Source organism: Ursus americanus, chromosome 4 (genome assembly GCF_024610735.1).
Source record: "Ursus americanus isolate L20-20 chromosome 4, mUrsAme1.1.p, whole genome shotgun sequence".
In the NCBI taxonomy this organism is placed as follows: domain Eukaryota; kingdom Metazoa; phylum Chordata; class Mammalia; order Carnivora; family Ursidae; genus Ursus; species Ursus americanus.
Window position 1 is genome coordinate 82,903,407 of NC_142130.1, and position 144,179 is coordinate 83,047,585.

At 36.6% G+C, this 144,179-nt stretch overlaps 1 non-coding gene across 1 annotated transcript; it reads right to left on the reverse strand.

The window, feature by feature from the left end:
* Window positions 1-107,575: 107,575 nt before the first annotated feature.
* LOC123784444 (small nucleolar RNA U3) lies at window positions 107,576-107,788 on the reverse strand. Its single transcript, XR_006777442.2, has one exon. It is a non-coding gene; the product is annotated as a small nucleolar RNA U3 (small nucleolar RNA).
* Window positions 107,789-144,179: the final 36,391 nt, after the last annotated feature.

Genomic DNA, 144,179 nt, shown 5'->3' on the forward strand with positions numbered 1-144,179 from the left:
GAGAAGTTATGCCAACAGGCCTAGTGTTACTAATTTTAGTTTTATATATTGATTTAAGTAGTGATGTTACTTTTATTTACTGGGCTGTAGTCATTAATCCATTTTACATACTTATTAGGGCTCTCAAAACTTTATTCCTAATTTTGTTTACTAAGTCTTTCTGTTACTGCCCCTTAATAATAATAGTAGGAGCTAACATGGTAGGAGAGAGTCTGTGCAAGCACTGACCCGTACTAGTTCATGAAACTGCCAAGACATCTCTATAGGAATGTATTGGACGTGGTCTTATTTTCCGTATTTTAGATATGAGTAAACTGAAGATCACTGGGTTCACTAAAATGTTCAAGGTCACACAACCTTGAACCAAGGGGAAGAAACAAGTTAGAGCCCAAGAACCCTTTTATTTACTGCGTTCTGCCAGTCTACTTCTAGTAATGTCTTAAATCCATTAATCATTCTGATGGGTCAGCACCTGTGTCAAATCAATGCTGAAAAATTTTAACTATCACCTCTGGATTTAAGTGTAATTTTTTTCCCTATGCAGCTTCAAACTCTTAGTTTTTCCAGCTTTAGCATTTGCTTTGGTTTTCTACCTTATTTTCCAAATAATTATTTTAATGGCCTTTCTCATTTTAATTTTAATTTACTTTAACTTAAATTTCATTTTGTTTTATTTTGTTGTGAAGCCCGAGGGGACACTTTCTGACTTGAAGTTATCTGAAGCCCTGAGGCAACTTTGACTGGTGCTACTTTGGGGGACTAATTAGCAGCATTCAGAAAAGGTACACAGAAAGGCCTTCATTCTGAAGTGGTATCATTAGAATACAAACTAAGAAAGGGAGTGGCGTATGGTGAACAAACTTCTGAGCCGTCCAGCTGGAGGTCACATTCTGGCCATGACATCACTGGTGTGTGCTCGAGGTTCAGGGCTGAGCTTGGCAGCACTATGGGTCCTTCATCTGCAAAGTGAGTATGATAAGGCCCATCTCGTAACATTGCAGTAAACGCTTACCAAACATATTTATAGCACAATATAAATGGTGGGCACTTGATAAGTGGTAGTTATTTTTATTCATATGCTTAGAGCCAAGTCCATTGACTTCATTTTCCAGAGATAAGGAAATGAGCTTTTCAACAGTGTTTTCCCCCTACTCCAGGATTAGTTGACAAGATGGTCATTAATGGGCCCACTCAGCTCTCTTGACAAATGTGTTTTTGTAGTTCTTGGACAATAAAGACTAGTTACACAAATATGCTTATTGTATTTTCCACTTTAAAATACCGTTTATGCTTTCTGTTTTCTTTTGCTTTTCAATGACGAGATGAGTTATTTTATAAAACTGACATTTTCTGACTGTTAATTTGGTCACTGAAATTAAAATAAATGGCAGTTCCAGACTCAGATTTCTAGCCAAGCTCCAATATTCAACAATGCTACTCTCCAACTTTCACTGCTCATCAGCTGTACTGGGTACATCCAAGATTGTGGAGTTTGGACAAAACAATGTTTTCATTTAAGATATCAGATGTATTTGCTGAGTGGACCATTGTGGACATCAGGAAGTTTTGGATCATTTGACCACACATGTGAACTGAATAACGTGCTAGGAAAAAAATCCTCTCAGCATTTGAAACTATTGACCAGTTTGCTGATGCAGATTAAAAATATACAGTGAGAAATTCTATTCCAAATATATGTTTAGGTTTTTTTTTGTGTGTGTGTGTAATAGAGCAAGGGATAAAAAGAAAAACAAAAACAGAAACAAATGAACAAAAACACCATTAAGAACCCAAAGAGGAAGATAAATAAGAAAAAACATGGAAATAGGTCATTTTGCCTCTTGTCTTCATACCACTATATGAGAGGTCACTAAAATAATCCTATCACAGTCCATGTTTCTGGTATAATTTTATTTAATTTTACCGGAAACAGCCCCATTAAAAATAGCACACTTAACGTTCTAATTAAGAAAACAAAGATTATTATAACGGGCTTATGATAGACTTATTACTTTGTATCTTTTCTTAGAAATTTGTCACTTTCTGAATGCCATGAGACCTTACACTCAGCACGTTGGCTGTGTTTTATGCTTTGCTTTTCTGACAAGCCACCTAGACTATGCTACGCTAGCTATCTTAGTGCAATGTTGACAATTCTCATTGATAGATCGAATGAGAATTTCCATAGTGAAATTGTCATTTTGAATAATTTGTTTCACTGATCCATTTGGTTATTATTCCCTTTATGATTTCTCACTACCAAAGTTTATGTTGAACGTGACTTTTTATGTAGACCCTGAGGCAGGGACTTCCCTGTTATTCATAAGTTGCCAACAATCTTTTGGCCTTTGCATAACAACTGACCCTCTCTGCCCCCTGTGAATTTTTAAATCTATACTTTGGGGTACTAGAAATGGCTGATAAACCTGTGTAGAGTTGCCAATTTAATAGAATCATGAAACTGTGTGTTTAGTTAGAGATATTAAGGCATCAGTCCCAGGGGTTTTATTATTTGTTTATTAGTGGGTACCCATAATTATGATTTTGTTTAGTTTACATTTAAAAAAAGTATTTATATCCTGGGCTGCCTGGGTGGCTCAGTCAAGTAAGCGTCAACCTTTGGCTCAGGTCATGATCCCAGGGTCCTGCATCGGGTTCCCTGTTACGTGGGGAGTCTGCTTCTCCCTCTCCCTCTCCTTCTGCCTCTCCCCCTCACTGGTTGTACCCTCTCTCTCTCTGTCAAAAAAATAAATAACACTTTTTTTAAAAAATAAAAAAAATTATTTTCTTAATTCAGTCCAAAACTAGACCTTAAAGTTGTGCTAGATGTTGGAGTCCAACCCAAGATCTATTACCAAGGGCTAGAAAATTAGCATTTACATTTCCCAGGTAACTGTGCAACTAGGAGTTTACAAATGAGCTAGATTCTTTACCTAGATTTGCGTCATTTTCCTGAGTCCAGGTCCCAGATCTCTGGATTGGTACCGTGATAGCCTGTGAGTGAACATACTGCACGTGCGGTTCCCTGGTGGCCAGACTGGCTAAGTGCTTGCTCCATGGAGAGTCAGTTCCATGTTCTGAGAGTTATTTCTGGGAGCCCTGAGCAGGGTAAATACTCCAGCCCTTTCAAAGATTTCTAAGTACCCAAGTCACTTTATTACTTACATCTGCTTGAAATACATAGGGTGGCTTGTTTTTCACCACTAAACCTGAAATAATTGAAATGAACTGCTTTTGCACCCATTCTTTTATGTGTGTGATTTGCCAAACAATTATAAGTAGGTAGATAACATTGTTAAATAGCTAAAGACTTAGAAAATGAGAGTTACCATTAATATTTATTATACCTGTGTGTACTACTGTAGTCCAGTTTGTGTTTTGCACTGTAAATCCAAAAATGTGTTATATTATTTCTGTCAACTCGGGTTGCCAACATAAAGCCAATATAAGCTGGTTTTACAGGAGTTTACCTATAATCTTTAACAGCTGGGCTTGAAAATAATTCAGGTTTTAAAGTTGGAAATAACTTCTATTTCACTAGGTAAAGAAATAAAAATCTGAGAGGAAGGATTAGGTGATGTAATTTCTTCTGTTTGATACTTAAATTCCAAAAGAATCTATATTTAAGAAATATAAAAAATACCGCTGCATTGCACTTTTCTAGGACTTGGAGAAGTGTGGGTGACAGAATGCATTTTATGAACATTTTTTATGCCTTGTAAAAATAACATTACATATATGTGCTTAATTCTCTATAACAATGAACTTACTTTCTCTCTGCTTTTTATATCCCTTTATGGTTTACTACTTTAGGCATTAAATCAAGAATCTAATATGTTGAGGGAAAGGGGTTTCATATCAAAAGCGTCTTTCTTCAAGCAAATATTTGGTGGATTCCCACATGTCTACTGAAATAAAAACTAGTGAATGCTATATATGTGTATCACACTATTCTTTTCAAGACTTTGGCAGTAGAATTATTTAAGTATGTCATGCTATTTTGAAAGCCAACTATGAGTTTATGAGGGGAGGGGACATATCTATACATTATTGCTTGCGAGGTTAAGAAGTTTTTAGATTTAAGATCCAGCAGTACTAATTATAATATTGTGATTTTCAGCAGAAGTGGTGAGTTGCTTTTGATGTAATCTGCACTGAAGTAAAAGAAACATCATCACTCAGCTCATCTAATGCTTACCAATGAAGTTGAGCCATTTTGACATGGATTTGATGTTTCCAAGCATCTTAATGTTAATTGCAGTTGACATGTAATCTGCAAGTGCGTTGTGCAATAGGCTTGCTCTTACAGGACGGGGTCTGCATAATAAGGTCAGGTTGCCTATGTGGTCAAACACTTGGGGTCTGCAGACCCAATGATCTGGATTCAAATTCTGACTCCATCAAATACAAACTCCATGATTGGGGGCCCATATCACTGAACTTAAAGCTTGCTTTATGTATGTATGTATGTATGTATGTATGTGTATATATATGTAAAATGAGGATTATGGTTGTATTTATGCTTGTATTTATTTCATGTGATTGCTGTAAGAGTCAAATGGAATGATTTATGATATTGGTGTAAATTCTCTCAGATAAAGGAATTCTGCACTGTATTTGGATTCCAAAGGCAAGAAAAAAATGAAAAATTATGCCAATATGTAGATTGACTCAAATGACAACTTGCTAAAAAATACTAGATATATAATACTAAAATATCTGTTTAATGTTAAATAAGGTATGAAACCGTCCTTTAGAATGCCGCCTCCCCTCAGGGTAGCGTTGCTACTGGGCAGTAGACCTGGCTGCTGGGCGCAGCCCCTTCTATACTCCAGCAGCCTCCCACATGCTCTAGAGGAAGCCTACACACAACCGGCTGCATGAGCACCTGTTGCCACGTACACGCTCCCGCCCTCCATTAGGGGTGACCATGCTAGGTTTATGTCAGGCTAGGGCAGCAGAGATGCTAGAGAACGGATTTCAGCGGATGCTAGAAGCAGGGTCAACAAGCAGCCTTGCATGCCTTTGTGTGCCATTGGGCTTCCTCAACTGTGTGCATGGCTGGGTGTGTGCCCGTGGGGATTTATGACGTAGGGCTCTGCTGCGCTAACCTGGGACTTAGCCAGCAGACTTGGAATCTCAGCCTCTGGCTTCATATTTTCTGAATGAGAATAAGTTCTCAGTGGGAACGGCAACCCCTTAGATGTGGTGCTTTTGTGCAGGAGAGAATCCGAACGCCAGTATGTGGGATGGCTGATCAAAATCTCATTTTTTACTCAAAAACACTAGTTATGTTCATTGAACTAGAAGGACAAGTTGATGGTCCAGTTGTTTTAGGTTAATAGAAGTGAATTGTATTGATGGTGAATTCATACGTCCATCCAAAATGTGCGATTATACTAATAAAAATGATAACGACAAAGAATTTCTTTATACAAGGAACTACTGTCACACACTTGACCTCCAGAGCTGTTTCCAAATTGAGTGATGACGTTACTATCGGTTCTCTATCTTCTTCCTGATGGCTTGTTCTATTATCGGCTTGAGAGACTTCAAAATCCATTGCTTTTTTTGTTTCAAAACTTTTTAAGCTCCTGTCATCATTTGCATTTCCCTACAGGCAAGACTACAGACTACATTTTGTCATCTCTTAGAACTCCTTTATTCGATTATTTGAATGATGAGCCCTGCTAGGAATTTAAATGAAAAGACTAACTCCCATACTTTCTTTAGATTTCTGCTCAAATGTCACTTTATCATTTTTTGACCATGCTGTTTAAACACTAGCTCCCCACCTACAGGACTTCCTAACCCTTATACCCACCTGTAATTTTCTTTCTTTTTTTTTTTTTTAAAGATTTTTTATTTTTATTTATTTGACAGAGAGAGACAGCCAGAGAGAGGGAACACAAGCAAGGGGAGTGGGAGAGGAAGAAGCAGCCTGCCAGAGGAGGAACCTGATATGGGGCTTGATCCCATAACACCGGGATCACGCCCTGAGCTGAAGGCAGAAGCTTAATGACTGAGCCACCCAGGCGCCCCCCCACCTGTAATTTTCTTTAAAACACTGATTGCACTGTGTCATCGTATATCTTGTTTGCTTTGTGCTTCCTCTCACTGAAAATATGAGGTCACTGGGAACAGAAACTTGCTCTTTGTTTTTTAAAGTGGTGTATTCCTCAAATGCTCAGTACCAAGCATATAGTAGGTGCTTAATAAACATTTTCAAATAATGAGTGATGTTACTTTGACCACACAGCACACTCAGACACTAAGGGACTAAGGAGGCAGAGGTAGGTAATATAAAGAATAAAACTTAGGGAAAATAAAGCAAAGAAAGGAGAAAAACTCCTTAAATTTCCTGCAGGAAAGAGCCTTATATAAAAAGGATTAGTCCAAAGGAAATTGAGAAACTCCCTTTATATTTAGTTGTTAGTATCTAAGGAACCTGTTGTAAAGTTTGGCAGCAAAGCATGGTGATGGATATCAAAGATGGACACAGTAGGATCTGTGTTTTAGTTGGAAGTCAAGGAGATACATCTGCTGTGATGGGAAGGAAGCAGAAGCAGGTCCTCCCTTGGGGAGGTGACTGGGGGGAAATTAGGTGGTAGTTCCGGGCTCAGCTCTGTCAGAGAACTGGAGGACCAGGGGTCATAGGTAGAAAGCCCTTTAAGCAGAAGAGGTCACAGATGGCTGAGTTTCAATAGGGAGGCTGCAGGTTGATGCTGTCTTAGATACCCAGGAATCTGGTCTATACATTCATAGAAAGAGGACACAAAATTTGGGAATACCATCTTATTGTCTAATGGGAAAAGAGGTCCTGATATATTGCTGGATTTGGTTCACCTTGATTCAGAGCACAGGTGAGCCTGCACCTATTTGAAATATGTTAATATTCCCTGGGATTGGGTAAGTCTTAATCAAAATGTAAGTGGCAAGGGTCGCCTGGATAGCTCCGTCGGTTAAGCATCCGACTCTTGATTTCGGCTCAGCTCATGAACTCAGGGTCATGGAACTGAGCCATCCATCAGGCTCTTTTTTCAGTGGGGAGTCTGCTTGAGATTCTCTCTCTCTGCCCCTCTCCCCAACTCTATCTTGCTCTTAAATAAATAAATAAATAAATCTTTAAAAAAATGGAAGTGGCAAATCCCCTCCAACAGTGTCCTCCCATTTCTTACCTCTTGCTCTCTCCTGCTATTAAAGAATTTATTTTTGCTTCCATCAAAGCTTTCAGTACTTTACCTGTTCCTCCTTTCTCTTCAGTCCATGCAAAATTGGCTCCTGATGCAAAAGCACTGATTGATAAAGCTTCTCCTTTAAACTAATTTCATGGTGTGTGTTTTATCATAACCTTATATTTCCTCATCCCTGTCTCTTGTATTCAGGAGGCAGAGACAACAGTAAAATTGCAGAGATAGTGCAACAGTCCCATTCCACTTTTCTTTGTTTTTTTTCCTGTTCAGAGTCATCTAGGTTCTCATGGCTGACAAATTACCCGCGGAACAAATTCCGGATTTCCTCCCCTCTTGGCAAGTCCTCTGTACCACCCAGCCCCACTCAGCAACTTGTGACCCACTACAAATAAGATAAACAAGAAAAAGAGGCCTCCCTTCACCCCATTTCAGAAACGGTCCGTATCTTCTCCTCCGTGTCTTGGGAGGTAGTGCCTCTTCTTTTCCTTTACTTATCTTCCTCATCCACGGGCTTCTACTTCCATCCTTCATTGGAAGCTTCCAGGCTTCTTCTCCTTCCCTCTCTTGACAAAGTCCAAGTGTAGAGACTCTGTTCCATCTCATTTTCAATAAATACATTCAGTGGGAGTACATTTATTTTTCCTGAGTTTTTTGATTCTATACTATCAATTCCCTTTTCTAGGGCATCTTGCTCTTTCTTCAGGGCATGTGTAGAGAGATCGTTTGCCATCTCGCCTGAAGACAAAAAGCTACTTCTGGCTGCTGCTGAAAATAAAACTTCCTAGGCTACAAAACAACAACAGCAGCAGCAACAACAACAACAAAAACAAAACCAAGCAAAACTTCCTAGGCCAGTCCCTGGATGGATACAATGAGTTTTGGACAGACCTGGAAATAGTTATTTTTAACAAGTACCACTGCCCCAAGTAGTTATTGGGCAAGTTTTGGGGGGAAAATGATACAGAAGATCTTTTTTTTTTGATGCTTTTCTTTTTTGGCTTTTGTGTTGAAAATCTTTTCAAATTTCTTGGCTTTATTTAATAATTTATGTAAATGGCTCTCAAATGTTTTTTTAAATCTATTTTTTTTGTTTTGTTTTCTGGTAGTTCAGTTATTGCTAGAAATATCAGGTTGATTATACACATCAAAAATCTGTTAACTTTTTTTTAATTGATTAACTTTTATAACATTTGTAGATTTACAGAAAAATTGAGCAGTTTAGAGATTTCTCATATAACTCAGTCTCCCAACAGTTCCGCTTATATATCTTGCATTATTTGGTGTATTTGGATATATTAATGAACCAATATTGATACATTACTAACTAATGTCTGATGAACAGAGTTTATATTAAGGTTCACTCTGTATGTTTCATAGTTCAATGGATATTGACAAATGCATTTCATATATCCACCATTGCAGTTATCACATGGCATAGTTTCATTACCCTCAAAATCTCCTGTGCTTTCTCTATATAGTCTTTCTTCTTTTTCCCTGGAGCCTGGAAAACCACTGTTATTTTAATGGTCTCTTTATCTTTGCCTTTTCTGGAATATCACACAATTGGAATCATAGAGTATCTTTTAGAATGGCTTTTTTCACTTAGCAATATGCAGTTAAGTTTATTTCATGGTATTTCATGGCTTGATAGCTTCTTTCTTTTTATCACTGAATTATATTTCATTGTATGGGTATACCAAAGTTAGTTTACTCATGCACCTATGAAAGACATCTTGGTTGCTCCCAGTTTGGGAACAATCATGATTGGAGTTCCTATAAACATTCGTGTGGAGGTTTTTGTGGTGACATAAATTTTCAGATTGGTTGCGTAAAGACAGAGAAGCACAGATTTTAGATAGTGTAGTAAGACTCTATTTTGCCTGGTAAGAACCATCTTCCAAAATGACTATACCATCTTGAATTACCACAAGCAATGAATGGGAGTTCTTTTTTTTTAACTTCTTAATTTTTTTTTATTATGTTCGGTTAGCCAGCATATAGTACATCATAAGTCTTTGTTGTAGTGTTCAACAATTCATTAGTTGCGTATAACACCCAGTGCTCAACCCAATACGTGCCCTCCTTAATACCCATTACCCGTTTACTCCATCCCCCCACCCCCTCTCTTCTGTAACCTTCAGTTTGTTTTCCGGAGTCCAGAGTCTCTCATGGTTTGTCTCCCTTTCTGATTTCTTACTATTCAGTTTTCCCTCCATTCCCCTGAGGTCCTCCTCTCTATTCCGTATGTTCCACATATGAGTTCTTACTGCTCTGCATTCTTGACGGTATTTGGTGCTGTCACTCTCTTAAAATTTTAGTCTTCCTAATAGACATGTAGTGGCATTTCACTATTGTTTTAATTTGCAATTTTGTAATGACAAATTATGTTGATTTACTCAATAAGATATCAGATTAATAATAACAAGATCTGAATTCCGTTTTGAGTTTGGTCATAGAATGGTGTGTTGTTTTAATCTGTAATTTTCTAATGATGTATTTTATTAAGCATCTTTCCTGTGCTTGTTTGCCACCTGTGTATCTTTTTGGTGAGGTGTCCAGATCTTTTTCTAGGTTGTTTGTTTTCTTATTATTGAATGTTAAGAGTTCTTTGTATATATTAGATACAAGTTCTTTTCAGATATGTTTTGCAAATATATTCTCCCTATCCGTGACTAGTCTTTCCATTCTCTTAAAAAAAGAAAAACTGCTCATCTTTTAATCCCCTATTCCTGTGCCTACTAAATTGTTACCGCCTCATTCTAGCAATCAATAGATTGACTGTACTGGCTCTGGACAAATAAAATGGATCACTGTTATCTTTTCATGCCCTCAGTCTCACACACCTTTACCCTTTGACCATTCTCTCTCTCTCTCTTTTCCCCCTTAAACATTAAAAAATGTTCTACTAAAAATGACTACTCTGTTCTTCTAATTATTTAGGCCAAAAACTAGGAGTTAGCCTTGACTTCTGTTTCTCTAATACTTTGCATTGAGTCCATTAATATATCCTGTTGGTTTCATCTTCAAAACATATTCAGAATCCAACCAATCCTCAGCACCTCCACTTCTATCCTCCTGGTCTAAGCCATCATTACCTATATCTTGAATTATTACAATAACTGGTCTCTGCTCCTTCCCCTGTCCCTATAGAGTGCATTCTACTCTGATCAGAGCAACAGTATTGACTCAAAAGGAAAAGCCTCCCCTCAAGACTGCATTGAAAATTCCAACTTCTTTCTCTGTCACTCTTTTTATATTTTGTTATCCATAGCACTTACTATCATAAAACCTACTACACATTTTATTTATATATTTTGTTTATTTTCTGGTCTTTCCAACAATAATCTCATCTCCATTACAATAGGGATTTTTGTCTGCTTTTTTAGTGCTGTTAACAGAATGTCTATAACTTTGCCTAGCACAGGGTACATCTTCAACCATATATAGCTGGATAACTATATTGCCTTTTAATTGGTTTTATAGCTATTTGGAGACATGCATATTCTTTTCTTTTAGACCCTAACTAGCAGTATCTGTGTCTGAATGTTTGGAATCTCCAAGCCTTTCCAAAATTGTATATTATATATAACGAGGTGTTCAATAAACACTTGTTAAATGAAAAGGATGGATGCACCCATAAAATACCATTCTATACCAAATTCAAAACACAATTTAAATTCTATTATTGTTAGTATGATATCTCGGATATTTCTCTATATTGAGTAAGCCAATGTTTGGTATAAAATATATATATATGTATATATATATATATATATACATATATATATATACGAAAATGAAGAAAGTATTAATCTTTGGTTTATCCTTTGGTTTATCTCATATATATATATATATATATATATATATATATATATATATATATGAAAATGAAGAAGATATTAATCTTTGGTTTATCCTTAATGTGACTACACAGGTGGGCAGGCATACTTTAGAAATACTGCCATAAAACTGTGCTTAAAAAAGAAGAGAAATTTGGGGTGCCTGGGTGGCTCAGTCAGTTAAGCATCTGACTCTTGATTTTGGCTCAGGTCATAATCTCAGGGTTGTGAGATCAAGCCCCACATTAGGCTCTGCACTGGGTGTGGAACCTGCTTGAGGTTCTCTCTCTCCTTCTAACCCCCTAAAAAAAGAGTAGAAATTTTATACTCGAATATCTTATTTTTAAGCATTTTCAAGTTAAAATGGAATACCAAATATAACAAAGTAGTATGTAAATATAATTTAAAATAATATATAAAACATAATGAAAATGAACAACATATATTCCATGAATGAAAATTGACTTTATAAGTATATTTAAGATTTCTATTCAGGTGAAAATTATATATGCATATGTATATATGTACACATACACACATATACACATGCATATACACATACACATATGTATATATACATTTCTATGTTTCTTGATTTATATCACTATTTCTAGTTGTATACATAAGTACAACTAGAGAACTTATCCCCATTTTCCAAAATCTTTGATGGAATTTCTTGGTGTCCCCTGCAGAATCCTTATGTGACTGATTTTTTATTTCAAACCAAATTCTTATTTAACTAAAAGGCTATGCAGATACACGCTAAAAAATAAACAAATGTTAGCACAGTCTATCTTTCACCACATTGACTTTGTCTGGTAGAGCTTAGCAGACCAAGCTTTCTCCTTTAAAAGGTTAAAAGGATTATATCCCTTATCTGAAATTTTTCTTCCATGTTTTATTGTTTATTAATGAGACGTGACTCATTTGAAGGGAAGAGTTTATTTATTCTATCATTTTAACTGAGTATCTCTACCTCCCCAGGAATCTGGCAGAGTGTGAGTCTACTTAATTCAGTTATGCTTTTGTTTGTAGCTGAAATTTACATTGGGTGGTCCTTTCAAGGTTCAACAGTAGTGGCACAGTCACATCCTAAACAAGATCTGCTCGTGCAGAACAGCCGAATATAACAAAAGGACCCTACCGCCAGTGTGTCTTAAATAAGAGTTCACTCTAAGATAGGGGAGGAGATGTATTACAAATCCCCACAATATAAGTTGTAAAATTACTCCCCATTCCTGCCACATTTTAGAAGTATCTCATCAAATTCGGGTGGCCTGCATTTCATGGCATGGCTGATATCTAGACATAGTTGTGTAAGTCTACATAGTGATCAAAATGTCAACAATCTTCTTGGCATCCCAGCCTCTCATGCTATTTTCACAGTATGGGAATCCTTTCCACTATTTTCACTCTTTTTCCACGTATGATGTCGTGGAGGTGTCAAAGAGCCATCGATTGTTACTCTAGGACAGTGGCTGCGCTGCCATTGCTTCTCTCTAAAGGGGCTTCTCTGTGTATCTGCTACATGGTCTTTTGATTGTGCCACTGCAGTTACATGTCTCTTACCCTGGCAAGGAGTTTAGCTTCATCAAGAGAAAACATATTGTAGTGGTTAAGAGCACAGACACAGGGCTGAACAGCTGGGAGGTGAATCCCCAAAACTCCTGAACTTACTAAATGTGTAATCTTGGAACGCTATCTGATTCCTCTCTACCTTAGTTTTATAACCTCTTAGGGGGTTAAAGAAGATTCATGGAGCTGATGTTTGTAAAGACCAGAGTATTGACTGCCATCATAAGTGCTAGTTGAGGATTTGTGATTTTTATTTTGTGGTAAGATATATAGAATGGAGCAGGTGGGAAGCACATTGGGAGAAGTGGCTATGAAGGTTGTACACTGCACATCTTCCAGAAGGCCTCCCCATCATAGACCAAGTACAATGGCAAACTGGGAGTTGCCCATACGTGACTCCTGGGTTCTACATTCTGAGGACTTCATACTCAGAAACTGCTTTCAAAAGTGTTCTGGGTCATTAATTACATATGGTCGGAAGGCAAAAATGGGGAAAAATTTAAATGAGACTTGTAACAAAAATGATAAAAGAAAATACTTTCATTGTTGTGGAAAAACACTAAAAATATAATATATAAAATATAAATATAATCCATAGTGTTAGTTGTTCAAATCCCCTTATCTCCTGAGAATTAAAGAGAAAGGAGGAAAAAAAAAAAACAGCTGAGCAGTTGTAATATTGAAAGTTTTGTGGGAAAGGCATCAGTGTTTTTCAATAGTTCATGTCCTTCTGAAACTCTGTACATGATTTATGTAAAAGATAAAGTATAAACTGCAGTTAGGTGAATTCACATTGCACTAGGAATTTCTGCCAAGCAAAGCAGTAAGGAAATTCCAAAACTCCTCAATGTCCTGGCTTCATTCCATTCGTATATATTGAAAAACAACAGACAGCTTTCACGCTTAGAAGATGACCACTTGGACATAAGTTGCCTTCATTGTTTAGAAAAGCAGTAGCTTTCATGAACTTGAATGTTCCATTTGAATTTTTGTCTAAATTACTGAAATTAGCAAATCTTAAATGTATTAAAATTTTTTACTACTATTACTATATGTTGGCAAAGTAACTGTGTTTCTTTCCCTTTTAGATACTATGTGTCCCCATCCTATTAACGGGTTTTAATTAATCCCCCAGTGGCTTCTCTTTACCCTGGATTTCCTCCATCCTACTGGCCCCAAAGAAGAGCCTGAAATAAGGGCTTGTATGCAGGTAATTTTTATTGGCTTGTGATTGGGGAAAGTGAAAGGAGAGAAGGAGTCAAAGCCAAGCCAGGAGACATTCTTGAGCTGATACCACAGTGTGCAACTGGGCTTGGGTCCTGCCGGGTACTTCTGAGGTGCTCTTTAGAATGTGCCTCAGAATTGTCCTCTCAAGGAATTGTCCACTATATTGCTCACTGCCATTAGGGAACATGAACCTGTGGACACCTGTTTCCGTTTATCAAAGATGGCCCCCCAGGGCATTAGCTCTCCTGTAAACCCAAGTTGCTCAAGAGCAAAGGTTCAAGGCATGCATTGCCACTGAGAGGAAGTGTTGCCAGATCACACTGGTGCAAAACTGGTGGCTGCAGCAATGACTGGAGGAAAAGGTGACCTACGTGGGGTGGGGCAGGACACAAGGGGTGTCTAAGACAGCACGCTCTACAGGGAAAAAGCAGGAAAAATAACATAATGCTTGAGTCATTTTATTTCAATCTCATGCTGATCAAATGTGCTTACTACATACAGTGAGTGACCATGCTGTGTATACCACTTTCATACTCGAGAGGTTCTTCTGTAAGAGGATGGAAGATTCACATAATTGACTCTTCCATTATCTGATAACTTAATAAATGTTGTTTGATTATTTTTTACAATCATGTAGAAATTCCTCTGGTCTAGTTTTTGTTTACCCCTGTCTTAAAAAGTAGGAAACTGAGATTCAATGAATTTCAATAACTTCTTCAAAGTTCCTTTGTCACTTTGCCTTGCAATGGCAGTATACGCCCCCCCTTTTTTGTTGTTGTTGTCACACCAAATCACCCCCTACACAGCAGTGTTTCAGAAAAAGAAGATTATGTTACAATACCTCCTACAGAAGAAAAATACCACAGATTATAATAAAGGTATTGTAATGTTCATGAATGGCTCTCTGAATTTTATTCCTCTTGCCCTGGGCAATAGTTTGTCTTGTGCCTCAGCTCCACCCATCCGTTCCTAACTACAGAAAAATACCCAAATCTTTCAGATTTACACATTATAATTTCACTTACTTTAATTCTCTTAAATATCTAGTCTCTTAATTATTTTTTATTTATTAAATATCACTAGCTATAAGAAAAGCAAGCCTTTTCAAATATTTATCACAGAAAATATAATTTACAAAGCAACATTTCAAGGGAAAACTTTTTATGATTCTATGAAAGCTTGAAAATGAAATTACTTTTTGACCAAATGTTTTCTCTCGTACACTTCTTTATGCAACTTTTTAGAAAAGGTGTATTCTCTATTTTTCCAGCTGAATATTTTATTTAAACCTTAAGTTAAGAACAATCTATACTTTATGTTATTATAAAAATGATTTTTTACCTTAGTTTTGTTAAAAAGAAAGGGCAATTATATTTTTTAATTACTTAATTATCGTATATCCCCATGTTTTCATGAAGTCATTGCTTTTTTGGCAGTTTAGGTTACTTAAGAAGTATCAAAAAACGATATTTTAGTTTCTTTGTAAAAAGGAAAAACAATACAAAACAAAAAACTGGAAGCATTGCTGAAGCCCAAAACAAAACAGTCCAGGAGAGTACATATCTGACAATCCAGCCTGTAAGAGACTATTTTAATAAGTTTACCTATATCTTTTGTGATGAAGATTTCAGGTTGTCACTCTATGTTTATTTTAATTCTATGACTTGGTGCTGTATTTTGACAAAAGACACTACATACATCACAGAAGTATGGCAGTGACTTGGACACCAAAATCATTAACATATAATTTTGCTGAAATAGGATTACACCGAGAATGCTATTTCTTGTTCTGCCAAGATTTTCCTTTTAGCTCACTGATGTCTTGGGTTCTCTGAATTTGTGTGCCACTATTTTATTAGAGAGTGCAATCCAAGGGAAGTGAAGGTGGGGGGAAAGAACAGAAAGGCAAGGAAGGAAGGAGAGCAAAGAAGGATATGCTATTAGCTATCCACTGCTTCGAGTAAGGATGAATGTCTTGATCTATCAGAACTATTGGCCAAGAAATCATAGGGCCTTCTGTTTCTCAGGACAGTCTGTGGTGGGAGGGGATATTTCAGACTGAGTGTGTTCCCCCCAAATTCATATGTTGAAACTGTACTCCCCAATGTGATGGTACTAGGAGGTGGGGACTTGAGGAGATAATTAGATGATGTAATTAGGATTAGATGAGTTCATGAGGGGGAAGTCCCCATGATGGGATTAGTGCCTTTGGAAGAGTCAAGAGAGAGCTCTCTTTCCTCTCCATACTCTGCCATGTGAGGACACAAGGAGAAGTCAGCAATCTGCAACCAGGAAGAGAGGTCTCACCAGAACTCAATCACACTGGCATCCTGGTGTTGGACTTCAGCCTCCAGAACTGTGAAGAATAAAGTTCTGTTGTTTGCAAGCTACCCAGTTTACGGTGATTCTGTTATGGCGGCCCAAATGGGAAAAGAAAGGGAAGAGGAGATAGCCTGTGGGTTTCCATATCCAATTGGTCAGATTTACCTTCTAGGTGATCCTTCTCTAGCAATTCTGGCAGAAGGAGGAAGGGGGAAATGTTCAGTGGCCATGGGATAAGATGCCATAGGTTGTACTAGGCATTTGACTAGGTTGTACCCTAGTCAAATTATTCGTGAACCTCTGTGGCAAGGGGTGGGCAAGCCCCCTCAGAGTTGGGCTCCACTGCAGAGCTTAGGAGAAGCAAGAGGAATCTGAGTGGGTCCAAGACGTGCCCCAAGAGGCCTCTGACTGGTCAGTAAATCATTATGTTACATAGCTCTGTCTTATTTAAAACATATCAAACCCATTTGGTTAGTTTAGTAAAATGCCCATTTCATGAGTCTAATGATTGTGTCTGAATTATAAAAGGCCCTGAATCTTTGTTGTTTCAAAAAAAAATTAACCCCTAAAAATAAATAAATAATTTAACCACACCCCAGCCCCCCGAAATATGACTTCACCCAAAGTCAACATATTGAAACTCTACCTACATGCCTTGTATACTTTGTAGTTGAAGTCTTTAGGAAAAGTGGGATATGTTTTGAGAGCAGTTTAGAGGCATCTACAATGAACAGTGAGCTAGAAAAGAAATGAGAGGTCATATGTCTTTGTTTCCTTAATGAATGTGACTGCCTGAAATGTAGTGTTAAGGATCTCAAATAACATTATTTAAAAGGCAAACAAACAAAAAATCTTTGCAACAGATATGTGGGACAAATTTTATTATTTGTAATACATAAAGAATTTCAATCAAAATGGAAAAATGACTTAATGAAAAGAAAAGTATTAAGCACATGTAATAATAATACTTATTGATCATTTAGTAGGTGTCCATTCATGTTCTAAGTATTTTATGTGTATTAAAGCTTTTCATCATCTCAACCCCATTGATGTAGATACAATATTTTCTTCCGCATATTAGAGGGGTAAAAGCAAAAACAAAACACAAACCTCAGATGCAAAGAGACTAATAATTTGCCGAAAGTCACAGAATAAGTTACTAGCAGAGCAGGGATTTGAATCTAGGACATCTGGCCCTCAAGTCAAAGTTTGTAATCAATAGGCTACACTGCCTGTCTGTAATTTGCCTTATGGCAATTAACAAAAGAGCACTAGGGATTGATAATTACCAAAAAGTGTTTCACCTTTATAAATGCGATAAAACAAGATAATGCTATTTCATTTTTATCAAACTGACATTTTTTTCATTACAGTGGCACATAATATATGTTATATATAGTAAGATCCTTTAAAATATTCATATCCTATCAACTATTTACTTTTAGTAAAGAAGAATACAAAAATCATCAGAGATCGGGACAGACATTTAAGTACCATAGTGATTTTCACAGCATTATGGAAATATTTTGTGAACAACTTTAATGTCCAAAACCAGAAAAATGGTTAGACATGTTTTAAGAGAGCAAATTATGTCATCACTGAAAGCTAAACTTTCAAAGAAAATCTTAAGCAAGCTTGGCAAACTTAATATAATATTAAGTGAAATAAAACTATATGCATAATATAAACCCCACTTACTTAAAAATGTGTGTATGTTATTTGACTATTAATAATCCTTAGGACATTCTTTTACAGATTTTATTTTGTACTTTTTTATTATTCTTATTTTAAAATTATAGATATTACTAAACTAACTTAAAATATGTTATATTTTAAGTCTTTAGAAAAATCTAATATTTTAAAAACAAACACAGAAAGGAAGTATTTAAATGATAAAATAAATAATATCCAGAGAAGCATAATCCAAAGGCTAATGTTACAATAGTATCTGATAACAAATTACTTTCTCTGCAGTAACTTTAAATAAATGGGCAGTTTCAAGAATAACTCACCAGAGTGTGTACGTGTAGGTGCATATCTTTAGAGTGGTTCCTGGGAAAGACTAGTCCATCACTACTGCATTTTTGTTTTAAAGATGAATTTTCTACAAAATTGCTTTGTTACAATGTAATCTCCTCAATAAGAGCAAATAACTGTATAATCAGGCCTATTCTCAAAGTACCTGGGACAGGGTTAGATACTACTTATCAGCAATCATAATTGTAATTGTAATATACTTGTAATCATAATTCCAGTATTAGAATTAGTAATGGTAATAGTACTAGTACTAATGATAGCTATTGTAATATCAACAGTCATATAAGTAATCATAGCAACAGTTCAATGCTTTGACAGTATATTATGAAGATAAATGTCTCCTGATTTACTTTCAAACATCCTGATTAGACATATTTAATACCAAGAAAATTCCTCAGAATGCACAGTATCTCGGAAAACCATTTTACTCCAAAATGAAGGAATATTGAGGGTAATTTGAGGGTGCAAGTGGGGCGTTAACTGGTCCTTTGCATTTATCACCCCCAACCCTACCCACTGATAATTTCAACATCAGTTCCATTCTGTTTTGTTTGGGTTTTCCCTGCCTTTTCCTCTTACTTTGGAGGGAACATATCTCGGTTCACATTCTGCTGCCAGTAATTAGAATCTGTATGGCAATGGCCAATTTACTGACCATCCTGAGCCATGGTTTCTCCTCTGCAAAATGGGCATGTCATGTTGACTACACATTGTGAGGATTGCATGGATTAAATATAGGAGATGAGATACACACACATTCTGATTCATTTTTCCTATTCTCTCCCTGCAATACTCCCACAAAGTTATTACTTTCAGAATAAAATCTATGCTTTCAACTCCAGGCTCATCTCTGTCCACCTCTTTATCCCCCTTTACCTCTGAAAATAGTCTTCTTCTGCTTTCTGCTTCTCGAATTATTCCTCAATGTCATTTAAGACTCAGTTCAAGGGTAAATACGTTTCTTTCTCTAGATAGTAATGATCTTTCACCCAGCCCTGGACACTTCTCTCTCCTACCTGCTTATGTTGCTGTATGCTCTTCATTATAGATAGACATCGCTCTGGGCATTGTAACTATTAATTCATGTTGTCTGACTCCTCTCACCAGAATGTGTCTTACCGGTGTCTCTGATCGGACAAAGTACTTGGCAGACGGTAGACGTTCAATCACTACTTGCTGACTGAATGAACAAGTAAATCTAGCTTAAGTTCAATGTGGAGTTTAATTAAATCCAAAGAGGGGACTGTCAACAAAAGAGAGATTAAAGAATATTACTTTAAAAGTCACACTTCTGTGCTTATATTATTGAGTGGTCTCTTCTATGAGTTACGCACTAGGTCATCTGTCAATTCAGCATGAAAGTATTTTGCTCTTGTGTTGTCCTTGAACAGTCCACACTGGATTATCGATTGTGAAATAACTCCATGCATGAGAAAATGTTGTCTATGTTCCAAGCTCATCATTTATATTTTGCTCACAAAAGCACAGCCGATCCAATATGAGGTTTGTTGAACACAGTCATGACATATTTGAATAATGGTAAACTAAGAGAAGTGTTCATTTCCATAGGTAGTGTTCTGTGTTTATAATTGTTGATAACTTTTCAGAATCATAGGCAAAAAACCTCATAATTTATAGCTAGGAATGAAAGGAAAGCTGACTATATTTTAACAAAATATTTAACTTATGTGTCCAGTTACATGTTAATAGTCTTTCACAATGAATCACCTGATTCTAATGCTTCTAAGTGATTGTTTTTCTTTTAAACATTTATTTATCTATTTGTATGTATGTATGTACGTATGTATGTATGTATTTATTTATTTATTTATTTATTTATTTATTTATTTATTTATTTATTTATTTTCTCCAGTCCAGGTGCTGGCTTTGTTCACCTGAACTGCTGTAGAAATTTTCTGATTTGTCTCCATGTCCTTGATATTTTCTGTCCTTTCCAACCCTTCTCTACTCTCCCCAAATACACTTCCATTCCCTGTAGAATTATTGTTTTGGACTTAGCAGCTCATTATGTTGTGTCCTACCTCCATCAAATCATAAAACTTATGATATATATATATATATATATATATATATATATATATATATATTTTTTTTTTTTTTTTTACTCATCCTCTTCAATCCAAATTCAACAGAGTGGACAATCACTTCCAAAATCCAAGCCCAGCTTTACAGCTGCATTTCTACTTATTCTTCTCATGGGCCTCTCCCTCAGTCTCTGGAATTTTCCCAGTTTCATCAGTAGTTTGTAATTTTGTTGATGTTGTTCTGTTTTATTTTTTCTTTTGCTCTCAAGATTATACTTTTGCTCCAGATTCTAATTCAAATCCTACTTTGTGTCTAGAAAATGTTTTTATTTTCGTCAAGCAGGATTAATTTTTCTTTGTGTGTTTTCCATTGTTCGAATCTCTGTTACAGATTATTTAATATCTCTCCCCAATCCAGAGTTGTAAATTCTTGAAAAATAGGTTTTATGTTGTTTTCATTTATTTATTTATTTCAGTCATCTAAAATATGATAGATGTGAGTGTATTATGTGTGTGTATATTATGTGTATATGTTTCCAATAAATAAATATTTACTGGTTGGATAGAATTCTCTTCACAAATGCTCAGAACACTCTGTGGTCTTCCCATGCTTCTGAAGTAGCAAAAGTCTTCAGCTTGGGTTGTGGCATAATCTACTTCCAATACACTGGTACTTACTTTGTTCAAGTCCAACTCTAAAGGCATTTCTCAGTCTTTTTTCCTGATAAAAATGACCTGTCTTGAAGCCTTTTCTTTCTTCTTTGTAAATAGTAATACTCTTTTTATAAAACAATTTGATAAAATATTGTAAGTAGTACATTCTGGATGTTGATTGGACGTGATATAACTGGTAGTATCTTTAACAGAGAGGGTACTGGAAAACACCAAACACTTAGAAAAAAGAAAATGTGGGGCACCTGGGTCGCTCAGCTGTTAAGCATCTGCCTTTGGCTCAGGTCATGATCCCAGGGTCCTGGGATTGAGCCCCACATCAGACTCCCTGCTCTGCGGGAAGCCTATTTCTCCCTCTCACACTCCCTTTGTTTGTGTACCCTCTCTCGCTGTCTCTGTCAAATAAATAAATAAACTCTTAAAAAAAAAGAAAGAAAAAGGAAATATGATCATATGACATATATTTCAGGCATTGTTTTAGGGATGTGGAAGAAGTCATTTAGACCAATAAGATTCAAAATCACTCCTACTTTTAATGTTCTCTTTCCTATCCTGTGGCTACTGGTATTTTTTTTTTTAAAGATTCTGTTTATTTATTTGAGAGAGAGAGAGATAGCGATGGAGATAGTGAGACAGAGCAGGAGTGGGGAGAAGAGGGAGAAGCAGGCTCTCCACTGAGCAGTTCCCTGGGATCATGACTTGAGCCAAAGGCAGACGCTTAACTGACTGAGCCACCCCAACTACTGGTTCTTTATGAAGGGTTTCCTGAAGGCATAAATCCATAAGTGTTCACAGAGATAGGGCAAACTTCTAACATGTTTGAAAGTTCTAGAAGCAGGGCTAGAATCCAGCTTTCCCTTACTGTCATTATTGGTAAATCTCAATACCAAGATGAGAAAGGTGAACAAATCTTCATCCTTGGAAAACTCAAAGTACATTTAGATTCCAAAACACAGTGTTATACCCAGAATACCTGGTCAATATTAAGAAAGCCAATTTGTTTCAATGCACTCAAGAACTGTTTAACATAAGGGTAAAAAATTGGGTAAAACACATCTAGTTGATGTGATCATTTGCTTTTTCAGTCTGTATGGTGCCAGAAACCTGGTTTCTTCCAATCAGTATTCACTGAAGAATTGTGTTGATGGAACCAAGGGATTTTAAGTGGTTCGGAGACCTCTGAAGAAATAAATCAATCTGATGAAAACACAAGTTTTTAAATATTTTTATGTTAGTAAATTGTTTGGTTCAAAAGAACAACTCAATATCTTTGTAGAATCATAAGTGAATTTTGCTCTTTTAATAGTTTTTTCTTTTTTTCTTTTCTGTTTTTTTTTTTTTTTTTTGAGAGAGAGAGAGAGAGAGTTCGAGCACATGTAAACAGGAGGATGGGGGCAGAGAGAGACGGAGAGAGAGAGAACCTTAAGCAGGCTCCATACTCAATGTGGAGCCGCACCCGAGGCTTGATCTCATGACCCTGAGATCATGACCTGAGCTGCAATCAGGAGTCGGACACTTAACCAACTTAGCCATCCAGGCTCCTCTCTTTTGATTAAATTTTATTAAAATAATAGTGGATGCTAAAATATACTAATCCTGAAAGAAGATTGGATGGGAGAAAAAATAACCAGATAAGCTACCAGGTCTACAGCTGCCAAGACAAGATGTGATCTATCATTCAATATAGTTGAAAATCCACCATCATATCTATTTGGATGTTTCCTTCATTCATCCAGCTCATTAAAGTAACTATCCTATAAATGACTGCTTTTTCTTATTTCAAATCTATTTTCATTTGTGTTGTTAATGTTTAGCTTCAAAATTGTTTGAATGTTTACATATGTTCATATGTTTGTTTAGGAAAGATGCATTTACTTTGTTATCTTGGATCTTTTCATTAGTTATCTTTTAATCATACTGACTTACACAGTTTTATTTAAGAATATTGAAGCCTCGGGGCGCCTGGGTGGCTCAGTCATTAAGCGTCTGCCTTCAGCTCAGGGCGTGATCCTGGCGTTCTGGGATCGAGCCCCACCTCAGGCTCCTGGGAGCCTGCTTCTTCCTCTCCCACTCCCCCTGCTCGTGTTCCCTCTCTCGCTGGCTGTCTCTCTCTCTGTTGAATGAATAAATAAAATCTTCAAAAAAAAAAAAAAAAAGAATATTGAAGCCTTTACACTGTTTACTGAGAAAGAATAAATAATGTATTTTTTCCTGATCTTATTATTAATAATAAAGACCTAAGAAAATAAGTTATTTATACTTCAAAGATCCCTGAAGTTATCACATTTATTTTATTTTACAAAACTAAAGAAAGCAAGTAAACAAAACCTGGTTTAAATGACTCGTTTTAGTATAAATGCTTCTTGTCTCAGCTAAGTGAAGTTTCTCTTAGCATCCCAAGTGATTTGTCCAACGTAGACCTCTAATTCTTTAAGAAGCTGTAACGAATGGACAGTAGGGGCAGGCTGTAGTTTACAGGGTGTAGTAATGTGATTGTGGGAGTCCTCAAATGACTGGATTTTAGGTTTCTTCAACCAGAGTCACCCAAAGTCAGGCTTTAACTGGCTGTATAAAGTTTTCCTCCGTTTTACCATCAAGAGTACAGGCCACTGCGGTACCTAATGATCAGATCACTCTAAGGAAAGGAATAATATAGTCAATTCTAGTTGGTTAAGAAATGAAGGTTTTTAACTCCAGGAATTTAATAATAAAGGTTGCCTATAATATTTTGATTTTTTAATATACTGACTCCCGTAATGATTGAAGAAAACATCCATTAATTTATTAGAGAAATTCTTTCATCAAGATATTTTATGGAAAGGTCTATGCGTAAATATTTGGTACAAAGTGTAAGTTTAAGTCTTCTTAAAATGATTCTACTCTCAAATAATTTTGTTTTCAAAGGTCACATCTCTTGAGTAATGACTAATTTTCTCCTGGTGATTAGTAATCACAATTATGTGCAATGGTGGTTCTTGATGACTTTTTCTCCCACTGAATGAAACAACACATTTCAAAATTGGGACTTTGGGACATTTGGTTCTTCTAAATCACATTTTTTTCCTCCAGTAAATAGAGTGGCCAATTTATGGACTCATATATTGTTATATTTCCATATAGGTTTATATAAATCATTTTATAAGAAGAAATTGATAAAATGTCAAAAAATATCATTTATCAGCATTTTCTTCATATGTCTAAGTTTATTACAGCTTGAAAAATTGTTTTTCAATGGTTTTGGCAATGTAAATATTAGAATGGAAATTACATTTTCATTTAATCCTTTGGACATCTGTATAAAACATCTGGACATTTGAGTTAATTTTTTTTTCTTGATCCGCTTTGATCCAGCTGTTTGGTGTAGTAAAGATACCAACTGTCAAGCACATCAAGTCTGCGTTCTTATCACTTTCTGCACATCTGTTACTGACATGATGTTAGCTAACTTCTATGTAGGCAGAAGCCAATTTCTGGGCCTATTTTGAAATCTTGAGTTGTTTTGTATTAAGAAAGAGGTGCGAAACAAAACTTACTGAACAAGGAAATAATAATACGCTTATAATGCATTGTTTTCCTATGATGGCCCAGGCTCTACATGGTGTGATGTTGGTCACGTACTGTGTGCTGTTATCTCAGCCTCGTGAGCCATTAGCTCTTTATTTTTATTTTTTTTTAAAATATTTTATTTATTTATTTGACAGAGATAGAGACAGCCAGCGAGAGAGGGAACACAAGCAGGGGGAGTGGGAGAGGAAGAAGCAGGCTCATAGCAGAAGAGCCTGATGTGGGGCTCGATCCCATAACGCCGGGATCACGCCCTGAGCCAAAGGCAGACGCTTAACCGCTGTGCCACCCAGGCGCCCCGCCATTAGCTTTTTAATACTGGAAAAGTCACCTAACTTTTTTGGGTCTTAGTTCCCAAATTTACAAAATGTAAGGGTAACACAATTCATTGTTTTAAAATTGTGTTAAAAAACTAACACGAAATTGGGGCACCTGGGTGGCTCAGTCATTAAGCGTCTGCCTTCGGCTCAGGGCGTGATCCCGGAGTCCTGGGATTGAGCCCGGCATCAGGCCCTTCTGCTGGGAGCCTGCTTCTTCCTCTCCCACTCCCCTTGCTTCTGTTCCCTCTCTCGCTGGCTGTCTCTCTCTCTGTCAAATAAATAAAATAAATCTTAAAAAAAAATAACACAAAATCTACCCTCTTAACAAATTTTAAGTATGCAGTATTGTTAGCTATAAACACAATGTACAGTGTCGTTAACTACAAACACAACTGTAAGCACAGCAGAGCTCTAAAACTTTTTCATCTGCGTAACTGAAACTTTATATGCTTTGAAAAGCAACACTCTATTTCCCACAGTTCATTTTTAAAGTCTCCTCTACATCTGAACTTCATTTCTGACAATTTCACATAAATGTTTAAACCAACATTATAATCCATAATGTTTATTTAGTAAATATACATATCTTATGTATTATATATATATATATGATACTGTTCAAAACAAATTAAGGAACACAACCTTTCAGAGCTAGAGATTTCTTAAATTTCCAAGAGCTGAGTTTTAGTTGAGCAAACGTGGAGAAATGTGCAAATACAGGCAGAGATGTAATCAAGAGATGATGCCATTTCTAAGCCTATAATGCATACAGCTTGCAGAGCTTGGGTGTCTGAACATTTCGCTTACAAAAATATGTTTTGCTTATAAAATTGGGGATGGAAATGATCATCCCACTTTTATTTAGTCTTGGTGGATAAAGCATGAGATTCGAATTTTAGGAAGGAAATTATAACATCAGATTTTTCCTTATATGTAAGTAGTGGCACTAAAGTGCACCTATAAAGATGTGACTAAATCAAGATAAAGAACTTATGATGAAGGTGAGGGACACCTTCAGGTACTCATTATTATTTTGATCCTAACTGGAGGAAAACCACACACACACACACACACACACACACACACACACACACACATACCCTCTCAACTGGAACATAGCTGAGCATTCATTTTCTGTTTCTATAACCTTCCAAAACTTTCCCCTGCTATCTCGGGGTTCTTTGTGATGTCTTTGGAGCAAAACAGAGTAGGTAAGAACAGTTGAAGTAAGGGATAGTATGGTGTAATGATTAGAAACATGTAGCCTGGTGCCTAGTAGTCAAGATTTGATTCTGACTCATCCATTGTCTAGTACTTAGAACAGTATTCAGCTCCCAGTAAATGATCCATAAATGTCAACTTTTTAGTATGGTGTTAGACACACATGGTAGAATGGAACAAATATTGAGAGAGGAAGGAAAAAAAGTATTTTGTTATGATGGGTACTGATCAAGAGAGAAAACTCTACTGGCATGGCAGTCTTTGAATAATATGTGTTATTCATATGCTTTATAAATATGGGAGCTGAAGTATGGAAAATTTACATAATTTTCTATTATTAAACATCTATTTAATCCCAAAGCTAAGAAAAAATCCTTGCTTTTATTAAAGGAGACTAATGTAATAAAGGCTTGGGTTTTAAGACATGTTGAGGAAGGAAAACAGTTGGAACAACAAGAATGATAGGGAAATTGGAGTGGAGGTCTACTTTGAAGTTTGAGGCCATATCTTACTGCTGTAGTGCATGAAAGAGGGTTGAGTGCACAAAATTCTGGTCAAATAGTTTCAATTCTTGGGGAAAAAATGGTAAATTAATGCAAGCTTTCAATACAATCCACATATTGCAAATAAGAGCTAGACAGCTGTTTGGGTCTGAACAGAGAAACCAAGGGAGGTATTCAGTCCTATAAGTATAGCTATGGTTGGGTTCATAAGAGGAAAGTACTACAACAGGGCTTCAAAAGAGTGAACAATATCATCATCTAGTCCTATACATTGTTCTGAATCAAATGCTATTATATGGAGTTCTGCTAATTCAGGATGGGGGTACAGGTGGAGAATGAGAGTTCTTAAGTATTTTCTATCTCAATACCACATTGTATATTGTATATTGTAGACCCTTTCAGAGGAGATACTTAGGCAAACTGAGGAAAGATAACAGATGGTTATTCTTGTCCATCCAATAGCTAACTAATTGGTGTCATTGTAGACTTTTTCTAGACCTGAACCACCGTTCCTGTTCCCTCTCCCTACTGTAACCCAAACTCATCTCGACTTTTTTTCTGTACCATTTTATTCAACATAGTCTTTCCCAGTGATTGTTAAATTACAAAGAACAGAAATGCTCAAGGAAAGGGAGGTTCACTCTAGGCTGTTTCATAGAATCTAAGTGAAGAAAATATTGTCAGTTCTTGTGAGAGATAGTACTGAGAATTTTAAGAGCCATCACAATCAGAGGTAGCTGTATTAGTCAGCTTGGGGACCAATGACAAATTACCATTTACTGGGTGGCTTAAACAAAGAAACATTTTATCCTTTAGAGTTTTGGAGGCTAGGGAGTGTAGGATTAAGTCACCAGCAGATTCAATGTCTGGTGAAAGCTTGCTTCCTGGTACATAGCCGACTTTTTGCTGTGTCCTCACATTGTGGAAGGGGCAAGGGAGCTCTCTCTGGGATTCCTTTTATAAGGGCAGTAATGTCATTTACTGCACCCTCATGACCTAATCACCTCCAAAGGACCCACCTCCAGATAACACCATGATGGGGCTTAGGGCTTCAACATATGAAGTTTGGTGGGGGGGGGGGGGGGGGATATAAACTTTCAGTCCGTAGCAGCAGCTTCTCTGTCTAATTTTGAGACCATTTAGTCCCTGGGTGCTGCTTACCTCTATGGCTTGGGATTATTTCATAATGCTGTCTTTGAACCAGATTTTGAATCCATCTGTGGATGAGTTATCACGACTGAGCTAAAAGATGCTACTGTTCCCTGAATCTATATAAGCTTCCAGATTTACTTCTCACAAACAGCACTAGAGGCTCCCTATTCAAAGCTGATGTGCTCAGTTGGACCACAAGCCTACCCCAGTGTCATTAACCATTATAAAGATTGATCTCATGGTACGTGTGGTGGCAGGAATGAAGCCCTCAGGGCAGGGGACAACAGGAGTCTAGCTTGAGTAGGAACGCCAAAAGAAATCTACCATATATTATCTCGTCTATCTGCTGACCATCACTGGGATACTCAGTGGGCCAGGTACTGACTCTCGGGTTCTCATAGTACAGTGTTTTTCTTCCTGCTTTGATGATAGCACTCACCACAATATAGTAAGTCTCCTCTGTTTATCAGACTGCTGCTCCAAGCAATCTGTGAACTCCTCAAGACCAAAGATTGAGTTCTATTTATTCTTATACTCCTGGCACATCTCCTAGTGTTTTTCACATAGTAGATCTTCAAAATATGATGTTGATCTAATTTTCCATGGTGAGTCATTAAATCAATTATAACACTTCGTGAGTTGTTTAGATGGAAAAGAACATCCATGTGATTTAAGGGGTCAATTATCTGTAGGTAGGGAAGCTGAAGATTATTTATAGAATCACATTTGATGTAGCTTAGCCCAGACATCATGAATTTTCACTTAATCATCAGTCACAAGTGGGAAGGCAGAAAGTGGCCAGGAATGGGAGTTTCCTGAAATGATAATCACGAAGGGTTTGGAGGGAGCTGTGCAGAATTTTGAGAAAAGTTACCATCCTTATTCTCTTCTGTAAGATGCGTAACACATGTATTAGAGACACTGAACAAAAGGACACTCTTCAAATTTGTTTACACCAGCAATTTTCAATTTTTTTGAGCATACAATCTCTCTCTACCCCCAACTATCTCTCACCCTCTTAAGATGGTAGTTCTAAGCCATTAGTCAAAGCCACACTGGAGTATGGGGATTAGAAGAGCACAGAGCCGGAGAAATAAAGAGCTAGAAACCCAATAAAGAATCAGGGACCAGGAGTTTATGGCTATAAGAATTGAATAAGAGCATAAAATAAGGAGCATGAGCAGTCTAGGCTTTTGGTGGAATATTGCAATTCTGGAAAGGCAGAAACTAATTCCCAGGGAGCTATAGGTGAAAGCTGTAGGAACTTAAGGGCAAAAAGAACATTTTCTGACACCTAGGCCAGCTGGGTGATTTTCTTATTTATAGTTATCTGGGACTTCAATCTCTTCATATCTAGGACTAGATATACAGATGGACTAGACGTACATCCTCTTATTAGGCATGTACTTTGGGCAAATTACTATATAAGGCATTTGGTGAAATAAAAAAGCATTTTCTTACTGATCATTTTGGTAGATCAGAGACATATTTTTGGGGAAAAAAACTCCAGATGATTCATCTCAATGTATGGAAAGTGACAAATTAGAAGGGGGATATATAGGGGCATTGAGAGTTCAAAAAAGGGAGGGAGGAATCACTTTGGTCCATGACTATCTGAGAATGATTTGTCAGAGGGGTGGATTTTATTTGGAATCCAAAGGCTAGATAAACTTTAGGTAATTGGAGAGGGAAGAGGAGGACATTTGAGGGCTGATGATAAATGTGAATAAAGGTGTGGATGCTAGACTGTGAAAGGAGTGTTTGTGATCGGGATGATTGAAGTAAAAAAATGTCCTACAGAGTAATAACACAGAAGATGAGAAGGGAGGTAAAGGCCAGACTTCTGTAGGTAAAACTTTGATTCTATCCTATCCTGTAAAAATCAAGACTATTAAGTATGTGTGAACACTAGAAATGTAACAGGACGAAGATGGTGGGTGAGATGTATGTCTGGTAATGTGCATCACAGATGACATAAAAGAGAAGCTGTAAATGGATACCTTTTAAAAATAAACAGCTCTCTGGGCCTCACCGTAGATTTTCTAAATCAAAACCTTCCGATGAGGACAGCAGGAGAGAATTTGCTGGGATTCCCTTAGCAATAAAGTAACAAGGTTGCAAAATTCAGTGGCAAGATGGAGGAAACAAATTTGTGGCTTGATTAGCTTTGGGGAATGTGGGTTAGTGAGCCTCCAGAATAAAGCTAATGAGCTAACATCACTGAGTTAATCTTTTCATGAATTCTGTTTATTTATTGCTTGTAGTAAATAAACTATATGCAAAGTAATGTTCTGACATTGCTCTTATCTCAACTGAGTAGGGTATATTTACAATATGTCTTAAACTGGGAAAGGGGGATTATTTCATCTCAAGACTAAACAATGTGAGTTATTTTTATTGCCATATTTTCTAGTTTTACTTTAAAAGAGGTAATATCATCCTCCTTACATCGTCTGTTTTAATACTATACTTTGGAAAGCAAAGCAGGGCACCTGGGTGTCTCAGGGGGGTAAGTGTCTGACTTCAGCTCAGGTCATGACCTTAAGGTCCTAGGATTGAGGCCCTGCGTGGAGCCTCCTCATTGGGCTCCCTGCTCAGTGGGGAGTCGGCTTGTCCCTCTCCCTCTTCCTCTGCCCCTCCTCCCACTTGTGCACTCTCTCTCTCTTTCTCAAATAAATAAATAAAATCTTAAAAAAAAAAAAAAACAAAAAAGCAAAGCAACCTTTCTTTCTGGAACGAAAATTGTAATGTCACTCCTGTTGATAGGAGAAGCTATGTAAGGGGTATTAGGGCAAGAAATGTCTGAGAGTCCGAAGATCTTACTGGAGAATGATTCACAGCCTTTTTGTGGGCTATAAAAAATCATTGTGGGACCAGAGCTGAAAGATTTTTAGGGAAATGAGAAATGTACATCGGATAAGTAATACTGAAACTTTATTTCATTAATTGTACTCATTTATTCCTCACTTTTTCCACACCTATCCACTGCCACAAATGGCTTTTCAAATTTTTCCCAAAACTAGTTTTCAATAGTTTCAGAAGAATCATTGAACTGATACTTTGTTTCCAAACACATCACTCAGAATCTCCCGTCAAAGCTTGTACTAAATAATAACTCTCTAGAAAGGAGAAAAAATAAATTCTGTTATAAATGTTTCTGTCTATATATGGACATTTTTGCTATCATATAGAATTTTCCAGTAAACACATTCAGTTCTCTAGAACTGCAATGCCAAATAGGTCACCAACAACTCATTACTTCCACTGATAGAGTTCCACTGGATCTGCTCTTCTTATAAACGTAGCTACTGTAAGAGGTACTCATGATATTTACTTTTTTAAACACTAAAATGGTCATTGGTGGTTGGGGAGTGGAGATGAATGAGTGGAACACAAAAATTTTTAGAACAATAAAAGTAATCTGCATCTTACCATAAGGATGAAAGATACATGCTATTATATACTTGCCGGAAGTCATAGAATGCACCATGCCAAGAGTGAACACTAATGTAAACTGCGAACTTTGGGTCATGATGTGTCAAGGTTTATCAATTGTAACCAATGTGCCACTCTGGAGGATATTGATAATGGGAAAGGTATGCGTGTGCGGGGGCAGAAGCTGTATGAGGAGTCCCTGTACTTACTGTTCAATATTACTGCGAACCTCAAACTTCTCTAAACTGCTTAAACTGTTCTAAAAATTTTTTTAAAAATTAAAATAAGTAAATGGCCTATATACCTAAACATGGACAGTAAGATATCATATCTAAATATCTTATCTTATTTAGAATAGCATTCTGCATATAAAATTTGGAAACATTGTGCTTTGGGGGAATCTTTGCTCATCCCAAGTACAAAAAAAATATGATGTAAAAAGCAATTTTCAATAGTGGAAACAGTTGCCTTTTGAATACAAATGCCCAACTGCTTGTGACATCCGGGCAAATCACTTGTTCATATGATCAATCTATATACAAATACTGGGTGTGGAAGTATTGTTTATAAGGTTGGCAATAAACTATGAAAACATAGTTATGAATAGTTTGACAACATTTTAATAACATGCCAAAATCTAGTGCTCACTTATGGTTTGAATTTCACTTGGCAAAGAAAGAATATGGTCAAAACAAGGATATGGAGATATATTGCTCCCAGCCCCTACCTTCACCATAAAAAAGTAATCTTGCATTATAGAATGGATAAATCTAGCTATGTTTCATGGTTCAAACATTGTTCTCTACTGAACAAGCCACTCTGATAAGACAGCTGCAGAATAGAAACATTGGTTGCCAAAAGGAAGAAATTCTACATGTCTGAAACCAAACTAAGTTCTGTAAATTGCTAGAGAAATCCTTGTGGGCCATAGAAATTTATGCAAGTTTCAAATCAGAAGATGTTTTCCTTCACCTTCATCAATTCTCCTTTATTAAAAAGAATGAATATTTATTACAGTGCAGTACTTTTTTAAATTTAGAACTTTATTCAATGGTGAATTTATCTCGTGATCTTTTTTTTTTAATTGAAGTATAGTTGACACACAATGTTACATTAGTTTCAAGTGCACCAGTGATCTGACAATATCTGAGTACTCTTGACGTTTGCTATGCAACTTAAAAACTTTTATTTTTATTTATTTATTTGTTTATTTATTTGTGTATTTATATACTTACTTTTATTTTTATTATTATGTTCATTTAGCCAACATATATAGTACATCATTAGTTTTTGATGTGTTCAGAGATTCATTAGTCGTGTATAACACCCAGTGCTCATCACAACCCTTAATACCCATAACCTGGTTACCCCATCTCCCCACCCACCTCCCTTCTGTAACCCTTAGTTTGTTTCCTGGAGTCCAGAGTCTCTCATGGTTTGTCTTCCTCTCTGATTTCTTCCCATTCAGTTTCCCTCCCTTCCACTGTGGTCCTCCATGCTATTCCTTATGTTCCATATATAAGTGAAACCATATGATAATTGCCTTTCTCTGCTTGACTTATTTCACTTAGCATAATCCCCTCCAGTTCCATCCATGTTGATGCAAATTGTAGGTAGTCATCCTTTCTGATGACTGAGTAATATTCCACTGTATATATGAACCACATTTTCTTTATCCATTTATCTGTCGATGGACATCTGGGCTCTTTTCATAGTTTGGCTATTGTGGTCATTGCTGCTGTGAACATTGGGGTGCAGGTGCCACTTTGGATCACTACATTTGTATCTTTGGGGTAAATGCCTGGTAGTGCAATTGCTGGGTCATAGGGTAGCTCTATTTTCAACTTTTTGATGAACCTCCATACTGTTTTCCAGAGTGGCTGCACTAGCTTGCATTCCCACCAACAGAGTAAGAGGGTTCTCCTTTCGCCACATCCTCACCAACACTTGTTTCCCGTCTTGTTATTTTTTGCCATTCTAACTGGTGTAAGGTGGTATCTCATTGTGGTTTTGATTTGTATTTCCCTGATGGCTAGTGATGTTGAACATTTTTTCATATGTCTGTTGGTCATTTGTATGTCTTCTTTGGAGAAGTGTCTGTTTATGTCTTCTGCCTATTTCTTGACTGGATTATTTGTTTTTTGAGTGTTAAGTTCGAGAAGTTCTTTATAGCTTTGGATACCAGCCCTTTACTGAATATCTTTTCCTATTCCGTGGGTTGCCTCTTAGTTTTGTTGACTGTTTCCTTTGCTGTGCAGAAGCTTTTTATCTTCATGAAGTTCCAAAAGTTCACTTTTGGTTTTGTTTCCTTTGCCTTTAGAGATGTGTCTTAAAAGAAGTTGCTGTGGCCAATGTTGAAGAGGTTACTGCCTATGTTCTTTTCTAGGATTTTGATGGATTCCTGTCTCACATTGAGGTCTTTCATCCATTTTGAGTTTATCTTTGTGTATGATGTAAGAGAATGGTCCAGTTTCATTCTTCTGCATGTGGCTGTCCAATTTTCCTAGCATCATTGAAGAGACTGTCTTTTTTCCATTGGATATTCTTTCTTGATTTGTCAAAGATTAGTAGACTATAGCATTGAGGGTCCATTTCTGGGGCCTCTATTCTGTTCCATTGATCTATGTGTCTGTTTTTGTGTCAGTACCAAGCTGTCTTGATCATCATAGCTTTGTAATATAGCTTGAAGTCAGGCATTGTGATGTCCCCAGCTTTGATTTTCTTTTTCAACATTCCCCTGGCAATTTGGGGTCTTTTCTGGTTCCATACACATCTTAGGATTGTTTGTTCCAGCTCTGTGAAAAATGCCAACGGTATTTTAATAAGGATTCGTTGAAAGTGTAGATTGCTCTGGGCAGCACAGATATTTTAACAATGTTTATTCTTCCAATCCATGAGTGTGGAATGTTTTTCCATCTCTTTGTGTCTTCTTTAATTTCTTTCATAAGTGTTCTGTAGTTCCTAGAGTATAGATCCTCTACCTCTTTGGTTAGGTTTATTGCTAGATATCTTATGGTTTTTGGTGCTATTGTAAATGAAATCGATTCCTTAATTTCTCTTTCTTCAGTTACATTGTTAGTGTATAGAAATGCAACTGATTTCTGTGCATTGATTTAGTATCCGGCCACACTGCTGAACTGCTGTATGAGTTCTAGTAGTTTGGGGTTGGAGTCTTTTGGGTTTTTGCAAAAGTATCATGTCATTTGTGAAGAGAGACAGTTTGACTTCTTCTTTGCCAATTTGAATGCCTTTTATTTCTTTCTGTTGTCTGATTGCTGAGGTTAGGTCTTCTATTTTTTTTTTTTAAAGATATTATGTATTCATTTGAGAGAGAGAGAGACAGAGAGAGCACAAGCGGGGGGGCGGGGGGAGGCAGAGGGAGAAACAGACTCCCCACTAAGCTGGGAGCCCGAAGTGGGGTTCGATCCCAGGACCTGGAGATCATGACCTGAGCCAAAGGCAGATGCTTAAACATCTGAGCCACCCAGGCACCCTGAGGTTAGGACTTCTACTACTATGTTGAACAATAATGATGAAACTATTAAAACCAAAGGACCTCATTTATAGCTCTGCCTAATCTATCATAATGTATGTTTTGCCCTTTAAGGAATGTTTAGGATTGAGATTTCTTCTTTCTTTCTTATGTATTTCTTCTGACCAGCACCCATTAGATAGCTATTATAACACTGCATCTCTCCTAAATGCTTCACTGATGAGAAGACAAACTTCTTTAAATTTCTTTAAACTTCTTTAAAATGCTTGGGTAAAATCTGGGTAGATTTTTGCTATAAAGTAATGAATATAGCATCTGTTCGTTTATCTATTAGAAATTATATCAACTGGAAATGCTAATTATTTTATAAAACTCACTATAAAGTTGGTAATATTAATTCCATTATACATTAAGGCAAAGAGAATTGAATTTCTTATGGTTGTATAGCTAATAAGTTTCAAAACTGGGTTTCAAAACATTTGTATTCTTCTAAAAATTATAGTTATTAAATATTGAGTTCTTACAAGGAAAACTTGAGTCTAATAAAATTGATTGGCATTAATTTTGAAACCCTCTATGGGCTCCTAACTTATCCCATCATCTTTACGCCACATGCAGAAAAATTCAGAGGTAAACAGATTCTAAATACTGTTCTTATCATTCTTTTCCCTTTGTTTTTGCTTTTATCAAATATGTTAGATTCCCCAAATTATATATTATTTAGGTTTTTCAAATTTTTAAATTTTTTGTAGGTAGGGTTTTATATTTATTCTGTGTTTTGTTTTTTTCGAGCATTGTGATCCTATGATTCACTGTTATTTTGTGTATACTTTATTAATATTTAGATCTGAATTATATTCCATTCCGTGTATACCCATTGAGATATTTATCCACTATATTGTAGATGAACTTGGGTTTTTTTCTCAGGATTTTACTTTTATGGTGTCATGAAGATTCTGAAACATATTTTCTGGTGCACAGATGTAGAGATTCTCCAAGACATTGGCTTTCACATTTTTTAATCTAGAAAATGTACCTTATTCAGTACTATTATATGAACATATTTTTGTATAGGTATACGTATACATGAATGTGCCTTTATGTATGTTTGTAAAACTGAAACCAAAAGAAAATTGTAAAATGCACCTTTAAAAAATTCTACTCTATTCTCTTTCGTTTTAAGAAAAGGGGGTGCTAGTTTTGACTTACTGTATCTTTTTAGTCAAAACTAAGTTGCACACTTCAGTTTCAAGCACTGCTCTGAGATATACTGAGGGGAGAAATTAGTTAGCTTAGGGTATTTTAGGCAAGATAGGCTAGACCCTTGCAATAGGAAAACTACCACCACAACATATCAGAGACTTCACATTAGTAAGTGTTACTTGGCACGTGCATAAACTCTGCTGTAGGAAAGGAATGGTGTTTGGGTTCACACAGTCAGGCGGAGACCCAGACTTACCAAGGCTCCGCCCAAGAGTGGAGAGAGCTAGTGGGTTGTGCATCTCCTGTGACTTCTGGGGTTTTTTGCCCAAAGCTCACTAGAAAAAAAAAAAAAGTAGCAGGAAATTCGGTGGAGCAGATGAATATTTGGTGAACACCACTGTCTTTGCCATGGAAAGTATTTGCTTCTTCAACTTAACAGTTTAAATTGTTTTCCAAATGATTGCTTTGATTTACGCTTTCATCAGAAGTTTATAATTATACATATACTTTAGCAGAATAGTTAGAATCTGACAGGTGTGAAATCCTAACTTATTGTGATATTAATTTGTATTTACCTTATCACAAATGAGTTTGTCTTTATGAATAAATCTGGGCCAGTTTCATTTCTTCTGTTGTTAAATACCTGCTCAAGCCTTTTGCTGTCTTTCTTTGCTGTCATTTTTACATTTTCATATTGTTCTGTTCGGGTCATTGTATATTTATGATTTCTTATATATTCTTTATGCGCTCTCAGTTGTAAGCTAAGCACATTGCTCCTTTCTCTTTGAACTCGTCTTTCATTTTTTATCGTAACTTTTGTAGTGGAATCGATTAGTCTTTTACCTTATGATATTCTTTCTGTGCCTTGTCTAAAAATGCCTCTGTTCTGGGTCTTAGAGCGACTTTTCTACAATTTCCACTGAAAGCTTTTCTTTCTTGTATTTTATAGATAAGCCTTTTGTAAACTTGGAATTGGTTTTAATGTATGATAGGAGGAAAGTATTCCATTATAATATGAATGCAGAATATGAATGCAGAATAGGTACAGACAAAGATATGGATAGCTATAAACAGAGAGATATGAATAGATAGATGGATAGACAGATAGATGATAGAAAGATGATAGATAGATAGATAGATAGATAGATAGATAAAAATATTTTCCCACATGTACAAACAATTGTCCAAAGGTAATTTTTAAGAAGTTTACCCTTTTCTTATGGTATAAACTGTTTTCTCTGCCATAAACTAAAATATTCTCCTCTGCAAGAGTTTATTTCTGGAATCTCTGCTCTATTTTTCATATTTCTATCCCTGCCCATCTATCTGGTATATTAAGCTCCCTCAGTTTATGCTTCTTCAAAAGCTAAGGCTATACTTGGCTTTTGTTCTTTAATATAAATTTCTAACTGTTTTCCAAAATCAACCCCTGCCAACTCTTGTGTTTGGTTTGGATGCTATTCATTCTATTGATTATAAGGGCCAATTTTTCTTTCATCAACAGTCTAACTCTCCATTTATTTAGGTCTTCCTTAGCATAATCCAATTAATTTCTTTATAAATGTATTTTACATCTTTGATTCATTTCTTATCACTTTCCATTCATGTTATTATTGATAAAACTTTAAAATTCTACTGGTAACACACTATGACTGATGTGTAGGATGCATTTGACTTTGTCATACTACCTCTGTAACTACAAAATTTGATAAACTCATTAACTCTAATAATTTGTGATTGTTTCTATGGTTTTGCACATATATAATCGTATCATCTAAGAAGAATAGCAGTTTATCTCTTCCTTTCCCATTTTATCTTGTATATTTGTATATTTTCCTTATTGCAGAATAAACAGTAAAGTTTTAAATGTTCCATGTGCCCTTGAGCAGAATATATATCCTGAAGTTACTGGTATGGAGCTGTATGTAATCCCCATCAGTCGATCATTTCATTTACATTGTTTGTTTTCTCTATATTTCATAAATTTTACTCTAGCTTTCAATTACCAGAGAGTTCAGTTACGTTATTCTACCAAGATGGTAGATTTGTTTATTTTTTTTACCCTGTTTTTCATTTTGTATTGAACATGTTTCACTACTATGATATTAGGTGCATAAAAGTTGAGAATTGCTATCTATTCATGGTTAAATATCGTATTGTTATATAGTAACCTTTTTTATTATTCCTTTCTGCTTAAAAGTCATATCTTCTGATAGTAGTATAACCATACTAGCTTTGTTTTTGTTAATATGTTTGTTAACATTTATTATGTATTTTCCAATGTTCTAATTTCAACCTGTAGTTTAAACCATTATCATAGAAATTTGTTCAATTTCCTCATTAAGGTTGTCAATTGAGAATGGCAAAATAAACTTAATTGAATTTTGGATTTAGAATATTGACAGGTATTAAAAAAATAAAAAGAATGAACTTAATTGAGAGTATGTGGATTTAAATTTTTCCTTTTTTTGAATAAAACGATGGGTTCTTGAAGCAATCAGATGAAAGCCCTTAATATTAATGTATATGGAAACCTGAAGTCAGAAAAATAGAGCCATCCTTTTAATTGGCTTGATATAAATCCAAAACAGAACAGAAAACAAAACAAAACAAAAAAACAAAAAAAGGAAACAACAAAAGGAAAACATTTATTCATCATGTGAAAAATCTGTTTCCTCAAATATTTAAGAGTGGATTGAATCATTCTTTATGATATTTTATTTCATCTTGTGTTTGCCATTTATTGCTATTACATAAATTAAATGGGAACATGCATTATTTGATGATGGCAAAAAATGAAAATGTTTTAAATACCGAAATAAAAATCAAACTTAGTGTTATTATTATCAAGCAGTGTATAACATTATTGGTAATTTATGTATATATACAAATACTAGTTCAATTACATATTTTTGAAAATGTATGCAATTTACTACACTAATAATTCTATCAGATGATAAGTAAAACTGCATCTGTAGGCCCACAACTAAGCATGACCACATCGGCTAATGTTTTACATCTTTACCACCAGTCATTAAATTCTCCTTATACCAGGTTAAAAAAGCTATGAGCTAAATATATCTTCTCAATATTGCTCTGTTGTATGAGGAATTTCATATCCTTTTGCATACAATCCAACTTACTTTAAGCTTCTAGAGGAAATTTTAAACTGACATCTGATAATTCTCTTAACACTATTCATCAAACATTTTTAGAAGAACTATCAGCCCATAAGTTCTGATTCTGATATAAATTTCCTTTTACTAAACACTCTGATAGCTACTGTAGGTAACTATTGGTATTAAAAAGCATATGGGTGGGACTCCCGGGTGGCTCAGTATGTTTAGTGTCTGCCTTGCCCTTGGGTCATGATCCCAGGGTCCTGGGATCGAGCCCTACATCAGCTCCCTGCTCAATGGGAAGCCTGCTTCTCCCTCTCCCACTCCCCCTTCTTGTGCTCTCTCTCTGTCAAATTAATATATAAAATCTTAAAAAATAAAAAGTATATGGGCATATTTTATCTTTTTGAGGTAGTGAAAATACAATGTGAGCATTTCTTCCCCATCGAGACTTTTCCCCCCAAATATATCATACAGAATATCAACATATTCTAAGAAAATTGATAAAAATGAAATGCTAAGTAGGTATACCAGAAGTAAGTGACAGATTCGGAAACTACAGACAACACAGGCATGATGCCTGTGCTAAATGACAAAAAGAATGTATCATGGAATATAAGAAAGGATGCCACTAAGTACGTAAAATTAGATTGGCTGCCAGGATTGTTGACATTTTGTCTGAAGAATTCAAAGTTGATCTTGGGGAAATTATTTGAGGTGTAGTGGAAATGTAAGTGTTTTATTTAAGAATAAAATAGGGGTATTTTAAAATATGCATCAGAAGGAAGAGAAACTGGATAAGGCAAGACTAGTGGAAAAGTTATGTAGTGATTGAAAAATGATCTGTTGGGGTGCCTGGGTGGCTCAGTCAGTTAAGAGTCTGATCCCAGGGTTCTGGGATCAAGACCCGCATCAGGGTTCCTGTTCAGCCAGGAGTCTGTTTCTCTCTCTTACTCTGCCCCTCCCTCATTCATGCTCACTCTCTCTCTCTCTCTCTCTGTGTCTCAAATAAATAAATAAATAAAATCTTTAAAAAAAATAATCTGTTGAGGTCACGGGTTTTGTGGCGACAAAGAAATATAGACACATAATGAATATGTACCATTGTATTAGCTACCTAGGGCTGCCATATGTAGTACCATGGACTGGATGGCTTGAGCAACAGAAATTTATTTTGTCATAGTCTTGGAGGCTGTAAGTTCAAGATCAAGGTGTCTGTGGGATTGGTTTCTTCTGAGATCTCTCTTTGGTTTATAGAGGGCTGTCATCTCCCTCTCCCTTCACCTGTCTTCCCTCCTTGTGTCTGTGTCCCAATCTCTTGTAGGAACACCAGTAATAGTGAATTAGAGCCCACCCATATAACCTCATCTTAACTCTTCAAAGTTCCCATTTCTAAATTCAATCACATTCTGAGGTATTGGAGTTTAGGAGTTTAACATGCGAATTTTGAGAAGACACAATTCAGGTAAAAAAATTACATTGTACAGAAAGTTAAAATGTTTCTGTAGAAGTTCCTGAGATTTAAGGCTCAGGAATAGTAAAATTAATATGTGAACAATAAAGATATAAGTTGACTAAAAACATTTTGAGAGGGCAGGAGTAGCAAAATTTGAGACTCATTGAGTTTGAGTTGACATGTGGGCATAAAATAACTACAGCTTATAGGCAATACTATATATTTTCTAGAACTAGGGTTTCCAAAATGCCTTGATTGCCCGGAATGATCTGCTTTATGACTGTTGTCCCATTATATTTATTAATAGTGCTCTTTTTTGCTCTTTAAAAATGTCCCTATTTAGAAGATAAATTATAAGACCAACCTAATTGGAAACTTCAATGGACCTTCAACATAAATGGCCAAGCCATTTAATGATTATTACCTAAAGGTATACTATTAGCCAGGCACTATGCTTCATGCTAGAACAGAAATAATGAGGAGGATATGAGTCTTTCTCTTTAATCTCATTGATTATCATTGAACCCTCACAATGATAACAGGTAGATGGAGCTATTATCTTCTGAGGTAGAGCAGTTGAAAAGCTTGACTTAGGCTCATATCTCCAATCATGCGATTAACCTCTGTGTTATTCTGCAACTAATTTGATGGGTAAGTTTTCTGTAGAATGGAACCAGTGAGGACCTGTGGTCTTTCTACCGAACCATAGTCTCATCAAGTCTCTTCTACAGAGCAATCTTGAAAGCGATTTTCCAATCTTTTTTTAGTGTTATCTTATAAAACCCTAGAATCACTCTATTGACAACCACATTAAAGAAATTTAATTTGGTTCAACTTACTTTAAAAAGTAAACCAATTAGCTAAATGCCTTCCTTTTTCTATTTCTCTGGACAATATAAATACACACCACGAGCTATTCCCTGGCCTCCACAGGAGTGAAATTCAAATGACAGGTGAGTTTTGTGTCATAAGAGGGCTAAAACAGAATGATGGTTATTAGTAGATTTTATCATTTTGTTAAGCACTTAAAACCGTCTTCTATTATATATAACAACCTACTCTTAGTTACTTAATACATATAGAAAATGAATCTATTGAGTATTCATAAAATATATCAGATTTTCTCATTGGGTGGGCATTCTATTAAAGTCAGGAAGGAGAAGCTAATAATTAACCATGATTATAACTTGATTTTTGATTGCACCACAATTATTTATTTATATTATTGATGTTTTGATTGTTGTTTTCAATTCTTCACTTTTCCTACTATCATTCTCTTTGCCCTGTGACTCCACACTTCTCAACAGTAGTGGTGTATATTTTTCTGCCCCACCATGCTGGGCAGATGCCATGTGACTTGCTTTGGTCCCTGGAATATGGGTAGAGATTACTGTGGCTGTTCTAAGTCTGGACTATGGCCGCATTGCCCATTTATGCTTTCACCTCTTGCATTTCTGTCATTGCAATGAGAAGAACACACCCTGGCTGACCCATTGATCCAAGAAGGATTAGAAACACATGGAATAGAGTTCCAGCCTGCAGCTTAGTGCCAAGTTTAACCAAGTCCAGCTGCTTAATCAGCCAACTTCCAGCTGACCAACAGGCACAAGAACATGAATAAATGATTGTTGCAAGCCATTAATTTAAGGTAGTTTGTGACCCAGCATTATTTTGGCAATAGATGGCTTATCTACATCCATTCAGGAAATGCTTTTAGAATGCTTACTTGTCATACCCTGAGCTAGAAGGTGATAAAACAGGAGACAAGAGAACGGTGATACGGGACCTCATAAACTATAGTCTAGACAGTGACAGAGACAAGCAAGGGGATAATTGCAGTATAATGTGGACAAATGTTTTGTTCAGAGAATGGTGTCATAGGAGCCTGTGAGACTGGTGCCTCGTTTATACCTGCGGGTTTGGTGTAAACTCTCCACCGGAAGTGCTGACAATGGTCGTCTCGCCAGATGTGTAGATGGAGGACTGACATGTGCTCCCAGCAGAATTAACAGTCTGAGTGAGCAGAGAGCACTGAATACTGAAAGGCCAGAAGGCGAGAATGGCTTGGGTGAGTGTCAGTGGACGTGTGGAGGTGAAACTGTTGAAGTATGTGAGCTCTAGACAGCGCCGCACCTTGTTAACTGTGTGAAGGTGTTTGGACTTGGCTCACCACGAGTTGGGGGAGTGGTGGTGGGAGGCGGTTCTAACTGTGCTTTCAGACACCTTTTATTCTTCAGTTGTCTCTGCCCTGAGAGGGTGAGAGTGTCTGTGCCTCAGTGCCTGATAAAGAGCTCTTCCTGGAGCATGGGCTTAATGCATTCCATGTGTTACATAGTTTGACAAATGTATATTTGCCAGTTTCAGTTTCTGGGAGGCAAATGGAAACATGAACAAAACAAGTGGTTAGTCATGTTGAATACAAGTTTAGGAATACATTGTGGATTAATTTATTAGATCATCTTGCATGCCTTTCTCTGCCAACTCAGGATGGATTAAATGCAGGACTAGTTTCCTGGTGGTTTGTCTAGTCTAATTTAAAACTAATCGAATGAAGGGGCTTCGACTCTCCAAGGAAATTATTCCCCGCCTTAATGGGTTTTGCTGCTAGGAAATGTTCTGCTGATAAACTGACCAAATGTTCCTTCCACAGTTTTATTACTTTGAGTTCTGATTTAAAACCATCTGAAATCTCTCTCCCTTTTACATAGCCACATAATCCCTTAATGTTACGTCAGTTTCGGGATGTCATTGTGCTTGTTTTTGTTTTTTCCTTTCCGGACCCTAGTTTTTCAGACGTCTATGAACTTTGAACTTTTTTTTTCTCCAGCCTTATTAGCTCATATATTTCAGGTCCATTTCACTCCGGGCTTTTTTTCTTCCTCTGGGCTTTAAGCATTTATATTCTCCTTTTTATTATCATCTCCCCCAATGGTGTTTGCATCATGCCCCTGATGAGGGTAATTAGTGAGCAGTTTGTCCCCTCTTCACAGCCATCCATAAAGATATTATGTGAAATAGAGCTCTCACGATCTTTTCTAGGTCCTCTGGGAGACTTCCTCACAGCTATGTTCTCTGCCATTATCATGAGTTACTTTTTCCCTTTCTTCTAGTTTGCAAAATCTGTTCATAGCAAAGCATACCAACCAACTAAAATGTTCGAAGGCGTGTTAGTGATGTATTCAACGAAAGAGAAGAGATTCAAATGGGTTCTCTATTTAGACATTATAGAGACTTCGTTCTTAAGGACCTTTTAAAACAGACAAAAACTGCATGACAACTTGCACGCTCAGCAGAACCATTGAGACTGCTCATGCTAGAGAAACTCGAAGAGACTTGACTTCCCCAGTGCATGCGGTATTCTGTTAAGGGTTGAGGCAGGAGATTTTGGGGGAAGTGTTTTTTTTTTTTTTTTTTTTAAGATTTTATTTATTTATTTGACAGAGAGAGAGATAGCCAGCGAGAGAGGGAACACAAGCAGGGGGAGTGGGAGAAGAACAAGCAGGCTTTCAGCAGAAGAGCCTGACGTGGGGCTCGATCCCAGGACTCTGGGATCACGCCCCGATTGGGGAAGTGTTTTTACCTATGTCTGGCTATTCTTGATTTGGGAGGGGCATTTATTCTAGGATGAAAAACCCCATTGCTGTGTCCTTGGGATAGCATTATTAGCCATTCTTTGGTTCCAAAGATCATTGTCCAAATTAAATTCCTTGTGTGGTCTTGTTTGAAAAGGAGTGTCATGGGGGAAGGGAGAAGATGGTGGGGAGAGAAAAAAGATACAGAGTATGAACAAGTATTTAACTATTATCAATGTCATTATACACATACACACACAGATATAAGACACCCTCTGTAGAAGTTAAAAATGAGGAAAATCTCTCATTCTGAATGAGGCAGTTGTATTAAGTAAAGTGTCTTCTGTCCAGAAGAACACACACCCTGGGTGGAGGGTGCCATACGGTCCACACACTCTTTTGAGGACTGGAGGTATCACCTTCTCTTATGTCTGAGCACAACGCAGTGAGGGAAGGTCGAGGGTTAACTCCAATCTTCGGATTGGGAAAATGAGAATAAGAGAGTTTGATTGACTCATCAAAGGGCCCCTCTGAGTAAATGGTGCAGCTGAATTCAAACTCAGGGTTATCAGATAGCTGGGCCAGATTTCAACCACTGTATATACCTTGCTTAAATAGGGTAACACATGTAAAATGTCACCCCTGGCCCATAGCCAGAGCCTATTATACACTCCTATTACTAGGACTATTACTCCTAATATGAATGGATGGTGTGACTTCTTGTTTTAATTTTTTTTCAAGTTTTTATTTGTTTTAAGTAATCTCTATAATCAACGTGAGGCTCAAACCCACGACCGGAGATGGAAAGACACACTCCACTGACTAAGCCAGTCGGATGCCCAGCCTTCTTGTTTTTGATGAAAATTTGGGGTGCAGCTGGGTGGCTAAGTCGGTTAAGCGATCGGCTCTTGATTTAGGCTCATGTCAAGTTCTCAGGGTCCTGGGATCAAGTCCTGCCTTGGGCTCTGTGCTCAGCACTGAATCTGCTTGTCCCTTTCTCCTCTCCCTCGCCCTCTGCCGCTCCCCCCACCCCACCTGAGCCCTCACGCACACTCTCTCTCTCTCTAAAATAAATAAATAGATAAATCAATAAATAAAAATTTTACCAAAATTCAATTTTTTAAAAAAACAGCAGTTGTTTCAAAAATGCTAAGGGAAAACTTCTAGGAGATCACTATAGACTTGCAGATATAAAGAAGAAAAAAAAAAAAAAACACAACACATCGGCACCAGTAAGTAGATTTGTTAAGCAAACAAACTGAAAAAAAAAATTAAAGTGAATTTGTAGTCATCTTGTTTTGTCATTAATTGGCTTTCTGACCCCTCTGAGATAATTCTTCCAGTTTCCGTTGTCTGTGTAAAATGAGGGAGTTGGATTTGTGATAAAATGAGAAGATATATGAAAGCACAAGGAGGGGGTAAAGCTGCTACAGAGATGTGCAGGAACATGACTGTGACCATCACTACCTAGACTTCCCATCTGCACTGGGCTGAACGGTGACCCTGACAAAGATATGTCCACGTCCTCCTCTCTAGAACTTGTGAGTGGTCCCTCATTTGGAGCAAGTTTTGCAGATGTAATCATATTAAGGCTATGAGGGATATCCTCCTGGGTTATCTGGATGGACCCTAAACCCAGTGACAAGTGTCCTTGCAAGAAACATCTAGAAAAGACATACACACACAGAGGAGATGATATGAAGACAGGAGATGAAAGGGAGCCACGTGGCCCCAAGTCCAGGAAATCAGCAGCCAGAAGCTAAAGTTGGCCTGCCCAGACAGAGCCCCCAGGGGGACAGTGTCTCTGTCGACTTGTTGATTTGGACTTCTGGTCTCTAGAACTGTGAAAGAATAAATTCCTGTTGTTTTAAGCCAGTTGGTTTGGAGTAATTTGCTACAGTAGCCTCAGGAAACTCATAAATTCCTAAAATGATACAATTTCAAACTCTTTAATTTATTTAATTTAACTGTAGTTTCTAGTTTACCCATCAAATGACAAATCGGAATGCATGATTCTTGAATTCCTTTCCAAGGGTGATACTTAATAAAATGTAAGCCTTTTAACCAGTGTATTTTGGAAATGTACTCATTTAAGAAGGTAGGGACTTGAGGCATTAAACAGGATGGCTGACGGTAAGCAGGCAGAGTCCAGGGAAAATACCTCTGTAGAAAATAGAACAGTCTTCATCATTAGCTTTTCTTCAGCAGGGAGAAAAAGGCTTTGTAGGCTGTAATCAATCCATTTTCTACATTTTACCTCAACAATTCAAGGTTAGAGGAATCTTTTTATGCCAAACGTTTTTACTTTTTTAGGCCAAAATACCCTCTAAAGTGTATGTTTGAAAACAAGAAAATTCAGAGGATTGTTTTAAGTGGCAAATCTTTTTTTTTTTTTTAAAGATTTTATTTATTTATTTGACAGAGATAGAGACAGCCAGTGAGAGAGGGAACACAAGCAGAGGGAGTGGGAGAGGAAGAAGCAGGCTCATAGAGGAGGAGCCTGATGTGGGGCTCGATCCCATAACGCCAGGATCACTCCCTGAGCCAAAGGCAGACGCTTAAGCGCTGTGCCACCCAGGCGCCCCTTAAGTGGCAAATCTTAAGTTTTAAAATAGCAAGTTGTTACTTTCCTATATATCTTAGAAACAAAATTATGCATATCATGTTTCCACTTTGGGATAAGTCTTTCTGTGAACTACTCAGTTTTTAGAAAGCTGACTAATTTATCAGTGGCATTTTATTGAGTTGTTAAAAATTTTTGCCTGAATGGCAGTATGTAGGATTGACATAAATACACTGGCAAGTATTATATTTAGGGATGATATTTTTTTTCACATTGAATGAAAACAATTGAGCAAAATTGCTTTCTCTGTTAATACAAGTTAAAATTCTAAAGAACCAGAATTTAAAGTTAATAAGGACTAATTCAATAGTTCAGTATTTGATTCCTAGCCAAAGTGTTTTTGTGGTTTTAAAACAGTTTTTGAAGTGTGATATGAGAAGCAAAACGGAACAAAACCAAACGAAAAGGCTGTTAAAAGGTATTTAAATGACTCAAGTGGCCAGAGAGTAGAGAATTCTTCTAAGCATAGGTCCCATCTACTATGTTCTGCTTCTATCTAGATAAGATGTGAAACCTCGAAGATAAAATTTAACACACTTGTTACTTAAGAATAAAATTAATTTTAATTGTCTACCTTCAAACTATGCTTTTAGAATGCCAAATATTAGTGTATTAAAAATGCCATGTTTATCACATAATCAGTGTCTACTGCTTTTGGACTCCACAAGTGATGGATGATAGAAATGCTTCCAGAGGATTATTTTAATCATTTGATGTTTCTGATATTTAATTCACTGACAGATGCATGAATCAATGTATTTGTTTACTTTACATAGGTGTCATTTTTGAACGTTTGCATGGACTAGACACTGCTCTAGAAGGGAAGGAATGTGACAAAAACATAGCATTTTTCTAGGAGCTTCCATTGTAGCCCATGTGATCCCACGTAAAGAGATAGGCAAATAATCCTGAATGCAAGACAGACAAAGTGACAGAAGTGTGGCTGGAAGGCAAGGAGGCCAGGAAGCAAAGAGGTGGATGGGGTGGGGGAAGTAGCCTGGGGCAAGAGCAGAGCCTCTGGGCCCCGGGAATTTATATTGAATGTTTGGAGAAACCAGTGGCTAGATCCTGAAGTCTGAGCATAAACTGTTAAGTCTCACCAGAAGCCACCATATTTTGCAATTTTATTTTCATCAAATCACCCCATTGCATCTAGTGCCAGCAGCACAGAAAAACAGTGATCTTGAATCCAAGAATTAATGGGGGCTAAAAGTTAAGAGGGAGGAGGTTGAAGAAGACCACACACCGCCAATCTTTGACTGGAACCTGTTTCTTACATTTATTGTCTCCATAGAGTAAACATTAGCTAATCAATTTCATCTTTCAATTATGTTTGGTGAAAGCTTAGCATTTTTCTTCCCAGCCCTGTCATTGGCTTTCTGGAGTTAAATAACCACATGCTACGGAAACTGCAAACCAGCCAGTCAGAGCGAATCGCTTCCAAATCCCATTTTAAGGGTCCCTTTGAAGCTCTGTGTTGACTCTTTCTGGTTTATTAAGGAAGTTTCGGCTATTTTCATGAGAATTTGAGATCATATTATACAAGGAACATACGCCTTAATTTGTCAGAAAATCAGTTTGTTTGTTTGTTTTTCCCCAGGGGAGAAACATAACAGGCAGAGACTAACCTGGTGTGGGGAAATGAGCAAGGTGGAACAACTCACTTTTAATTAAGGTAAGTTTAAAGAGAAGTCATAAACAGATTAGGTTTGTGTCTCATCTGTAGATCTAAGAGTTCTTAAAGATTTTTAATGAAAGTCTAGTCATCCAAGCTTCTTTCTTCTTCTTCTTTTTTTTAATGTACTCAGTAAGCTGAGACATTCTATTATTAGTGGTACACTTTTGGAATGTGAATGCTGGTATGAGGCACAATAAAAACAATGGTTTCACCAAAATATGTTTAAAATATAAATAATAATATAAACCGATGTTTGGAAAGTAGTATGATTAAAACATATTTTTAAGGCTAGGATCCCCACTGATTTGGTTTTGCGTATTAGTGTTTAAAACATGGGGTGCCTGGGTGGCCCAGTCGGTTAAGCATCTGCCTTCTTCGGCTCAGGTCATGAGATCTGAGTGTGATCAGATTTCTAGGATCAAGCCCTGCATCGGGCTTCCTCTGCCTCTGCGCCTGCTCATGCTCTCTTTCTTGCAAATAGATAAAATCTTTTTAAAAAGTTTAAAAATAAATCATGATATGTACTTAAATGTTAGTTTGTTGTTATGCTTCCCTTTCAGATTTGGTCCCTACCCCAACTACTGCATAGGAGGGACAAGGGAAATATTCAGTTCAACTTATACATTTATTGTGCACCAAGTGTATACTGGACACCATTCTAAGCACTGGGCATATAGTGGTGAACACACCAGACTGAAATTGTTGCCTTCTCAAGCTTATTTTAAATCCTTCTTTTGGGCTTTTAGGCCTTTCCTGTCTTTATCCTCTTTCCTGTATCTGTCACTGAAACTCAAGTCACTATGTGCTGCTTACCTTTGTGCGTGTATTCAGGAAGGAAGCATGCACAGTGAGTGCTGGGTTGGTGTGAACAGAATAGCAACACTTCTAATATTTTGAAATAATCAATGGGTATCATATTTGCATGCCACAGCTTTTAATCACATGTGTTCATAATTAAAATTACACACACACACACCCTAGGTGAAAAATGTAAACATTCATGATTACTCTTTTGAATCAATTCTTTTTTGTTTCTCTCTTGGAGCTTTGGGGAATTTATTATATTAGGATGTATAGAGAAGATATCAAACACATATACTATAAAAATGTTTTCAATAGCTTATAATTTGAACTAATAAAAGCCATTTCAACTAAAAATGTATACACTTGAAATAATTATGTGAATAAAGTTGAATGAGTGAAATTGGATATGTACATAGTGGTATTTCTGTAAATAATTAACATTAATCCTTTGACTGCGATTTTAACTGTTTGGATCAAGATGATTTCTATGTCCCCGGAGCGCCGCGTCCCGGTCGGGCTGGTACTCACCGCGCGGCGGGCACATGCTGGCGGGCACTGCGTGGACACCGGGCCGGCTCTGGACGCGGACTGAGGGCGCAGCAGGCACTGTAAACTCTAGGATCTATAGAAGGAAACCTCCCAGATTTCTGATGAACAAGGTCTTTTGAACCAGGCAAGCTTCCTGCTGAAGAGAGAGGATAGTCATAATTCTGAAGGTGGACTGGGACCCTGGAGCACAGACAATTTATCTTTTCACCCTCGGGGCCTTGTACAGTGCCTGGCACATGGAGACTCGCCCCTAAGTGAGAGATAGTGAGAGAAGACTCTTAAATCTGCCTGAAGTTGGACTAAAGAGTGACAGTACTGAAACAACCACGGAACCAGCCTGAGACGCAGGAAGACGCATCTGGATCTCTACAAATGAACATCTCCAGCGCTGAGTATTGAGGTACGAAGCGGGGAGCCATGAAACTGTGCACAGATATCGGAAGATAAACGGAAGGGGGAGGGAGCCGCCGCGTTCGGGTGCCGGGAAGCGGTAGCCACTTGCACGGGGGAGCGGGCGTGGCTCGTGGTCGGCACCCGCAAATCAGCAGACTGAGACCTGGTCGGCACCCGCAAAACAGCAGACTGAGACCGTGAGCCGGGTGCGCGCGCCACCAGGCATCTCGCGGAACCCCGGAATCCCGGTGCGCTCACTGGATCCAGACTGAGACCGGGAGATCCGGTAGCGCGCGGGGCGGCTGGCGGCTGGCGGCATTAGAAACACAAAGGACAGAGACGCGCCGGCCCTGGAAGTGAGGGCTGGGACGCCGGGTGTGGGGCACACATCCTGGGACGCTGCAGGGTTGAGCAGCACCAACAGTAACAGAGTTAAAGTGGCCAGAACATTAGTAGAGAACGGGCCGCAATCCTTCTGTTCCGTGACAGAGGCTGAGATTTGGCCGCTGCTGCTCTGACCCTCAGAAGAGGCATAGCAAACCGCCAGGGAAAGCCGCCAGAGAACAAAAGCCTGGAAATACCGGCTCAGGGAGTGCCCATCCCCACCCCCCTCGCAGGGGACACCGAGACTCTACCCAAACAGGGCTGCCTGAGTATCGGCGCGGCAGGCCCCTCCCCCAGAAGGCAGGCTGAAAAATCAAGAAGCCCACAACCCGGGCGCCTGGGTGGCGCAGTCATTGAGCGCCTGCCTTCGGCTTAGGGCGTGATCCTGGCGTTCTGGAAAGGAGTCCATCATCGGGCTCCTCCGCTGGGAGCCTGCTTCTTCCTCTCCCACTCCCCTGCTTCTGTTCCCTCTCTCGCTGGTTGGCTGCCACATAAATAAATAAATAAAATCTTTAAAGAAGAAGCCCACATCCCTAAGATCCCTATAAAACAAGGGGCACGGCTTGGGACCCAGTCAATAATTTGGGCTCTGGAAACCCCGCAACCTCTCTTCATCAGAATGACAAGAAGGAGAAGCCCCCCCCAGCAAAGAAAAGACAGTGAGACTGTGGCCTCTGCCACAGAAATAATGGATATGGATGTAACCAAATTATCAGAAATGGAATTCAGAGTAACGATGGTCAAAATGATGAGTAGAATTGAAAAAAGTATAAACGAAAAGGTTACTGAGAATATAGAATCCCTAAGGACAGAAATGAGAGCGAATCTGACAGAAATTAAAAATTCTATGAGCCAAATGCAGGCAAAACTAGAGGCTCTGACAGCCAGGGTCGCAGAAGCAGAAGAAAGGGTTAGTGAATTGGAGGATGGGTTAATAGAGGAAAAAATGAAAATAGAAGATGGTCTTAAAAAAATCCACGCCCACGAATGTAGGTTACGGGAGATTACTGACTCAATGAAACGATCCAATGTCAGAATCATCGGCATCCCCGAGGGGGTGGAGAAAAACAGAGGTCTAGAAGAGATATTTGAACAAATTGTAGCTGAAAACTTCCCTAATCTAGCAAGGGAAACAAACATTCGTGTCCAAGAGGCAGAGAGGACCCCTCCCAAGCTCAACCACGACAAACCTACGCCACGTCACGTCATAGTGCATTTTGCAAATATTAGATGCAAGGATACAGTATTGAAAGCGGCCAGGGCAAAGAAATTTCTCACGTACCAAGGCAAAAGCATCAGAATTATGTCAGACCTGTCTACACAGACCTGGAATGAGAGAAAGGGTTGGGGGAGCATATTTAAAGCTCTTTCAGAGAAAAACATGCAGCCAAGGATCCTTTATCCAGCAAGGCTGTCATTCAGAATTGATGGAGAAATAAAGACATTTCAGAATCGCCAGTCACTAACCAATTTTGTAACTACGAAACCAGCCCTACAGGAGATATTACGGGGGGTTCTATAAAAGTAAAAAGGCCCCAAGAGTGATACAGAACAGAAAGTCACAGCCAATACAAAAAAAAGACTTTACCGGCAACATGGCAACATTAAAATCATATCTATCAGTAATCAGTCTTAATGTAAATGGTTTGAACCATCCCATAAACGCCACAGGGTTGCAGATTGGATAAAAAGAAATGACCCATCCATTTGCTGTCTACAAGAGACTCATTTCAAACCCAAAGATGCATTCAGACTGAGAGTAAGGGGATGGAGTACCATCTTTCACGCAAATGGTCCTCAAAAGAAAGCTGGGGTAGCAATTCTCATATCAGATAAATTGGATTTTAAACTACAGACTATAGTTAGAGATGCAGAAGGGCACTATATTATTCTTAAGGGAAGTATTCAACAAGTGGATATGACAATTATAAATATATATGCCCCCAACAGGGGAGCAGCAAGATACACAAGCCAACTCTTATCCAGAATAAAGAGACATATAAATGAAAATACATTAATAGTAGGGGACCTCAACACTCCACTATCAGAAATAGACAGAACACCCTGGCAAAAACTAAGCAAAGAATCAAAGGCTTTGAATGCCATACTCGACGAGTTGGACCTCATAGATATATATAGAACACTACACCCCAGAACCAAAGAATACTCATTCTATTCTAATGCCCATGGAACATTCTCAAGAATAGACCATGTTCTGGGACACAAAACAGGTCTCAACCGATACCAAAAGATTGAAATTATCCCCTGCATATTCTCAGACCACAACGCTCTGAAATTGGAACTCAACCACAAGGAAAAATTTGGAAGAAACTCAAACACTTGGAGACTAAGAACCATCCTGCTCAGGAATGACTCGATAAACCAGGAAATCAAAAATCAAATTAAACAATTTATGGAGACCAATGAGAATGAAAATACAACAGTCCAAAACCTATGGGATACTGCAAAGGCAGTCCTAAGGGGGAAATACATAGCCATCCAAGCCTCACTCAAAAGAATAGAAAAATCTAAAATGCAGTTTTTATATTCCCACCTCAAGAAGCTGGAACAGCAACAGAGGGACAGGCCTAATCCACGTACGAGGAAGCAGTTGACCAAAATTAGAGCTGAAATCAATCAAGCAGAAACCAGAAGTACAGTAGAGCAGATCAACAGGACTAGAAGCTGGTTCTTTGAGAGAATCAATAAAATTGACAGGCCACTGGCAAGACTTATCCAAAAGAAAAGAGAAAGGACCCAGATTATTAAAATTATGAATGAAAAAGGAGAGGTCACGACGAGCACCATTGAAATTGGAAGGATTATTAGAAATTTTTATCAACAGCTATATGCCAATAAACTAAGCAATCTGGAAGAGATGGAATCCTTCCTGGAAACCTATAAACTACCAAGATTGAAACCGGAAGAAATTGATTCCTTAAACAGGCCAATTAATTATGAAGAAATTGAGTCAGTGATAAACAACCTTCCAAATAACAAAACTCCAGGCCCAGACGGTTTTCCTGGGGAATTCTACCAAACATTCAAAGAAGAAATAATACCTATTCTCCTAAAGCTATTTCAAAAAATAGAAACAGAAGGAAAGCTACCAAACTCATTCTATGAGGCCAATATTACCTTGATCCCCAAACCAGGCAAAGACCCCCTCAAAAAGGAGAATTACAGACCGATTTCCCTAATGAATATGGACGCCAAAATCCTCAACAAGATACTTGCTAATAGAATCCAACAGTACATTAAAAGGATTATCCATCATGATCAAGTGGGATTCATACCTGGGATGCAAGCGTGGTTCAATATTCGCAAATCAATCAGCGTGATACATCATATCAACAAGAAAAGACTCAGGAACCATATGATCCTCTCAATCGATGCCGAAAAAGCATTTGACAAAATACAGCATCCTTTCCTGATTAAAACCCTTCAGAGTGTAGGAATAGAAGGTACATTTCTCAATCTCATAAAAGCCATCTATGAAAAGCCTACTGCAAATATTATTCTCAATGGAGAAAAGCTGGAAGCCTTTCCCTTAAGATCAGGAACTCGACAAGGATGCCCACTCTCGCCACTATTATTCAACATAGTACTAGAAGTCCTTGCAACAGCAATCAGACAACAAAAAGGGATCAAAGGTATTCAAATTGGCAAAGAAGAAGTCAAAATGTCTCTCTTTGCAGATGACATGATACTCTATATGGAAAACCCAAAAGAAGCCACTCCCAAATTATTAGAAGTTATAGAGCAATTCAGTAACGTGGCAGGATACAAAATAAATGCTCAGAAATCAGTTGCATTTCTATACACGAATAACGAGACCGAAGAAAGAGAAATTAGGGAATCCATCCCATTTACAATAGCACCAAAAACCATACGTTACCTTGGAATTAACTTAACCAGAGACGTAAAGGACCTATATTCTAGAAACTATAAATCACTCTTGAAAGACATTGAGGAAGACATAAAAAGATGGAAAGATATTCCATGCTCATGGATCGGAAGAATTAACATAGTTAAAATGTCCATGCTACCCAGAGCAATCTACACTTTCAATGCTATCCCGATCAAAATACCAAGGACATTTTTCAAAGAACTGGAACAAACAGTCCTTAAATTTGTATGGAAGCAGAGAAGGCCCCGAATCTCCAAGGAACTGTTGAAAAGGAAAAACAAAGCTGGGGGCATCACAATGCCGGATTTCGAGCTGTACTACAAAGCTGTGATCACAAAGACAGCATGGTACTGGCACAAAAACAGACACATAGACCAATGGAACAGAATAGAGAGCCCAGAAATGGACCCTCGGCTCTTTGGGCAACTAGTATTTGATAAAGCAGGAAAAAACATCCGGTGGGAAAAAGACAGTCTCTTCAATAAATGGTGCTGGGAAAATTGGACAGCTACATGCAAAAGAATGAAACTTGACCACTATCTCACACCATACACAAAAATAAACTCCAAATGGATGAAAGACCTCAATGTGAGACAGGAATCTATCAAAATTCTAGAGGAGAACATAGGCAACAACCTCTACGACATCGGCCAAAGCAACCTTTTTCAAGACACATCCCCAAAGGCAAGAGAAACAAAAGATAAAATGAATTTATGGGACTTCATCAAGATTAAAAGTTTCTGCACAGCCAAGGAAACAGTCAGAAAAACTAAGAGGCAGCCCACGGAATGGGAGAATACATTTGCAAATGACGCTACAGATAAAGGACTGGTATCCAAGATCTACAAAGAACTTCTCAAACTCAATACACGAGAAACAAATAAACAAATCAAAAAATGGGCAGAAGATATGAACAGACACTTTTCCAATGAAGACATACAAATGGCTAACAGACACATGAAAAAATGTTCAAAATCATTAGCCATCAAGGAAATTCAAATCAAAACCACACTGAGATACCACCTTACGCCAGTTAGAATGGCAAAAATAGACAAGGCAAGAAACAACAATTGTTGGAGAGGATGTGGAGAAAGGGGATCCCTCCTACGTTGTTGGTGGGAATGCAAGTTGGTACAGCCACTCTGGAAAACAGTGTGGAGGTCCCTTAAAAAGTTAAAAATTGAGCTACCCTATGATCCAGCCATTGCACTACGGGGTATTTACCCCAAAGATACAGACGTAGTGAAGAGAAGGGCCATATGCACCCCAATGTTCATAGCAGCAATGTCCACAATAGCTAAATCGTGGAAGGAGCCGAGATGCCCTTCAACAGATGACTGGATTAAGAAGTTGTGGTCCATATATACAATGGAATATTACTCAGCTATCAGAAAGAACGAGTTCTCAACATTTGCTACAACATGGACAGCACTGGAGGAGATAATGCTAAGTGAAATAAGTCAAGCAGAGAAAGACAACTATCATATGATTTCTCTCATCTATGGAACATAAGAACTAGGATGATCAGTAGGGGAAGAAAGGGATAAAGAAAGGGGGGGGTAATCAGAAGGGGGAATGAAACATGAGAGACTATGGACTATGAGAAACAAACTGAGGACTTCAGAGGGGAGGGGGGTGGGGGAATGGGATAGACCGGTGATGGGTAGTAAGGAGGGCACGTATTGCATGGTGCACTGGGTGTTATACACAACTAATGAATCATCGAGCCTTACATCGGAAACCGGGGATGTACTGTATGGTGACTAACATAATATAATAAGAAATCATTAAAAAAAAAAAAAAAAAGATGATTTCTATGGATTTCCCTGCTAAATCTGCCAGCATTTCTCATTTTATTTTACACACTATGTATTAGTCAGCTTGAGCCACCGTAACAAAACACCACAGACTGGGTGGCTTAAACAGAATTCCATTTCTCACAGTTCTGGGTGCTGGAAGTCCAAAATCAAGGCAGGTTTCATTCTGAAACCTCTTCTCTTGGCTTGTATGTGGCCACTATGCACTGTTAAGCTCATTTGACCTCATCTTTGTGTGCATGCAGGGACGGGGAGAGACAGCAAGCTCTCTAGTGTCTCTTATTATCCCATCATGCGGGTACTAATCCCATCATGAGGTCTCTACTTTCATAAGCATCAAACTCTGTTTACTTCCCAAAGGCCTTATCTTCAAATACTATCATATTGGGAGGTAGCGTTTCAAATACGAATTTTGGGGGGGATACAAATATTCAGTCCATAACACACCAGATGTTCTCGTAACAACCTATAAATTTAAGACCAATATTCTAATAGAGGAGGTTGGGTCTTAAATATTTCATTAGATCTTAAGAATAATCAGTTACTGATGATACCACCAAAAGAATTTTCAGGAGTCTACCAAAGCACTTACAGCATCTCATTACAATATCGAGCAGGCCAATGGATATGTCTACATCCCTCGCCTCTGTCTCAGCAGGCTGAGGACAGGCTTGTCTATAGAACTTGCCACCAAATCTCCCTTAATAAATACATAATAGTCCGCACACACAGCTTTAAAGGGCTCACACTAGAAAGGGATTCAAGATGCATTCACTCTGTCAGTTCCCCTCTTTGGGGAGCTATGGCTTTGAATTGGGTGGACTTCTAAGAGAGCCAGCTTACAAAAGAAAGATGCAAAGGAGTCCACGGAGCCTGCAAAGACACAGTTGGTGAGTAAATAGATGGGATGTGTGATAGGCAGCTTCTGAGAAGGCTCTCAATGATCCCTGCATCCTGGTGTTCATGTCCCTGAATGCGATCTAGACCCAGAGATTTGTTTATAATGACTTGAATATAGCAAGAGTGATGAGATGTTACTTCTGAAGTTAGGTTACAGCCAATCATGCATTCATATCTTAGTTTGTCAGATTTATTTCTAGCTCACATCTAGGTAAATAACTTCGGCAGCAGGGTAACCATTCTTCAGTGTGTAGGAAAGTTCTGTGTTTCTGCATCAGGGAGCACAGAAATGGCTGGACCACACCCGTCATCTTCCCTACTGACATACAATCAATCATGTACACGTGCACACTCACACACACACACACACAACACATACACACTAGCTACAGTGATAAAAAGACAATTCTCAGAATATCTACGTAATCTTCTGCCCACCAGTACCCATTCTAGGAGGAAGCAGATAGAGGTAGACAACTACCATTTCCATTTTTTGGCAGCATCAGATGCGTGATTTGTGGGGTTTCCAGTGACTGAGACCAATTGAAAGTGATGCAAGCAAAAAATAATAACTTATGACTCTTCTTTTTCTCTTAATAGTACCAGAAGGGCAAGCATGGAAATTAGTCTTAACGATAGAGAGGATTATGTTTCAATATGAAAAGGAGAAAGCAGTACCATTACTACTGGCACCTGGAAAGCTTACTCAACTCTTCTGTTGTTGCGTTGAAGAAAAGTAATCACACTTTAAAAGAGCTGCTTACCTTAGACAACAACCTGATCTGAAATTATGCAGGAGAGGCTAAATAAACTAACTTTAGTCTCTGTTTATATCTTCTCTAAAGTCATTCTGTATTCTATGCACAACTTCCTAATTCAAGAAATGGAAAATTTATCAGTATGATATCTGGATTTGGGGTTTCTCAATGAATAATTCAAAGAACAAAAATTCACCAGCAAAACTCTTAATCCAGGCCTGCCTTCCTACCGTGTTTCCTTTTCTTTTCTTTTTTCTTTTCTTTTTTTTTAAATTTCCTTCTTTCTTACAGTCATATTTTTTATTTCTGGCTATTTTTTACATGGAGGTTTTTACACATGAGGCATAGAATGTCGAGAAAGACAACTTGCCCAGCCAGCACGGAAGGTCCTGTTTCCAAGATGGAAAGACGTCCCTTCACTCTGAGGGAGATTGCAGTCTAATCGGAGACAAAAGCAAGAGCATATGTACAATGACAAACCCCGTAAGTGAGCACAAAAGCAGGCTTGTGAGTCTTTATAGGTATCGGTGACTATTCCCAGGAGTGGAGACCAGGAAACTATGACTCTGTTACATGATGCAATCTGAGATGAGGATGAAATGAAGAGCATTTACTATTTTAACAAGTATGAACGAGGGGACTTTTCTCATCAGAGAGAAGACTGTGACAGAAGCAGAGTGTTTGGCAAGTTAGTCACAGGTAGATTAAGAGTCAGTTTGTAAGGCAGGTTCCAACCTCAGAAGATCATGTGTGTCTCAGGCAGTGGTAGAGTCCATCTGGGAACGAGGTGGATTTCAGGAAGATAAAAGTGGTTGCCCTGTGAAGGATGGGTTAAAGCGTGGAAAGTCAGAAATCCGTTAAGAGGCTATTGTGATATACATCCCAAGAATTGATTAAAAAAAAAAGAGAGAGAGAGAGAGAGAAAGGAAGAAGAGAAAGAAAGAAAGAAAGAAAGAAAGAAAGAAAGAAGGAAAGAAAGAAAGAAAGAAAGAAAGAAGGAAGGAAGGAAGGAAGGAAGGAAGGAAGGAAGGAAGGAAGGAAGGAAGGAAGGAAGGATGAACTAGCCTAATGCTATGAAAACAAAAGTGGAGTGTGACTAGAATAATGGATTTGGGAGACAGTGAGGAAATAGAAAAACAGGACTGACTGAATGATGTTGTGTCATATCTAAGACGACTCAGCATGTTAGATTGATGGTGATATTTGCAACCAAGACAAAATATAGGAGGAAGTACAGATTTAAGGAGAAAGTTTAGGGAAAAAATTGAAATACCTATAGAATTTTCAGTAGAATTATTGCAGTGGACTGATTCTTTTATGTCTCTGAAATTATGGACAGAGAAGCATAGGCTAATACCGATGTGGTGATCGTCATCCTACCACCTGGAGACAGTCAGAGATAGATGGCTGAACATGTAGCCTAAGTAAGAATTGTAAGAGACAGGGAAACATCATCTGCTGTGTGAGTGTTTTAAATTAATTAGACACAAGAGCAGAGGGATGGGAGAGCCAGAAAAGTACAATATAATGGAATTCAGGAAAAAAAAAATAAAGCTTTAAGAAAGAGCAGAAAATCTCGATGGAGGGGGTGAGGGGGAGTATAACCGAGAAAATGCTATTAAATTTGATCGGGAGTGACTTTTTAAATTTTTTTGGAGTGTAGTTGAAGTACAATGTTACATTAGTTTCAGGTGTATAGCATAGTGATTCAACAAGTTTATAGGTTATGCCACGCCCCCCGCAAGTGTAGCCACCCTGTCACCGTGCAACACTATCACAATATCATGGACTGTATTCCCTCTGCTGTGCCTTTATTCCCTTGACGTCTTTATTCCGTGGCTGGAAGCTGTGACGTTCAGTACACGTTCCAGTGGGAGAGATGGTGGTGAGGTAGGTGAGGAAGGAGGGTCCAATTACAAGGGCTCGCAAAGGCCATTTAGTTCAAGTGGAGAGAGAAGGATTGGCTTATTTCACCAAGTTTGCAGGTGAAGTAAAAAGGATGGAAGGCTTAAAGGAAAGCTACTTAGAAGAGGGATATGAACATGTGAGCATGTTTATAGGTAAAGAGTATAAATCAATCCAGCAGGGAGACGAGCAGACAGAACTGATAGAACAATGCATTGCTTTAGGCAGGAAGGTACTCGATGGAAATATGCCCTTTAACCTTGCATTCCTGAAAGGGAGAGTCTCCCTCTGAGGAGGGTAGAGTGAAGGAAGAAAGGCAGGAAAAAATACAGTGACCCTCTCAGGAGAGCAGGGAAGTCGAGAGACCACGTGCCAGGTGGTCTTGATCATTTCAGTGAATTGTCAATGAGATCATCTGTTCTGTTAAAATTTATGATTCCAGGGAGGGTTGGGGACTTCAAGATGTTGAAGAAGGTTTGGATCGGTTGTTATAGTGAGTGAATAATATAGAGTCCAAAGCAGAGTTTGAATCACTTGCATTTTTAATGTAACCAGTAAATCGAGAGCTTTGCCCCACCCCCCAGCTATGCATTTCTGTACAGACAGGAGTGAAGGAAACAGGTAAGGAGGATTTCACGGGGCTAGAATTAGGGGAAATAAGTGTGGACCCTGCAGGAAGCAGTACAGTGCAAGAACCTTCTCAAGCTTCTAAAAAATTTTAATAAGAAATTGTGAACTGGGATGAAAGAAAAGTGGAATCAGATGGGCATGACGGATTGCTACAGCACGGAGACATCAAAGGCGTAAGGATCCCAATAAAGACCCAAATGAGGCTGTGTGTGCATCTTGGAGGAGCATTCGATACTTAGGTCGCAGTCCTGCTCGGAATCCCAAACTCAAAGAGAAATGGTTTAGAGGATGATACAAGGGGAGTGTGGACATCCTAATAAGTGGGTGCACTGGTGTGGACATGGAGGTCACTGGAGTTCAGTAGCTTTAAGACTTGTGAGGCCACAGTGTGAGTGATGACAGCAAAAGGAGAAAATGAGGTTGTGAACCAGGTGACTAAGCCTCTGTGAGAGAAACTTCATCAGCACTCACCATGCCAAACAAAAATGGAGGAGCTTAGCGATTTAATGATCAATTTAGCTATTTATTTCCATTTAGGTGGGGGCTGTTTTCTGGGGAATTATTAACCATACGCTGTGTCAGTTTTGGGCTGTGTCCATGGGTTTTATACAAACTCAGGCATACTTACTGCATTTTATGGAAACAGGATCATGCTTGGAAGCATAATGATTGCTAGTCCAATCTGGACTAGAGTTATGTTCATATCTTGGGGCCTCACTTTTAGATGAATGTTATACCTTCAAACAAATCCAATATAGAGCAGAGAAGATGGCAGATGAAACTCAAAATCTTTACTGTATCAGAGATGTATTTTTCTAGGAAAAAACAAGAATCAAGGGGGATGAGTTTCTTGAGTGTAAGCTTTTATGTATAAGAGAAATTAGATTTAGTAACTGTGATTCTGGAGGCTGGAACTAGGACAAATGGATGGAAGTTATTGAAAAGCAAATTTTGACTTAATGAAAGTCACCTGACTTTCATTAAGTTAATGACTGACCCTGAGTGAAAATTGCTTCTTCTCGAAGTAATGAGTCCACACTATGGAAAGTGTTCTCAATAGACTAGACAATTCTTACATATATGGAGGTCCACAGAAGAGCATAATTGATATGGCCTGGAGCTTGTTAGAAATGCAGACTCTCAGCACCCCCTCCCCCGCAAACCCGCATTTTAACACTATGCCTTTTAACAGCATCCCTAGGTGATTGCCCATGTACTGTAAAGCATTGATCTAGAGGACTTTCCTGCACTGGGGAGACAGCTGGTCTACAGAAGCTATAGTCCCTTCCTGTTCTAGGACTTTTGTCACAAATTTTGATTCCAAAAGTAATTCTCATCTTCCTTGACTTATCTCTATCTTTAAGAATTTCAAACTCCGAACAAAAAAGCCTACTGGACTCTTCAAAGTTTAATTTTGTAAGTTTATTTTTATAATGGCATCACACCAAAGTTCGTGTACATAGTAAGAACTTTGAAATGCTACTTTTTGGAAATAAAAATTTTTGGTGCCTCATGAAAGCTATAACTGAAATTTTGTTTGGACAATGCTCTGAAAACAACAAAAACATCTGAACACCCCTGTGGCATTGTGCTTCCTTTCTGATTATTCAATGATGAGTCCCGGGGTGTCCTGTGGATTTTTCTTTACTGAGGATTCATTGTGCCTGGCTAGTGAAATACTACTTGTGATGAGTGATAGAAGAATTGTTATAATCTTGCTTGTGTCTTGTTCTTGCTTTGGCCCCTTCATTTGGGAAACAAGTTCAATGTGTCTTATTTTCATTACTGAGCTTTATCTAGGGTTGTGGAATTTTCCTTCTCAGACAACTCAAGCCTTGTTTCACTTTTAAATGCCTGCTAAAAGTAACAGACAGTGAATCATTTATCAACAGAGAGAAGAAATTGATAAACTGTGGTAGTAATTATATTTATTTGTATTCTTTGTTCAGAAAGCACATTCCGTGAGTTTTTTTTTCTCTCCGAATGGAAAGAATTTTTAATTAGCATAAATATGATACAGCTCCCATAAAAATGAATAGGGCTTTGAGCTTACAAATCTCTCTCATGCCCTGATCTTGTTTTGTGTGTGCACAATAACCGGACTTTACAAAAAATCTCTACCGTCAGCAATGGTACATCATAATTTACAATGTCTCCATTCCGAAGGGAGTTTTATCACTACTTAGGAAAGTAGCTGATTTATGGCAAGTGGCAACAAGCAAGAAATCATGGTTTTTATAGTGGAAAAAGAATGGCAGAGTTTATTGTAAAGTTTCTCTCCTTTTAAATTGGGGAAAATTTTGCTATTTGTGATGAATAATACGCTCGGCAACCTAACTGAAGCCTTGTTATGTCAAATGATCTTTCGTCTAACGTCCATCACATTATGGACAAAAAAAATTTTAAAAATTGTTGAGGTGTGGTTCTCCTTGCTTGACAAATAGTTAATAATATTTTATATGTGAGACCTAAATATGACAGCAATGCTTTTGTGTGTTAAAACCCTCAACCCACTTCTCTGCCTTTTTCTTACTGTTCCCACTGACACATCTCTACATTTTATATATTCCTCTTTGAAAATAAGTCTAGTCCTCTACTTGAAACTATGTGAAAATGTCAACATAAATCCCTCAATAGTATGGAAAGACACTTTCTAATTTTTGGAAAAAAAATAGTTTTAAAAACTTGCTGCTTTAATTGACTTCAATTTGCACTCTTGACAATTTAAGAAATTTTATTTGTTTATAAATTCTGTTTTCTCTGGAGTGAAACATCTGTTTGTGATCTTTTCTTATTCGACTCTTAGGATTTGCAATAGGACCCTCTTCTTCCACTAACCTGTTTTTCTAGACGTGTTTCCCTTTCCTCCCGTTTTCTTCGGTTCTTTGCCCTCCAGTTTCTTGAGGCTGCTGACGCTCTATCCACCTGTTGGCTTACTTCACCTTGGTTTCCTTTTTAACAGAATCTCCCTTTCCTGAAATGTCCTCTTCTGTAGCACCTGTGTCCAATATATGTTATTTTCCTGTTTCAGTGGTATTTCAGCCGGGGATTCTGTTTCCCTGTTCTCAAAGCTTATGATAATCTCCTTCCCTAGAAAGCCCTCAAAACTTGAAGATTTGCCTGTTTCTCTCCGACCTTCCATGGCTATGTGTCTGTTCATTCACTTGTCAATCCAAGGCTTTCTGCTGTATTTATTAGTGTATCCTATACTGTATTGTATGAGTGTGAGAAGTTTGTGAAAGCCACTTTCTAGAAGAAAAGAAAGGCTTTTGTACCATTAATCCCTGTAAAGTGCAGTGAAAGTTATGGTAGATGACACATGCATAATCCTGCCCAGTGTCTCTGGCAAAAGAAACTAACGCCATAGAAATGTATTTATCTGCCATCAGTGGGATGTGTCACGTTGTCATTTAAGCCATGAAAACCAAAAATATGTACAGCTGACCTGTTAGTATTTTTCCCTTATTAATAATAGTGCTCTCCTTTTGCAAGAGAAGGACATAAGAGGACAGAAACCACATCACGATGCAACATGGGAAAAGGACACTAAAATAAATGCCAGGTATTCTTCATCTGTACCGTCCTCCTTGTATCTAATTCCCTCAGAGTTCTAGAAATACCAAGAATGAGAATGTGGCTATGATCAAAGTAAAACAAAAAAGAAGGTTTTGATTTGGCTTACTTATCAAGGTTCCTCTCTCCCAAGAGATGGTAAATGGGAATGCCTCAATTTATGGCAGAATGGACAAAGGCAAGGTATAATATTGACATGTCTCTCTAGCATGCTAGGACTTATCAGTTACTGCCCTGAAATAGAAGACTCTAAAATTCATTTTGTATTGTCACTAATGTAATTTTACCTCATCAACAGCTGCCACGATATTTTAACACTCTTGTGTTTTTCAACTACAAGGGATATAGTCATAAAAATATTACCATTTCCTGAGTTCTGCTCTGTATCTCTGATTTTTCATTCCTGTCTCAGTTTCACACCAACTCTGAAAAGTAGGCATTCTTTTTTTTAACATTTTTTTATTATATTATGTTAGTCACCATATAGTACATCCCTGTTTTTTTTTTATTTTAATGTTTTTTTATTATATTATGTTAGTCACCATACAGTACATCCCTGGTTTCTGATGTAAGGCTCGATGATTCATTAGTTGCGTATAATACCCAGTGCACCATGCAATATGTGCCCTCCCCACCCCCATCACCAGCCTATCCCATTCCCCCACCCCCCTCCCCTCTGAAGCCCTCAGTTTGTTTCTCAGAGTCCATAGTCTCTCATGCTTCATTCCCCCTTCTGATTACCCCCCCTTTCTTTATCCCTTTCTTCCCCTACCGATCTTCCTAGTTCTTATGTTCCATAGATGAGAGAAACCATATGATAATTGTCTTTCTCAGCTTAACTTATTTCACTTAGCATTATCTCCTCCAGTGCCGTCCATGTTGGCAGCAAATGTTGAGAAATCGTTCTTTTTGATAGCTGAGTAATATTCCATTGTATATATGGATGACAACTTCTTAATCCAGTCATTTGTTGAAGGGCATCTCGGTTCCTTCCATGATTTAGCTATTGTGGAAAGGTTATGAAATGTACCCAAGGCTACATTGCGAGAAAGTGACATACATGAATTAGGAACCCAGGAATGTCTAATTCCAATCACAAACATGGCTCTTCCTGGTACACCACACTGATTCTCATAGGAAAACAGCACTTAATGTCCGTGAGTCACCTGAGCTAATCCCATAGAAGCACCAAATGTCTGGGTCTGGAACGACAGGTTAAGTTCAGTTTATAAGTATAATGTGAGCTTGGCATTTCTGGAAGCTTTGTTAGAGCTTGAAAAAATAGTTCTTTGGCAAGTTTTTTCCAAAATTTCTTCCTCAACAAAGCAAATGATATTTGATTTTTCTTAAACTCCCAACACTTGTCTATAAAAGAAGGCATTCCTATTGGCCTGTTCTACAGGGCTATAATGCAGGATGTGGCTAGGATCTAGTATGATCTTGTTTTCCTTTAGTTCCAGGATAGCCATGTTCCTTATTACAAATTTAAACAAATTTGTTAATTTTTGCCTGTTGGGTGATTGGATTCCCACTGACAGAAGGTAGAGTTCATGTTACGACTATAATATTGACTTACAATAATTTGAGCAGATATATTCTTTGTATTAGTTTATAGTGTACCTGTCCAGTGCATTTATTTTATTTCTCAGTGAAGGGTTCTTCTTGGTTGCGCACCTGCCAAACTTTGAACTCTGTACTTAAATTAAAAAGGAATAAAAATTTTTAAAAAATGACTTGATGGGGATGCCTGGGTGGTGCAGTCATTAGGAGTCTGCCTTCGGCTCAGGGCATGATCCCGGCGTTCTGGGATCGAGTCCCACATCGGGCTCCTCTGCTAGGAGCCTGCTTCTTCCTCTCCCACTCCCCCTTCTTGTGTTCCCTCTCTCGCTGGCTGTCTATCTCTGTCAAATAAATAAATAAATAAATAAATAAATAAATAAAAATCTTTTAAAAAAATTAAAAAAAAAATAAAAAATGACTTGATGGTCATTCTCATCATTGGAAGGCATACAAAAGTGTAGTGGGAATCACCTCGGAGTTATTTCAACCAGGAAAGTCAGGGGACTATAACAATGAAAGAAGTGAAAGTAAACAATAGGTAGTCAAGCCAAGAAGGCAAGGTAAGAGTTATGGAACCCACAAAACCAAAGAAATCTGGGAAGAAGGTAGATAAGTTAGCCAGAGTAGCCCATAATTAGGACCTGGATCTGAGATAAAGCTAAGGTCCCCCTGGAGATCTATAAATTTCTTGTTTAGAAAATTAGTCTCATGGTGGGGACAAGATGAGTATAAGCAGGGATAGGGACTGCCTATTCCTGGCAGGTCATGGAAATATAGAAACTATGTTCCAAATTCACAGATCCCAAACAGGGGCCTTTGTTTTCACTCAAAGAGAATGATCTAGACATACACAAACCGATATGTCAAATTCTTATAGGAATATTTGCAATATACTCAAAGTATATCACCATGTCCAGAATTTTCTTTTCCTACAGGAATGTAAATGAAATGTTAAATTATAAACAGAGTTGATTGAATATAATGGTAAATAGGGTAGAAAAGTGCCTGACCTTGTTTTTCTAATAGGATAAAACTGACAATGGATAATTATACCATTACATAAACAAGACAATTTTAGATTGTTCAGAGAGCTCTCATGAAATAAATTGGAGTGGATATGATAGTCAATGGGGTGAGGAGATTTAGTATTTTAACTTGTTTTTTTCCCCTTTACATCAGCCTTCTCTAAAGAAGCCATTTACCTAAGACCTAAAAGATTAGAATGGGCCAACCATATCACAAGGGAAGAACGCCATGGCAGAGCAAAGATAAAACCCTCATCCATAGGTGTTGATGCCAGATTGTCACTTTCAGAGTAATTTTTTTTTAATTTTTTTAAAAAAGATTTTATTTATTTATTTGACAGAGATAGAGACAGCCAGTGAGATAGGGAACACTAGCAGGGGGAGTGGGAGAGGAAGCAGCAGGCTTCCAGCGGAGGAGCCTGATGTGGGGCTTGATCCCAGGACTCCGGGATCACGTCCTGAGCTGAAGGCAGACACTTAACGACTGAGCCACCCAAGCGCCCCCACTTTCAGAGTTATAAGAGAACATTTCTGGCACTTCTAATGGTAGAAAAAAATATATAATTTTTTCCTCTTTCCCACCATCGTGAACATGACCACCATCACCAATCACAACATGAATGAATTAATAATCTTAGGCTATACCAAAGAGAATTAACTCCCAGAGTGTGCCTAGGATGGGCGTACCAAAGCTGAAAAGCTACCAAAGTAGTTACTTTTTTCCCCCTATTTTAGAGCAAGTGAAAAAGGTTTCTAATAGTGATAACTCTCTGTTATCTTGTCTGTGACTCACGTATGTGTCAACTCTACTAGACAAATTGCATATGGCTTTCAGATCAGAATTTTGGTTTTGTCCTATATAAAAAATTTTTGGTCTAAGTTGGTCTGAAGTTACTTGAAAGTAAACTTTTGAGGATCATTTTTGAAATATTAACTATAAAACACATATGATAATAGCCAAAAATTCTTGAACAAATAGAGCAAAGAAATACTTAGGGATATATTGGATTTTTTTAAAATAAAATGATCTGCAATTTCAGGAATATGAAGAGTGTTGAAAGGAAAAATTGCTAGGAACTTTCATTCATTATACTACTTGTCACTACTCATAGACTTGCAAACAATCTGGTATTGGAGGAATTTTCTGAGAAATGAATAAGATATTTCAAATGCTTTATCAGTGAATTATTAACATTGAAAAGGGGAGATTAAAATCTTGGAATCTGATATTGATGCCTTTATCATCTAAAGGGAAATTTATGCCAGGAGTACGATACTTCTTCATTAGGATTTCAGAACATATTTTCCCTTGGAATTTTTCCCTTCTTATTATCCTCCCTAGAAAATATGCTTCTAAAACACCTCTCGACTTTGCATTTAATGAACTTGTCTAAGTTCATTACCTTGTCTCTCTGTTTGTCAGTCCAAAATTCAACTTGATTTATAACCTAATACACTACCAAAACATTAGAAATAATAAACCTATAAAGTGTCATATGTTCTATATTAAATAAACTTTCCTAGTTAGTGAATTGTCATATTTTATGGCACTTTACTGATATATGAAATTACGGGTGTGTTTCCTGAGAAATGATTCAGAATTCAGTTAATAGATTCGTTGTATAATCCCAGTTTGCTTGATTAATTTATCTAACTAATTCAGGTTTTGAAATTCTTATGTAAAAATGAGGAGATTGCATTAGATGACTGCTATGATCCCTCTGACTTTTAAAGCCTCTGATTCTGAAATCGTATGAGGATGATAAACAAAAATTCAGGGAATTGCTTGGGTGTGGTTGAATAACATTACATTTGGCATCTCCCTGCAGTACATCAGAGTGGTTTATTTTCATTAACATCTTTAATAGGGAAAACGCAATTTATTTGTGAACATAAACATTACTAATAAATGATACTTTAAAAGTAAAAGCATAAGGACTGAGAAATTAGCTAAAGAACTTTAAATTAGAAGAAATAAAATTGGTTATTCAAGAGAGATAAATAAAATCTTGTGCATCTAAAGAAATTCCAACCAGATAATAGAAAAAGTTTTGGAAAACATTATTGACTATAGAAACATAAAAGTAAAAAGACAGAATAGGTCACTTTTGAATTATAGTAAAATATGCTAAGACAAAGTTACTATAATTCTAGGCCACAGAGACAGATACCGTATAAACCTGCCAAATTTTATCACCAATAACTTCTGTGATTCAGAGTCTTAGGAAGGCAAGTTTAAGATACATAAACAGATAGTAGGGAATTTTGACTTTTTAGGGTTATTAATTGAAAAATTATCAGATAAATATGTTTTTCCACCAACACATTCTTGTAGCAGCTAATCGTTAATGAGAGGCTGAAGCATGTGCCAAGCATTGCTGTAAGCATCTTACATGCATTTACTCATCCAATTCTGCAAAAATCTATATAAGGATTTTTGTTATTATTATTGACATTTTACAGATGAATAAATTGAAGTTGTACAGCCAGGAAGTAGTAGAGAGAAGATTTAAACCCAGACAGTCTTACTCCAGAGCCCTTACTTTTTAAGCACTTTGTCTATGATTCTTTGTTGTGCTTGTATTTTGTAATTATCATATATTAGTGAATAGAAACAGAGCTGGTCAGCTTTGAACACATTCTGCAAAGCAGGGCTTTATTAGAGCTGAAATTTAATGGACTACTCAGGGACATCACATTTCCATTGGATTTTATATGTAGGCTCCAAAACCCATTGAAGGTAACATCGTTTCTTTGAGTAGGTCAAAAAGTTTGTTCTCTGTGCTGATATTTTCCATTTTTGATAGTGATGGAAAATCTAGTTAATTTTTCAATTGTTAACCCTTGGTTACAGACTGTTATCTCACCCAATGTCTTACTATTATAGAAGTTCTGACATCACTAAATAAACAGTTAAAACTTATTGATTTTATATGTTATGTAGTATTATCTTTAGTTATATTCTCGCATATTCACTAAGAAGCTCTTGGTCAATTTATTCCAAAATTATTTGTTCATTTTTCAGCGTGAAGTGATTTAAACTCATAACAATAGCTACTCCTGCATAGTATTAAATGTCTTACTTTTCCTTGTTTAAATTTTCATCATAACCCAAAAGTATTATGACCATCATTTATTATTACATTCCCCAACCAATAAACATCATTCTTATATTTCTCAATAGTTAATTCTAGTCATAAATCAATTTTAGAATGTGAGTTGTGGAGGGTCCCTAAAACTGATTTGGTTTGAATTCTTATTTTCAGTGATACCGGACAGTAAACATTACTTTTGTATATATATGGAAATACAAGTGCATTCTGTTACATTATTAATATCAGTTATCAATTCAAATAGTTTTTCTCATAAAAAAGTTTTAAAATTTTGACATGTACTTTTACTTTTAATGCTCTTTGAAATGGATTTTTGTGTATGTATCCTGTAGATATGAATCCAGTTTAATTTATTGCATGAATTACTGTCCCAACACCATTGATTGAATAGCGTACCCTTTTCTACAGATTTGGTTTCCTCTATCACGTAACTGATATGCTGTATCACAGCAAGATGAGATCATACTTCTTAATTGATTTCAATTGATGATATAACTGTATTTATTTCTACCTGCATATTTTGTGATTTCTATTTCTTTCTTTAAGCTTGATTTAATGTTCCTCTTTTCCTTTTTTGTTACAAGTAAAACATGCTTTTTTAATGGTTACTGAAATTTTAACGTGCTTTCTTAAACAATCTAAAATAAATTAATATTTCCACCTTTCTTCAGAACAGCCCCCAATATATAATGCTCTAAATTCCATTAATTTGACAGTTTTGCATCTGAATGATCATAAATATTACTACTCAGAAGTGGTAGCAGCGTAATTGAAACCCTGGTGATGAGTGGCATATTGAAGCCAGAACTACCCCCCCCCGAAAAACAAAACCATAAAAAATTCTGCATTCATGACCTCTTTTTGAAACTCTTCATAAGTAAAATGTGACTGGATATGCTTGGTATAGCACTCCTGTATTCACCCTTCAAAGTAAAAGATGGCATTTCAAAGTGGAGGAATTTATTTTATGTATATATTTTTAAAAGACTGTAAGAGTTTCAGCAAAAGAAAATTTATGTAATTGTTTCATTTTACAACATCCTTGGAGAATGCTTGGATAAGCATGTTGGTAATGGCTAGGCTTCTTCACTGTTGTAGTAGCCCTCAGGCTGACATCTGGATCTCAATCCTGAATACAGAGAAAATTTAGCATTGATTTGGGCTATCAGGAAAGACTCGGGAATTTTGCCTTGTTTGTGGGCTACTATTTCTCCAAGTAAATATTCTCGCAAATCACCCATTTAAAGTGTTGAGATGTTCATCAGATCTCATGCTTTAATTTGTCTCAGTGTGATTTGTTGACAATCTTTGGAACTATAGTCACACTCAGGAAGTCTATCAACAACCTCTAAAGGACTGAATTACATTAGTAATTTAAATATGGGTAAGTCTGTTAACTTTTCTATCGCAGTTGAAGCAAGTTACCACAAACATAACTTCTTAAAAAAAATAAATGCCTTTGTAGTCCATAAATCCGGATAGGCTCAACTGGGTCCTCTGCTTAAGGTCTTCCAAGGCCAAACCCAACTTGTTGGCAGGGCTGGCTCCTTCCTATAAGCTCTGCGGAAGAATCTGCTTCTGACTGGTTCAGGTTGATGGTCAAATTCAGTTCCTTGTGGTGGTAGGACTGAGGTCCCCCTTCTTTGCTGGCTGTCAGCTGGGGACCAGCCTTCTAGAAGCTGCCAGCATTCCTTCTCACACCTGATAGCACCAGGGGTCTAATTCCTTTCATACTTTGAATCTCTCTGACTTTTCATCTTGGTATCATGATAAAAATATATTATTTTTATACTCATGGATCACACTTTGAGAACTGCTTCTTTATATTAATGGCTCTTGGCTCTATGATTCTTCTATAGTTTTTTTCTTTTACCTCAATATTATTATATCTGTGCATTTGAGCCATATTAATGCATGTTGCTTGGCCTCATTTTTTTTCACTTCTGTATTGTTTTTTAATGAATGAATATATAACAAAATAGTTATGTATTATTCTGTTGATAGAAATTTGGATCACTTATACTTTTAGGTAATGTTTTTATTATATCAACACTGCTGAGAAGATATATATCTTTCCAGGAGTTTCTTCAGGGCACAACAGACAAAAAAAACATATCCTGACTCAAACAGCACAAATTTATACAAATTTGTAAGATATTATCAAATGATTTGCCATAGTAATGGTGTCAATTTGCATTCTCACCAGGAATGCATGTGAATTCCCATTGATCCACATCCTTGCCAATTTCAAAATTCCTCATTTTTTCCATGGTTATTAGTGATTATGTCCTCTAAATTCTATGTTCAAAATATATTTCAAATCTAACCCAAGCAACTCTCAGCTCTTACTTGGATGACAATAGTACAGACTGTCAACTAGTCTCAGCATTTTCACTCTCAACCTGTCCAGTCAATTGTCCATTCAGCAGAAACAATAATCAAAATTTGAATATCAAATTGAGTCAGTTTCCTTCCTAAAATCCTCCCATGCTCTTTCAATGCCCTTAGGTTAAAATCTAAGGCCATTCTTTCTGTCATCCAAAATGACTGAGTCCCTGCCTTCTTTTCAAATCTTATATCTCCTGTTTGTGAAATCCCTCTTTCAGATCCACACACTTGCCAAGCTCTCTCTCATCACAGGGCCTTTGCGCAGACTGTTCTTTCTGCCTAGAAAACTCCTCTCCTTAATTTCCTTTTGCTCATCTTATCTTATCTTTCATATATTAGCACACATTTCACCTCTTCTGAAAAGTTTTCTCTGACCACCCTATTTACATTAGGTTCCACCTCAAAAGAAACCCTTGCTTTTATTTTTTTCTTCATAAAATCTAAATAACGTTTGGGTTACTTATTGTCTGTTCATTCGTGTTTTTTCTCCACTAAACTGTAAGCCCCATTAAGGTGCTTTACTCACCATTTTGTCTCCTTCGCATTCCCAAACCCCAGTGCAATGTAGGTGCACAATCTTCATACATTATTTGAATGAACAAATACAACATATGTAACTTTTCATAGTTACATCATTGTGAACAGATATGCTGGTTTAAATTGTTTACATTTAAATATGGAAAGAGAAATGTGTCTTTATATAAAGGAAGCAAAATAGCTTCAGAATACAGTAAGTATGAGGGGGATTGCTTTGCAACTATGTAGATACACTGAAGTCAACCTTAAGGAACTATGTCATGGATTTAATTGCTTAAATATTAAAAGAGAAAGTCATTATAAAGACGTTTCCCCAGCATGGATGTTCATGGTTAGTGAAATAATCAGACTCCAGACTTCATATTAAAAAAGATTTCAAAAATTATGTGCCCTTACTGCATACCACTACTTGCATGGTTAGAGTTACTTCAGAGGCCTTACTCTCCCAGACATTGTACTAAGGGTTCCATGTACATTATTTTATTTAATCCTCCTACCAATCCCATGAGTTAAACACTGTTATTATCCCTGTTTTATATGTGAAGAAGGCAAATCTTAGGAGGTTTAATAACCTGCCTAAAGCCACATGGCTAGAAATGATAGCGCTGGGGACTTGAACTTGGAGCTGTCTTAATCCAAAGTGTATGCTTCTAAACATTGTGCTTGTCTAAGGCCTTCTATAATTAGCAATTTGGACTATCAAAACTATGTTATTATTGGAGAACTCCGAAGCAGTCAGTGCCTTTCAGCTCTCCTCCTCCTCACTATCTTGATGATAGTATTTCTTATAAGAGAAAACAGATAGTAAGAGGACTAAAAAATGAAGGCATATTGAACACACAAAATATGACTTAGAAGAGAGAAGGGGACAAAGGAAAACAACAAAAATTAGATTTGAAAAACTAAGAAGACTCCGTAGACCATGGTTACTTTGGAAAGGAGCAAATTGTTCTAAATAAATTAATGCCTCTAGTGTCATAACTAGAGCCTAGAAAAAAATAATAATTGATGTCCATTATAATATCCCAAATCATGAATAATAGGCAATGTGTAGTACATTTTTAAGAGTCTTATGCTACTCTTTAAAATTGAACTCTTAACTGCAGAAAACAAACTGAGGGTCACTGGGGAGGGGGGGGAGGCGGGGGGGGGGGGTGCTGGGGGAAACAGGTGATGGGGATTAAAGAGTGCACTTGTCCTGATGAGCACCTGGTGTTGTATGGAAGTGTTGAATCAATATACTGTACACCTGAAACTAATATTACACTCTATGTTAACTAATTGAAATTTAAATAAAAACTTTAGAAATAAATGAAATAAAATTGAACATGTCTGTGAGTGGAAACAATAAGCTTGACTATTTGGAATTTAACTCTAACTTAAGCAACTTATAGGGACTAATGAAAAAAACGAATAGGAGGCTGTGGCAGGGAGAAGAGAAATCATGCTTATTATTCAGCACTGCTCTCTGTTACAGAGTGTAAGCTAGACATGTACAGATTCCCATTAAGTATAAATGAAAGAAAAATCAACATGCTCTTCTTTTAAGTAAACAATTCTAGTCTACTGCTCAATCCCTAATTCCATGTTCCTACCATGGCTCAGTTTGAATCTTCTCTTCTCTTGCAGCCTGAACTAATAATTCACTCCTGGCAGAGTCACATGTTTACAACTGCTAGAGCCTGTGCCTCACTCTTACTGGCTGTCCATCTTCCTCTAATAAGGTTTATCTTGGCCATATTGGCTCTGAGAGGGTGGGGTTCACATGGAGTTTCTCTTTGCTTTTGATATTCTGTTTTCCTGCAAATTTCTGTCTTGTTCTTTGATTGTCCTAGCTGTGAAAAGGTGTTTTTCTTCCAACTTGTAACCAGTAGAGCAAACATGCCAATAATGGAACATTCTATCAAAATGCCAGGCTAGACATAATGTCCATCTTGGATACAGCTTTAGTCAAGATGCAAACCATAGGCATGTGTTGAATCAGCCAGGAGTCTCCCTTCAGCAAGCCAGGAGCAGGGCTAAGTTTATACCAACCAGCAGTGGCTTTTAGCAAAGCAGAGCAAAATTTGAACTGAGTTTCCATACTCCTTCAATATGTTCACTGGAAGATATTGAAGAGCAGCTTGCAAAATGGTACCAGGCTCTCCACTTCACTTTCCCACATCTGTCTTCCCTCCTCCAACCCCAGAATAAAGACACCTTCCTATTTCCCCAGGCCAGACTGCCAGGTTTGGGGAGAGAATACAACCAGATTGGCTTGCTTACTTAAATTTGTTTCAGACTTCACAGGGATTAATGGATGTGTACATCAACTGAAAAAAAAAATCACAACTAGTGCATATATATTTTTTTAAGATTTAATTTATTTATTTGAGAAAGGGAGAGCAGGAGCAGGTGGTGGAGGGGTGGAGGGAGAGGGAGAGAGAGAATTTCAGGTAGACTCCCCACTGAACATGGAGCCCGATGTGGGGCTTATTCTCGTGACCCTGAGATCACCACCTGAGCCGAAACCAAGAGTCAGACACTTAACCAACTGAGCTACTCAGACATCCCTAGGGTGTACTTTTTTTTTTTTAAGTTGGGAAAGAAAACTAATATTCCTCTATAAAATCCATCAGAAAGTCATCATTGGACTATCCTATCTATTTTAGAGTCTAAAAAACAAAACAAAAGAGGAAAAAAGTTAGCAAATGAAAGAAAGACAAAGAAAGGAAGGTAGGAAAGAATGAAAAAAGTGGCCCCTAGAGTAATCAGTATAGTTCTGAGTCTTCCTTAAACAATAGTTTAGCCAGTTGTCAAAGACTATAGCCATTTTCTGGTAAAATATTCTGCATCTGGAATTAATTACCTTCACTCTGTAGACCAGGTCAAGTGAAATGAAAAATTGTTCTGAGACTTTAAGAAAGGAAGTTTTTCTTTCAGAAACTCATGTGGTAGAAATATCGTATCATTTTGAGTTTGCTTACTAATTATACAATGTTAAGCAAATTAGTTAACCTTTCTGATGTTCATTTCCTTACCTGTAAAATGGAGCTAGAACCTATTTCATGAAGTTCGTGAAAAAATAAGTTAAATAGCATCCATACATCCATTGGCTCATTGCACATGCTCGATAAGTGTGTATTCTCTTCCTTACTCTCTTCTGTCCCCTCTGTGTGCACATAAGTCTTTTGGTGGAGGGATGAGTGAGCTATGTTCATTTCTTTCAATTTGTAGCTGAGTTCTCATCCATTCTCTGTTTTTCTTTTCCATTTGAAGGAGACCAAGGACTCCCACTTGGTTCGCTCTTATATATTTTAACTTTTTTCTTGCACATTCTTGCTATCTAATTTTTATGCATATTCAATAATGATTGCTACCATGTTTTCCATATTCAGGAAAAATATGTAGCTTTGATAGTCCCAATGTGCCTACAGATTTGTAGGTGAATGGACTGATTGCTTTATGATTGAGGGTCTGCAATAATTTGCTTTTAATTTATTTAACTTGCAGATTGTTAATGATTGAGCTAAGTGATGAAGAGAGATCAACTTTAACTACATAACTCTGCTACAAGTTTTATAAACACATTTTAACAGTTTGTGTGAATTGTATCATAAATGTATGTATTCCTAAGAAATGTGTACTATCGGAAGCAGAATTTTTATGAAAATTTACCAAAACATATTTACACTGTGATATTGCCCCATTGACACTCTCGTAAAAACTAGGGTGAATGTTCACTTTATTTTAGAAGGATATTATCCATAATATCAGACCATATATAAAAAGTTAAATATACCTAAAACATAGCAATAATTTAATTATGTGGTTCAGTTCTAGTTTTAGAATTATTTTGAGTAATGATGTAATTCTAAGAACCAGGAAAGTTACGGGGATATATGTGAATAATTCAAGAGGGAAAAAGGCCAGTAGTACAAGACATCAGAATGAATAGGCTGCAAATAATTTCAGAGAAATGCTTTGCAGTTTACTGTTTCCTTGCTGATGTAACGAATCATAATATGCTTTATGGGGCCATGTCTAGCTAAGACTATGTGTTCCTCATGCTTAGTTTTATATTTTTCCTACCTCCTATAAAATAAAAAGATTTATTCCTACTAGTTTAATAGTATGGCTCAACTCAGCTTTACATACTTTAATACCTGTGGAAACATAATTGTATTTCATAACATTTGGAAGGTGATGGAAAAGCTCAATTTCAATCTCATTTTATTTTCCATTTATTCACAATTAAAGATTATATCACATGACATAATTACATCTCTTGGGGGGATATTTCAGATCCTGACACCTCCCTGGTCTGTCTCCATCAATCTTTATAAGAAATCATACCAATATAGCAGAATTCTGTAAAAGACAGTGACTCCAGCAGTCAACTTTATAAAGTACTACAACATTCTAAAAGTACAAGTTAAGCCAATTTTGAAACAAAATGGTCAGTGCTACCATTCTTATTTTATTTGTCTGGCCTGGGCCCAGATGCTTCGTATATAAGGTGTTATATATACCTCAAGTCACACTATGGTAAAAACTGTTGCAGGAGTTTCCTTGTCCGCCATTAAGGTGCTGCAGTGCATTATTGGAAAACACACAGTTTTGCTGTCATAGCTACTAACAATGGTAAAAAGAAATACTTTAATTTTATTCTAAACTCTAATTATATGAGAAATTGCTTTATATGCCTAAAACATAGGTTTCTCCCCCTCTGTACCAAAATTATGAGTTTAATGATATCTATAAAGAATTGAGGTTCCCCCCCAAATTGTAGCCCTCTATGCAGACAGATATTAACTAGACTTATTGTGGTCATCATTTTGCAATATACACATATATAAAATCATTATGCTGTACACCTGAAAATAATATAATTTTATGTGTCAATTATGCCTCAATTAAAAAAAATGATCAAGCTCAGCTACTTTGAAGTGGGTAACCTCTGACAAACATAGCATTTCAAAGTTTTGTCAACATACATAGATCCAGAAAACACCCCTCAAAATCTATTGTAAATAAAATTGAAAGATTCAATGAGCCTTTGCATATTCCTTTTAAAATAAAAACAAACTAAAAAAATAGCAGATCTCTGCTTTAAAATGTTTACTGCTGTATTTAGATTTTTAAATTTTCCTTAGGTTACTTCTAGGTCACCAAATAGTCATGGAAAATAGTATAGGTAATTATGATTTTTTGTATGTAGCCTTTATTTGTTCATTTATTAATTTGAATCAAAGCAGAAAAACCCAGGTTACCTTTCGAACTTAAGAGCCAAACCCTGACGTTGTGAAGTATGAGCCTTGTTTATACTTTTTCTTTTCTTTTGTTTCTTTTCCCTTTCCTTACCTCTTTCCTCCCTCCCCCCTCCCTCCCTTCCTTCCTTCGTTCCTTCTCTTTTCCTTCTCTGCCTTCCTCTCCCTCCCCTCCCTCTCTCTTTCATTCATTCAGTCATTTTAAAATCTCAAATGTCAGCAAGGGGCGCCTGGGTGCTGCAGTCGATGAAGCTCCTGCCTTCTGCTCAGGACATGATCACAGTGTCCTGGGCTCCAACCCTGCATCCAGCTCTCTGCTCAGTAATTCTCTGTAATTGAAAGCCATTTTTGGTTTGCACTTTATTTTTTTTTAAAGATTTTATTTACTTATTTGATGAGAGGGAGAGAAAGAGACAGAGAGAAGACATAAGCACGGGGAGCAGCAGAGTGAGAGAGAGAAGCAGGCTCTCAGCCAAGCAGGGAGCCCAATGTGGGGCTGGATCCCAGGACCCTGGGATCATGACCTGAGCAGAAGGCAGTCCTTTAACTGACTGAGCCACAGTTGCCCCTTGGTCTACACTTTAAATGAAAAATACAAATCTCTGACAACAACTAGAAATATTTGTTATAAAATATTTACCTACAGAACAAAAATAGGAAAATATTCCCCTTTTTGGAAGGATCTAAAACTTAACTTCCACTTAATCAATAATGCCCTAGTCATTCTATATTAAGCTGTTGAGCAACAGTTTTTCTCTCTTGATGTTCTCTGCTGTTCTCACTAGTTAATCACCATTCCATCTTACAAGGAAAATAATCTTCTTAAGATCTTGTTCAAATAACATATTTTACTCCATAGAATGCCAACACTTAAGTTGAAAGATTTTTGTACCCACAGAAAATAGTGAAAAGTAGGTGTTGGCATCACTCGAACTTAATGGAGTTTGTATATATTTTTTTCTTCGACGTGATGCTTTACGAAGTCAGTCAATGTATGTTATGTTCCAAGAAAACGTGAAGTATTCTTGAATCTGGTAAATTAATTTACTACTTTGGAAAGTATGTGTGAGCATATGTGCGTGTAGTTCTTTTCATATGTCACCAATTAATGAGCTATGAAAGTTTTTAGCTTTAAGCTAACTTTTTTGACTATTTCTTTAGGAAAATTGAGATCCTTTAACCTTCGGATCTAGCTATAGCTGTGTTCTTCATGATTAACTTGCATACCCTTGGCAAGTTTGTAGTCATTTCACTTATTGTTTAAATTTCTAATTAAAATAACAATTATCCACGTTATTCAGTTTTTAGTACAGTCTTTATGTTGTCCTATTGACTTCCCACAATTGTATAATGAATATATTATTAGGATAATTATTAGCTTATATCTGAGAACTTAAATTTCAGATAAGTTAATTTTCCATTTTAGGTTCTATGTTATATGTTATGTTATATTCACTAGCAGGAAAAACCTGAAACCTATTTCTCTCTATTCCTCACTTAGCATTTCTTCTGTATTCGGTCACAGCATGACCACCTCATAGAGGTCCATTATGTCCATGTACTTCACTTAGTCTCCTCTTGTCTTTTTTCAATCTATTATCTATACTCATCCTTTATCAATGCAAATCCGATCATGTGACTGTGCTGTTTAAAACCTGTCTTTGGGTTCTCATTACTCTCAAGATCAAGGCCTAGGTAATTTACATGGTCTATAAGTTATTGCAGCATATAGAGTGCATTCTGAAGAGATGACATAATATAATTGCATATTCACATTTGTTCAGTTTGCGTTTGGGTCTACCCTCTAATCTCCCTGGCTTCCTACCAGCCTCTATTTGATGAGATATAGTTGAATGCAGCCTGCAGGGGATTTTTTTAGTCATGTACCCTTTGCAGGGTAGAGTGAGACTTCCCTAAAGAGGAGCTTACCCCATTTCTTTATTTTGCCCCTTCCTTTTATTAAGTTGATATACCCTCCCTAGTAATTTGCATATTAAATACTTCAAAAAGTACTGGAAAACTTGATACTCTGTACTTAATAAACACTATAAGCTATCTGGTGAAAATTTGTCCAGTCTGTAAACAGCACTTTGTCTACCTATTTCAAATGTCTATTGATACATGGAATGGATTTGTACACGATTCTAAGCCCTGTAGTACAATCCCCTTTTTTGTTGAATCTCAGCACTGTTTTCTAGACTCAGCAGACATTGTGTTAGAGTTTCCAGATGAGTTTCCAAATTCTGTTGACTTTAACAATAAATCTTGCTAGTAGCTAGTTTCTGGAAAGAATATATGTATTTTTTACCATAAAAATCAAGTGTATATCTGCTGTTTTCAGCTTGGCAGGCTCCATATACATTGTTCTTCATTTTGTGGTGACTACAAACTCAAATGTAGCCAAGTGAAAAATGAGCTCTAGCCAACTTGATCAGCTAAAATATAATGCCATTTACCAGATGGGATCTTTCAAAGGATTTCATCAAATTTTTGAACCAGCTTTTAATTATTCATTCAGTAGGAATTGTGGATACTCCGTAAAGATCATTAGTAACGGAGATGGGGCCACAGATGAATGATGAGCAGCTAGAGCAGAGCTCGGCACAAAGTACGTGTTCAATTAAAACGTGTTGCTTGAAATATACCAGATGATATGGAGGAATCCCACAAACATAATGCTGAGCTAAAAGAAGTTAGACACAGAACAGTGCTATTATATGATTCACACAAACTACAAAAACAAGCAAAACTAATCTATGTTGTTAGAATCTAGGACATCAGTTAACTACTGGGGAGAAGCAGTCTTATGGGAGTCACAGGGGGGTGGAGGTGGCCTCTGAAGGGATAATAATGCCCTGATTGCTGAGAATGGGTTTAGTCTGAAAATTCAAACAAATGAAGACCTGCAATATGGATGTACCTTCTAATTTAATAAATGCTGCAAAAATATTTGAGTGAAGATGTGGTATTAGCTGTAACTGTAATATCAGTGAAGAAACATACATGAAACTCACACAAGGAAACAAATAAGTGTCTTTACTACACAGTTACAAAATGCACTGAAATTTTGCTCCTTGCTAATCCCCTAAAGCCAAATGTAAAAATGTACCATTAATTGACCCTCCTGAAATTTGACAAAAGTTGATGATTTAGTGGCATAATAATTTCTGGATAACATAACAAGTGAATCCATTAACTACATTTCTATTTTCCACACCTTCTCTAAATACCTGTAAGAACACATTTATTAACAGTCTTGGCTCTTTGGTTCCTTGATGCGCATAAATCACAAATAGGAAAATCTGACATCAGCTCTTTGGGAAATCTTGTATACACTTTTTTTGGGCAAGAATTACATAGATATCAGAAAATTTTTCATTTTTTTTTTCTAGCTCATTACCTCCCAGCATAAAATTACTGCATTTTCATTCATTTCTTAACAAGAATATAACTACCTACATGATATAAAAAAGACAAGAGGGTAACAATTATTAGAAACTTACTTGTTTAACTTATGAGAAGACACACAGAGATAAGAACAGGCCAACTCTTAAAAACCTACACTATCAGGAATTTAGGAGGCTGGGATGTAGTCTAGAAACAGAAAAGTCATTCATAACCACAGGTAGATTAAAGTGGATTCTGTGGTAACTTCCCAGAGTCCCCATTCAGGATGGAGGTACCCACCCCCCCAATTACTGGGAATATTGGCCTAATAACCAGTAGCTGATTTGCTCTTGGGAATTGAGCTCAGTTAAAGAGAACTGCCTGCAGAAAAATCATACCCTTTCCCAGGGGGCTTTCCCAGTGACTTGTTGAAGTAGTGTAGAAGGTCCTGGCCCTTTCACTTAGCGAGTGACCATGCTGAAGGACCAGCTATTCACCGGAGCTCCTCTGGAGATCATTGCAAATATATCAGTATTCACCTTGGCGCTCTGCCCCATGGATGGTATGTCCTTCGCTCACCACAGGTGTTGTTTCTGCAACCATTGCCCAGTACAATCCCTGCATGTGAATCTGTTTCTGGGGTGCCTGAGTCGCTCTGTCGGTTAAGCTTTGGACTTGGTTTTGGCTCAGGTCATGATCTCAGGGTCATGATCTCAGCGTGTTGAGATCAGGCCCAGTATTTGGCTCTGTGCTTAGCGGGGAGTCTGCCCTGGGATTCTCTCTCTCAGTTTCCCTCTGCCCCTCTCCCCACTCTCACTTTCTAAATGAATGAATGAATGAATGAATGAATGACTAAATAAAGACATGTCTTTAAAAATAATCTGTTTCCTGGAGATATAATCTAAGACAATTAGTACCAGGAGTGGTCTAAAAAATAAATTTTTAAAAGGACATTTTAAAGCTGGGTCACTCTCCTGCCAGCTGGCTCTGAAAATGTCGTCAAGGGTGGTATGTAGAACATGGGCAGATCCTCAAAGCTCTAATGGTACAATTGTTAAAATACTAGGACTGTGAGCAGGAGTGGAGTAATGGTGGAAGAGAATGAAATGGCAGGGGTAACCTGCCAAGTTTTCGAGAAATGAAAGTAAAATGGCAAATATAAGGACTATAGAATTTGATCGTTGTCGGAGGAAATGGATGCATTAGAGGAAAACCGTGGAAAGCTGAGAGTGATTAACCCCCAATTAAAGACTAATTGTGAAAGCCAGAAGCCTTGTGGGTAGTTTATAAAATAGAGAATCAGTCAGTAGCATGGAAAGAGAAAGATTGGAAGGTTAGGGAAAAGGTGATTTAAGAAAGACTCATATAAATGAACCTACAGGAGAGGGGAAGAATTGTGAAACCATTTTTGCATTTAATGCCTACGGGGAAATTTTTTTTTTTTTTTTTTGCTTTAATTTCTAAGTCTTCTTTTGCTCTCATTTTTTTCTCTGTTTGGAGAACTTCCCTTACCCATTGTTTAGTGATAGCTTTCTAGCAAAAATATCTTAGTTTTCCTTCATCTGAGATTAACTTTATTCCCCCTTCACTCCTGAAAGATAATTTTGCTGGATATGGTTGACAGTTCTTTTCTCTCAATTCTCGAAAAATGCTATGTCTCTTCCTTCTGATCTCCATGGTTTGAGAAAATCACTATCATTCAAATTGGTGTTACCCTATAATTCATGCTCATCTCTCTTGGACTGCTTTCAAGATTTCTTCTTTGTCTTTAGTTTACAGAAGTTTAACTTTTAGGTGTCTTGGCATGGATTTTTTTTTTTTTTTTTTTTTTTTTTTTTTTGGTTTATACCTTTGGGGTTTGCTTGGTTTTTGAATGCTACGTTTATGTCTTTCACAGATCTGGGGAGCTTTCAGCCTTTTTAAAAATTTGGATATTTTTTGAGTCCTGCTCTCTTCTTCTAGAACTTTGATGATACAAATGTCAGCTATTTTGTTTTTCTTTCTGTTGTCCAGATGGAAGAAATCCTATTGACAGGTTCTCAAGTTCTCTGGTTCCATCCTCTGTCATCTTTACTTCAATATTGAGTCCATTCAGTGAGGAGGTCTTATTTTCTCATTATTGTGTTTTCCAGTTCCACAATTTCTATTTGTTTGCTTGAGATTCTTTTCATTCATTCGATAAAATGTGCAAGTACGTGTTGAAGCATTTTAATGATGGCTGCAGTCAAGCCAATGACAGATCATCTCAACATTTAATCCATCTCTGTTTGGTGTCTGTTTAATGTTTTTTCTCATTCAAGTTGGACTTTCCTAGTTTTTGGTATGATGAGGGGTTTTCTCTTGCACCCAGACACTTTAAATAATGAGAATTTAGGTGCTATTTAATCCATTAAGGTATAGTACAGGGGCTAGAGGATTTGTATGTTCAGTTTCCTGCTTGGCCCAATGGTATAACACAAGCTAAAGTAGAGAACAGACTCACATTACTTCACTGCTGACAGCTGGGATATGAGCTCATCTTTCTTCTTGCTGCTCTCCACTGGCACCAGGGGAGGAGAATGGAGGATGTGGAGTACAAATTAGCCTTGCCTCCACCTACCTTGTTCTGTCTCCCCGATGCTGGGTAGAGGTGGAGGCCCATTCCTCCCTAGGCCTTACTGGCACAAGATGGGGGTAAAGTGCGATGCAGTGCTGCTTCCACAGCCTTATTCCAGGCTTTTTGCTGGCATATGGAGCTGGAGGTCCAGCTCCCCACTCAGCTCTGTTGATATGGGGAGAGTAGGACAAGGGGTAGAGGTTGTAGGGAGTTGACGCTTAGTGGTAAATAGCCGGCCTCTGCACTATCTCATTAAATTTTCTTCGGAGTGGAGGTGGAGGCTGTTTTATTGCAGGACCCCAATGAGCCCACACCTGTGGGAGAAGCAGAGCAGTACAACCTGCTCCTATAAACAGGGCATTGAGACATGTGTCCTGTTTGGTCCCTCCTACACCACCCCAGCGGGTGAATCAGATTGCTGTCACCTACTTCTACCAGCAGAAGCTTGGAAGATCAGCTCCCTGTTCTGCCCTGTTGACAATACCCAGCTGGGAAGCCCCACATTTTTCTGCAGGGCTGGAAATAGAGTATTAGTTAGTTGTCTTCTGAGCTCTGCTGACATCACTGGATGGGAAAATTGGAGTCCTGCTGCCTGCTTCTGCAAGATAGGAGAGTGGGACTCAGGTCAGCTCCCCACTTAGCCCCACTGAAAATGTGGGTAGGAAGAGGATGTATTGTAGTTTTTCTGTTAGTGTTTGGCTAGAGTAGGGCAGCCATTACCAGAACAGAAATGGTTTTCTGCTATGAGGCCACCCTTGTTCTTTGGCTAAGGAAAATAGGCTTTTCTTTGAGCTTTTTTGTTTGTTTGCTTTTGGCCAGTCTGTTGGCAATGCCAGGTTAGAAGCTCCTGCCGCACACTGTCTGGGATGTATGGGAGGTAATAATAAAACTCAGGGAACAGAGTATTGTGGATTCCTCAAGTCCAATGCCCCTAGTCAATCCACCTATTTCTTTAATCTTTCAGACTTTTCCTATATTTGCTTTATCGCCAAGATTTTAAATTGTAACAGGGAGAACCTTGAATACACGGGGTTATTCCATCTTCACTAGAACCAAAACTGACCTCTTTCCTCAAGAAGAAATAACTGAAAGATCCACCTTGCTCCAGAAATCTTGTGGAGGGTATTTTGACTACATCAAATGTTGATTCCTCCCTGTCTAACCTCATGTCTTTGACTTCTCCAAAGGAACTGTTCCCAAGAGCACTCCACTGTAAACCAAGTGCTCTGAAATCTGTGCGTCAAAGTCTGCTTTCCACAGAACTTGACTTGAGACCTTGATTTGTTACAGCTCAGCCGAAGGAGCTGGTCATCTGAACTCCACTGCCCAAGTATGGTATCCATTTTTTTTCAGTCTCTGCAGCCAATATTTCTAATGAGGCCATGACTTCTATCCTCTATATCTTTATTTACTTCCTGATTTTTATTTAGTTATTGTTTCTTCTTATTTCTATTACTTTATTGTTATTGCCTAGCTTCTCCCACAAACTTCTAGGAATCTCGGAATCTGGCATTTAAAATCTTTGTAAAAAACTGATAAAATTTAGTGATGTCCATCTAACAAAACCTTGTTAGAACAAGCTTTCGTATTAATCTATCCCACTGAATTCGTGTCACCCCAGAGTGTGTCAGTTCTAGATTAGATGCTCAGTTTATCCCTGGTCCAGCGCTGTGACTGGCAGGGCTAAGAAAGGAGATATCCATCATCTTTTGCCAATTGCCTTGGCAGGATTCTGGTTTAAAAACTTTTGGAAGGATACTGTGGGCATGTTCTATTTCCCCCTTCCTTCCATTTCAATATTTGAATTCTGTGTTGGCCACTCTATTGCATTTGCTTTTCTTTTTCACTTGCATCTCTGCATCTTATATGCTCTATTTTGTCATCCAAAATCTGGCACTGGGTTTGCTTTCCCTTCCTGGGTCGTATCCCTTACTCCTTCCAAGGTGTTTCCATATGCTAGTATACTCAGTGGCTGGAAGGAAAGAATGAAGAGGGGTAAACAGAGGGGGAATGAACCATGAGAGACTATGGACTCTGGAAAACAAGTAACTTCCCAGTAAATTAGCTAAAAATATGCTAATTGAACCACCACTGTATCTGCAAAAAATAATCAGAGACCTATGAGTCCTTTTGAAACTGAAGATTTACTTACAGTTATAACAGAAATGCCAAGTGCTGTAGCTTCTACTTAGTAAGCTCATTGAGGGTGGATTTTTGCATGTGGCTCCAGTCTGGATACAGAACGTACTAAACAAAAGAACAAAAGGCAGTGAGAAAAGGAGATAGCCATCCAGTATCTGGCTATTGGATACTTAAATTAGCCCCATTCTTTTGTGAGAAAGGGATTTGTATTCCCCATGTAAGAAATGGACAAGAAGCCTTTTCTGAATTTCTAGATGTTTGACTATCGTAACTTCATCACGATATACTTTCTGATTCTTTTTTTCCCTGTAATCTTTGATGTACCTCCTGCCTTCTGTGTCTTTTACCAACAGTTCTTTCTTACGTGTGTGTGTGTGTGTGTGTGTGTGTGTGTGTGTGTGTGTGTGTGTGTCTATGTGGTTTTATTGGCTAAGGTTTGATATTTTCTTTATATACTCAGATGCACAGTTCCTACTGTGTTTCCTAGACAAAGTAAGACCATTACTATGATAACATTAGCAGAACAATTGGGCCAAAATACATACCAGCAAGTATTTCTAGAGCCCTCTCACTTTATAGTTGATATGACAATCTGAAAGAAACACTGCAACTTTGCTAAATATATACTTTACATCCAAGTAAGGGCCTTAGCACATGGTACCCCAAAACTAGATAACTTCAAAGGTCCCTTCCAATTTTGTGAATCATTAATAATGCTCTTGAAGTACCATATTTCTCTGCCCACACACTTTTTCTTTTTCTCTTTAAAACTGTAACTACCTATAATTCTAAGAAAAGAAATGGATCCAGAGAGACAAATCTATCAAAATCAATCTCTGGCAAATGCTGAATTGATCAGTCTGTAATCATAATGCAAGATACAACCTCATAGTCTATTTCAAAAAATGCCAAGCTTTGTCTTAGAAACAGTTTGGCTTTAACCACTGGCTTCCATGCATCAAATGGTGTAGAGAACAAAAAGCTGACTATGCCAAGAGAGTTTCAGCAGCGTGAGAAACTCAATACATTCTTCATCCAGAAGTTGTAGGAAGCAATATATTTTTTTCTCAGTAGATTTTTTTAAAATGAGAAAACCAAGACTTCTCAAATGAGTCATACCCCAATAAGTAAGTATTTTCCCATGTAACTTTTTAAACTAGAGTTTGAACTTCAAGCTCATAAAAGTGAATTTCATATAACTCGTATCACTGGGTTGAGATGAGAGGGTCAAAGTAAAATGGTGATGTTTAGGAATAACATATCTTACAAGTTGGATTTTTGAAGTGTTTTTTGTTTTGTTTTGTTTTAAGTTACTGCTATCACATCAAACTCCTTTCACTGAATAACATTCATTCAGGTTAGCACTTTGGCAAAGACAGCATAAACCTGAATGACTGTTGATGTCCACTGGGAACATTTATCAAAATTGAATATTTTAAAAGATAATGTTTCACATTTCAAATTTAATTGTAGTATTATGACACTTTGGGTATGGGTTAGTCAAACTCCAAAAGGCAAGACTGATCATGAGCTTTTCTGGAAATGATTTTAACTTTATATTCAGGAAGCTCAATGGAATATTACTCAGCCATCAGAAAGAATGATTACCCAACATTTGCAGCACCATGGATGGGACTGGAGGAGATTATGCTAAGTGAAATAAGTCAAGCAGAGGAAGACAATTATCATATGGTTTCACTCATTTATGGAACATAAGAAATAGCAGGAAGATCGGTAGGAAAAGGAAGGAAAGAATGAAGAGGGGTAAACAGAAGGGGGAATGAACCACGAGAGACTATGGACTCTGGAAAACAAACTGAGGGCTTCAGAGGGGAGGGGGGTGGGGGATTGGGATAGGCTGGTGATGGGTATTAAGGAGGGCACATATTACATGGAGCACTGGGTGTTATATGAAAATAATGAATCATGGAACACCACATCAAAAACTAAGGATGTACTGTATGGAGACTAACATAATAAAAAAAATTAGAAAAAAAATAAAAAATAAATAAAAAATCTAATTCCATATTTTAGAAGTACCACTTATTACATGTGTGATCATAATCAGATTACTTAATTCTCAATAATGTTCTCTTCTCACACTAAAATGGGATTATTTTGTCAATAAGCATAGATCATATATTTTAGTTCACTTTCCAATTCTATTTGTTTGGGAAAGGTAGCTGGAATCTAATATCAAGAAATTTTTCTAAGTAAGAAGGAATCAATTTGTTGGTGACTATCCATGACTTTCCATGGACTTGACAACACAAATATCCAGATTTACTGATAATGTTCTATTTCACAGACTTTGAATACAAAATAAAATATATATATTTATATAAAGCACAATGAGTAGATACAGACACAGGGAAGAGAGAAACATTTATCGAGTAGAGTGATAGAAAATAATATTGTTCAATGATGTCTGTTATCCTTTCTCAGGAATAAGAGAAACTACAGTGCTACAGGCCCATGTGATTATGACTAAGGGCAAGAGAAGGAAGGGAAGTGTGTCACTCTGGGGCTGCAGCAATGGTAATCCCATGTTTATTTTTCCTGTCTACCACATCCTCCAAGATCTGACTGTGGAGGCCATTGTTCGGGTGACAATGTCAAAAGGATAAAACAGTCTGGTATATTGAGTCACTGCATGGCGGACAGAGTCAACCAAACCCTTGGTGGACTTTATAGACAAGAGAAATAAAATGATGTTGTGTTAGCCATTGAAATTTTGGGGTTATAGCATGACCTGATCTACCCTAACTACTATGGAAAATGATCAAATGATAATTCACATTTACACCTGTAAATCTAAATGACATTTCTGAAGTATCAATTTGCTAATAGCAGAAAAGGGAAAAAATAAGCTGGAACTGTGAAATCCTTCATTGAATTTAATGTCAAATAAATTATGTCATTATAATTTATTTATATTTATATCTCCACTTTTACATAATAGTGACAGAGATCTGATGTTGTCCACTGCCCTCCCATGTGACTGAGCGGTAAACCCTGTCAAGCTGAAGCCAAATGGGGGCCATATTCACCACATTAGTGAATTATTTAGTAGTAGGCATTGGCCCCATTCAGATGAACATGTAGGACATTCCTGGAGATACTAGGAATGGTGTTCCTACTCTCATAATGAGTGGCAGGGAAAGAGACATCTCTCTTGTTCTGATAGACTTTGCTGAGTTCAGAGAACATTTCTAAAACCAATTATGAGTAAAGATAGATTAAGGAACAAGCCAGTTCAGCAAGAGGAGAAGAGGAGGTCTTCTGAGGCCCAGCAGTAAATTTTCTATATTGATAAGTTAGTTAACTCTTATTGGAGTCCAGATCATCCTCATTGATACAACAAGCACCATATAGACAGTGATAGGAAAAACAGTCTATTTAAAACTGGAATAATTTCACTTATGCTTCCAAAACATTGAGATTTTTTGTTTGACTCAGCAGTGGTTAAATGAACAACATTTTTTCTTTATTTTTTTGTCCCATCTTTTCCTGGGCACATTAATGTGTAAAAAAATTTTCCCTTTCTACAGGTCCAAATAATTTCAAACTTCTGGAAAAGAGATTGGTTCAAAAATCTATGGTTCGTGTATATTTTTTTAATGACTAAACCACTTTTCTGACCTCACCCTCAAGAAGCTCTAACTGGGTGCATAAAACGTGATGTATGTTGCTTTTATTCCCAATAGAAAGAATTGTACTCTATAAAAAGGTGAAAGTTGGGCGGAAATAATTACTTTTGTTTTACAAAGGCTCCCAAACTCCATATTAAACTGTCATATAACTATTGAATTGATTAATTAAAATGTGTCACATCCTCTATCTTGGTATGAAAAATTTTGTGCATTATCTTTTGTTGGCAATAATTTCTCTCTAGGGTTGAAGGTTAATATCTAGAGTGATGCATAGTAGATGTTTCACCTTAATTAAAAAAAAAATCCAAGCTATGTAACTTAGATGATTATTTCTGCTTCAACATTGCATAAAATATAAGTCTTTGCTTACAATGATTACACTTTAAACTTGATGATATAAATTTAAAACAAACCCAAGAACACCCATCATAAAACAAGCACAGAAATAAAGATAACTTCATATAGGATTGAATTGGTTAGACTTGAGACCAGTGTATGTGTCTGATATTGACATTAGACAGATAACACATACCATTAACTTTTGCAATGATGTAGTCATGGTGCAAAACAAGAAATGGGGCAAAGCCTCTCTACTCTAAACTTTCCCTATTTAACACTTTTTCTTAGGGATTTGAAATTTGAGCATGGGATTGTACATGTGGATGAAGGTAACTTTCTCTCCATCCTTCTATTTTTCTTTCCCTCCAGAATCTGTTGAGAATTACAAAGACTTTGTTCTTTTCTCTTTTGTCTGATATGAAATTCTTCTGTCATGTCTTTCTCCTTCTGGATGGTTTTAGCCTCTTCCCTGTATCCATACTAAAAGACTGGCTATAGGCCAACAAGTTTAAGGAGGAAAAAGAAAAGATAGATTAGTTAAACATTTTCAAAATATTGTCCTATTATATAAGTAAACAAATGTTATATATTTTTTTCACTGAAGAAAAAGTTGTGAAAACAAATGAAAAGTATAAACTTAGACAAAATTACTCAAACTCCCATCACTCTAAAATGACTGCTAACATTTGGATGTATATTTTTCTAGCACTTTTCCTAATCATATTTATTTTATTTTATTTTACTTATTTTATTTTTTTAAAAGATTTTATTTATTTGACACAGAGAGAGAGAACACACAAGTGTGGGGGGGTAGTGGCAGGCTGAGGGAGAAGGAGAAGACTCTCCACTGATCAGGGAGCCTGACGTGGGGCTTGATCCCAGGACCCTGGGATCAGGACCTGAGCTGAATGCAGCTGCTTAACTGACTAAGCCATCCAGGCACTCACTAATCATATTTATTTTAAAGGTATCATATTACAAGCACTATTTTTTTTTTTTACCTTCTTTGACTCATCTAACATTATGTAATGGACAACTTTCTATCTCAATGGAAAATAAATCTACATTAGTATTTCAATGGTTGTATAATATTCCAGTTTTTAAAGTATCGTAACTTGTTTAACCAGATTTCTATGTCTTTTTCCCTGTAATGAATGTTGGTACATATTTGTCGTTGTTAATGTATTTGGTTATTTTCTTTAGGGTGAGCGTTTGGGTTTGGAATTATGAGAGTTAAAGGAAGTGCATATTTTGACAAGATTTTTTTTTGACAAGAGTATTTTTTTAATTGGGCAGCAAGCAACCAAAACCCTAGGATATGAACTTTGCCAAGTAAAGGTTAACAGACCACAGTTTACCCCTAGGATGACTACCTATCTAGGTACCTCTTGCCTTTGTAGATTTCTCTCCTTCCACTTTTGACAAATTATCTTATTTTTTATTTTAAGTTTTTAGAAAAGGGGGAGGGGCAGGGGGAGAGGGAGAGAGAATCTTAAGCAGACTCCACACTGAATGTGGAGCCTGATGGGACGCTTGATCTCAGAACCCTGAGGTCATGACCTGAGCTGAAATCGAGAGTTGGCTGCTTAACTGACTGCACCACTCAGGTGTGGCTTGACAAATTATCTTAAATAAATATTCTATGATCTGTATGAAATATGTCCCTTCTAACCAACATCCCCATGGATTGATTACTTAGAGTTCTTAATCAGCGACCAACAACCCAGTCAGGGGCATTCAGTAGTCATTGCTGGAAAGTTGCACTCTGATCCCTGAGTAGTTGCAGTGGTTTAGTACTGGATTAATGTGGAGGTACCTAGACTACTCTCCAGGCACAGGCAGTGATGTGCTGATAAACTGGATTTCTGAAAAAGAAAATACCCTGATTTGTAGCATTTGACAATTTCTGTGGTGTAAACACTCCTACCATGGCTTATTTTAGGCTATCACGTGACTTGAAATTTCTTCAAGATTGAACAGGCAACTTTCACAAGCCATAGAAGATTGTTAAAGCCCACCACTGGCCTGAGCAGGGGTCCTAAGACTGGGCACAGGACTCCCTCATAATCTAAGCTGTCTTATTCCATGTTGGAGTCTTTGGTGGCTAAGCAATGTCAAAAACCATTACCACCTTCCTGTGTGACTCTTTCTCTTTGGTTTCCTGACTTACATTTGGAGACAAAGAACCTACATAAACTTGCTTTTGGACATAAAGACTAGGACACCCTAACCAATAGCCAACTTTCCTTCCAGAGTTGGAATTTTGTATAGCAAAAATCATAATGGTGGTATCACTTGGGGGCTCCTTTCTCCATTCTGCCACAGGAATTATTAACAGATTAATTCACTAAATCTTGGTGAAGAACAGAATCTGGCAGCAAACTCAGTATCTCTCTTGAGACACTTAACAACTATCTTATTTAGTATCTAGGTTAGTAAAAAAAAATACTATTGTTATAAACAACATGGGTTATTAATCCTACTCCCAAATTGAGACATTGCTTATAAAAATACTTTGTAAGCTATAAAGAGAACAGCACCATCAGTTTTTATTCATTTCCATAGTCTTGATTCTCTTTGATTTTTTTCCTCTGTGAGAGTCTCAATTCCTGCTTTGTTCTCTCTAAAATTTGAGAGAGTGCTAAAAATCCTTTTTTTTTTGGTTACAGTCAATTTGCTGAAAATCAATCATGCATCAGAGAGTGCTAAAATTGCAACCGCTACATTTCAGTTTCACTTGCTTCCATAGACTGAATGTTCGCAGAAAATAAGTTGAATCACTCATGTCCCTGCGTTTACAGCTATTAAATGATCATTGTAATAGCTATTGTTCACATGAGCTGAGAATTATAAAATTGTTGGATTTATTCAAACTTCATGACCAAAATGTCTTCCAATCACCATCTTTGTGCTTAATTAAATTCAGTTGTTTTTCAATTTTTTTTTTTGGCCCACTATACTAAAGTTGAGATTGAAATCTGTTTTTATTTTTATTTGATGCTAGGGGAGCAAGCTATCAGCATATGTCAAATCTAAAGCAAAATATGTCCATCAATACACACATGTGATTTTGCAAGATGACCCAAACTATTCACATTCCTGAAGAGGAGAGAAAAGGGAATCTACAAAAATTACTTTTCTGCAAGAGGAATATATGCAATTGAAAGGATTTCATGATAACAAAAGCCTCACAAAAAAGGACTGGACTTGGTCCATGTTTTAGGAATTTGCAGATATAAAGAGTTAGTTATCTTCTACTCGGGCTCTGCAATGTGTAGTGTGAAAATATTTGCTGTCAGGAGAAAAAAAAAGTTGGAATGCATAGATTTCACTGACAGGGAGAGACCAAGAAACCCTTCTCCTCTTTGTCTCTATAGTTCTGCCTTTTACTCAATGTTTGTAATATGCCAAAACCATTGCTTTTTATCCGCTAGTCCTCCCTCACCCCCACCACATTCGTTTGAACCCTGCAAGCGTTTTGTTCCCCTGGCATGTAGGTCACTATTAAGAGATGCGGCGCCAGCTCTGATCGCTTAGATCCATAACCCTAAGCAGTTCGATATTGCATAGCTGATAGGCTACTCCTTCTTACTCTTTCTTTTCCCCTGAAAATTTCATCAAGTTTTAGGCAAAAAAGCATATGAGGTCATATAACACATATGCCAATAAGATATTAATTTCTAAAAAATGCATCCCAAACATTTGAGCGTGTTACAGGAACACTTTCTTGGTTAACTCCCCAAAGGGTGTAACAACAACTAAATGTGTCTGTAAAAAGTCGTTTGTAAAGCATGTATTACATTGTGTTCAGATGAATGTGGTTTCAGGAATGTTCTTTGAGCACATTATGCAAATACAAGTGTCTCAATCTCAGTATTTGTCATGAATGTCCACTCCTCAAAAGAAAACATTTCAAACACTCAAAATTGTATCATTTAGGTAGTGAGATAGTTGGAAATCTTAAAACCTTTATGTCGGCAGAAAAATACTTCAGCTCCATTCCTTAGCTTTACTTACCACTGCTTTCTCAACATTCTTATTAATTCATGTTATGTGGACATTGGAACTTAAGCAAAACTTATGTGCAGAAAGTGTGGAACAATCTTGACTCCGTTAGAAAAAGTAATTTGATGAGCAGCGATGTGCCTAGCTGTTTCTCAAGTCTCTTGTGTAGTACACATTTATGTAACTTTGAGATTTGGAAGCGTTGCTAATTTCCTATGTTGTCCAGTGAGGAAAAATATAGGGTAGGGATGGGGGTGGCGCGTAGGAAGGGGGCTGGAATTGTCCCCCTGCTCCTTGCTTAGATGAGCCAGCAGGAGAGAACATTGCCCAGAATTGCCCGCTGGCAGAGTCTGAGGTCAAATTATTTTCACATGAAGACCCTTGAAGACCTAATCTAATTTGAGGTTCTCTGTTTTGCTCTCATAAAATCTGTAATTTGATGAGCACTACTTGTAGTAATATTTATAGTTTGCAAATATTTGTTTAATGATTGGGCCTTCCATGTTGAAACTGTAAGCACCACCTGGCAGGGCTGATGGGTCACTGCCATGAACTGCCCTTGGCTTTTGCTTTACCCCAAAATCTACCTCCATGTTAACCCATTCTTTTCTGCTATTTTGTTGTGGTTTCTAGGGAGGTTCACCAGAGCCCAACTGCTATTTCTTCTCTTTTGTCCACATCAAGGTTCCTGATCAGGCTACAAACTGGCTGTTTTAGAGGCATATATGCAGTCCTGGTCTAAGAATCCATAGACTATATTCTCATTATTGTTCTTGTTGATTGTGAAGATTTTAAAATCACAGCAACATTCCGAGAAATTTCACATAAACCCAAACTAGAATTTTTGTGCCCCATAGATTCTCATGTGTAGGAAGGATTTTTCCTCTTTGAAACAACTAAATTACAATCATTAATGTTCTCTGTAGATAACATTAGAAATACTGCTTTTTCTAACATTTTATTATGAAAATGTCCAAATATAGAAAAAAGTTGAAAGAAATTGTAGTGATCTCACATGTAACAATATACAACCTAGATTCTACAATTAACATTTTTACTGTACTTGTTTCATCAGGTTAATCATGTATCCATCCTTTATATCTATCGAACCATCTTATGTTTTTGATGCATTCCCAAGTAAGTGGAGACATTACTATGCTTTACTACTAAATGCTTCAGCATTTAAATGAGAATAGTATTAACACTTTAAAATATTACTAATTTCCAGTTAATTTTCATGAGGAATTTTACAGAATTGTTATAAATGGGTTTTTAAAAATTTTTTTAAGATTTTATTTATTCATTCATTCATTCATTCATTCATTCATTAGAGAAAGAGAGAGAATGAGGGCACAAACAAGGGGAGTGGCAGGCAAAGGGAGAAGCAGGCTCCCAGCTGAGCAAAGATCCTAATGCAGGACTTGATCCTAGGACCCTGGGATCATGACCTGAGCTGAAGCAGATCCTTAACTGACTGAGCCCCCCAGGAACCCCAATGGTTTTAATTTTTTTTAATACATGACCTATAATCACTCATAGATGAATTCTATGATTTTTGTTCCTATTACCAAAACCACCACCCAGTTTGACAGACCATTTGTGGTGATGCAAAAGTCATTTGCTTTAATGGGAGCTGAGAAGGTAATCCGGTTGCTAAGGAGTTTAACCACTGATTTATTACTAGAACTATAAAGAGTTCCACAAAGATAATTATCTTCAATGTACCAAATGACAATGAAAACTACAAATAACCATATAAATTTTACCTTATCATTGTTGTCTCTTGAATTCTTTATTCATTGATATTTCATCCTAAAATCCTTTAAATTTACATCCAGAAATGTATTTTTGATCACTATTATCTGAAAGCATATATGTATATAGATTAATTTGTTTCATTTTATTCCAAAAAGTATTTAAAGAAACGTATTAGCATATTAATTTAATTAGGCAAGTATTTCTTTTCATGAATCTACCATGTGTACTAGACCCCAGGAGAGTTAGAAAGATGAGGATGGGTAATCCTTGGAAAGTCAGAGTAAGGAATTTTTTGTCAAATCAGTTGCCAATGTAAGAAATGTGAACATTTCTTAAGAGAAAAATTACATAATTGGTGAAACGTTTTAGAAATAGGAGTGAGAAATATATGTCGGATTTAAAATGAATAATGAACAAAAGGTTGAAGTTGGGGAAATTGGTTAATTTTTGAGTTATACTCTATGCATTGGTTTAAATAATTTATGTATTAACATATTTATTCCTCCCAATAAGCATGTCATATTGGCATGTGATTTTCATTAACATTTTGCAAGTATAGGAGCAGGTGCAGAGAAGTTAAGGGTTTAGACTAATATCACAAATAGTTAAGAGACTAGGATAGGTTTAAATCCAAGGAGTCGAGCGCCAGTCCATGTGCATTTAACTACAACTTTAAAATCATTCAAGGTTAAGGAAGCAGTGGGTGTGGAAAGAAAAGATCAATTGAATAAAACAGAACTTCATCATTTTACGTACTGTCAGTTGACAAGAAACAGGGTTGAAAGAGTAGAAGCTATTATAATTTTTGAGCATGGTGTCTAAGAGATTCATCTTCTATGTAAGTCAGAAGAAGAAAATAAGTTTTGATTTGGCAACTTGTAAAGTGTTCGCAGAGCAATAAGTTAAAAACATACAGAGGAAGCTATCTTGGAGGATTTGAACCCTGAGAGGCTAGTGGCTGGAGTAGAAATCAATCAGCATGTGTACAGAACATAACCAAATACAATTTCTTGCACTTAACCCACAGGTTAGCCTATAACCAGAGTAGCCAGTATTTGTACAGTGAAGTCAAAAGTGAGGGAAACACAATGAAAGAATCATTTCTAAGATTAGATTTCTCATTGCAGGGAGGTAGACTGATCAAAAGTTTTTAACATCCTGAGTGATCTTAGGAAATTGGGGTAAGGTTTAGGCCTACTTCTATCCAGGGCCAGGCTATATCGCCACCCCCTCTGTGTGATTGTTTTAATAAGCTTCTATTTTTGCCCATAAAAAATTTATAGTTGAATTATACTTCTGTGATTTTTGTCAGTCATGTTGTAATGTTTGTGAAAAACCAACAAATAGGCGAAGAGGTTGCTAAAGTACAAATGTGTCCTAGAGGTGAAAACACAGCTTTGACAAAAGAAGATAAACTACATAGAAAGTACGAACTTCTGCAGAAGAGACTGTGTTTAGGAAGGGAAGTGGTTGGTAAGGGATAAGCTCCTCCTCTTGTAGGATCTCCCTCCAACATCTTAGAAATTGAGATCAGCTCCTAATATAATAAGAAACCAAACAAACAAACGAAACAAGTATTAGTAAGTGGAAAAAGATGGGTAAAGTACTTAATGGATTTTTACAGCTGTGGTAAAGCATGTCCATAGCAACATAAGGATCTTGGTTGACCAGATGTTGTATAAGACATGCCCTGTACAAATTGAGGGTTTGTCGCTTACAATTAGTCATCAACAATTTGTATGTTGATTAAATAGTGATCAATCAAGCTTTCCAGAAAAGTAAAGACAATTGAGTTTAGAAAGAGGTAGTAGGATAAGAAGTCTTATCTCAAGTAGCTGATATACCGCAATACACAATATGGCATCCATTAAGCATTGGATGAAGATTAGTTGCCTGAACAACCAAACAAATGAATACATGAAGGAACAAGGAAATGATGAATGGATGGTTGCATTGGTTAGATAATAGAGTAGAGGAATAAGTTAGTAAAAAGGAATTTGACGGAGTAAGCATATCAGTACAATGCAAGCTATAAGGCTTAAATACAAGAAAATAAATAAAATTGGAAAAATAAAGGATTGATCTTATTCCAGTTTAGTAACAGATTATCAGTGTAATGTTTCTTCAGTTTAATCATTTCAACATGTTACATTAATGAAAATACATTAGGAAATTATTGGTTATAGCTCTAAGATCCCATTTATTCTTCCCTAATTATTTCTCAGAGGACCTAAAATAATTATACTTCCATTTCAACTAATGCCTCACTTGGAAATGCCTAACTAATGCCTCTCTTGGCAATGCTTGGTAAATATAATCAACTATTTATCCTAGTTTAAAAAATATTTTTATAGACATAATGCATGTTGATTGTAGAAAATATATTTACTTTATAAAACCATATTTCAGACAGAGAAAGCTAAAACAAGATAAAGCCAAAGTTGAAATATTTGTGCTGTTAAAATCTTTTCCAATATTCCAACTTCAGTGAACTAGTGAAACACAATTAACTTTGGTTTGAGGGTTTGCTCGCTATTAGCCATAAGATCCTGGTGTTCATGCAAAAGTATTACACCAGTACTGTGTGTCTTAGTCCATTCCAGCCACTATAACAAACTACCATAAACTGGGTGGCTTATAAACAACAGACATTTATCTCTCACAGTTCTGGAAACTGGGAAGTCCAAGATCAAGGCACTGGCACATTCCGTGTCTGGTTAAGCCCCACTTCCTGGTTCACAAACAGCATCTTTTCATTTTTGCTATGTCCTAACGTGGCGCAAGCAGGCACGGGAGATCTCTGGGATCTATTTTATAAGGGCACTAATCCCACTTATGAGGGCTCTGTCTTCATGACCTTATCACCCCACAGGGTTCCCATATCCAAGTAACATCACATTAGGGATCAGGTTTTAACATATGAATTTTGGGGGACACACAGTCTGTAGCACTGTATCAGCATAGTATTGTAGGCTGTCATCCTTTTAATTTTTGTGTGTATTCCTCATTGAGAAAAAACAAACAAACAATCCTGATGTTCTCTTTCAAAAGAAGAAAGTGAACTAGATTTTGAGGTTGTAGTGGTAGTAAGACTGATTTCACAAAGGAAAGAAAGACTTCTTTTGAGATCACACGACACAGTTTCACTTACTATTAATTTGATTTAGCGAATGTTGATTATTAGCTAGGCACTCAGCGAGCTAACTAAAATGAATCCCATTTTTCTCTACTGACTCATATAACTTCCAGTCTTTGTGAAATGTATCAGTTGTAATTTGATGAGATTACTGTTTACCTTCAGGATAATTGTAACTTGTATCCTGAGAGAATTCCTTAAAAATGAATATAGAGAACATCTTATGTGTTCCACACTGATAGGTAAGATTTTACTAGTAGAGCCTATAATTATCTATCTATCATCTGTCATCTATCTATCATCTATCTATCTATCTATCTATCTATCTATCTATCTATCTATCTATCTATCATCACCTATCATCTATCTATCCTGATTATCACAGTTTATTATAGAGTGACATTTTCTTGTTTCCAGAGAGAAAGCATTCTGATGTTAAAGACCCCCTGGATATTCCTTTTTATTTCTTGCTTCATGGTTGATCTGAAATGGGGAAAACTTTATTAACTACAGTAGCTGCTGGAAACCTCATTTAATGTAAAAGGCTAGACCAACGGGAGAAAAAAAAAGCCATGCCCAACCCAATGACCTGAATACCTTACATATTAGAAAAAGACACAGTCTACCAAATTAAAAAAAAAAAAAAATCTAAGTCCTTAGGGAAATTGAAACTCACAGAAAACATAAACCAAAGTGTTTTATATTAAGGATTCCATCTTGATTAAATATGTCTAATAATGTTTATGCAGTGGCTTGTAAATGCATGCTCAAAGCCCATAAAATAAAGGTTAGAGGACAACACTCCATGCTACTAAGTTGTCTTTATTGAAAGAAGCATCAAACAGTGATGTCAAATACTCAAGTGCCAATAATATTCTTTCAAGCAGCTGACCTACTTTCTTTAGGACAAGGCTCCAGTTTTCCCAAATGCTTGTCATTTAGGTTTTAGGAACACAAAATAGTCACTCCTGCTTTTTGTTCATAGTTAGAAACAGGACTTATATCAGTTTTTTTTTTTTAAGATTTATTTATTTATTTATTGGGAGAGAGAGAAAGTGCAAGTGGAGGGGAGGGGCAGAGGGAGAGGAGAGAGAGAATCCCAAACACACTACCACTGAGTGCAGAGCCTGATGGGCTTGATCCCTTGACTCTTGAAATTCATGACCTAAGCTGAAACCAAGAGACGGACCCTTAACCGACTAAGCCACCCAGGTGCCCCCACAGTATTTTTGTTTCTTTGATTTCTTTTTCCTCACCTGCTATTATAAAATAATGGTGTGGAAAGCAAATGGTGTGGGTGGAAAGCATTTATAAGATAATGGGGTGATGGAAAGTCAAACATCAAATTTATGGGGAGAAGTTTAGAAGTGATTTCTTACTTTTTAACTACCTAAACATGACACAATGACACTAGAATAATGCAATAACTGGTTAAAAATGAAAAAAAGTAAATGTTAACATTTACTTTCTTTTTTAAATTTTTTTTTTCTTTCATACATGATGTTAGAAAGTTTGATCAAGAACTGTTACATTGACATCATGGGGAAAGATCTATGACATGGGTAACTATACTTCCTCTGGAAGGTGTCTACCTCGAGGACAATATAAACGAGGTGTTTTAAAGAAGATGATTCCCAGAGCACCTGGATGACTCAGTTGGTTAAGCATCTGACTCTTGATTTCACTCAGGTCATGATCTCAGGGTCCTGGGATTCGAGCCCCACATTGGTCTCTATACTCAGGTTGGAGTCTGCTTGAGAGTCTCTCCCTCTGCCCCTCCTCCTGCTCTCTTGCTCTCTCTCTGTTTCTCTCTCTCTCTCAAATAAATAAAACTTTAAAATAATAAAAAATAAAAGAGTTGATTCCCATAATGAAGTCAATACCATCATGTGAGGGTTTATATATTTAAAGTTGAACTTCCCTATTGATGTTTACATAATAATTGCTCTATTTTATAAAACTCTCTACTCTTAGGAAGACCAGAAAGAAATGCCCTCCAGGGAATGGACAAAACATTTTTCTCTACTATTGCTATGCTTTTCAAATTTGAACATTCATCTGTTTATGAAAGTCATTCTGTATATACTTAACCTTATTCCCACCAAAATCTGTACCTTTCACGTTTGGTAGAACAGTCGTTGAAAGGGAACTTCATGGCTCTGCGTGTGTGTATGTGTGTAAGAATATAACCACAATTTTTAATTACATGGTTTCTGGCAATGTTTTTAGATGTCATGTTTTTCAGCTGCTGCAATATTTACTGGAGCCAAGTTATATGAAATTAAATAATGATTTCTAGGAAAAAGCATCCCAGGAATGAAAGTATATAAATGTAGCAGACACCAATAAGTAAAGTAAACATGGAGGGAAGTCTAGTGTAGCCTTGAAAGTTAAATCTTTTGAAAATTCAAATGAAGGCAGAGAGTAATGGGAATGAGAACCAGGACACACAATAATAAATACATAAAAATTGTGGAATTAGAAAGGACGAAGAGAGGAAAAAAGAAAGAAATCCAATTTAATGGGACTGCCACAATTAACACCAGGTATAAACAAACTTTATTTTTGACAAACTAATATATCTCAACTTTTGCTAATGTTGCATACTGATTATATGTCCGAAAATGTTGTCAGAAGATCTTTTCTTTGATCTGAATTTACCAAGTGCTTGGTATCAAAGGGGGACATATTAACAACTATTCCACCTGCCTGCTAGAATAAATAAATATAGGCTTGGTACATGTTTACAATGTACTTTTAGATTTTATTCTGAAGGTATTTACCTAATAATTTACTTTGAGTTAGAAAGAACTCCACAAATTGGCCTGGAATGTGATTCTGTCCTAGATAGTAACTGCATGACCAAGTCAGGTCATAGGGCAATGCTTATTCTTACCAATTGAGTCCCTAAAAGAAAATTCTTGTTCTATTGCTGGATTTCTAAAAGAATTCAGTTTGGCAGAACACTTCATTATTCTTGCTTAACTTGTGAGCCAGAAAACTTAGAACTGAGGATAAGGTTCTTTTAAAAGGATAATTGGAAATTAAATATTAAATGCATTTAAGAATTTCTGCTTATTTCTGAAGTGGTTAACATGGTGAGGTCATTTGAAATCCTATTTAATGGAACCCTAATGGGATATTGGGAAAACAGTACTGTCCTGCCTTCACATTACCCTTGCATTAGTAACAGATTTAACATTGACCTTAAGCATAGTTCTTGAAATGGGAACTATTAAAGAGGAAACATGTATTTTCTTTCATAGTGGCAATATTTTGTTTCCTAATAATCATTTCCTAATAAATGATATTTATGACACTTACATGATGAAATTAAGACCTATGCTCGAGACAGTGTATTTTATAGTAACAAAACAAAACAAAACAAAATAATGATCAGATAACAAAGCCATGAATATCATTTAGAGAAACAAAATGAGAGGATTAACAAATGGTTGATGAAAATGATGAATGCAGCAGAAGGAAAAAGAGCCTTACAAAAGTGCTCCTATCTAGTTGTTTAATAAAAGACCACTTAAAGTCATTGAGGAAATTGAAAAGCCCAGTCTTGAGAAAAGATTAAAACAGATTTTAGCATTGCTGGCAAGTAACTAGATTGTCAGAGGAAAGACCTTCTTTGAGTTAACGTCTAATGGAAGACACATATTTCTTAACAATGTTATAGTAAGCCAACAAGAATTATGAATGCAGATCATGACTATTTCTCCATGTAAAGTATTATCAATAATTCTTCCAGAGTGGGAATATCCAATTAAAATGCAATATGCAAAGTTCTCTTTTCTAAATGCCACATTAAAGTAAAAAGAAACAAGTTAATTCATTTACCCATTATGTCCAAGAAATTTTTATTTGAAGATGTATTTGATATAAAAATTAATTCCCTTTTTTGTGTTCTAAGTCTTTATAGTCCAGTGTGCATTTTATGTCTACAGCACATCTCAATTTGAAATAGTTGCACTTCAAGTGCTCACAAGTCCCATTTACCTATTGGTTACTGTACGAGCCATCAGAGCTATAAACCTTGAATATAGCTGGACCTCTCCCAAAGATAGCTTTTATTTAACTAAAATTAAGTTAAAATTCTGAAATTTTTAGAATATTTAAAGTAGTTTAGCAGCAGGAAAGTCAAATTAATACAAATAAAATTAAGGGCATGAAATTTAAAGGAGAGAAAGGGAGAGTGAGGTTTCATCTAACTTCTAAACAGAATTTTGAAAAATACAATTAATGACTAAATGGCTCTTATAAGTTATGATGGTGTGAGATATGTGGTTATGATAATACTATAGAGTATTATGTAAAGAACCCTTTTATTTTATTTATTTATTATTTATTATTATAATTTTTTTGAAAGAGAGAGAGAGAGAGAGACAGAACATGAACTGAACAGGGAGGGAGGAGGTGGAGTGGGAGAAGACCCCCCGCTGAGCAGGAAGTTGACCTGGTGCTCCATCCCAGGACCCTGAGATCATGACCTGAGCCAAAGGCAGATGCTTAACCCACTGAGCCACCAGGTGCCCTAGAACCCTTTCATTTTTATTCAACAAATAATTGGACCCCTATCATAGGTTTGGTATGACAGCAGGTTGGTAAATCAGCAGTGTTTCTGCCCTCCAGGGTCATAAAGTAAAATAGGGAATAAAGGCATTGGGTTAGTGTATTGTATTTTTGAGACAGATTAAATCTATTCTGTAAACTAGTGGAAGACAGAACAAGGTAAATCTAGTGATAGTTAAGGAAAAGCAGATTTCATTAGCTAATCTATATTGCAAACAGATTTGTTGAGAAATGAATCCTGTTGTCCTGCAATTACACTGAAATCCTTCCTGACTGGAATATTCAAAGGAACTTTCCTGACTTCCTATTGCAGGAAACATAAGAGATTTCTGATTTGAAAGGAAAGGTGCTTTCCTGATACATAAGATTCTTTCCAATCATACAATAGCATGATTATATAATCGAGGGAATTTGTCATTAGAATTATTTTTATACTGTAAATGTATGATTTCAAACTATTTGAATGCCATTAAATATACATAGCATCAATTCATCATTTGATTTAGAAAAGACTTATTCTATAGTATTATTTCAGCATCAAGAATTGGAGCACTCATTAATAGTGACTGTTAATAGAAAGTTAATAAAACTATTTATTTTCTCTAAAGTACTTTTACCTTGTTTCCAACCATTGTACTATTCTCCTCCCTTAAACAAACACCTTATTAATTTTATATCAATCCCAAGGTTAGCCAAGTGAATGAGAGGAATAAAAAAGTACTGTCCTCTTTTAAACCAATGAGAAATATGATGGAAAAGAGGAATTTTTGACTTCTTCCCAAAGTAACGTAAAAATTCTAAATGTCACCTTAACGCTTTGTTTAAATATTGTTTAGACTCAGAATTTGATAACTGATACATTCATGTAAATTCAACCATGAGTCCTTAAATCAAACATATACCCTGTTTACATCAATTTCTATTTGATCTATCAGACTGACTCCCCTGGAAATGGCCCATCTACAAATGGAATCTTCCATTGCTACACTTCCTCAGGTTTTCCTTATTAAAAAAGGATTTCTGCTTCCTCTTCCTTGTATAAAACTAGGTATATACACTGTTGGCCAGTCTGAGAATACTATCCTAACCTAATACTCTTTTTTTTTTTCAAATTTTGTTGTTTTGAGATTATGTGAGTCTAGTAAATAGATCTAATGGAACATAATGAGCATTTAAAAGTTATACTGTTTACATAACTGCAATAGTCTGTTTATATGAATAGAAAAGAATGTGGCTAGCTGCCTACACACAGCTGGAAATGCAAACATGACTTAATCAGAAAGCAAGTGTTCTGTTTTAGAGCCGATGAAACAGATTGAGTGTATACCATGGGGATTTAATGTAGAGCATTAACACTAGAGGTTAAAACACAGGCATCACAGACATCATAGATAACAACATCAAAATAATAAGCATGCTATAGAATTGAAAATCTTTTACTCCAATGCTACAGGTCAATGATATTATCTTGTCTATCATAATTATGTGGACCAAGTTAAATTTGATATATAGAAAAATAAGAACTTCAAGGAGTAGGGCTTAGGAAAAAATATAAATAGGAGCAAAAGCATTCAGAGGGACATAATTTAATATGTCATTAACTAAATTCTTTACAAACCACCAAGAGACAAAATTTCCAGAGTCCATTTTTATAGAAACAAAGTATTTTGGTTCTATTTGAAAATGAAGAAATTAGAGTATCTATTACTGTCTGGATATGTTCTATTCAGCAATCAAAATAAAATGCCTAAAAATAATCACTTTGATAAAGTATTTTTATAAGTAAGCAACATGAAAATATAAATCAATCATTAAATTTAAACATAAGAAAATTTATCCATTTTCAGGTTAGTAAATTTAAATGTAATAAACTTAAGTTAAGTTATGCCTTAGATGGTACTAATCTTAGGTTCTTCTAAATCTTCCAAGAATTTCTGAATGTTAAATTATTAAATCATTCATATATTTTTCACTATGTAAATGCATTTTAGAGAAATTATTATTCTGAATTAGGTAGGGGTTGTCTGGTCCTTTCTAGGGGCATCAGTGACTCTAACTCTTTCTGTCCATCATCCATATCTTGTTCTGTTGTTGGACTTCATTCTCATACTGGTTGCTTCATTTTTGCAAGATGGTTACTCTAACTCAATATCATATTTGAGTTCTATCATGGGTTGTATTGTGCCCCCCCCACAACCTGCAAAAATATATATATATATATGTATATATATATATATATACATATATATATATATATATGTTGGAGTCTTAACTCCAAGAACCTTCAAATGTGGCCTTTTAAAGATAGACTTTTTAGAGATTAATGACTAATCCAGTATAACTGGTATCCTTATAAAAAGAACTTTGGACAAAGAAGCAGATGAATGGAGAGAAGATAACATGACAAGACACAGGGAGAAGACAGTGGTCTACAAGCCAAGGAGAGAGGAAGGAGATCCTTCCTGTCATGGACTTCAGAAGGAACCAACCCTGAAGATACCTTTATTTCACATTACTAACACTTCAGAATAGTGAGACACTGAATTTCTATTGCTCAAGACACCCAATTTGTAATACTTTGATATGACAGCCCTGGCAAACTAATACAAATTCAAAGCAAGGATATGGGAAAAAGTAGAGAACTCTTGGCTTTTTCTAGCTGTACTTGTCTCTTTTTATCAAGAAAGTACCTGTTCTAGAAAACGCATGGCTGACTTTTATTCAGGTCTTATATTCCAGGAAAAGATTATGGGATCATAAGACTATGCCAAGCTGCAAATAAAGATGTGGCTGAAGAGGGGACACGAAAAGATAGTCAACTCATCATGATTTTTACTTTTGAAATGTTCAGTCCGGGGACATTTCTTCCTCAAAAAAAAAAAAAAAAAAAAAGTTCTGTTAGCACATATACAATGGAATGATAGCATCTACCAAAATAGAAACTTTGTTTATTCTACTACTTGTATATATGGAATAAAGGTATGTATTTCTAGTTCATCTATGAGAGCTTGGTTAGCTGTATTTATGAAGATGAATGTTTTAAACAGATATATAAGACTAAAAGAAAAGATGGAATGGTAAAGAGGTGCATTTACTATACGTTTCAGGGAACTTGAAGTAAGGGAACTATGACCTAATTCTAGATATATTATTTACCCTATACAATTTGGTCTTTCCAAATGTTTTCCATACTTCATCTCACAACTTAAAAAATCATCTGTTTACAACATAGTATGACTTCGATAATCTAGAGGTGTGTAATACCAAATACTTTGGATTATAAACATTCTTGTCCTCCACAAAATAGGAAATTCTAAAATGAGAATAGGGATTGGGTTTGATACTACAAATTTTTATAACGCTTTAATTTCTGTTCATGTTAATACAATCCAATGTAGTTTCCAAATTCATTTCTTGAATACCTAGTCATTCCTATGCTGGAATTATCCTTGTTTGAAGAAGACCACCATTATCCAAATTTTCAATCCAGATATTCACCAAAGGAAATATATTCTTTATGATAAACCTAATCTTGGCCAGAAAAGAAAATTTCTACATGATACACTGAACAGTATTTTTGTATATCAAATATTTTCAAGCTTTTTAAAGTAAATTTTTTATTAATACTTTTATGACCAGTTAAAGGCCCAGATATGACAAGCTTGCATATTAAGTGATGTTTTCCATTTTGCACTCACTGTAAATAAGTCTAACTGTTCACCAAAATCTGGTCTCTTTGTTCACACCATAAAGTTGTAGCTGGAAGGTAGTTGCCAAACCAATTATTACATTTTCTACCTCTATACCACCCCCCTTATTAGTATGTGTAGTAACTATGTATTGTACTATTTGTAGTAACTATTTCAGTCAATTGAATGAAAGGAGAAGTGGTGTGTGCCACTTTGAGACCAAGGCTTTCACGAAGTGGTTGTGCTTCCTCATGGTTTGACCCCTTCTGCTTGCTGGTTGTTGAAGACCGTGAGGCCCTATGGGATGGTGGAACAGCAGAACAAAAGGAGTCCAGGGCAAGAATGTGACCATGGATGAAAACAAGTCCCTTAACCCAAACGACAAGTCCCTTAACCCAAACGACAAGTCCCTTAACCCAAACGACTTAACCCAAATGAGATTGAAATATGAACGAGGCATAAACTTACATTAAGTGAGCCCCTAAATCGTTACATCTTTTTTTGCAGCAGTTATCCTGTAAAAATATCTTATCCTAACCTCCCCCGCCCCCCTGCCGAGATGGCTTACCTTCCTTCTTGTTCTTCCGATAGAGGGAAGAAAGATCATCACTGGCAAAGGGCAGCTGCAGAAGCAACACCCAGAGCCAGCTTCATGCTCAGAAAAGGACATTGTACTTCCTCCTCATGGCTTCCGGGATTCTATGTTGAGAGAAACTTCTCTAGTGACAAACTATAGAAGTGATCCCTAAAAGTATAGTCTTTTTTTTTTTTTTTGCCATTTTTTATAGAAAATGTTAAATGATCAGTTCAGTGTTTTCTAGATTGCAATTTTCACAACAGCAGGATTGGTGTGTTACTTGTCAACGGCTGAGAAGCTATCGTGCCTATCACTTTGTAAATGTTTAATAAATGTTTGATGAATCAAAGAAGCAAATATCTTACAATAGACTAAAAAAGTGGTGTATATTTTGTCTGACCCAAAAGCAAACTTAGGACTCTTACGTCCTTAGCCAGTATCTAGCTTTTGTATTTCAGCCCAACTAGAATGCTTCTTTAGTGGCTTCATGACAGAACATTCCCAGCTGTTTCAGTGCTGCATAGCAAAGCTCTGACAGCTTTCAGAGCAAGAGTCAATATTAGTTAATAATCCATCTGCAGTTGCAACTATTTCATTTCATCACACTGACGACTTCTATTCCTCCTGCTCCCATTTCCCTTGGGACTGGTGTTGCTGAACGTCAGTATTTGCAGTGAGGCTCCAAGCTGTGACTATAAATCCCTTTGAGTTATTCACTATTCATTTCCACTCAACATGCTCCAATTAGCTCATAACAAATGCTCCCCAAATACTGCACATCTTACATTTTTCATCAGAATCTGGTAGGAAGGAAGTACCATTCTCCCTTCTGTTAACAAGCCATCTTTGGGTATCTTTCTGCATCAGACACATTTGATACATCTTAATTATATCTATCATTCAGCTCCATCAATGACCCAAGTTCTATCTTTCATTCCATAGTGGAATATACTCGGAAGTGACAACACTTTCCATACAGGGAAGACTGTGCACACTGCTCAAGGGTGCGTGAGGCCTTCTGGTGTGAGAGCATGTGTACATGTGCGTGCAATAACATGCAGACTCTTTTCACATATTGTATGCAGAAGACATCCTGATCTCTGAATAAACCCTCTTGTTTTTGATGTTTTTATTTGCATTCTGGATTTGTTTGAAGAAATTCTAGCAATTGTTTGTTTGTGTTCTGGAAAGAATCCTACTTCTGCTGAAGAATATATATACTTTCTAGTTTTATGTGGCATGTGGTGTGTGTGTGTGTGTGTGTGTGTGTATGTGTTTTTGGTCCTTTTGTGTTGCTTTTAAACAACATGTTGTTTTTAAACAAATTTTTGTATGATCAGAGAATCTTAGAATTAGAAGAAACTTACTGTCCAAATAATTCAACCTCTCATTATCGGAGATTCTTGCACAGATGTTGTTTAAAAACTGGGATGTACTGTATGGTGACTAATATAACAAAATAAAAATTATTAAAAATAAATAAATAATTAAATAAATATACCACACTAATGTAAATTGTTAACAACAAGGGAAGCTGGGTGTTCAGTATATGAGAACTCTCCGTGTTACTTTTGCAACTTTTCTGTAAATCTAAAATTATTCTAAAGCAAACAATTAATTTAAAAAAAATAAATAAACATATTTGGCAGATGAAAGGTGCTATTGCTAGTCCTTTTTTGCTATGGTTGTTAAATAGAATGTCCGTCTGGCCTTGTTCCTCTATGATCGTTGTCATACTGGTGCATCTGCTTAAGAAAAATAGTACAAAAAAAAAGTCAGAATTTTTATAAACTATTTGGAACAATTTTCCAATTTGAAATGAAGTGTTGTGGTTGTGTTCACAAAATTCTAGAAATTTGTGTAACCAAGTTTGAGGCTATTGCTCAAGGACATATATATGTAGCAATTTGTATTCCTGACAATACATCCCTGGATCTCAGAGTTCTAGGTCCTAAGTTTTAGAAGGGTGTTACAGAACATATTAAAATAGCTGTGAAAGCTTTATAAGATCATTTGAAAAACATTTAAGTTTTCTCAAATGTAGGAATCTTGAGGCTTTGTATTTCACCTTTCTTTTTCTTTTTTAGATTAAGAATGCACAACTTAGATCATTAATTATTCTTCCACTAACAGCTTTGATAAACCTTTGATTTAGGATATCACAATATAGGAAGAATAAAAGCAAAGTATTTCTCAGGTGGTAGCAGCAGCTTGACATTCATCATGGCCAGACAAAGCTCTAACTTCGTTGATCGTGACAACAAACGTTGTGGTTGATTAAACTTATTTTGAAGTCCTTTATATAGGGTCTATTCCATATATGTCAAATTTTGTGCTAAAAGCAAAAATTCTCAGTGGCAGAACTCATGCCAAATTGTACAGCAGAGGTTGTAAAAATACCCAAAAAAGTTGAATGTCAAATCCTAAATGCACATTCATTATAATCATTCAGAAAGCTATTAAAATCTAAAGGATCATAAAACAAAAAAATGGTTTTAGGTTTTCCAAAATAAGTGAAATGTCAATATTTCACTCCTACTTCTCTTAATCCCCAAGGTTATCCAAGGGTTATGATAAGTGATAGAAATTTGGTCTTAAAAGATGATCCGATTTGAATCATTTGAGAGGCTTAAGACATGAGATTTCAGGGGATGAGAAACATCTTGAACAAAGGCTAAAATGGGAGTAAATCATGGCACTGGAGGTGAGCTCTAAGGAGATAATCCAGGTATAAAACAATGAGAATCAAGACTAGAATGACAGCAGAATGCGAAGGAAAGAAATGTTTGAATCCAGAACAGTGACAGGGCTTGAAGCTAGTTACGGACAGCGGACATAAACAATGATGAATCAAAGATGACAGGAAATTAACTTGGAAATTGAAAAATGAGAGAAATTGAAAAATGTAATCCCAAAGATTACATGGAATTTGATAAGATAGGGGTTTAAGCTTTAAGAAAGCAAACTAGAGCAAGTTGGATAATTCTGTGTCTAGCCAACAGTTATCTCTGATGAAATGTTGTGAAGATAAAGGAGAATTGCTCATCTCTCAATGTCAAAGTAAAATAAACACGTTTGCTTCAAAATTACAAAAAAACAACACTATTTTCAACATGTTATTGAAGGAGTCTTGACATTTTTTGGCAACCTGGGTGGATTTGTCAGTCTTAACTATAGAGAATATCCTATGGTAAGTATGATTAGAATTCTAATGATTACCCTTGCAAATCAAGTAAAAGTTACCAAGTTTTTGAGCATTATATTTTCACATAGCATGAATCTAAAATTTAAATTCTGTATAATCGTTCTTTGCAAAAATACTTCCAGTTTATGTGACTAAGTCTGGGAACACGCATTAGAGAGTAAAAAAATAAGCAATAATTTTTATTTAGTCAGTTTTTCTTGCTAGTAGATATTAAAAAAACAAACAAAATCAAGCAAACAAACACCTAATTGGCTGAGTTTGAGGGGTCTGTTTCCTCCATTTCTCACGTACTTTCAACTCAGTGTTCAGTTATGGAAAAAAAGAAAATATGGGAGAACAAAATTACGGGGTGCTGTTGGGCCTAAGAAATGATGGTCAACACAGTGACAAAAAGAAAATATGCACTTGAACCAAAATTTTACGATTTAGGTCAATTATACACTTGGGAAGAGCAAATCCTGTTGAATATGGAGTATGTTGAAATGGTCATGTTATTTTTCACATGTTTTGGGTCTTTTTTCTTTTTAAAGAGGTTTTTCCCATTATTTAAAAACCCAATGGGATTGTAATGGAACTGGGAAATGTAATCCATATGTTTTGGAACCTATTACAATTAAGTCATCAAATTACCATTGAAGATATTTTGACCATTTAAAATACAAGGTCTTTTTAAAAATGTATATACACCCACACAAGAAAATAATGCTAAACTCAAAGAATTGGTTTCTCGTTAAATATTTCACTTCCAAATACTTCTTTTCACTTTAACGTTGAATGGCACATTAATCAAATATGTGATATTATGATAGCAATATGTATTAAATAATTCTATTACTAATGTGTCATTAGTAATAACATATCAAGTTGTCAAGAATAATTTACTATTAAGTAGGCAAAAACTTGTTCAGTGTTCATGTATTTATCACCAATTCATTATCTAAACATATAAATATTCCTGCAAATAAATTTGCCCAAGGGCAAAATATTTTCAAGTGTACTCAGATCTGTTCTTCTGATGTCCTTGGAAAAAAATAATCTTTTTTTGGTAAACAATAGGGTTTGATGTTTGGTGTCTTTGTTATAATTATAATATCTATTGGATAAACTCCTCATTCTATCACATTTGATCTAAAAGTGTAATCTTCCATACTTTCATGAAAATATGTCATAGAAAAGTTGATTTTTCTTCTTCATTGAGTGAGAACATATACTCCCATATCCATGACTTGTCTCTGGCATTAACAGGCTATTTAGAAAGAAAACCACATAATGGGGCGCCTGGGTGGCACAGTGGTTAAGCGCCTGCCTTCGGCTCAGGGCGTGATCCCGGCGTTATGGGATCGAGCCCCACATCAGGCTCTTCCGCTAGGAGCCTGCTTCTTCCTCTCCCGCTCCCCCTGCTTGTGTTCCCTCTCTCGCTGGCTGTCTCTATCTCTGTCAAATAAATAAATAAAATCTTAAAAAAAAAAAAAAAAAAAAAAAAAAAGAAAACCACATAATATATATATATCTCATGTTGTTGGAAGAATCCCCTACTTTGTAATTTGCATTCATCATGGATACTGCTGGATCTCGGTTATCATTTCTTTTTTGCAGGTGAGGTCAGTTAAGCTTCACTCACTGAGTGAGTCAGACCGTGGGTTGGGTCTTTCTAGAGAGTCCTCTTCCTCTGCTTAAATACCCTTGTGGGTATTGAAACTGTTTTTCACTTTTTCTTAAAAGAGCTTTTCCTTTTCTTAGCTAAGATTGAAAGAATTTTAACAAATATTTCTGACATTAGAGAGTATTTATTCAAGGAAGTCTAAATCTGAATGCTGCAGTAAATTACAAATTGAAAGAGTACAGCAGCATTTGTTTTTCCTAAAGAAACACATTGAGCTACCATAGCAGTAGGGAAATTTTATTTTAAAATTTTTTTAAAGATTTTATTTATTTATTCGACACAGAGAGAGAGAGAGACAGCCAGCGAGAGAGGGAACACAAGCAGGGGGAGTGGGAGAGGAAGAAGCAGGCTCCCAGTGGAGGAGCCTCATGTGGGGCTCGATCCCATAACGCCGGGATCACGCCCTGAGCCGAAGGCAGGAGATTAACCGCTGTGCCACCCAGGTGCCCCTAGCAGTAGGGAAATTTTGAGCATTTATGAAAATATAAATTGCAGGGTATTGCTAAAGAAACACTCTTTAAACATAGTGTTTATTCATTTGTACAAAAACATTGGTAAAATTTTTGTTATAAATATACCTTGCATTTGAAATAGTTTTTAATTCCCATGAAACCTACATTTTAAAAATTCTTGAATATTAGAAGCAGAAAACATAGATGGGTGTCACAGATGATTTCTAAACTACTCTGTTATGTTAGGTTATGGTTTTCCTTGTGGAGGGCAAGGGCACCACTGTAACAACTACTGTGTGAGTGTGTAATCACGCATGTACTGCTACTGGTGTGTGGAGCTAGCATGATCTGTTTGTAGAAACATAGAAGACAGACATATGGTTTAGATTCTGGAATGTGTATTATGAAATCATTTGCAGCCCTACCCTGAACTTCCACAGAGAAAAATCACACAGATGGGAGAGACTCATGGGCGATGTAGTTTAAAAGCTCTTTACGGGGGAACAAAAGGGCTGAGATAAACTAATAAAGCAGAAATCTCCTCCCCTTACAGTTGTGAATATTGTATCCTAGAAGGAGGAGCACAGACCTGGAGTCAGACAGATGGAATTGCAGTGTTTCCACTTGGACAAATTATTCCACTTTTCTAAGTTTCTCCATTTTTAAAAGAGAAATCAGACTATTGAACTTTTATATACATTTGTATAAAAATGCTTAAAAATCGTAGCATGCAGTAATTGGTTGTGCATGTTTTAATTTCACTTCCAATCACACTACCAGATATGAAATGTCACCTCAAGTCATTATTTTTTTTATAAACAGTCAATTAAAATCAAAGTGAAATAAAGGTTGTGTGCAAAATGCATAGAAGCAATAGTCATGATAGTAACAGAAGCAATTATGTATTATGTTGTATGAAGAGGCAGGAAGACACACACACACACACACACACACACAGAGCTTCACACACACACAGGTAATACTAGACCCATATAGTTCAGTAGCAAAATGAACTTATCTTGTAAAAACATATGGGCAGAGATGTACCAAGGAGTGCACAGTCTGCTGGCTGGCAGAGGCGGGGCTTACCTGACTAAACACGCCAGGAGAAGGAATGTGAAAGGAAGCTTGAGTCCATAAGGCTCTTCATCTATAAGAACTGGGTGACAGGGAACCTTAGCAGAATGTGTGTCAAACGTTGGCTTCCTAGATGAGGAAAGGTGCTTTATTAGAAAGAGGAACTTCAGGAGCTGGAATCCGTCTTTTTTTTTTTTTTCCTGAAGACCTCAACTCCACAGAGTCACCTCTTTAATCCTACCAAAGGAGAGTAGGAACTGAGCTTCCAGAGGTCAACTGAGCTCTCCTCACCTGATTTCAGGGGAGGCGGAAGAAAAAAGAAGAAAGCAAGCAACCTTAATTGGGAGCCTACAATGAGCTGAAGGCTCGTAAATAACATTCCCTCTTAACTCCAAAGAACCTTGTGACAAATAATGAAATATACAAAGAGAGTAAGTAAATCATCCAGATTGCCCAGCTGTAAAAGGCTGCAACTTTGTGATTCAAACTAAGTTTTATTGGCTCTGAAACTATGACCTTAACACCTTCTAGCTCCTCAACAATTTATAAGGTTTAAAGTTCCAATTTAAAGAGAAACAAAAAATATGACTCCTTCTGTGGAAGCTGAACCAATAATAACTTACTTAGAAAGGAAAGCCTAAGTATAACCATTCGATCGATAACTTGAAGGCAGTCATGGTAACTAGTAGTTATTGAAAGCTAACTAGGTACAAGGCATCATGCTAATTACCCTAAATACACTGAGAACCAGGAATTCATGCTGAAGGCTAAAGCTGAAAGTCTTGTTGGAGAAAACCTGGGGAGGCCCCAAGAAACTTCCTGCTGAGAAACCAGAAAATATAAATCCATCCTTGTCCCAGGCTTGAAGTGTCCAATAGAAAGAGGAGCTCCAGAATTCTCTAGGCTCATGATGAGATCCCTACCTTCCTTACCTTCTACTGTTTCTGGTCTGCAACGATGTAGGCCTTGAAGCCTTCAAGATTCACATTTCCTCTTTCAGTGCATTCTGCCTCTTCTCTATCTTCTGACATTTTCCCACTCTGCCATTATAATCTCTTGATTATTGTGACACAGTGTAATTGTTATCTCTGCTTCTCTTCCTTCTCCCTATGATGGCTTTATGACTTAGTAACTTGGTCAGACTGAAACTGTATTTCCAAGAATTCTCCTTTTAGTATGTTTCTGGATAGGGTGGGCCAGGAGAGGTGGTCTCATGTAGGGGGTGGAGGATTGGAAGTAGGCAGCCAGCATTGTGGTATTAGCACAGCTCCTCCCAGTTGTTCAATCACACACCAATCTTGGTGCTGCTTTGAGTGATTTTTGTGGATTAATTAAAGTCCATAATCAACTGATTTGAAATTAGAGACATTACCATTGGGGCATCTAATTTAATCACTTGGAAAGTCTTTAAAAGAGGATTTAAGCTTTCTGTGGGGGAGAAAAAGATTTCATTTCATGGACAGCAAGTTCCAGCTCATGTGTTCTAGCCCTTTTGTGGTCTTCCTTTCCTAACTGACTATGGATAAGAAGCTTTGGCCTGTACCCACGGGCAGTAAACCATTCATGGTCTTTTCTTCTTGACTGCCTGCCTTAATAACTTCACAATTGGTTAGTGAGCCCCCACAGTGTGTAAAACAATTCCTTCTAAGAAATTCCTTAATGTATAATATTGACTCTTGACTGAGACACCCTCCTTAGATGATTCTTAACCCAGCAGCCAGAATGATGGGAGAACCCAATTTAGAACATACCACTCTTCTGCTCAAGCCTTCTAAAAATATTTCCATCATATTCATATTAAAAGCCAAACTCCTGACATTCTCTTATATACTTCTCCTTGATTTTGCCCCTCATTGCTTCTGTGACTTATTTTCCTACCACTTTTTCTCTTACTCATTCTTCTCCAGACACACTGGCCTCCTTGCTCTTTCTTGAACAGTGGGTTCACTCCCATTTCGGGACCTTTGCAACTCATTATCCATAAGGCTTATTCCATCTTTTTCTTTACATCTTTACTCAAATATCTACTCTTCACTCTCCATTTGAAATTGAAATCCCAATTTCTGACATACCTTATCCTTATTCCTATTTTATTTTAATCCATAAAATGTAACTTTATGCAACATGTTTTCTTATTTATTTCCTTATTATCTGTGCCTCTTTTATCAGTTTGTGTTCTCCAGACAAAATAGAACCAATAAGATGTATGCATATCTATCCTTTTACTCATCTATCTAGAGAGAGTTATTTAAGGAATTGGCTCATGTGATTATGGAGGCTGGCAAGTCCAAAATTTGCAAAGCTGACCAGTAGGCTCGAGGACAGGAGGACAGTTGATGTTGCAGTTCAACTCCTAAGGCCATCTGCTGACCAAATTCCTTCTTGCTAGGGAGAGGTTAGTCTTTATTCTATGAAGAACTTCAACAGATTGGATGAAATAGTTTCACTCAAAGCCCACTGATTTAAGTGCTAATCTCATCCAAAAAATATCTGAGCAACTTGTTTTTGTTCTTGTTTTAAAGAAAAAATCTTGAAAGAAGCTGGGGGTTGGGGCAGGGAACCTTACCTATAGAGGAGCAAAGATAAGAATTACATCATCATTATTGGCATTTTATTAATAACAAAATGGAGGCTCCAGGAAATTACATAATTATTTTGATCATATCATTAATGCTATTCATGCAAATATATTTTAGGTATTGGATTATAAAGGCAGAGGAAAGCTCTCTCAGTGTCAAAATGTTTTTCTTTCTTGCCATATCGACTTCAGCAATGAATCTGTAGTAGGAGAAATACACATTTATCTTCAGAATAAATAGCCTACAAAATGTTTTTGCCATTCCTATTCTTTAAAATGTTCAAATATTTGAAATGGACCATTATATAAATGAGCTATTCTTCATTGATTTTAAGATCAAAGTTACTGTAGTTCTCTGTGACTTGATTTCTTCACTTGTTAAGTGGGAGGAATTATCATCACCTTGTAGGATTGTCAGAAATATAAAGTGCTTGGACCAGTGACTAGTGCAGAGTGAGGAGCTGAAACTTCTTATCTCATCTACTCATTTTTTTTTTTAAGATTTTACTTATTTATTAGAGAGAGGGAGGGAAAATGCATGGCTCACATGAGCAGGTGAGGAGCAGAGGGGGAGGAGCAGAAGCGGAGGGGCAGAGGGGGAGGAGTAGAGGGGGATGGAGAGGGACAAGAAGACTCCTTGCTGAGCATGAAGACCTATGTGGGGCTCAATATCAAGACCCTGAGATCAAGACCCTGAGATCATGACCTGAACCTGAACTAAGAGTTTGATGCTCAACTGACTGAGCCACCCAGGGGCCCCTATGGTGGCTCTTCTTGTTAGTATTTTGTTTCTAGTCATCACTCCTTTCCCTGGTATCCTTGGACTTCCTCTAGATCAAAAATTAGGAGCAACTGAGATTTTATGCTCAAGGAAAAACACCCAACCAAACAAACAAAACACCTGAAAAGTCAATGTAAAATAACACTGAAGATTCAACTTATTTGTGCTTTCGTGAATTTCCTTAAGAGAAAGGAGTAATGCCACTCTTTTTTTTGCAAGGCAGATTATCCCAATGTTATGCCATTTATCATGCTTTTGCTGTTTATTTGAGCGTATTTTTTATACTTACCAAATCTGAGTGAATTCCAATTTAAACATATTTTTACCTTGTTTTCTGCTGCTGCCAGTTTCAACTCCTGCTGAAAGATTCACAAGTGCTTGTTTTTGAATGCTAAAATCCACGTTTCTCTCAGAAAAAAGTTTAACTTCTGTCCCTTCTCACTTTTTTTCAAAATCGTTTTTACTTATTCCTCTCTCCATTTTAAGCAGTTTTTCCCAGCCACGTGAGATTCAGGTAACATTGTTATGTGTGCTTTTGTGAGCTACAATGATGGCTGCCTCCTGTGTGGTAGAAGATATTACTGGACGTACATCACCTACATTAACTACAGCAATCCTCATAAGGACTCCAAAGTGGGTACTATTACACCTACCATATGCAGATGAGGAACCTGAGTCTTCGAAGGGAGGGCCAGTTCCAAGGTCACAGAGTTAGCAAATGCTGTGTGTGACTATAATCCAGAAGGCTAACTCCAGTTATTGTATGCTTAAACTTGTATTATACTTATGAATATTATTTTACTTATCTATATTCTCTTTTTTGACAATTTTTGTAAAGGAAGCTAAGGATAAGCTATTCGTAGTGATGAGAAAAATCAATAGGAATGCATCAAACATTCTTCTTGAAGGAGATATTGCTAACAGTGAGTTGACTTAATTTTATATACATGGATCTAACTGAAATGCAACTATAATTTCTATAACAAAATTTTAAACCTTTCACCAATATTGGATAAACATAAAAGATTTACAGCGAAAACAGTCCCATTATTATCTTAGTAATAATCTTATTTATTTAGCCATATGGAGAATTACATTTCAATCATTAATTTAGCCTTGTAAATAAAACTTTTGAGAGATTTAATAAATGCTTTCTTAAGAGATTAATAGAACTATTGTCAATCTATACAAATGAATTGATAATTTTCACTTATTTGAGTTTGTCCTTTTCTTAACATACAATATTTCTTTTTACACATGGCTTGTTTTAATTCGTATATACATTCATTAACAAATATACGTGTACAAGGAATTACATAAATAGCATGAATTCTAACTTGTGGAAGTTAGGTCTGAATCTCTTAGAAAATCAAAAAAATATAATGCATACATTCATAAATTCAAGTGAATAGTGAGAAAAACAGGCAATAACATAGAATCATATTCTTAACAGACAAAATTAGCTGAAAGACAAAATAGAAAATGAAAAATTTCAGAATTGTTTGGGTTTTTTGAAGAAATTAATGTCACTGTCAGGACAGATAATTGGTGTTGAACTATATTAAATCATATTTTAGTTTTTACTTTTTGGTGTCAAGGTCGGCCATTGCATATATAATCTTGAATGTAAATTTAGATTTTTACTAACTCTGCTTTAAACTTATTAAAAAATCAACTGACCAGCTCAGTACAACAGTACAGACCTAACATCCTTGTAAAGTCCAGCTGCCTGACCAGTCGCTCATTATTTTCAATGGCAGATACACATTTATCCACAGGGTAGGCTATGAAAATTTTATCTGAAAAATAATGCAACTAGTTAACATTTAAGAGATCTCTGTTCTCATGACAGTTTATAATTATATCTATCAAAGCAAGTAATTCAAACAGTAATCCAAACTTTGAAATGTTCCACAGAATATTTGATGTTAAACATTTATGATATTTAGTATGCCTTATTTATAAGTATATTAAATGTGTTAACAATTTTATAGTCAGGTAGATTATTTAACATTAAATCATCTATTCATTTTGGTATAAACTGTGTTTACAGTGAATCGTCATTTACAGTTCACATCATTTATAGGCAAGGGGCAACCTTATTAGCTGAATTATATCAGAAACACATTTTGCTAAGAGGCTGATTATTTTTCTTGTTCTTCACATGGTATCACAAGTTATAATGATTTTAGCATAGTCAGGGCTAACCATTTGGAATCATAGTGATTTGTTCCAAAAGACTTAAAATATTCTTTGGTTTCTGCAGATTTTAGGAAAACATTTATAATAATTACACCTGGAACTAATGTTTGGATGTTATTTCATTCTGCTACTTATCCTACAAAGATGAACATTGAAATAAAATGAAAACTTCCATTGTACTAATTTCATCTCATGTTAATGTTACAGAATTTGAACATAAGTGTTGCCTAGGCACCTCTATTTTTGGAATGAAACCACAAATATAGCAATGTCATTTAAATTTGTCTGAAGGCAGTCAAATATGTAGTATACCTAGATTTAAAAGTTACTTCATTCTAAATTTACAGCTATAAAATAAGTCATGGGAATGTAATGTACAACAGGGTGGCTATAGTTAATAATATTATAGTGCATATTTAAACATTACTAAAAGAATAGATCTTAAAAGTTCTCATCACAAAATTTTTTTATAACTATATATGGTGATGAATGTTATCTAGACTTGTTGTGATGATCATTTTATAATATATGCAAATATTGAACCATTACATTGCATACCTGAATCTAATATAACATTGTATGTCAATTATACCTGAATTAAAGAGAAGTTACGTTATTCCAACTGGCTGAATTGATTTTGTATATAGACCTCTATTTCTCATGATACAGGATTTTGGGGGGGGAGAATACAAATCCAAAAATTTACAAAAGAAAGTTCAGAGTTGAAAGGAATATGGAAAAATATGTTACTTTTTATAAAATACTTACATGTTGTCATTACATAAATGTTTCTCTAAGATCAATGAGGAGTGACAGGGGTTTAGAAATGGAAAACAAGTCAACCCCTTCCAAAGAATGTGGCTAAATTTTCACTGAAGCAAATGAAAACAGTTCTCTCATTCATTCCTTGATGTCTAGTCATCAGCCAAACATCCCAGTTCATAAATGGATCTCACAGAAGGCAAACCCAAAGTGTCTAAAGGAAATTCATTTTAATGGATTCAAAACCACATGTGTATTAGACTGTTTAATGTAACAATTAAAGTCCAGAATGTTATGTTTTGTTTGATCATCATACAGCCTCAGTTCTTAAATCTTGCATAGAGAAAGAAATCAATTTCACGTTTGACTAATTTTGAATTACACAGTAAATAGTCCATGTTAGTGACTTAGTGGAAATATATTTTTCACAAAATATGAAGAATGTGCCTACTTATAGAGCATAATCATTATAGGTACACATGTATACATGTAGTAGTGAGGCATTTCTATTCTGATTATCTGTTCTTGACATCATTCTAAAAATCAGAGTAGGATGTGACAAACTTCCTACTGCAAATGAAAGTCACTGATGGTTAAAAAACGAACTGAATCAAATGGATCACCATATTTGCAATAGGAACAGTATAACTTAAAAGTCACTTGGGCTACAGATCAGAAATCTCAATCAAAACCTTCCAGAAGTTGAGAAAAATTTTCAAACTTTGCATATTTTTGGTGGAAATTCAATGGGGGGCTTTCATTAGTTGGGTTTCTCATTCATTTTGAACAAGAGATTAACAAAGACTAAGAATGGAACCCAATTCCCACTAAAAACACATTTCTCCTTTCCTTGAACAATTCTGGATAGTTGATGGCTGAAGATGGGGAGATTTATACCAGGGCACCTGCCCAACTCTGTGTTTGTAGAATAGGTTCTTTGCCCGCCCTCTGTGGGAGGGGCCTGCTTCCATTGTGTGGCTGGAGGAAAGACAAGCATGCCAAATGACCTTTTCCCAGTTAACTACAATGTTTTTGAACTTTTCTGAAGTAGACATGCATTAAAGACTTCATTTGAGAGACTGGTATCTGGAAGCTAAAAAGGCAAGATTTAGTTCATAGAGTTTATTCAATTAAAACACCTTATTATATAGCTCAAAGCAAGATTGGGGAAACTGGTTAGTCAGAATTAAGTAAAGTTTGATGGAAAAAGGATAAAGAAAATATAGTAAGAGGCTATTCAACCACAAGTTGGTCACTGAAGACTTCTTAAAATCAAGTAATTTTTATTTCCTATACCATTAAGTCTTAAAGATTATCTGTAGGAGTGCCTGGGTGGGTCAGTCTGTTAAGTGTCTGCCTTTGGCTCAGGTTGAGATCTCAGAGTCCTGGGATCAAGCCCAGCATCTGGCTCCTGCTCAGCCGGAAGTTGGCTTGTCCCTCTCCCTCTGCTCCTCCCACTGCATCCTCTTTCTCAAATAAATAAAATATGTAAAACAAAAAGATTATCTGTAAAAAGACCTACTGGATTTAAAAAAAAAAAAAGAAGGAAAGAAAATAGGAGGTATTTAACCAAAATGTTATGTATGAGGTTAAGACCTTATCTGTTTTATATGGAGGGCAAACTACCATCTCATAAATGAAATGAAGAGATGTTGGCTTATATATTATGTACTATATACTCCTCTGGAAATTAAAACTCCAAATTTAATTTTCATCTTATTTTTTCAATTGTGAAACACATTAATACCACAGAGAATATATATGGAAAGTATATTTTAAAGAATATTAGTAAACTAAATATCCACCCCGATTTAAAAAAAAAAAAATTGAATATTGCCTGTGCTTTAAAAGCCCTGTAATAATTCTTTTCAAATCACTCCCCACTTCTATTTGAAGCTCAAGAGAATCCTAGTGTATTGGGACGCCTGGGTAGTGCAGTTGTTAAGCGTCTGCCTTCGGCTCAAGGGGTGATCCTGGCATTCCGGGATCTAGTCCCACATCGGGCTCCTCCGCTGGGAGCCTGCTTCTTCCTCTCCCACTCCGCTGCTGTGTTCCCTCTCGCTGGCTGTCTCTCTGTCACATAAATAAATAAAAAATCTTAAAAAAAAAAAAAGAGAGAATCCTAGTGTATTAATAGGGTTCTCCAGAGAAATACATACGTTAAATATATAAGATATATACACATACATATATATCTTAACTACATAAAATGTTTTATTTAATATAGTAATTACGTAATTAATCTTATTTGTACATAAGAATATTTATTTCTTAAATATTATTTTAAGGAATTGGCTCACATGGCTGTCATGGCTGGCAAGTCCAAAATCTGCAAGGCAGGCCCAAAGGCTAGAGACCCAGAGAAGAGTTGATATTACAGCCCCATAAGGAATCTTGTTCTTTCCTGTTAAGGCCTTCAAGAGAATGAATAAGGCCCAACCATATTATGGAAGACAATCTACTTTATTCAAAGTTTACTAATTTAATGTGAATCATTTCTAAAAATTACCTCCAAGGCAACATCTAGAGGTATTCAGCGGAACAGTGGCGTACCACAGCTTAGTCAAACTGACACACAAAGTTACCCAACACACCCAGCAAAATCTCAAGTATGTTAATTGAGACATTTATTTCCAGGTGAAAAGAGATATATGGAACATACTCTGCTACTCTAGACCTCACATTATAACTATGCTTTTTAAATTTGGGGAGACCTTAGTTTCATGTCCAACTGGCTTATAGAATGTTTGTAAATTAAACCCATAAATAATAACTGACAACATCAAACATTTACATTTAAAAATCGGCAGATCTTGGGGCACCTGGGTGGTTCAGTTGGTTAAGCCTCTGCCTTCGGCTCAGGTCATGATCTCAGCGTCCTGGGATGGAGCCCTCCCTGCTCAACAGGGAGCTTGCTTCTCACTCTTTCTCAGCTGCTCTCTCAGAGCTTGTGCTCACTAGCTCTTTCTCTCTCTCTGACAAATAAATAAAATCTTTAAAAAAAATTGGGAAGATCTTATTTTCAGTGTCAAATTAGGGTAGAAAATATCTAAAATGCACAGTTACAGTTATTCATCTAACATAAGAATTACCTTTAACAGAAGATATATTGTAGCTTTTATTTTCTGCTACCAATCCCACAAATATGAAATGTACTTGAATGTCTAAGTATGCACTTTCACCTGAAATTGACAACCTACCTCTTTGTCCCATAACAAGCTTCACAAACTTTGTCCCTATTCACAAGCCCTACTCAATTTCCTTATCACTGACCACAAATGTGAAATGTACGATGTCAAAGTATACTCTTTCACCTGAAACTGACAACTACTTCTTTGTCTCATAACAAATTTCACCAACGTTGTTTCTATTCACATGCCCTGCTATTTCCTTATCACTGACTAATGCATATTCCTATTTGAATTTACCTCTATCATTTTACCAAAAAACTCTTGTTCGCACTAGAGAGAGACTCAATGGACACGTTTTAGTTATCTTCTGAAACCTCCCAGAAGCATTCAGTAACTTTGGCTTTGCTCTCTGTCTTAGGGAGATTTACTTGCAGGTGTCAGACAGAGCCAGCCATCCAAGGCTGAAGCTCAACCTCGAGGTAAATATTAAAGATGTGATTGTGTCAGTTATCCTTGAATAGTTGGTAACCAAAGCTGTATTTATAGATGAAATCATCTAGGAAGTATGGAGTGTGAAGAAAGAAAGCTTAGAACAAAGCCATGAGTAAGTAATGTCAACACTTAATGCCTGAGAAGTCAGGGAAATAAGTAGAAAACCAACAGAATGTGGCATTGCAGAAAAGAGAAGGTGTTTCAAAAAATGTGGTTTTTCAACATTGTGAAAAACTGATGAAATGTCAAGAAAGATGAAACCTTCGATATTTGCAAAAGGAGGACATTTGGGAAACTCATAGAGGGAGAAGACAGATTTGCAGTGAGTCGAGGAAAAAAACCTACATTTGTCAATTTCTTCATACTGCATAAAACGTGACTGCCTTACTACTCCTGGCTTTTTTCATTGTGACCCCATTCTATATCTTTCCTTTTCTGTTTTTTACTTTGACTTTCAATATGTGCTCTGTAATGAAGATGACTATCCTCATTGAATTCACTCAATTCACCACTCCATTAACTCATCCAAAGCTTTTTAGTGAGTTCTAAATCTATGTTAGTATTGTCCAAATACTGAAAATTCATCAGTGAGTAATATAAGGATGAGATCTTTGCCACAATTCATTTATCCAAATTGTCACTGTACAAATTGTTTTAGCAGATTTTCTGAGGGAATAAGCAACCATGAAACCTCAGTGGCTGCAACAATAAAGCAACATTTATTTCTTGCTTAAGCTACACATAGGCTGAGCTCAGTGACAACCCTCCATATATTTCCATTCCAGGACCCAGACAGAAGACGGAAACAAATGGGCTGGCAAAATTTATTAGTACATCTTGAAGATTCTTCTCCAATGTATTATATACCATGTCCATTCATATTCCATCAGTCAAAGAACATCGCATGGCCAGGTTCAGTGTCAACGGAGCCGGGAATAAATTGTCTTTCCATAATGAGCCCCTTGAACTCCAGGGCAATGAGCAGCAGTGAATAATTTCCTTACAGGAAAGGAAGAATGAAAAACTGTCTGTAATAAAACAGTCTAGCACAAATAGTTGCTCCTATATTTTATCTATAAAGTCATCCTATAAATATCTAAGAAAAGTTGACTCAGGCTTTAAAGTATCAACAACAATGCTATCTTACTACCAGCGGTTCTTAGAAGTGACTTGAGGATGGCCATCACCATCAGAACTTTGTTCTATAATTTTATTTAACATAATTACTTTTATTCTTTTTTAGGAACACTGTGAATTATTTTGAAGATTTATTTATTTATTTTAGAGAAGGGAGGAGGGGCAAAGGGAGAAGGACAGAAAGAATCTCAAGCAAACTCCCTACTGAGTGTTGGAGCCAGACAGGAGACTCGATCCCACTACCCTGAGATCATGACCTGAGCTGAAATCAAGAGTTGGATACTCAACCCACTGACCCACCCAGGCACCCCCAAAACACCATGAATTATTGATGTACTTTATATTCTTATTTATACCAGGAAATTCTGTATTAGGAAAAAAATAATACTTTTTGTACAGCATACAAAATAAATCCATGTGTTAATTCATTAAAAGGTATTTATGGAGTCTGTACAATATGCTACAATCACAAGTGGAAACACACAAACACAGCAAATTGTCAAAAATAAAAATGCCATATCTTTGGCCTCTTTCTGACTTCTACCTTCTACACCCAGACTAACACTGGGTTCCATGTTCCTTCCGACAGCTGTTTCCAATCTGGCACATGTGGTACAAATCTGATTATGTAAGGCCCCACAATCACAACCTAATCTCGTCCTTTAAATAGTATCTTAACGGAAAAATTCAGATTCATTATCACAATAGAGAGTACCCTGCAGGCTCTGGGCTTTCCTCCCTCACCTTGCTTATTTCCTAAGACTTATGTTCTCTCCCAACCTATGGCCATTCTGGCCTCCTTTCAGTTCTGGATTCTGTGGAATTTGATGTCTTCTCATTTTCTACCTAGAAGGCATTCCTCATCCATTCATCCTTCCTTGGAAAGGATTTTCCTGGACCTTCAATGGAAATAGGATTCCTGTTTCATTTGCTTATATCACACTGTATTTTTTCTTTATTGTCATACCACAATCTGTAACTATATACGTTTGTGGCATTATTATTTTTTTTTAAAGATTTTATTTATTTATTTGAGAGAGAGAGAGAGAGCGTAAGTGGAGGGAGTGCTGGGGGAGAAGCAGACTCCCTGTTAAGCAGGGAGCCTAATGTGGGGCTGGATGCCAGGACCCTGAGATCATGGCCTGAGCCGAAGTCAGACCTTTAACCTACTGAGCCACTCAAGCGTCCCTGTTACTATTTTTTTTTAATGCTTCTTTACCTTGTAGACTTGGGTAGTGAAGTGTGAGTTTGTGTACTGGAGCCAGTGGAAAACTCTTTGTTGTTAGTTTCGGGCAAGATAAGCATTGAGAGTAAACATTTCAAAGTGTTGCTGCAATTTCATTTCACCAGGCCATCCGGGTTTGTGATCAGTGGGATCATTTCTGACCAGGCATATGATACAAGCTTCATGCTAGCCATAAGAAGTAGGCCCATATTGTAACATGTGACATTTTAAGGTTAATTTGCCCACTGTAACCCAAATGGATGTAAAATTTTGAGAAAAGGTTAACTTTTATATGTATTTTTATAATTTGTTATTTTTTAAATAATTGATGCTTTTACTAACTCCTGCTTTTAAATTATACTTTAATGTTATTAGTCATCATAAGGAAATACAATTCGCAATGTTTATTTTTATTCCTAATTTACATAGGCAGAAACAAGTCACGTTGGGCTTGATCAGAGGAGATATACCTTCGTGAATGCTGCAGCCAGCGTCGGGCCAATGGTGGCAAGGGAGGTCATTCTCAAGAGCTGAAAACCAAGAGCTCATACTCCTCTTCCTCAAAAGTATAATTCCTAGTATATTGAGATCAGTTTTTGAACGATAATTAATGGTAATGTGCTAAAACCACAGTGTATTATTTGTGGAGATATATTGGATAATTAAGGGATGAAGCCATCAAAACTTCACTAGTGTTTACATAAAACATATAAATAAATATGTTTAAAACCAAGAGCTCTTCGTAAAAAAGACTAATGACTTAAAAAGCTGACAGAAACAGATGTTCGACATTGCACACATAAATATTGGTGCTATGTGGGCTTCTTGTAAAATAGCACTCGGGTTGCTGAGACTAAATAAAACACACAATTGCTGACACACCAGTGAAACAGGGTAGTAAAGATATTTGCCTGAAAGAAAATATTTGCTTGGAAGAATCTGTGGTATGAGGTCCATCAAATCCACTTTCCAATGATATCATGTATTCAGGAAGTGGCCGATATAGAAGACGAACTCACAGGATAATTAAAGCTAAGCGGAGTGTTTTTAGTTGCAACTAGGCTAATGCACTGATACTGCTAACACAGCAATTCTTGTAGCTATGGTTTTTTTTTAACATAATGTTGATAAGTGGAATTTTTTTTTATTCATTGTTGATTTAAAACGACTAGGTCTGAACTGTATAAAACCATATATGGTTAGCCAATGTAATTTGGAGATTGAGCTTTGCGTAGGAGTATGGACTGATAGCACAACATTTATGGCTGAAAACTTTCTGCAGTTACTCAGCTATAGAACTTGCACCAAAAATGCGAATCAATGCACTACTTTGTTGATCCAAAAAAGTATTGCTCTGCCTAAAATGTCAGCTTAAATCAACAGAGTGCTTAAGAGCATACCAACATTTGTAAGTTAAGTAACTGCTAAGACACTGAATTTGAGATTCTTTTGCTTATCCAACGATAATATGGAAGCTGACGGTAAACTCACATTATTGCATGAAGAGGCATGATGCTGTGGAGAAGAAAAATTCAGTTGAAAACATTTAAATTACAGAAAAAAACCTCTTAATATTTCAATAAGATAAGAAGCAAGTTTGGTTCCGACTTTTTCAAGCTGTTCAGTGATAGGATTCCTTGTTGATATGATACTTTGTTTATATTTAATGATATTAACCCTTCTAAGTATTGTAGGAATGAAGTGAGTTTTTTCAATGGCAGGTAAAATTGGAAGGCAAAAATCAAACTTAGAGGCTTTAAAAAGACTAGTTTTTACAGATTTTATGAGTTTATCTTAACAATTATCAATGAAGTAGATATTAATGTTGCTATTTCATACTTGCAAAAAGTTATCACCACAAAATATATTAGAAGGTGTGATGGGTTTTGTGTGTCAGCTTGACTGGGCTAAGGGATGCCCAGAGAGCTAGTTGAACATTATTTATGTGTGTGTCTGTGAGGATGCTTCTGAAGGAGATCAGCATTTGAATCTGTGGGCTGAGGAAAAAGGTGGTCCTCACCATTGTGGGTGGGCATCACTTGATCCACTGACAGCCTGAACAGAACAAAAGGCAGGGGAGGATGAATTAACTCACTCTGGTTGAGCAGGAGCATCCATCTTCTCCTGCCCTTGGACATCAGAATTCCTAGTTCTTGGGCTTTAGGACCTGGACTGGGACTTACACATTAGTTCCCTCGTCTCTCAGCCCTTAGGGCTGGCTAGAACATCACCACCAGTTTTCCCGGGCCTCCATCTTGCTGGTGGCAGACTGCGGGACTTCTTGGCCTCCATAATCATGTCAGCCAATCCCTCATAAAAAAACCTGTATATATCTATTCATATCCTATTTGTTCTGTTTCTCTGGAGAACTCTGACTAATACACATTTTGGTACCAAGAGTGACTTTAAAGATTAATTTACTTATTGCAGAGAGAGAAAGAGACAGAGAGAGAGCGTGCATGAGTGAGGGGAGGGACAGATCAAAAGAGAGAGGAGAAGCAGACTCCCCACTGAGTGCAGAACCCAACAACTTGAGGCTCAATCCCATAACCCTGACATCACAACCTAAGCGGAAACCAAGAGTTGGATGTTTAAGTGATAGGTGCCCCTCAGGGGAGCAGAATATTAAAGATGAGTTTTCTAAATTCCTTCTGGTGTTTCTGGAATTGCCTCTCTAATCTGATTAAATCTAAAGTTGCTAATGGTTCTATTTCCAGTAGTAAAGACAGCACTTGGTTCATACGTGGTATGAACCATTGATATAGAGATAAAATACCTGCAGTGGATACTCCTAATCAACTCCTAATAAAAAGCAAGGAGCTAAGTTACTCTGTAGATGACACTTTCAAACATTTTTTGAAAACTAAGGAATATGACACTGGTTGGTTTCTCTTAATATTGCTGGACAAAGTGGTGAAAGAAAAACATGACCTCGGAGATTAGAATTCCCAGATGAAGTGCTGCATAAATGACCTAAGAGCTTCCATGTGTGCCCTGAAGGACAGACCTTTATCTCCTGTAGCTGCAGGGCTTAAATTACTGAAAATGAAATACAACCTCATCCTGTGATTGGCTGAATACAAGTTCAACTCCCTGGCCTTGCATGGTGTCTACCGTGGAAGTGAGGGTATTGATTAGGAAAGAATGGGATTCTATAAATTGGGAAGGGGACTTGTGGGAAGATCCTGATGAAGCTGGGGATGCTGAGCCCCTAAATTGTGATGAGTCTTCTTCGCCAGTGGAATTGGTTTACCCACCTTCTGTGTCAGGGCATCTTCACCATCAGTGGTAGTGAGTGGTCTGAAGGTATTAACCCTGCCTAGCCTGAGGAAACAGCAATGGTGTCTTTGGGGCAGCTGTCATGAGAAGACAATGATGCTGACTCTCGTCAGGACCCACCCCACCACCCTTCTTCGTTTCAAAATCTCTAACTAGACTCAAGTCCCAAGAGACCCCTAAAGATGAGGTAAAATGTGTGACCCGTGAGGAGGTGTGATGCACTTCAAAAGAACTATTTTTCCAATTTTTACAAGCAGAAATCAAGGGAATTTGTGTGGGAATGAATACCAAGAGTGAGGGATAATAGGGAAGGAACATAAATTTGTATCAAGCTGAGTGTATTGAGATGGGCAGAGAGTCTGCATTTAATGCTGCAGCTTAAGGGATTAGAAAAAGTTCTGATGGTTTTTTTGTTAGGTTGGCTGAAACAGGGACCAAAAGATGGCCCACCTTGAGTGAATTGGAAATGCCCAAGCTGCCACGGTTTACTGTACAGGAAGGGATTAAAAGGCTTAGGGAGATTGGAATGTTAGAGTGGGTTTATCATTTAAGACTTATTCACCCACACTGGGAGAGTCAGAAGATCTACTTTTTCCTAATCTTTTGAGAAATAAATTTGTGAGGGGAGTCCAAGCATCCTTGAAAAGCTCTGTATCCATTGTACCCTCTAGGCCAGAACTTACAGTGAGGACTGTTGCTACTCAACTGGAAAAACTAAATGCATTGGAAATAATTGGGTCCAGGGGTGACGGGCAGTCCAAGTGACAGCACTCTACCACCAAAGGCCAGGTGGGTGTAGTTACCATAATAGACAGCAGAGTCAAAGTAAGTCTGACTCATGTAGATTCATGGCATTGGCTAGTTCATCATGGTGTTCCTAGAAGTGAAATAGATAGGAAGTCTACTAAATTCTTACTTGATCTGTATAAACAGAAAAGTGTGGGTCAAGTGAATTTGAATCATAAAAATGGAGTCACAGCCCCTCAATCAATTCCCAGCATTGAGCCAGTTTACAAACCTAGAACCTTTTGAATGAAGAGGAGGGCAGGTCCCTCTGAGGAAGAAGGATCCCTATATAATACTGAAAATTTTTCTATTCTCCCAGACTTTCCTCAAAAAATCTGAGGCCTTCTACCAGGGTATCTGCACACTGACAGGGGAAAGAACATTAATATTTTTGGACTACTGGCTCTAAACTGACACTAATTTCAAGAGACCAAGAACATTGCTGGGACTCACTAGTGAGAGGAGGAGCTTAGGGAGTCAGACGATCAGTGAAGTTTTACTCATGTCCTTCTCACAGTGGGTTCACTGGATCCCCAAATCTATCCTGTGGTTCTTTCCAGAATGCATAATTGGAATAGACACATGTTGACCTTAAAAATAGAACTGTCAGTCATTTTACCAGCAAAAGGTGTTTATTCAGAAATAAAAGAGAACACCAATTTGAGACAAGCAAGTTACGGAAAAACCATAGGCAAATCTGGAGAACAAGGGAGTGGGATACTCTACTGGTGGAAAGCAGGAAGTTGGGAGGGGCTGTTATAAACAAAAATCCAGTTGAATAAACTGGGATTTTGAAGTGTAGTGGCTTTTCCTTGTCTGAGTTGTGACAGTTTTTCATTGGCTGCACTGTTGCCAGGTGAGAAGAAAACCTTTCCTCCTCCAGTTGGGGTAGTAAAGAATAGGCTTAATCTTGTATGTGAGGTGTCATTTCTTGGTCTGCAACTGAGCCCAGGTGGTAGGACATGAGAGCTCCCTCTCTCGTGTCCTAGCTTCATTTTAATGAGGTTTCCTTTTATTAATTTTTACACCTACTTAACAGCTGGCACAATCCCCACGTTTGTTTCCTGACATGTGCAGTGAGGCTATTATGTAGAAAGGCCAAGTGGAAGCCATTAGCCTGACAAAGGCTCCGAACATGATGGAAGTATAAATTGCTAAAACAAAAAACTGAGGATGAATTTTGAAAAGACTCCATCACTTGCTTCATTTTTGGGTACAAGTTAAAAACAAATAAGGTGAGCTTGCTGAAATTACTTTAAAGACCCTAGTTCCATTCCTAGCAATACACTTATGTGAGATTGGTGTTTGTACAATGAGTGTTATTAACACAAAATCTAGAGTGAGTGCATAGTCAGCATGTCATGCATTTTTGTCAGTAGAACCTAGATTAGACATGTTAGCAAGAAACTGTTTGCATTTATCACATCAAAATGTGATAATGTTTAAATACTTAGAGTATTTTCAAAGTGTGTATACAAGTAGTAATTATATGAAATCACATTTCGGTTTTGTTGGGATTATAGAAAGACAAGTATTGTAGTAACAACTCTCTATATTAATAGCTTGTAAATATACTTTCAGCAAGTAATACTAGTTTTTAAATTATTTTTATTTATAAATTATGTTCTGATTATGCTCTTAAAAATGGAAAGATATTCCTGATTCTAAAAATAAATGAATTTTTTATTTTGTGTATCTTTTCTTTCATTTAGTTTGTCTAGTAATTAATTTTTTGTTCTTTGACAATAGGTTAAAAACACTAGTTCTTCACTATAAATATTACTTTTTTTTTAAATGGTGAAATATAGAATCACAAGAAATTACAAATGTAGTACAAAGAAGTGCCATGTATCTTTCACCATGTTTCTCCCAAAAGTTACATCCTAAATAACCATAATGAAATGTCAAAACGAGGAAATTGACATTAATATAATATGTATACTTAGTTTTATCATTTTATAACTTAGGTTAGATTGGCATAACCACCACCACTATCAAAATACCACGAAGATCTGCTAGTGCTACCTCTTTATAATCACACCCATCCTCTTCTACCTCCGATAGTCCTTGGAAACCAAAATGTGTTCTGTTTCTATAATTTTGTTATTTCAAGAATGTGATATTAATGAAATCATTCAGTATGTAATATCCTACCCCCCCCCATATAATGCCCTTGGGATCCATTTAACCAGGGTTTAGAAATCCAACATATCTTTTGGAAGGGACACAATTCAGCCCGTAATGATGATTATGGCTAATACTGGTCTGTAATATTCTCCTTTCTTTCTTTTTCTTTTTTCATTTCTTTTTTCTTTTCTTTCTAGGTTTTTTACTGTTTTTGATACTAGTAATAGGCCGGTCTCATAAAATGAGTTAAATGTTATCCCTCCTGCTCTGTTTTTTGAAAAAGAATGTGTAACTTTGATTTTATTTCTTCATTGTTAGTTTTACTGGTTAATTCTATCTCAGCTTTTTTCTTTATGGTAACAAATTCAATTTCCTTAATTAAGACTATTCATATTTTCTGTCTTGTTAATTTTGATAAATTGTATTTTCAAGAATTATCTCTGTTCTATGTTGTCAACTTTGCTGGTATATAATTCTTAATAGTGTTCTCTCATTATTCATAATTCTTTATCTGTAGGCTCTAACTCTTTTTATTTTACATATATATATATATACATATATATATATATGTATATATATATATTTTAGTCATGCTAACAGACATTCCTCCTAAGAGCTTCATCATTGATTCTTTACAATGTTTGCTAGGAGTGCTAGATGGATGCAGGAAAACAGAGACCAAAATAGATGGACTAGTAGAGAGTATGGTTATTGAGCAACACTTTAGAATCAAGTATGTTTGGTATAATAAGAGGTTCATGTGCTTCAAGAAAGCCTTCATAAATCTGAGGGGTAAATAGGATTTAGTGAGAGAAGAAAGAAGCACTTTTCAGCCAAAGAGAAAACTAAAGGAAAATTCTGGAAACTAGAGATCATATGTAAGGTATTGTTCAAGAAGTTAAATAAAAATATAAAAAATACAATATTTCCAGATGTAGATTACAAATGGGGAAAGGAGTAATAAGAAATGATACTGGGGAAATATGCATGGCCAAATGATAGAGTGTTTGTAAGTCCTAATGAGAATGGGAAACCACTGAAGGATTTTAAGCAAAAGAGAATAATCAGATTTGCGTTTTTGAAGTCACTCAGGCTTCCATGTATAGGATGTGCTGGCAAAGAGCAAGGTTGGAAGCAGAGAGGTGAGTTAGAGTCTGTCCCAATGATCTGTACAAAAGATGATGGGTAGCTTGACCAGGAGGTAACAGTGGAGTTGTAGAAAAGTATCTATCAGAATTGATTTGACTCATGATTAATGGCGGTTAACAAGTAGGAAAGGCAATGCAGTAATGGGTGACACCTATACTTCTGGATTAGATCATTAAATAGATGTGGTTGACATATAATGAATGAGAAAGAGAAAGAGAAATGAGATTCTAAGGAGAGTGTTATTTGGATAACAAGATACATTTGAGGGTGCTTTTGACTCCCAAGCAGAAAAACATAGTACTGTCAGCCTATCTGAACTATGTTAAGATTAAAGTAAATAACTTGACACTGATGCCAATATGCAACATTTAGCTTTACAGGTACAAGCAAAGTGAAGTGACTATTTGGGGTTTTGCCAGACTTGCTGGAATGGAAGAATTCGAAGAGATTGAGTACTGCTACAAAAGTAATTGAAGGATTGGATCATGAAAATTTAAGCTTGGTAGGATGTAAAATAAAAAGAAAGAACAGAGGTAAAGATGAAGTAGAAAGAGTCAATGGAATTTAAGTTCAAGAGAGGTTGAGAAAGAGTTCCAGTGGGGGTAGATTAATACAGAGACTTTCAAAATTATAGAAAATTATAGTTAAAATGGAGATGAACCATGAGAGAGTATGGACTCTGGGAAACAAAATGAGGGTTTTAGAGGGGAGGGGCTAGCCCAGTGAAGGGTATTAAGGAGGGCACGTATTGCATGGAGTACTGGGTGTTATATGCAAACAATGAATCATGGAACACTACATCAAAAACTAATGATGTACTGTATGGTGACTAACATTTCATAATAAAAAATAAAATAATAAAATAAAATAAAAAGAAAAGAAAAAAATGAGATATATATGTCTGAATCTTCTGATACAATCCTGAGACACTGATAGGATTTTGAACTAAGAGAGGAAGTGGCAAAAGTGAAGGGAGAAGAGTGAGTCTTGGGGGATATCAGTGCTCTTAGAACTTTCTGCAGTGCCTTTGTGATTGGGTTCATGTGTCATCTTCTCTGAGATGGTGGATCCTTTCATGTCTGGTCTATAACTTGTTCTCCCTCAGCAAACATGCATACTCACTAAGCATGCAGCACTGTACAGAACAAGGGTTCTATCACTAAATTTTGCAACAATAAATGAGTAAAAGTAGTATGGTGGTGATCTGTCTCAAAATCAGATGATAAAATTACTCAATAACAAGCACGGGGCAAATACTTCCAAAATGATATCATACCCAGCATCTCATAGAGCCTCGTTGATTATCTCATGGCCAGAAATGTCCAAATCTTTTGACCCCTTGCTGTCTTCTTGACTTGATTATTAAATTCCACTGATACAGTTCTCAGAGATGAATTCTTCCACAATGGTGTGATGACCAATCAGAAAGAGATTACCCTACAGCCACAGCTTTATACAGAAAAGCTTAGAATTACCCATTAGGTAGAATTAGTGTAAACATGGGACAATTCCAAATAGTAATATGAAATAAACCTTATATTTTTATTTTCATAGTGAATAGAAGGACAGCTTCTTTTTGGGAACTAGCTTCAAAGGGTAAGCAATACCATCCACTTAACAAACAGTCTTTTTGAAAAACAGCTTTGAAAGTATCATGTAAACTGATTTTTTAATGGTTTTGGCAACATATTTACATTTTAAACTTTTGAGTTTGCATTTTCCTCCTTTTATGCTGAATCTGTCAAACTGATTGGAATTTATAATTTATGGCTGTGCAGCAATCCAATATTCTTTATCCTCAAGTGATCCTATTCCCATGAAAGTTTGTTACATTGATAAATGTCATTTTACAAGTCAAAATTATATTTAAGTATCATTATATGATATTCCTAATGTGTTCTATGTTTGATCTCCCCACATACTTTTTTCTGAAAGATTTTTGGTGGTACAAAAATTTAAAAATGCTTAGAAATTAATGAAATATCCCCATAATACTGCCTTTGAGTGATTTATTTTCAGCTTTAAATATGAATCTTCTTCAATTAATTTCACTAAACTTTATTGATTTCAAACTGTTTACCTGATACTTCATATAATGTTTAAGATTTTAAAAAATATTAATAACAGTCTCTAAATTTAAGTGCTTCTGAACAGTCTTAGAGTAAAAGCAAACATCTAAATAGATAATTTGAAGCTTAGAGCACATTTTTTTGTGAATATTTATCAGCCAAAGATCTGGTCCAGTTGAAGATACGCAAGCACATACATGACCACACTGGTTATCATTCAGCTGTGCTTTATTTGAGTAAACGAGAATGCTTTTAAAAATTCTGTATTGGGCAAAAGTAATGTTCCATTTACTTGTCTAACACACAATAGTTTCTCTATAATTAAAACTTTCCGAGGCCATAATTTGTTTTTTAAAACTTCCAGGGTTAAGTCCAAATGTGGACTCAAAGTTTCAATGGTGATTTAAAAGCACAGAATCCAAATATTTACCAGAAGTAAAACTACACCTGCCCATTTCATCTTGTAACTATTCACATTATTTCTAGCACCAAAGTGCTTATTCATGAGAAAGTTGGCCTTGTTATTTACTGAGAAATTGATTTTTTTAAAAAAGATTTATTTATTTGTTTGTTTGTTTATTTGAGAGTGAGAGTGAGAACGCAGGGTTGGGGAGGGACAGAGGGAGAGATGGAGAGAGAATCTCAAGCAGATTGTGCTTACTGAGAGCTCCATGTGGGCTAGATCCCAGGACCCTGAGATCACAACCTGAACCAGAACCAAGAGCTGGACACTTAACCAACTGAGCCACCCAGGTGCCCCATTCACCAAGAAACTGATTTTATATGCTAGTGTCATTTGTCCAAATCAACCTATCTATATGCAAGAAAAAGAGGGTATTTTATAGTGAAACATTTGCCTGTCCTAAGCAAATTGCTTTTCATATTTACGTTTTTTAGATCTTGTTAAAGAAGAAAATCCAGCATCTTATTTCTCATTGGTCAACTTGTGCCCTACAAAGCATTGACTTGCCTACACTTCTTGGCTGTGCAATTTGGCTTCTCTGGGCAGTCAGAAGAACCAGATAGTCCTCGGTTCAGTCTGGCCATTGTGAGGCAGCAATCTGTCCATCTCAGCCCACACAGAGCTTGAGGATTGCCCCATTTTCTAGTGGTAAAGCGGTGGCAGTAGTCTGGACTAGGGAGGTCATGAATCATCATTATGCCTATTTGACAGGAAACAGCCAAGGGCCTGAGTCTGAGATGGGGGGTGGGTGTGGATAAGCTGGTGGGACTGACAGGATCTTGCATGATACAAAAATTAGTCTACCACACTACCATTTTTTACTGTTTTTGTGGTTTTTTTTTTAATCTTGATCTCTCTCCTCACATATAATTAGTGATTTTGTTCTTTAGCTGCTTGCACTGAGACTACAGATAAGAAATCTTTTCAAACATTACCTTCTGTCTCATGATACCAGTTATATTTATCATGGTAGGCTAATTGCTGTAAAATATAATTGCCCACATCTCAGCAGAGACTAGAATTTATTCTTACCCCATCAAATTCAATGCAGATATTCAACCTCAGTGGGGTTCTTCCCAGGAATGATTCGGGATGGTCGAGGGTCCATCTATCTTTTGTTGCCAAATGTGTCAAAGTCTTCTGCAGTCTTGAGGGCCTCTGGTGATCCCCTGAACCTAGAATTCAAACAAAGGAATAAGGTGCTTTATTGAAATGACTTACATTATTTCCACCCACATTCTGTCAACCAGAACTACTCATACTCTTTCCTCTCCTACCACTCTGGAATATAAAACAGATTAATTCTTTTTAAGATTTTGGAATATAAAACAGATTTAGTGGGTAGTTACCACTCTCTGCCAAACTAGTAGGTCTTCAAGAGGGAAAGTAATGGGTACATAACCTCAAGAGAAGATACTGCCAAAAAGACATCGATGTTCCTATATTATTGCCACGTTAGTGTGCTGTCTACACATTGGGGCGCATTGTGCTTGAAGATATATAATACTCTTGTGCAAGGCTTTAACTTCTTCAGTTTGGGGAAAATTGTATTTGTTAGTCACTGTAGACTGATATTCTGTGACTTTAAATTCAACTCAAAGAACTATGTTGTCAGGGAAACAATAACAGTAAGAAATGCATTATGTTCTTTATCTCAGCCCATTCCCCAAAAGGCATATTCGTCTAGTTGGGTTGCCTTAATAGTAATCAAACTGACAAACTTCCAACTAACATTTTGTAAGCTGAGAAAATATTTTATCTGTAAAAGAAAAATTAAAAAAATACTAAAAACTGAGAGTTTTAATAAAATATTTTTTATGGAAAACATGATGCTTTACTATTTATAGTTAGTACTTAGCACATGATAAACATTCAATAAATGTTGTGAATCAGTATATGCTAAATAGTACATTTCTAGCTAGCTATAAATGAGTTTTGCTTCTATGACTTGAAAGATCAATAGAACACTTTTCTATAGAAAGGAAATAATTTCTCCTGCTTGCACTGAGGATGTAAATGTTAAAAAGCAAATATGTGTTGTTCACTTAACTTTGATGTCAATTACTGTATTTTCAAATGGGCAATCACCAATTGCTATTTATATTCGTGTTCATATCATTTTATGGCAAAGACTTGCACTTTTTGTAGCAGATAGCATTTTCCCAAATGGCACATCCTTCTCAATGTATGTGATAATGTGGTAGGTACGCGCCTTGTCCACTCTTCACATTGTAATTGTATAGACCTCTGTGACTTCTTCAACCAATAGAATATGACTGATTGATGCCATGATATTCCCAAGGTTTGATTAAAAAGATGCTTTGCCTTTTCACCTTGTTCTCTTGGGATGTTTGCTCTCAGTCACCATGTTGGGAAGAAATCTAAATGAGTCTTAACATTAATCACACATGAAGAGGACACTTGCAGGCATCCAACCAGCAGCCCAGCAGAGACCTTAGCCAACAAGCAGCACCAGCCACTAGATGTGAATAAAGACACCTTACGATGATTCCAGCCTCCAGCTAGAAAGTTCCCAGGTGGAGCCCTAGATACTGTGGAGCTGAGACAAGCCACGCTGAACCCCAGAGTCTATGATACCAATAAAATTGTGTGTGTGTGTGTGTGTGTGTGTGTGTGTGTGTGTTTAACACAACTAGGTTTGAAATGATTTGTTATGTAGCAGTAGTAACTGGGACATCCTTCATTAAAACATAATTTTACATCAGAACTCCCCATTAAGTTTTTTCGTTATTTTTTCCCCAACTTTAACTGTATGTAATAGTGTTGCATGCATACTTCATCCTCAAGTGCTCTATTTGACTTGACTTCCATTAACCACACAGCACAGAGACATTCTTCTTTGAAGATTATATACATATGTTTCTATTCAGTATTCACTATGACTTTCATACTTTTTCTAAATATTTTTGACTTTACCATTATTACATGATTTTATTATGCAAAGCACTAGATTATTTAAGGGTAAGAATTATTAGTAATTTTTTTTAACGAGTAGATCCCCAATGCATAGCAAAGGATTGATGTATAATAAATGGTCAGTAAATATTGAATGAGTAAAAATGCATATACAAATACTTCCAATCTGTTTTAGAAATTTACATAGAATGCTGTAAACACAAATGTGTATAACGATTAACTTTTTATTTCTAAAGGCAAACTTGCTATTTAGTTTGGGCCCTTATAGAATTATTTATTTAACCACTTAAATATTTGATGAAATTGAATGGAATCGGGTCACTCTCTTATACTTAAAAATTGTAGTTATTAATTGGTCAAAAATGGTTTCATCATTTCAGTAATAATGATGATAATAGTAACAACAGCAGCTAGTATTTCTTATGTACTTACTATATGCACAAATTGGGTTACTGAGTAATTTTTTTAAGTCAGTTTTGTTAAAGTGCAATTTACTCACAGCCAAATTCACCCCTTTAAGTTATACAGTTCTATGAATTCTGACAAATGCATGCAGTCAGGAAGTCATCACCATGGTAAGAAGAGTTTCGTCGCCCCCAAAAATTCTATGATGCCACTTTGTGGTCAATCATTTCTCCATATCCAAGCTCTAGCAACCATTTTCTGTCCACATAGTTTTGCCTTTTCCAAAATTTCATATAAATGGAATCATAATTTTTGTGGCCATTCATAGTTTATTTCAATTAGCATGATACATTTGCAATTCATCAGTGCTGCTCACTGTTTTTGGTATTCTATTGTAAACGATCATTTGTATACCTTTTCCCAGCTGATGGACGTTTGGATTTAGTTTTGGGTGGTTATGAAATAAAACTTTAAACAGCTGTGTGTAAGTATTTACACAAACATATGTTTTCATTTCTCGTTCGGATCTACCTAGAAGGGGGATTTCTGGGCTTTGTGGTGAATGGATGTTTAACTTTGTAAGAAACTACCAAACTATTTCCCAAAGTAGCTGTATCATTTTACATTACTACCAGCATTGTATGAGAGTTCTAACTGGTCCATATCCTCACCGTAACCTGATAATCATAATTTGACTTTAAAAGCATTCAAAAGGGTGCTTAGTGACATTTCATTGTGGTTTTCACCACATTTCTTTAATAAAAAATGATATTATGTATTGATACATGTGTGATGTTGATGAAGTGTTTTTTTCTAATATTTTGTCCATTTTTAGAGTATTTTGTAGTTATTAATCATGAAAGTTTTCATAAATTCTTGATACCAGTTCTTTATTACATATATGTTTTGAAATATTTTTTCCCAATCTGTGGCTTGTGCTTCGATTTTCCTAACAGTGTCTTTCAAAAACCAGAAATTTTTAATTTTTACTTTGTTTTTAATTTTGACATATGCCAATATATATAATTTTCCTTTCCTTTCCTTTCCTTTCCTTTCCTTTCCTTTCCTTTCCTTTCCTTTCCTTTCCTTTCCTTTCCTTTTCTTTTCTTTTGTCTTAAGTAGGCTCCACACCCAGCAAGGAGTCCAACGCAGGGCTTGAACTCACAACCCTGAGAGCAAGACCTGAGCCGAGATCAAGAGTCAGATGTTTAACTGACTGAGCCACCCAGGCACCCCTATAATTTTTCTTTTATAATTCATGTTGCTGAATGTCAAGTTTAGGCCTAACGCAAGTGTGTGTGTGTGTGTGTGTGTGTGTGTATGTGTTAAGTTTCCTTGTAGATGTTTTATAGTTTCTGTATATGGCACGAGATATGGTTCAAGTTTCATTTTTGCATAGAAATGCACAATTTTTGCCATACCATCTGAGAAATCATGTTAACTCACTTCATCTGCATCATTTTAGATTTTATAATCCTAAAATATGAGTTTAAATTAAAACCCAGAGGTAAAGCTAACATGAAAATACATTGAATTGATTTATTAAAGCCTCCTTTAGAATAAGACTATTTCTAAATTTGCTATTTGTTTATTGAATAATAAGGTAAATATTTGATTGTGCAAATCAACCGCAATTTTTTCAACAAAGTATGCTCTTGAGAAATATTTTTCCTTAAAATGTGACAAATAACTAATGAATAGATATAATTAATTTCAAAGTAATATTTCAAAATATCTATATTTAATACATTTTAAGAAACCACTGGAATGATTAAAATTAGAATTGGTTCATATAGCATTTTGTTACCACATCAGTACCTTGGAAAGAAAAGGAAGAATTTTTCTGTTTCCAGTTGGTGATTTCTAGGCAATCGTAATGAAAAATAGATTCTGGAAATTTTCATTCTTTGGGACTGGAAAGTATTTTTGAAGTGGTATGTGTGGGTATGTATGTTTCAATGTGTGTGTTTTCCATTTTTAATAGGCAAATAAATGAATATCTTTATAATTGGAAGTATTTTTCAAACAATATTTCCAAACATTCTTTTGTTTTACACATTCCAAAAGTCCATCTGTAAAGATCAAATTTAGTATAAAGGTATGATAAATAAATGTACATGTGTTTCTTATTTCTCTATCAATATTCCCCTCAGTTTATTCTGCTACTATCTAGCTCATGCTTTCTATCAGACTAAGTGTTTTGAAAGTCGATATGTTTTTTTTTTCTATATTTCAATAGTAGGTGACTTTAAGAGTAATGTCATCACTTTATTAAAGGGAAGAAGAAAGGGGGGATAAACAGAAGGGGGAATGAACCATGAGAGACTGTGGACTCTGGGAAACAAACTGAGGGCTTAAGAGGGGAGGGGGTGGGGGAAAGGGATAGGCTGGTGATGGGTATTAAGGAGGGCACGTATTGCATGGTGCACTGGGTGTTATACACAAGTAATGAATCATGGAACTTAACATCAAAAACTAGGGATGTACTGTATGGTGACTAACATAATATAATAAAAATTATTATAAAAAAATAAAGTGTGTGTATTGTTGCATGTACTTTTTAAGAATTTGATTTTTTTTCTTGTCTCCTTGAGCCAAATCTATTGGAATTGCTTAGTGAGAAGACATTTGAGGAAGAGTAGAATTTTTAGTACTATAACAACCTAAGTTTTCATGCTCTCTAAAGAGAACCCAGCTTCTTCTGAAGTAACTAGACAGATGAAATTGTCATCTGTCATGTCACTGAAGATGTATGGGAAATTTTTCCATAATTTCCAAACTCATATTAATATCCTAGATAGACACAAATACACAAATAGATAATCTCCATTTCCCATTTTACTTGTGTCTTTGGTATTTCTGCATTTATAGGCCCCAAAGTATAGTGACCCTGACAAGAGAGTTTCATTCCTATCATGTGTAACAATTCACAGATAAACAGGTGGTCTGTAAACCAAGAGTACTAATCAAAGTCCTTAAAGTGCAGAAAGGGGGAGAAAATAAAACAAAACATACCCTTGACCTCAAATTCTGTTTCCAACAAACATATTCAGTGATTAAAAACAAAAAAGCTGTACCTTAAGAAGAGCATCCCATTGTTCTATCAACAGATAGCTTCTGGCATATACAATGCAGTATGTGATAAGTCCAATTAATTCCAAGGTTGTATTTCCACTCCCTTATCTCAATTGTGAAAAATAGATCTCTTTATACAATGAGATTCCTTGCAGAATTCTGTGTTGGTGGAGCAAACATTTTGTAAGCCTTTTGGTAATGTATCTGGTGGAGGTCCTACAGCCAGGAAAGGGAAACCAATACCTAGAATGTATGTCAGTTACAGTCAAGATGAATCATGTCTCTTACAGATTCGAAGAAGTCCAAGAATAGCAACTTGCCATTAAATGCCTGGCCAGTTACCTTGAAGTACAGTACCATGTCAAGGACTCGACGATTGTTCCCTGTAGCTAGAAGACTGAACATTTGACTAGACGGGTAGCTAGATAAGCCTTATTTGATTGGGATTCCATGGTGTTGGGCCCATGCATCACTCCACCTCTGCCACTACAGCTATTCTGTTCTTAAGTCTATCCTGTTCCAAAGGGATGGCTGAACACAGACACTGGCTGATGTCAATGGACTATTAGTAAATCTACATGGTTTAATGCCTCTTTTTTGGTGAATGCTCTCTGAGGGGCATTGAAATGTCATACAAAGGCCTATGTTAAGCACATGCCTCTGCTCCCAACTGGTTGTCCCAGATTTTTCAATCTTTTTCTTTCAAGGCTTCTATCAAACCAAGCAAGCCATTAGCTATTGCTTACGTAGCTGTGTATACACTTGTCAAGAACCTTTTCTATTTCCATAAAAAATAGATGACAAGGTACACCATCAAAAGATCTGACTAGCAGGTGAATTTACAATCAGCACTACCTTTCTGAGCCATTTCTGAGTGGGGTTTTGTAAAACAACAGTCGGTTTTAAGCTTGAACCTACGTTTTAAGTTGAGGACTCTAGAAAGAAAGGTCATCCTTTTTCCTTCTGTCAGATGGCCCATAAGAGGTCTCTTCTATGGCCATAAGTATAACCAAAGAAGAGACGCTGGGTCAATAATAAAGAATGACATGATGGTCTGGCCACCTACTATGTAGCTTATTTTTGCCTTCTGTGACTGATTCCACTCATATTTCTTCCTTTGTAAAATGCACTGCTTCTAGGTCTTCCTGATCTTGTGGTTTTATGACTATGATAGGTACACAGTACAGGATGGGCAGTTGCGGTTACATGGTCACTTGCTGTCCCACGGTCAGGTCCTTGGTCTCTACCAGAGTCCAGTTTCATACAGGGAGCTGCTTTTTGAGTCTGCAGATTCAGAGGATGTGGTTTCAATCCAGTATCCAGGGTTCTTTGTTGTAATTCTAAGACTAGAGTTTGTCCCAAAACTGACCACTAAAGATTCCTTTAATGTATAAAGTCTACTACGTATGACTCAAGTGTCAGAACTGCTTCCATCACAAACTGGACTTGATGGTAATCCATCTCCTTCTATGAGTTCCCTTCAAAGCTGGAAGCTTTGCATGCCACTCAGTACTGGGTGTAAGTGTAGGATATGTTACTTTCAAAGACCAAAGAGGCTTACCAGGCACTGTTTTTTTTTT